The sequence below is a fragment of the Neovison vison genome, chromosome 3 (assembly GCF_020171115.1).
Source record: "Neovison vison isolate M4711 chromosome 3, ASM_NN_V1, whole genome shotgun sequence".
Taxonomy (NCBI): domain Eukaryota; kingdom Metazoa; phylum Chordata; class Mammalia; order Carnivora; family Mustelidae; genus Neogale; species Neogale vison.
In genome coordinates this window covers 736157-851996 of record NC_058093.1, presented here as the reverse complement: position 1 = coordinate 851996, position 115840 = coordinate 736157, and the positions used below count along the sequence as shown (strand labels likewise).

General features: G+C 41.4%; 1 protein-coding gene and 1 long non-coding RNA gene across 2 annotated transcripts; one reads left to right on the top strand and one right to left on the bottom strand.

Moving 5' to 3' along the window:
• The first annotated feature begins 11014 nt into the window (after nt 1-11014).
• CALCRL (calcitonin receptor like receptor) lies at nt 11015-104960 on the top strand. The gene is made up of 16 exons (XM_044241121.1): nt 11015-11130; nt 31491-31558; nt 68454-68544; nt 68719-68807; nt 70052-70150; nt 73340-73475; nt 76085-76195; nt 76304-76416; nt 77802-77893; nt 88853-88979; nt 91877-92030; nt 93880-93940; nt 94025-94091; nt 98187-98405; nt 98558-98599; nt 101847-104960. The coding sequence occupies exons 5-16, from the start codon at nt 70100-70102 to the stop codon at nt 102060-102062; spliced, it is 1389 nt and encodes a 462-aa protein (XP_044097056.1). The 5' UTR covers nt 11015-11130; nt 31491-31558; nt 68454-68544; nt 68719-68807; nt 70052-70099; the 3' UTR covers nt 102063-104960.
• On the bottom strand, nt 11309-12865 carry LOC122902099. The gene is made up of 3 exons (XR_006383738.1): nt 11901-12865; nt 11681-11819; nt 11309-11351 (listed from the first exon to the last, which is right to left on the bottom strand). It is a non-coding gene; the product is annotated as an uncharacterized LOC122902099 (long non-coding RNA).
• Nucleotides 104961-115840: the final 10880 nt, after the last annotated feature.

The following is a 115840-nucleotide window of genomic DNA, read 5'->3' as shown; positions in this document are numbered from 1 at the left end:
GCCTGGGGGGCTCAGTGGGTTAAGCCGCTGCCTTCGGCTCGGGTCATGATCTCAGGGTCCTGGGATCGAGGCCCGCATCAGGCTCTCTGCTCAGCGGTGAGCCTGCTTCCCCCAACTCCCTGCCTGCCTCTCTGCCTCCTTGTGATCTTTCTGTCAAATAAATAAATAAAATCTTTAAGAAAAAATTGGATTGTAATAAATGAAAGTCCAGAAAAATAGAGCAGCTAAAAGAGAGGGGGGAGAGATCTTGAAGACGGAAGCAGGGGAGGTTTCCTCTATGGAGATGGTGTGTCTTAACCAACAATGGAAACCCCCAGCATCCCTCCTCCACACACAGGCAAGGTCAAATGCTAGCGATGAAGAGAAGATTCCTAAAGGACAGGGTAGAGTGTGGGTGAACCGTCCTGCAGAAACTGAAATCAAGTGGAACTGTTCCTCCCAATGGCAGAATGCAGTCGGGTATGAAGCTCCCAGGGAGGAGGCTAGCGGTTCACTGGTAGGGAAAAGCTTCAGTGCTGACGGATCTTTCAAAGAGATGCCTGCAGTACTTTTCTGGGAAAACAAAAGTTAATTAAAATAGACTCGTTTAATGCTTTCACCTTCCACCAGACGCTTTGGGGAAAAGTTCCTGAGTGTGACCTAAGACACTATTTTTTGTTCCAATACTGACCCTACTTGGTGGTGATTTGTCACCCAGTTTCTTTAGCCGCACATTTACTCATACTTGAACAACTGCACTAGACTGCCTGTAAGAATTCTCCCAATTTTGGCATTTTAGGGTTTTATGGTAATGTTCCTATTTAAAAGCATTCACTGCCAATACATAGTCTGCCAGAAAGTGTATGTGACCAAGAAGACCATCCCAAATCCACTCCGGCCAGGCTGTTCCTCGGTAATGACGTCTCCTCTAGCATCCCATGGTCATCTTCGATGTTTGGCTATTTTCCCTCAAAACTGGCCTATGTTGATGCACCTTGCCTTATCGAAATGGACCACGTCCAAATCACATTTTCTTCCTCAGTGCCTTGTTGATTCCCAGACACCAAAAGATTTTATGAGAAGCTTCCAGTTTATTACTTAGCGGGGGTTCCACTCACTCTGGGAGATTCCGAAGGCCTTAACAGTTTGGTTTTGCCTATGATTTAAAAACATTTCTGAAACATTAACTGTTTTCCCTCTCAAGATTATATGCATTCTGGAGAAAGCAATCCATGTGCTTCTGATTCACATGAGGTCATCAAGGCATTTTATGATCATGAAAGTTTTGAAATAAACATAAAAGCATTTAATCTTTCTTAAATCATTCTTTTTTAAAACTTATTTTAGACAGAGAAATAGAGAGGGAGGGAGCCAGTGCATGAGCTGGGGGAGGGCAGAGAGAGACTCTCCAAGCAGACTGCTGGCCGGGCTCCACGGGGGGCTCCGTCTTAGGGCCCATGAGATCATGACCCGAACCAAACCCCAAAATCAGCTGCTTGACCGACTGAGCCAGGCAGGCACCCCGTCTTTTAAAAATCATTCATAAAGGAACTAGCAAAATTTAATGAAAATAAATTATCTCTAGAACCCCAACCTTGTATTTCCATATAAAATTTATTTTAACAAGTTTTAGTTATATCTAACTGTGGCCAAAATTAACCCATTCCTGTCAGCATTACTGATGATTTGCTCTTCTTCTCATTATGAGATAACATCAGCTAAATCAATTATGAACCTATTTGGAGGGTTTTAATGTCTATTTAATCTGTATTTTTACAGAGGTTATCATTTAAGCTGCAGGTGCTCTCAAGTTAGAAGCCAAAGGAAAATGCTACTACTGCCTTCCTCATCAATTTTTGGAATCAGAAAGCAAGAACTTTTACTTTCCAATAGTCTATTTTTAAAACATACTCCCTACTCTCAACAAATGTTCAACAAAATTTGCAAATCACTCTAGGGAAATTTCCAGAGTTTCTAAATGTGAACATCTGTGAGCTACCTAATGATTCACCTCGCCAAGAGATCGCTCCTCCAGAGAAGAAATAAACAACTACCAAATATTTTTACTCAAAATATCTGACATTATTCAATGAGAAAGTCTTCAAACTGTAATGTTAAGTACGGTAGGAAACTTTTTATCTAACTCTGCATATTCTCTGTTCCTCCCTCACAGATCACATACGTACACAATCCATCAGGGAGGAAAATCTTAAAGCGTACTTTATCTCCGAGCTTCAGTAGTAAAACAGAACTTTTACTCACACAAATGCGTACTACTTTAAAGGCTGTGGAAGGAAAAACAAATCAAACAATGAACAGCATAGAATCTGGGTTCAAATCAGCCTAGATTCGAGCTTTTTAAGCCTTCGTATCCCTAATGGCCTCTGCTGTGACATGGGAGATGGTAAGTAGAGCGCCCGGGAAGGACTCAGTGTCCGTCTGCCGCACCGTAAGCCTCGACCAAAATGGCGAACTAGTCATACGACAATTTGTTAAATATTTCATATTTTAAGCCTTCAGAATATAGTCTCTGAGCTCTAACAGTTACTCAAGAAAGTCAGGCAATTAAAGTTAAAACAGGAACTTTTAGGTGAAATTTGTTTGCTAATGTAATAAAAGAAATGGAATTGACATAAGTGGTTTTAAGATTAACTGAGAAAAATGTAAAAATTATATATTTGAGAATTTTAAATCTTCTCATAATTTGTTTTTGAGAAAGTTGCCCAAGGGGTGCTAAAATATTTTTAATATGGAAAGTTCCATAACAAGGGTAAAAGGGGGGGTTAAAAAAATCAGTGAATGTTTTTGTTTCTCTGTAAAATGTATCTTTTACAGAGATAAAATTTACCTTACAAAGTTTAAATGTCTTGTTTCTAAGAAATCTTGAGTTTCAGAAATGACCATCTTTATTCCTTACGTCATCCTCTTAAATATTCAAAAAACTTATACGAGCATTCATATATGAGGAGCATTGAAAAGTGCATGATCCGGATAGAACCCCAAATATAAACATTTTAAATAGAAAAATAGCCAAGCTAGTTGGGAAGCTTTAATGCAAACTTGCCAAACACTGTGCTCTCTTCCTATCTTGCTCATTTTTTTCCCTGTGTGGGATTCTCTCACTGAAGCCTCAGTAATCAGCATCACTTGACTTATATTCCATACAATTTTCTTCCAAAAGTATCTTCAGTAGCTTGTCAGGTGAAATATTTCGCCAATAACGTAAAGAAGGACAGGTTTAAAGACGAAACCACTTGGGTTTCAATTTCCAGTTCTACCAGTTTCCAGCTGTATAAACTTACTAGGATTCCAGTCCGTCACCCAAAGAGTGAGACTAAAATCCTCACTTTTTGCTTTAAATATTTAAAGCATAGAGCAGATATCTGAAAAAATGTTCGTTATCAACATTATTTTACTTCCTCAACTTCTCCTAAAACAGAACAGAGACCCAGCAGCACATCTGGAGGGTAAGTACTTAAAGATACACTAATCACTACAAATCGTTATTGAACTTGTTTTTAGGTTTTACAATTAATACAAGAAGAGTTTCCTTCAATTGTAGTATTTTTATTTTCCGAATACCCACGCATGTCACGAGAAGGGAGTTTTAAGGGCCCCATACATAAGGAGCCATGGCTAACGTTGTGAACATTATCTTCATTAATAAGTGCAGAAAGACATGGAAGCATTTCACAGGAAAAGCTTTGGTACTTACCTCCTCAGACCAGCCCCACCAAAACAAAGCATAAAACTTGGTTTGGATTGTAGGACCCACCACACGTAGAGTAAATGCAAATTCCTTACCATAATCTACGAGGTCCTACACCTTGCATCCTGGTCCTGATGCCCTCACGCTGCTCTCTTCTCACGGACCGGCCTCCAGCCTCTACAGATAACCTACGTGCAGCCCTGGGATGGGTTTTGTTGGCCTGTGACGGATTTCCAGCAAACTCGACTTTGGTGCCCCTCCCATACGTCTTCTCCTGAGCCAGGGCCTGGTCCTGCAGCTGCTGGGAGAATCGGTTCCTCGTAGCCCTCAGCGCACCCTTCTCCAAATTGTCCTCCCCTGATGGTGGCTGACGGTAGTTCCTTCTCTAGAAATTATGCTCCCCACACCCAGAGTGGCTCCTACAGTGACTAATGAGGAGCCGGTAAAGACAGGTTCCTTTGCATCTGGGAGGCCAAGTCTGTCCTGCAAATGCTTTTCCAGAGCCCGACCCTGATCGAGCAATTGACTTCATGGGTCAAATCCAGATTTTACTTGAGACAACAGGTTTGCTCACCTCAGCCTTTTTCCAAACCTGCTTCATTCCCTTCATGCTTTTGCCTCAAGTCCACTGAGCACTCTTTCAGTAAATTGTTGGCAACCGAATCCTTCTTTCTAATCTAGGGAATGTCTCCTACTTTTTCCCTTCTAGGTTCCAGAATAATTCTTATCTTCAGAGAAAATGCTTTTCTACAGGAAATGTGTTTTCCCTCCATCCTACCTTCCTATCTACTTAGCCTGATTTGTTCCAGTCATTGGACACACTGCTTTTAGCAATCTGAGTTATTTAACCAAGATAAGCAAAAATAAATGTCTTTTTCTAAATGTCTACTGGGGATAGAAAATAAATTCCTTGAGACCAAGGACCATGTCTCTGGTCCATGACGATGTGCGAAGAACCACTTTGTACTTCTAATATCTGTCCGGTGTTTGGTACACTATAGGTGATCAATTAATATGTGTTTAATGGCTGTTGTCAAGAAACCATGTTTACTTAAGATACAAATGTTTATAGAGAGAAATCTTGGAGGTAATAATTATGCCCCTAAATAATGTCTCTCTCAAATGTCAGCTGTATTTAGCCAGAACAGGAATATAGCCAATTAATGACTGTTTTTTTTTTCTAACACATAGTGATGGAATATATATATTTTTAAGCTTGGATATAGTGAGGGACTGATTTGATAGACGTCAGAGAAAACTCTGCAGTAAGCTTTTGAAGATTTAGGTTAGTTTTATTATTATTATTATTATTATTATTATTTTATTTATTTATTTGACAGAGAGAGAGAGAGAGCACAAGGAGGAGGTGTAGCAAGCAGAGGGAGAGGGAAAAGCGGGCTTCCTGTTGAGTAAGGAGCCTGACATGGGGTTCGATCCCGGACCGTGGGATCATGACCTGAGCCAAAGGCAGTTGCTTCACCCACTGAGCCACCCAGGCGCCCCAAGCTTTTGAAGATCTGATTTGTATTCCTGGTCAGACACACAGGAGTTAGTCCACTGCAGCCTAGCCGTGGACGGCAGAGTTGTCTAGCTTTAGATCGCCTCCAATACTTAAATACACGTATGTATGTAATGTGTATATTTATTGGAAGACAAAAGACGGTAAGTCTTTTTAGTTTGTATTTTTAACTTCTATTGTGTTTTTAACATCTAATTATTGGTTCGCCTTTACCTAAATATTTTATGATGTATTTTTTCCGTTTTATATATAAGTTGATACTTCAATTGTTTAGGCTAGAGCAAGTACGTGCCCATTGTAACTGCAGTTAACATGTGGATCAGAATATGTTCTTCGTAATCTTCCCTAGTTATTGGGATTTTCTTTTTCTTTTTCTTTCCATTTTCTGTCAGAGAAAGACTTTCATTATTCGGGTAGAGCAACCTCCGGCGATTTGGGAATTCTTGACAGTAGGTGGCGGCAGGAGACTGCAGGGACCCGCTTCCTCGCCGGAGAGCGGTCGAAGGCTCTGCTGCTTCTCTCCAAACTGTTGAGAATCCTTCGCAAATATACTGTATTTTTTAATATATACACTACATATAGTTCCACATTCCCTTCTGTTTAAAAACGTTCACTGATGTTAACATCAGTAACAGAGTGATGTTAAATATGAGTAAATTATTGAAGAGAAAAATGTGAATAATTATTAACCTTACAAACTGTGTCAACATGACGGCTGAATAAAGAAGTTTCTGGTGGGAAAACATTCATGCCATCCGGCATCTTTAGAACTTAAGACGTGGGCATTTAAACATGTGCCACTTACGTCACTGTGCATAAACTCAAATAAACCATTTATTCTAGTAATCAAGATTGACATTCTCAAAAAGCAATTCGGCAGAAATTCACAATAAATGCATATCCAGGGACAAAAAGGGCATCTCTTCCAAAGCCAACTAAAACTATCCTAGAAATAGGAGGAACTATTTTAAACTTTTCTGGGAAACAGACTCAGGTTTCCCAAAGGCATTAATCACGGTCAATATTTAGGTTACCACTGGTCAGTGCAGTATGGATAGCGCGGCCAGGGTGACCATATATATTCTTCCCATTCAAATCATGACATTTTGAGTGGGGAAATATAAACTGGGACTGACCTAGCAAACGGGGCATACCGTCCCCAAGTTAACAGTGTGCACTCTCTGGAAGCTCGCGTAGTGCCTTCATTTCACGGAGCGTTAATAATCTTGTTTTATTTTAGCTTTCATTCTGAATTCGCCCATCATGGATCTCATTTGCCTCTGTGAGCCCTTGTTCTGGCCAGGGTTATTCCTTCGGGAGGAGGACAGGCTCCAACGATCATGAATATCTATAAAACACACTGATTTTCTTGGAAGATGCTAAACCATCAGAACTTAATGAGAATAAGGAAAAGAATAGGCAGGCTCTTAGCTAATTGTTTTTGATATGTTGTTTGACTCTTGGGGAAACGCATTATAAAATACTGAAAGAAATACTAGCTGTAGATGAGTACAATCGTTTTACTTACCTAATACGGATGTAATGTTATTCCTTTCAAATTTAAAGTTTTCTGCTCTTCTCAAATTTGTAGTCATAGTAGGTATTTTAAAAATAACATAATTTCTTTCAAGGTGATAAATTACATGCACAATTAGATTTAAAAATCAGCTTTTTGGTTTTAATAACAGAAAACAACAAATTCTCTCTTAATGGCCCAGCCATTCATTTGATCTGGTCCTTTTACTGAATACAGTTCATTTCGTAATGAAACAACTTTAAATACACTAAGCAATTGCTAGGTAAAATAATAATAAAAGGTCGGGTCAACTTATTACCTTCATAGAATTTTTTGATGCCAAGATTATAAAAATCACGTGTTTCTCCTCAAATTATTGGTGCATTTTTAGTAAAGCATGGCATATGTAGTTTTGTTGGCTGCATAAATGGTCTCTGGATGTAACGACTTTCAGGCAACTGTGGACCCAGAGGAATTATTAACATACATCCTAACGCCTGAAATATTTTAATCCACAACATCAGCATAGGAAGCGTTTGTAAAGATCTCTCTTACTTTCTCCTCGGAGGTAAGTCTGTCCGTAATATTCTTTATGTAGAAGTGTTTTGTTTTGCTTTCTTTACTTTTGTGGCCGAACCGTCCCCGGAGACTGTAACTACAGAAACTCAAAGTCAGTGGTCAGGGCAGCCTGTAGAGAACGAAATTTGTCAAGACACATTTTTGGCCCATTTGACTAACTTAGTAAATAATATCCAAGGTAATTCAGAGATTCCGAGTCCGCTTCCTCCTGAGTTCGAGTCACAGTGCATTTCAGGGCGCCTGGGTGGCTCAGTGGGTTTGGCGACTGCCTTCGGCTCAGGTCGTGATCCCGGGTCCCAGGATCCAGGCCTGCGTGGGGTCCCTGCTCGGCGGGGAGCTGCTTCTCCCTCTCACCCTCCCCCTTCTCAGACTCTGTCTTGCTCTTTTTCTTCCAAATAAATAAATAAGACCTTTAAAATGTGCAGCTCACATGGCAATCGGTATTCACTATTGTGGGACGGTGGCACCTGCGAGCCTTACGGGGGCCACGAGGGTAGGCGGCCCCGCAGGCAGGACTCTCCCGGGGACAACCCCGACGGTCTGTTCTTCCGTGCACATCACCCTCGGTCTGAGAAGACCCCACTGAGCGCTCGGCCCGGCGGCCTCTGCAGGTCCCTCGTAACGGCAGAGTCTGGTGCTCAGGCCCTCGAGGCCGTCACCCTGTGCCGCCAACAGCTCCACAGTGGGTCGCGTCCTGCTGTCCGGAGCTCCCCGCACAACGGGGACAGCCCGTGACCCCGCACAACGGGGACAGCCCGAGACCCCGCACAACGGGGACAGCCCGTGACCCCGCACAGCGGGGACAGCCCGAGACCCCGCACAGCGGGGACAGCCCGAGACCCCGCACAACGGGGACAGCCCGTGACCCAAACACACGCCCGGCCACTGACGAGCACATGCCCCGGCGTCTTCCATCTGTGCGGGAAAGGCCCGTTACTGTGCAGGGCACAGACCAGGCTGCACCGACTTGCTGGCCGTGCCACGTCGCCCAAGAATCGCCTCCTCGTTACTGAAAGACTGTGTCGTTCTGCGGCGTTGTCTTACATGTTCGTCCTCATGCCCCCGTGTGCCCTTGGGAAATCCGCACTGTCCGTCTCCGGTCCTGACCCCCGGACGCAGACGGGCTCCTGGGAGGTCCCGGTGCGGCTCATCTCGTCTGGAGTTTAGGAACCGGACGCTCGAGGGCCGGGTGACCGGACGCAGGTGCCCGCTACCTCTGAGCCTGGAGAGGACGCCGGCGAGAATGACCCGCGGGGCGTCTTGAACTCGGACCCCACGCCGGACCGTCGCTGAAGCAGGAATGTGGGCGCGTCCTCGGGCTCCGGGATGCGACAGTTCAGTAAAGGACGAGGCCCCTGGAGTGAGGGTCCGAAGACACGCGTGCGGCCCAGACGTGTCACGCTCCGACTTCACGAGTGTCGGGCAAATGAATAAACGAATCTTTGAGAAAAAGTACTGATGCTTCTGTGAACTTACTGGGAAAGTCTCAGTTTTTCATGACTAAACTTCAGAAGCTACATTCATCTCTTTCCAGGGCTCCGATGTCATTGTCAAGGCGTGGCCGGTGGTCATTCGGGGATTAAAATCCAGGACTCGGTTCCACTGTGAGCTGTCAGACGGGAACACCAAGGCCTAACACGTCCTGTCAAAGGTCGCCCTGGAGCGCGTCAGGACCCGGGCAGGAAGGTCATGCCTCTGGGTCCAACCCCAGCGCTTCCAGTTCCCGCTGTGCAGGTCCCCGAGCAGAGCCTTCCTCCGTGGAAGGGCTCCGTCCCGCTGGCCCTCGGGGTTATCCACGGCCGTGCTCTGCCTGAAGAGCCCTTGTTGGCGGAGCCAGACGCAACCTGCGGCCTGGCCTTTCCTCTGATGCGCCGAAGGAAATAGCTCAGCAGCCTCCCAGGCAAAGCTCACCAAAGTGTCCCTGAAAATGCAATATTCTGCAACTCGGCCATTGAACTCCTCTGGAAATTTCTCTCTGTCAGTAACCAAAGGTGTGACTCTCAGTTTCTTGCAACTTTTTAACTATAACTGACAGAGATTAGTGTATATCCTATTTTTATAGGTATTTATTTTTATTCACCTTGATCCTACGGATCTTTAAAATCAAAGATGTGTAATGAGTTTCTTCAGTGGATGCAGGTAACACAAATGTCAGCGAGAGGGAACCGCTTCAGAACACGGTGTCCCTTTAATTTATGTTGCCTTGTCCTCCTTTATTACTTAACAAAAAGTGTGAGCATCTCATTTTGTTCCTGAATTTTGCTAATTTTTCAGTGCCTCTGACCTCAAATTTAATAAGAATTTAATAATTATCACAGTATCTTATCTATTTCTAAATGTTACATAGTTTGTTGATTGAAATTTTAAGAGATATAAGCAATTCTACATATTATTTGATTCATCTCTTCTAGTTTACAGGGGAAGATATTGATGCCCAGTGCTGTTCAGGGTTCAACAATTATGATTATTGAATCCCACACACTTACCGTACTATGAAAACACAGCTGCATTTCAAATTTAAAGCATTCTTCCTAGATAATGTCCCATGATTTATTAAACACATTTGGAATAAAGTTATGTTTTGAGGGAAAACTTTTTGTAAAGAATTAGAATATGTTACATGTTTTACGTAATCATTATGCTTGTAAGTTATCTGCATTTTTGGCAGGGTTTATTTTGAGGAATAAATGTAATACAAATTTCTTTTTTATTTCACAGCTGATAAGATAATGAAATGCACGCAACATGACACACGATCCTATGTATGTGCACACACACAGCACACACAGTGGTTTTGTTTAGGACACACACGCACGTGGTCATGTCGTGGACAAAGTGAAAAAGTCAGAAAACCTAGAGGATGAAGCTTCACCGTTTAATTGTGCAAACCTGGGCGGGGAACAGCCCTGGTGATGAAGGCTCCGTGGGACGGGGTCACGGAGGAGCCTCGGACGGACGCGGGAGCTACTTTTGTGTTTATTACGGAGAAGGACGTTGACCGCAGCTGCTCAGCGCCCTGCAAGTGTGATTCACAGACACACACACACACACTCACACACTCACACTGTCTCTCTCTCACACACACTCACACACACTCACACTCACACACTCACACTCTCTCTCACACACACTCACACACACACACACTCACACACTCACACTCTCTCTCTCACACACACACTCACACACTCACACTGTCTCTCTCACACACACACTCACACACACTCACACTCACACACTCACACTCTCTCACACACACACTCTCACACACTCACACTCACACTCTCTCTCACACACACACACTCACACTCACACACACACACACTCACACACACACTCACACTCACACCCCCAGCCCCCCCAGTGCCCGCAGGACGCCGCACTCCCCTCCAGCCGCAGGCAGAGTGTGGCTCGTCCTGACGCCCCGTGCAGGTGACAGCCGGGCCGGGGCAGCGCGGTGGCCTCTGCTCTGCGCTGCGGGCGCCGGCGGGCGAGGACGCCGCTTCCCGGGGCAGCTCCGGAGGAGGAGAGTAACCCAACACGAGCTGCGGGCGGGGTCAGGGTGATGTCACAGGAAGCTCGAGCCGCCTGCTGCGGAGCACGGCCAGTGTGACCAGCTGCAGCCTCTCCCCGCACGGGTCCCCTCCCGGCTGAGCAGCCCCGGCTCTGCTGCCGACCCCCGCCTGCAGGGCTGCCCGACCCCCGCCTGCAGGGCTGCCCGGGGCTCCCACGCTCGCCGCCTGGCCGGGACACATCCGTCCTGCGGAGTCTCAGAAGATCCCGCTCCATCCTGGGGACGCGTCTCCGGAGCCTTCGGCAGCTGGGCTGGTAAGTGCGTGACTCGGAGGACACGGGGTCCGAGGGGGAGTCGCACCGGGGCGGGCGGCGTTTCTCCGCAGAGTGCAGGGGCGTGGGGCGACTGACCTGCAGCCTGCCCTCGCTGCTTCCCGTGCAGGGAGCGGCGTCCGTGGCTCGACTGTGCACAGCACCCACCGGAGCCGCTGTTGCGCGCGGTGCTGTCGGACGGTAACTCAGCAGCCGACGAAAACCTAAACGGACGCAAGGGCGCCCTTCACACCGACGACCCCATCAGGGACCGACGACCCCATCGGGGACCGACGACCCCATCAGGGACCGACCACCCCATCAGGGACCGACCACCCCATCGGGGACCGACGACCCCATCGGGGACCGACGACCCCATCAGGGACCGACGACCCCATCGGGGACCGACCACCCCATCGGGGACCGACCACCCCATCGGGGACCGACCACCCCATCGGGGACCGACGACCCCATCGGGGACCGACGACCCCATCGGGGACCGACGACCCCATCAGGGACCGACCACCCCATCGGGGACCGGTGCCGTGGGAACCTGCTCTGCTCGTAGCGAGCTGCATTCTGACGGGCGGGAAGCATCTCCCCCCAGGGAGGGTCTTCGCAGTTTTCCTCCAGACAGAACTCTGAGAACGGGGGACACGAGCTACGGACAGGGTCCCGGGGTCTCAGTCCCTCTGTGGTGGCACAAAATGGGGGATTAAGAGAAAAGTGCTCCCTCCGGACTCCGGCGTGCCTCCTCCTCCGCTGGCACTCACCCCTGTAACCGGCGAGCTGCTGGGGGGTCCCTGGCTCCTTGTCCCGGACGGGCTCAAGTGTCTGGCGGACCTGCTGCTTCCGCTGTGTCGGCCCATGGGGTGGGCTACGGGAGAAAGAGGAAAAGGAAATCCCGGCTAGGACGGAGGAAAGCTCCCGGGCAGCCGCCCTGGATTCCCCAGTCCGGCCGGCCGCGCGCCCCTCCGACGACCCCGGGCTCCTCTGCAAGCGCTGGCGGAGGGTGGGAAACAGAGAGCTGTGGATAAAAGGGACCAGGTTGTCCCAGATGTGGGAGCCAGGTCACTAAACAGAGAAATTAAAGTGTGTATTGAAGAAAAGAACGTCCAGAAAACACGTACAGGGACAGACATGAAGCATCCGTTGACGCTTCCTTCACCAGCACAGACGGCGCGGGGCTGGGCAGAAACTGGTCCCCGCGCTGGTGAGGGACAGCACAGAGCCGCTGCTGAGAATAACGAGCTGTCAGACCTGGGTCCAAGTTATACTGACTGGTACAATTTATTTATATAAAATGAGACGTCAGATTTGGGTTCAAATTACCTTGATTGACATTACATGTATGTATTTTACACATAATAAATAACATGTTCTTTCTTACCTGTGTAATTATACTCCGCAGCGTGTCTTTCGGTGGGGAAATCCTCTACTCACATGCCCATAATCTGGCACATGAAGAGTGCACTACAAACTCATTCTGAGTAAATCCCTCAAAATCTTCCACTCAGTTTTCCACAAATTTCTTTAAATAATGGAAACTTCAATTAAGTCTTATTTTTGTGATTCTTAAAAATATTTTGGCTGATTTCCTATTTCCTTTCAGTCATTAGTTGTATTGAATTCCCTGACACATGTGTAGAAATGGAAAACCTGTTTTTAGAAAAGGACTTTGTAAATAGCCATTAGATAATTAGGGAAGGAAATGAAAAGAACACATTAAATGCCCAACCCAAAGCCACGGAAAGTAACTAAAATGAAAATAGCATTATTTTTAATTTAGATTATTTTCTTAGAAAGAGGTATTACACTAATATCGTATTTTAGAATAAGGAACTCCCCATAATTTTTTCCATAATTTAATTAAAATCTTAAAACTGTACTAATCGTATGAATTACCATCTTTTATTTCCAGAAAATACTGTTGAAAACCACTAGGCACTGAATTTCAAAGGTCATTAGGCAAAGACTTGTTACTTGAGAAAATAATTGAAAGTTTAAGTAAGAACTCATATTATTATTTCTAAAGTTTGTTTTCTTTAATGATAAGAGAGTATCAGAGGATCCTTGCATGCTTTCAGCCATGAAGAACTAACTTCTTTTCTAGATGCTATGCAGAGTCTAAGGCCAGTTCTAAGTATGAAACATAAGATTCAGAAATCATAAAAATAATGAGAGCTGAGGTTTGTTTTATCTGCAATATTCAGTTATCTTTTAGTAATGTGCTTGAGGTTGTTACTACTAGGTCTTTTTTTCCTAATATATCTTAGCATGTTCCAAATTGTTTTGTTACATAAGATATGTAAACTTCTAGAATATACAAAACTATTCACTCACTCTGAAAAGCAAAGATTGGAAAAACAGGAAAGCAAAAAAAAATTAAAATTGACTCTGTAATTTTATTTTTTATTTTTTTTTAAAGATTTTATTTTTTATTTATTTGAGAGAGAGAGACAGTGAGAGAGAGCATGAGCGAGGAGAAGGTCAGAGAGCGAAGCAGACTCCCCATGGAGCTGGGAGCCTGATGTGGGACTCGATCCCGGGACTCCAGGATCACGCCCTGAGCCGGAGGCAGTCGTTCAACCAACTGCGCCACCCAGGCGTCCCGACTCTGTAATTTTAAAAACTGTGTTAAATAAATGACCAAGGTGTGTATACTTTACTCCTAGTGATGCCTAACGTAAGTTTAAATGGAATCAAACCTCTAGCATATTTAGGAAAACCTTCACAATCATTGTATGTATTTTACCATTATTTTATGCATAACAAATTTATTTCAGTAAGAAATTCAAAATAATATTAAGACAGAGAACGATGACCTTATATGCTTTATGTTAATGCGGATAAATCATTTGGTAAACAAATAAAACTAATCAAACTTCAGTTAATAGTATTACTATATATTTTTAACGTACATCATTTTTGTGACTATTTTTTATAACACTATTTTGCATTCAATTTTTAGCTCCATGATTAAAATTTGAGAGTAGCTTAATTTCTAAGAATTGTCTTAGAGATATTTATATAAAAACAAACAAAACATTTTTTAAAGGATCAAAATATACATTCACAAAGTAAAACTGATTTCATACTCTGTGTATGACTGTCAACACAACCTGAAAAGATAATACTCTTTATAGAGATATCATGATTATGGTATCAACTTTAAAAAAAAAAACAAATATATTCAAAGGACATTATTTGAAATCATCGGCTTTATTCTCTATCTTACCTCTGCTTAGGGTTCAGAGACGGCACTAACCCAGGAAGTAAGTTGTCAGACACACACTGCCGGCTTGTTGCACCTCTGGGTTCCTGACTCCGTTAGACCATCAGAAACACTCTTAAGATGGAAAGTCAGTACAGAGCTATCGAAAACACTTGTCTGTGTCTGGGTTTGAAGTCCACGCATGAAACATTTACAATTTCTTAGGAAAGCTCTCTTTTTCTATCCAAGTACTTCTACCATGCAGCACTATTACATTACTTTAAGAAATCTTCTCATTTAATATAAGAAAATGTTCTGGGGCACCTGGGTGGCTCAGTGGGATAAGCCTCTGCCTCCGTTCGGCTCCGGTCATGATCTCAGGGTCCTGGAATCGAGTCCCGCGTCGGGCTCTCTGCTCAGTGGGGATCTGCTTCCTCCTCTCTCTCTGCCTGCCTCTCTGCCTGCTTGTTGACCTCTGTCTGTCAAATAAAATACATAAAATCTTAAAAAAAAAAAGGAAATGTTCTGATGAAATTAGAAGGAAAATAAAAATTTATGAGAAACAGGAGATCAGGGCTACACACTGACCAGATACTTCAATCATTTTCCCATTTATTCTCATAGATTTCCCTTAGGAATTCCTGCCCGAATTCCTTCATCAATAGCAGTTACACATCCCGAAGGGTCCAGTCAGTTTTCACACCTTAATTTTGGTTTATGTACCTATAATTTGGTTTATAATTTTGAAGATATAGAGTCTTAATTAGCATAAAATTGAAGCAGTACTAGGTGGCATATCTTTAATTGTGAAATCTGGGCTGTAAATACTGAGTTAGTGTTATTTAGGGTAAAAGAACATATGATTAGATAAATTAAGTCAGCAAACCATTTAAATGATAGGAAATACATCTTTATACGTTACATTGCCATTCCAATTTAAACAGAAAAGTCCTCAATAAGTCTAGACTATTTTATGTCTAATTAGTATTATATTATGCATTAAATCAATAATTTTTGCATTTTCCAGTATTTTTATAATCTTAAGATCAAATTTTTTTAATTTAATAGACTATTTTAACAAAAAAGAAGAAATGAATTTAATTTTTAAGCACACAATAAAAGTCTTACTATTTAAAAATAAAAGAGAGTCACTGCTGTGAACTGAGTTAGAGTTTATGTTTTTGCATTTACTGATATTATTGGATGATAAATCACAAATATTTTCCTAGAACAAGTTTCTTCCTATTTTCCCTTTAGTTTGTTTACTTCAAAGAGATAATATTCTACAAAACTAACACACTAATATATTATGTTTAGAAAAATGATAAAAAAACTGAATTTATTTTTTAAATGTAAAACAAGTTTTATCTTTTTATTCCTTTGTGCTTTTAATTAAATGTATGTTTTTTTTTGCCTTACTACCAACTAAAAGTTCAAAAATCTCAGATCTGCTCAACCCAACATAAACATAAGTAAGTAAATAAATAAATAACTAACCTACCCTTATAATATTAACTTCATTGAGGATTGGATGGAGCCCAATTTTCAGAGAAAACTTATCTCCTTAACATGGAATGTATTTTGTAATTAAAAAAATTAATGCAATATGGCATAAACTTTTGTATAAATCTGCCTTTACTTTCCTACCTGTGTTTAGGCTAACCTAAGTCCAACAGTGTTTCTCGTGAAAACGCCTGAGCGCGTCATTCGGTCTGTTGGACGAGGCAGAAACGTGAATGGCCACAGGTGACCAGAGCGCCGCTCACCCACGGCTTAGTCACATGGACGCTCATTAGCATATTCATGAGCACACAGGCTGGGTTTTGTCAATGAAAGCTAAGTGTGTCTCGTGTCCGAGTTCCAATGTCGTTGTTCCGCACACGAGTGTTAATCAGATCCATGTTCATGGACATGATGTCGACTGTTGTCTAGACACTCAGTTCCGCCTTCTTTCCAAGGGTAATTTGAAGGGAAAATTAGAACTCGGTCAGTACTGGAGAAGAATAAAGCGTGTTAATACTGAAAATAAGGAGGATAAAACGGTGGGAAAGGGATGTCGTCAAACAGAGCCTGCGTGTGGGGCTGCTTTTTGCCTAACTCGGCAGTTGTCTTCAGTTGTTTTCAAATGCCAGGCAAGAGAGCAGATTTCCTTTTACTTAAATAATGGAAACCTAGTATTAGACTAACATGTTTACATATTTTACGAAGCTACATATGTCTTCTTCAAAAAGTTGTTTTCAATAAAACCTTTTGATTTTAAATCTTTTTCAAAACACGGCAATATAATTTTTAGCTGAGGCAAAAACTGTAACTCATGCAACTGTGGTGCGATCCCCGTTTGAAACAACTTCTGGAATGGGGAGCACCTCCGACAGCAGCCGTGTCCCAGCGGCCGGCAGGCTGCTGCGGGGTAAATCCGTTAGGCACAGTCTCATCAAAGCCCGTTAACTCACTAAAATATCTTTGAACTTGTCAGGTTTATTTGGGTGAATATACATATTTATTGTCCGCTTAAGCCTCTGGTCCTTGGCATTATTAGAAGGGTGCACATATCTTCATATTCCTGTGGGACGAATATTTTTTTTTTCCTCTAACAGGAGAGTTTGCCTTCCCTGCAGCAGCTCTTCCCCGCAAGTTAGCAGCGGATGAGTGTTTCCAGACCGCAGTAGTCAGGAGAACCTCTTGTGGAGGGGTAGCTTGCCCCACTGAGAGGTTTAGCTCATTTCTTTGAGGATTTGCCTTCTGCCGTGGACATTACTCATTACTCATGTATAAAGTCATTTAACCTTCCCCAAAACCTCAGGAATTGTTGTTGTTGTGCAGATAAGAAACTCCCACACCGAGGCACAGAGCTTCTAAGTACCATGTCCAAACCACGTAGCTGCGCAGGTGCAGGTTCCAGGAGCTGAGTCCTGGCAACAGAGCTCAGGCTCTTCACCACGCTGCTTCCTTCTCCAGCTGGAGGCTGGTATCTAGTGACCGATGAACGGAGGCTGGTCCCAGAGCCCTCGTTAAAGCACAGGCGGACCTCCGGGATACGGAGGGTTTGGTTCTCGATCATCTCAACAAAGTGGCATCGTAATAAAGTAACACCAGTTAGGGAATTTTTCGGTTTCCCAGTACCTATGAAAGTTAAGTAAATAGTACAGTACATTATGTTTAAAAAACACATCGACCTTAATTAAAAAAATACTTGACTGCTAAAATCCACTAACCATCCTCCGCAGCTTTGAGTGAGCTGTAGTCTTCTTGCCGGCGAGGGTCTTGCCTTGATGGTGGCGGCTGCTGGCTGGCCACGGTGGGAGCTGCTGGAGGAGGCGGGGCCGTGGCGATTCCTGAAATTAGTGAATAGCGAGGTTTGCTGCATCCACGCACACGTCTCGTGCGCGAGCTCTCTGTAGCAGAGATGCCGTTCAGTACCTTGTACCACAAACTTCCAAAACTCGAGTCAGCCCTCTCGACCCCTGCGGCGGCGCCACCGACACACTTTGTGGACTTTTCCAAACCCTTGGTTGTCGTTTCAACAGTTTTCATAACATCTTCCCCAAGAATAGATTCTATGTCACCATCTCTGCTCCCCCACAAAAAGCACCTGCTCATCTGTCCAAGCTTTGTCCTGCGATCCCTACAGTCCAGTCCATCCTCAGTCTCTCCTTGAATTCTGGTTCTCTCGCTGTTTCTACCACATCTGCAGGAACTTGCTCCACGGAAATCTTGAAGCCCTCAGAGTCAGCCTTGAGGGTTGGAATCAGCTTCTCCCAAACTCCTGTGAATGCTGATATTTTGACCTTCTCCCTCGCATCATGTATGTTTTTAATGGCATCTGAAATGGTGAATTCTTTCCAAAAGGTTTTCAGATTATTTTGCCCAGATCCATCAGAGGAATCACTATGTATGGAAGTTTTAACCTTATAAAATGTATTTCTTAAATAATAAGACTTGGAAGTTGAAAGCACTCCTTCATCCATGGGCTGCAGAATGGATGTCTTAGCAGGCATGAAATCGATAATAATCAACGTTGATCTCATTGTACATCAGACCTCCTGGGTGACTGGAGGCATCTTCAATGATCAGAAATCTTTTGAAAGGAATAATTTTTTTTCTGAGCAGTGGTTCTTGACAGTGGGCTTAAAATATTCAGTAGACCATGCTGTAAGCAGACGTCTGTTGTGGTTCTAGTTTGTAGATCACAGGCAGAGTAGATTTAGCATAACCCTTTGGACTTTAGGATTTTCAAAGGGTCGATGAGCACTGCTTAACCTCAACTCACCGGCTGCGCTCGCCCCTGACAGGAGAGTCCGCCTGTCCTCTGACGCTTTGGAGCCAGGCACTGACTTCTCCTCCCTCGCCACAGGCCTAGAGGACATCTTCCTCCTGGAGGCTACATGAAGGTTGTTGTTTGCTGTAGCCACCTTGGTCACCTTCAGGACTATCTTGGCTGGATCTGGGTACTTCGCTGCGGCTTCTGCATCAGCGCTTGCGGACGCACTTCTGTCCCTAAGACGGCTTCTTTCCTTAAACCTCATGAACCAACCTGAGCTTCAACTTCCTACTCAGCCTCCTCACCTGTCTCCACCTTCCCCGAACTGAAGAGAGTCAGGGTCTTGCTCTCGATGAGGCCTTTGGCTTTCGGGAGTGTTGGGGCTGGGTTGATCTATCCAGACCACTGAAGCTTTCTCTACATCATCAACGAGACTCTTCAGCTCTCTCATTGTGTGTTCCTTGGTGTAGCACTTTTAATTGCCATTTAATTTGCATTCAGAACTTGGCTAACTGTGCAAGAAAGTTAGCTTTTGACCTATCTCAGCTTTCAACATATCTTCCTCACAAGCTTAATCATTTCCCACTTTTGACTCTAAGTGGGAGGTACGTGACTCTTCCTTTCAACTTCAACACACAGGGGCTATAGTAGGGTGATTTCCACCTGGTTGTGTCTCAGGGAATAGGGAAGCCTACCGAAAGGGCCAGAGATGGGTGGGCGGTCAGAATGCACTCGGCGTTTATGAAGTTTGCCGTCGTCTGCTGGCACAGTCTGTGGTGCCCAAAACAATTACTAGAGTACTACGAAAGAACACGGATCCAAGATCACCAGAACAATATAAACATAATGAAAAAGTTTGAACTATGGAGAGAAATACCAAAATGTGACACAAAGACATGAAGTTAACAAAGTCTGTTAGACAAATGGTGTGAGAAGCTTGTTAAATTCAGGATTACCCAAACTTGCAGTTTGTAAAACATGCAGTCGCTGAGAGGCACAAGAAAACGAGGGGCTGGCGGGATCCGCAACTGGTCGTTCCCATCTTTCCTTCTGCATTTTCTTTCACTGACTTCCTCCGTCTATAGCTTCTCCCTCACCTTCCTCCAAACCAAATGCCCGCTGGTTGCTCTCTAGCCTCTGGTAGTTAAGAGGAGTTTGGAAAACAAAAATTTTGAAGAATTCTTTCTCCGAAAACCTCAGTGTTGCTCTTAAAGCCTTCAGCTGACTGGATGTGACTCAGACACATCATCCAGACAATCTCCTTTGCTCAAAGTCCACGGATGTCAGATGCTGATCACATCTACGAAATACCTTGACAGCCCCGCGCAGACTAGTGTTTGTTCAAGCCGGCACCGTCTCCCGGCCAGGTTCACGTACACAAGTAACCGTTACAACATACTTGCTCTTTTTTCCCCAAATTGTTTAAGTTGTTAGATTTTGCAAATTCTTTAAAAATTCCTGCTGGAACGACCATTGGAACGGCAGTGAATTCATTAGTTGAACGGAAAATGATGAACGTCTTAATGACGTGGCGTTCCCTGACTGTGGGCAGAGCAGGGCATCCAGTCTCCCGTTACTCAGTGGCTTCCTTCGTTTGGTTGGTTGTGTTGGAGAGAGGTGGAGTCTGATTTGGTCCTAAGTAGAGGTAGAAGAAGTCTTTAAAATACTTATATTATTAATGAGGGAGGCCGAAAAGATATAAGGTTTCTACACCCCAAAGACAAAGGTAGCTTGCCCTTCTGCTTCATGATTCACAGAAGACCTTCCAGAACTGTTCTCTCTTTATAAAACTAAAGTCTGTTCACCTTGCATATCTTTTCTGGGGAACTTTCTGTTCACACCAGACTTTAGTCCTGTCAGAGAACAGCGGAATTTTAAGTCACATGACTAATTCCCACTGAGGGGTGTGGGTAAACAGAATGGCCCTCAGCTTGGGCAGCCGGCCCCACGCGGGCGGCCAGGGGGAGCGGGACAGGCCTGCTCCGGGCAGCGTCAGGGCCTCTGTGCCCGCCGCCAGGACAACCTCCTCCTCCACGCCGCCGACTGCCATGCGACTTCTCACCCGGTCGCAAGGGCAGAACTGAATGCTTGAAGTAGGATGTTTTCCGAAATGACAAAACTTGATAAATCAGATACTTTGTGTACATATGATTATGTCTGGGAAACCTTGGATTATAGAAGAAACATTAAAAAAAAATACACCCTGAAATAAAGAACAGTCGAACGAACACTACCTAGTTCACAATTGTATGTGTTTTGGTTAAGATATTCTGAAATATCTTACTTTCAACTGCTTCCATTATAACTTTGACTTTTCATACCTTTAACAGAACTATTTCCTTGCATCTAAATCAATGGCAAACATTATGGCTGGGTATCAGAAATGTTCATTTTTAAGACAGAAATCATGTGGTGAATGAAAGATATTCTAAGAATAAAGCTTTGAAGAATGCTTGATCTCGTTACTTCGAACAGGAAGGCCTTCAGATGAGATAGGAGCAAGTGTTAAGGTCTAGAACAAACTGACCTGGGTGAAGCCCATAAAATGACTTTCCTAAATATTGTTTAATATTTTAATTAATTGAATTCCTCACATGAGTTAACTTCCTTAATTATAGAGTTTCCGAAAGGATTTCCTGTGCTGTGTTCCGTGTTATCAGTTCAAAATTATTAGAAAACACTGAATCTTTTTCATCATAAAATTAGTATGTGTTCATATTTAATGAACCAGAGTCCAGCCCCCTTCCTTCAAGATAAATACACCAAGATTAACAAAGAGTTTATGTTTGAGTCATTGTATAACTCAAACATGCTTTAAAAATTCACTAATTGTGTGATTTTTCAGGTTAACCCTGTGAAAGCTGATTACTCACCAAATGCTCAACATCGCAGCAACTACGTATTTAAGGTTGTGAGCTCGCAACCGCATCAGTGCTGGTTCTATCTAGTTCTATCTGTACCACGAAGGGCCACATGTTCAAAACTATTCATGGTACATGAATAGTTTCTGGTACATGGTACATGACTCAGGTTTCTGAAGCTGGAGTCCTGAACAAGTTACATAAGTCTAGCTAATGGGTTCCTAACAGAAATACGAGATTCTAGGTCCATATGTCCTCAGAGGGTTTCATTAAGTGTAACTAGGATGTAGATCTTTAAATAGCATCTGCGGGACGCCTGGGTGGCTCAGTGGGTGAAGCCTCTGCCTTCGGCTCAGGTCATGATCTCAGGGTCCTGGGATCGAGTCCCGCATCGGGCTCTCTGCTCAGCGGGGAGCCTGCTTCCTCCTCTCTCTCTGCCTGCCTCTCTGCCTACTTGTGATCTCTCTCTGTCAAATAAATAAATAAAATCTTTAAAAAATAATAAATGATAAAAAATTTAAAAATTAAAAAAATAATAAATAGTATCTGCTTTAAAAAAAAGTTAGATTTCTATATTTAGACAACATTGCACTCCTAAATTACTCAGAGTCATATAGACTTAAAGGATTGTTCTACATTCTGGCTTAAGTTTTTACTTCCAGATATAACTGCATAATTTTATAAACAGGGAGGGACCCAGAGTATAAATACAACGTACTAGCTTTTCTAGCTTTTTTTATCAATTCTAACTTGGTTAACTCTTTAGAATTAAATTAAATTTATAGTAAACAACAAAGGTCATTGTGCACAATATTTATTGCTATAAGGTTATAATGGAAATCAGTGACAGAATGCTAACTGGAATGAATTAACGGAGTGACTTTTCAAGCTTACCATGTCTCCCTTACTTTCCGTCACATACCCACCCTTACGGCCCCTGAATACGAAAAAATGCTCATCTTTATTTCTGGGTCTATAGTTCCTGGATTGTGGACTTCAGTATTTCTTTTTCCTTCACCTCCAGACAAATTTACTTCTTGTTAGCACTTCTGATATCAACTGGCATAAAATTCAAGAAAGGTAAGCATATTATCTGAACTAAGGTTCAAAACTATCAGTGGGTCTCTCTCAAAGAGCACTGAATGCTCTTTCGGAAACCCGCCTGTCAGGTCTCCACCCGTCCCTGGAGCCTTTGCTCAGATACAGAGTTTTCTTTGGGACCTAACCCAGACCCTAATACTTAAAGTCAGCTACGCCTGCACCACCAAAACCCTTTAGCCCATCGTCATCTACTTTAATGTGTCCTGGCTTCTTCCTATAACATCAATCACATTGCAACAAACTGTCGACTATCATTTACGTATATTCTACGTTGTTATTTTCTGTCCATATCTTTAACACATAAACTCTACAAGTCCTTCCGCCTGCTTTTTTTTCACTAATATATCTTAAGCATCTCGATAAGTGACTGCACCTCGTAGGTCCTTAAATATTGCTTAATAAATGATTAAATGAATGAATATGTTTCTTTGTATCAGTGTCCACAGAAAACTAGGTAGTTGACTCTGTAGTTTTGTGTGCAGTGTACGATACATACAAAATGCAGATTGTGGAGGTGTTAGAAACATGACCCATTGCCAAGAGAAAATATTCAGAAACTAATTATCATTTATTATTCTTAAGTCAACTTCATATTTAACCCTCCACCGCTTCTGTGAAGGGAAATAAATTGGTAAAGATGCTTTCTGTACCGCAGTGTTCAGGTTTCACTGAATTCCAAGGAGTGACCTTCAATCTAGGGTAAATGAGAAGGTTGTTCGGTATTTTAACAAAAAATGTTGAAGCATTTCCCCAAACGGCCAAACAATGGCTGAACTTGGCAGAATTTCTTGTTGAAACTGGCAGACCTGCCAACTGTTGGCTCCCAACAAAAGTCTTACTCCATTACGTATGGCCTTCCTGGACAGTAACAGTAAAAAGTCTATAGAAGGAGAAAAAAACCTAAGCAGTGAAATGAAAATAAATAAATAAATAAATCAGTTTAAAAAAAAATATATGTAGAATACAAGTTGGTTTAATTCACAAAAAGCTATACACCTGTTTGAGAAGTCATGAGTTATGTGTTTGAAAATCTATATTTTATAAAGCTTCTAAGTATTGATTTATAAATATTTAAGGTAATTCTAAAAGGAAAACCAACTATAAATGCCCTTTCATCCTTGTATAGTTTTGGAAATTTTCCTAATGTAAAATCAGAGGGCTTTTTTATAAACCGAAACATATATTTGTCATTAAATAAAGTCATGATTTATCTGAAATCTTCATGATGGATTTTCACAAAATAAATCTTCTGAACTGACTCATCTCACAACTTATGACAATACTTGTCTTTTTAAATTTGGATTTTTCTATGTGTTGAGATTCGTATAGCTAACTTTATTTTCTTTTAATATAGAGCACTAGGGGCGCCTGGGCGGCTCGGTTGTTAGTGGCTGCCTTCAGCTCAGGTCATAGTCCCAGGGTCCTGGGATGGAGCCCCACATGGGACTCTGTGCGCAACAAGAGGCTGCTTCCCCCTCTTCCACTTTCCCTGCTTGTGTTTCCTCTCTCTCTCTCTCTCTGGCAAGTAAATTAATAAAATCTTAAAAAAAATAAGTCAAAGTGCTAATCATTCATTTACCTAGAAATATCAAAATTGTTTTTTTTTCCTTCTGAGCCCAGATACACATGTCATTTATGGAAACAATAATTTTCCTCTGAGAAAAAGACTGCTTCTCAAATTATGCTCATAGTATTCAGGGTAAATATGTATATAAAATATGTTGGAGTTATTTTGCTGTTTATTTCAACACATTATCTAACATCACACTGGCTGAATTTTAAACCACAAGCCACAAAACAAATCTGGATTAAACAACTCTGTCATAAATGAAGGATTGCTCAAAACATAAAAGCAAACTCTCAAATAGCTTCTTACCCCCGTCCTTTCCTAGTCTGTAACTCTTCTTGAACTTCCTGACTTTACTGGATATGGTCATTATCAAATAATGTAGTTAAAATAAATTTCTGATTGCAAAACATAAATGATAGCAAGGCCCTAACAAAAACTGTATTTTGTTTTAAGGATTAGTCTACATTCAATTTATTTTTGGTACATTTATATATAGCAACCCAATATTCTACAACACATTTTCTTTGTCCTAAGTGGCTTAAAATAGACAGAATTAATAATAACAAAATAAAGCCGAGACCAACAGCCAACTGCCAATTTTTAATCTAGATGAACTTGGTAAATTGGTGGAAAAAGCACTCAAAAATGAGTTTTAAACCAGTAAAGACGCCAATAGAAGTTTCAATTCAATACTTCATGTTAAATTATTGTACAGGGGAGCCTGGCTGGCTCCGTCAGAAGAGCGTGTGGCTCTTGGTCTCAGGGTTGTGAGTTCAAGTCCCACATTGGGTATAGAGATTACTTAAAAATAAAATATTTAAAATAAGTTAAAATAAAATAAAGTCTTAGAAATAAGTAACCAATTAAAAATAAGATGTAGAAATTACTAATATCTGACAGTGAGCAGACACTTTATACAAATATCTGACAGTGAGCAGACACTTTATACTTTCTCAAGCTAGTATCAGTCCTTAAGAGGACAAAAAGATGCTCCAGAAGTCTGACTCAGTAAACGGCCAGAATATGTGTTCTCTGTCATCAAGATGCGGCAGAGACACCGTGCATTCTTGAGAGCTTTTCTAACACTGCTGCTTGCGGGATGAAAAAGGCTGTTCTGAGGTTTGAATAATTGCCTGATGGACAAAATGCTGTCAATTTAAAATAGTTTCATTAAGTATTACAACTGCACCGTGGAATCAAAGATAAACCCTAATAAGCACATATACATCTATATTAATAATTTTTCAGCTTTTCTATCTGCTGAATCACCTCACTGTGTTAGGAATCTCTCCCCCAGGACATTGACAGTGACAGCAGAGACAGAGCTAGCTAACCTACAGCATAAACTAGGACACCGTATCAGCTTTGTGGTTCATGATGTTGCCCAAACCAATGTTATTAACAATTCTCTAATTAGCACTATTCTAACTAATTCCTCTTTCTAGCTGTGCTCACTTTGGACGTCTCTAATGGAACAAATGTGCTGTCTGTGTTGACATGCATCCCATCCTGGAATGAACCCGAGCTCTGTGTGTTGTTCCAGGTCTGTGACAGTATCTTTGGTAAATGGCAAGATGAAGGGTTTAAAGATTCACCCAGAAGGTGATAAAACAAGACATGAAAGGAACAAGTTAGGGAGGGAAGGGCCAATGTAGAGAACAGAGAAAACAGAAGATTCAGAAAATTTTCATCTAGAGAACAGATATATAAACGGCTGTAAGAACATTATTAGCTTAGAAATTACTGCTCACTGAGTAAACAGACTGACATAAAGTCAGAGTCAGAAATGCGTTTTGAAAGTAAAAGAACTTAGATCAAGAAAAGGGAGTGAACAAAATAGAGAGGAAAACCGAGAAGATAAAGGGGAGGCAATAAAAGATCAACGGATTTGCTAAGAGAGATTTTATTTGCCAGAAACGTTAGAAAGCAAAAAGCCAGCACTGAACTGCATAAATTAAGATGTGGAGACACTCAGCACACAGGGCCATGGACAAGGGACAAGGACGTTAGCATTCAAATGCCCCCGAGCTGCTTGGCCTGACGGTTCAGACAGGAAGACTGCTCTGCCCCTTGGTTTGGGAAACTGGGTTGAGGGTTAAGCCTAGAAGTTATTCCCTCTGAGGTGGGTTGTGTTTATGACGAATTTGTGGGAGGCAAAGACCCCCTCCTGGATGATAATCGTGTTCTAATGCTTGGGCCCTGTTGGTCGAGGTAATGACTGTGCTTCTCAGGGCTCGTGAGGTCTGACTCCTGGCAAGTCTAGTCTGTCGGGGACACTTTCTCAAAAGGCAGCCAGACATTAATATTAGCCCAGATACTAATATTAGACATTTGTAAGCTACTTTACTAATTAATTTTTAATTAATTACTTATTTTTAAGACTCTGTTTTAATCACCGCACATCTGTAGCAGCAGAACTGTTTGGTAAAATGGAAATCTCTTGGGTCATTCTAAATCTACCAAATCAGGCCGAGTTTGCTCAGCATTCAGAAGAAGGATCTCTGTGTCCTGAAAATAGTTTTCTCTCTATTGAACTCTGGATATGGTGAGAATTAAGACATAAAAACACAGTTAGGTTTAAGTTTACAGTGACAAAATGAAAGCATGAACAAAACACATGTTTTAACCAAGTGATTCTCTTTCTAAATAATGAAAAAAAAACAAGCATTAATTCACATGAACTACATATAAATAGCAAGACAAAATTCTCCTAATTTTGGCTTTGAAAATAAACAGTTTTGTGATTTGCGGGTGCATTCCCCCATCTGAATAATCAGAACTTAAGAGTCTTGAGAACCTTATAATAATCCAAAACATAACTTTACTGACCTTTCCTCTTTCCCTGGACACGGGGTAAGCGCGCGCGCACACACACACACACACACGAGTGATTCATGGGCTGCTCTTCGTTGGTGTCCAACGTTCCCTCCATACAGCTAGGAAAGTCACGTCAAGTCAGGTAGAATTCATACGTCTAAATCATAGTTGTGAACTTGCGCATCTCCGCGGCGTCTGATCTTAGCAGCATTCCTGACGAAGTGAGAGCACGTTCCAGCTGGGTCGGTGACGGGTGAGCAGCTGCGTTTCTCCACCCCAGCGCTCTGACCTGTCCCAAATATAGTGCATTTTGGCATTTTACCCATGAATCCACAATCAATACACAATTTCAGACGAAGGAATCATACTCTTTCTAGTGTTCTACAAAATGTTTTCTAATTTTAAAAATCTTGGAGACACGGAGGATCACGCGCAGCATCAATACGTTGTTTTAGACACAAAGGCCAGTTCGTGGGACCCGCGCCGTCCTCCGTGTCCCCTCAGCGGAGTCGCACTCGCGGCCCAGAAGCCGGCCCGACCCTGGGCCCGCTGTCCGTCCGCTGTCCCTGCGCTGTCCCTCCGCTGTCCGTCCGCTGTCCGTCCGCTGTCCGTCCGCTGTCCCTCCGCTGTCCGTCCGCTGTCCCTGCGCTGTCCCTCCGCTGTCCCTCCGCTGTCCGTCCCCTGTCCCTCCGCTGTCCGTCCGCTGTCCCTCCGCTGTCCGTCCGCTGTCCCTGCGCTGTCCGTCCGCTGTCCCTCCGCTGTCCCTCCGCTGTCCGTCCGCTGTCCGTCCGCTGTCCGTCCGCTGTCCCTCCGCTGTCCGTCCGCTGTCCCTGCGCTGTCCGTCCGCTGTCCCTCCGCTGTCCGTCCGCTGTCCGTCCGCTGTCCGTCCGCTGTCCGTCCGCTGTCCCTGCGCTGTCCGTCCGCTGTCCGTCCGCTGTCCGTCCCCTGTCCCTCCGCTGTCCGTCCGCTGTCCGTCCGCTGTCCGTCCGCTGTCCGTCCGCTGTCCCTGCGCTGTCCCTCCGCTGTCCGTCCGCTGTCCGTCCCCTGTCCCTCCGCTGTCCGTCCGCTGTCCGTCCGCTGTCCGTCCGCTGTCCGTCCGCTGTCCCTCCGCTGTCCGTCCCCTGTCCCTCCGCTGTCCGTCCGCTGTCCGTCCGCTGTCCGTCCGCTGTCCGTCCGCTGTCCCTGCGCTGTCCCTCCGCTGTCCGTCCGCTGTCCGTCCGCTGTCCGTCCGCTGTCCCTGCGCTGTCCTTCCCCGCATCCCCGCGCACGCTTGCTTGTAAGCGGAGCGCTCCTCCGTGGTGGGGTTTGCAGCGTCAGGAAGGTCATCATGAAGGTCATTCCGACGGCAGCCCTCGGAGACAGCGTCTTCCATTCCGCGTCCTTGCAGACGCAGCCGTGAACCCGGCGGTCCTGCTCCACCGCGGCCTGGTGCGAACGCGCCGCGCGACCCGGCAGCTGGGGCGGCGGGAGCGGCTCCCCCGACCCTGCCCTGGACCAGCGCGAGCCGCGGGCCGGGAAGGCATTTCTCGCAAGCGCTGGCACACGGCCGCCGAGCTCCGGAGGGACCGTCCCTGCGACACGGACCCCAGGCTCAGACTCGCGAGGCGCGGCCGGTGTCCCGGTCCCCGTGTGCGGCGTTTCCGTCCTCCGAAAAGAACATCTTCTGCGAAAGGGCAGCAGTGACTGGAGCTTCTAGAGCTGCAGGTGAGCCCGTTTGCTCACGAGCACTGAGACCCGGACCCGTGATCTCGTCTTGCTTGGGTGGTCCAGGAAAGAAGAAATGTATTTTGTTACTTTTAAATAACGGCTGAACGTATGAAATGTACTTTGTTACTTTTAAGACTTTTAAAATTACTTTTAAATTTTGTAAAGTAATTTAAAAATTACTTTTAAAACTGGAAGGTATAAATAGCCTTGCTCGGCGTGACAAGAGCACAGACGGGCGACGCCTTCAGTCATCTAACTTCCCGTTTCCTGGATTCAAACACCCCATCGAATGCACATCAAAACCTCTTTTAAAAGTAGAGGAAGAAAATGAACAAGTCCACTCGGACGGATGTTCACTTCGTTTGCTGAAGCAGTTGTGAGCTCACTGCCAAACAGTGCAAGGACGAGCGTTGCCCGCACAGCCTGTCCGCCTTCACGCACAGCTTCTGCCCCCAGAGCGGCCCACTTGCGACAGCTGAGCAACCTGCAGTTCCCACGGCACGTGATCACCCCAAACCCAGAGTCCACGATAGGGTTCAGTCTTGGTGTTGAACGTTCTGTGACTTGGGACAAATATATAACGACATGTGTTGGAAGCTTTCTATAATCCTTCAAATACTTAAAATCACTTATGGAGCGTATAGATCTCGGAAAGAGGTCGTGTCTACTGTGGTAAAAATTGCTTCTCATACGTAAAAACATTATAGGAGGCATTGGGTTTGTGTCTTTCACATAATCTCTCATTGTGGAAACAACTTGCTTGTCCTTAGACACATCAGCTGAATCAACCAATATATTTTTTCAAATTACTAAATTTACTTAGATTTGCATCTTTTTAGCTCACCTGTTGTGCGTTACCTTGACATTACATTATGAGGGTTTATCTGTTATTCTTACTGCTGTATTTCTTTTCTCTGTTTTCAGGGTTTAGTTGATCTTGATTTCATTATCTGACCAGTTTAGGCAATGGCACTACTTGAACAAAATCAGCTTCTTTTGAGTTTCTCCGGTTATATCGATCTAGAGGCTTTATGTTTTCTTTGCATCTTTTCTCCTGGGATGTCAATTAACCTTTGGTACTAGAGACACAGATACTTTTCTCAGGAAAGTGGAAGTCAGACCATGCTCACATATGCCTTATTTTGTTAAAACGTACGATGCACTAGCGGGCCTGGGGGCTCAGCTGGCTAAGCGCCCCGTCGTTGGCTTTGGCTCTGGTCATGCTCTTGAGGTTGTGGAATTGAGCCCTGGGAAGGGCCCTGTGCTCTGCGGAGGTCTGCGTTCTGTGCGGATCTGCGCTCTGTGGGGGTCTGCGTGCGATTTTCCCCTCTCCCTCCGCCCCTTCCCCTGCTCTCCCTCTTTCAAATAAATAAATAAATCTTTTTAAAAAGTACAGTGCATTTACTAATCGAAGTTACCTCATCAGTAAAATTTCTGATAGCCAGAAGAAACTACTGACATATTTGGTTTTTATTTGTCCCACGTCACCAAAGGGGTGGAAAGACTCTTCCCAGCATTTTCAGCTGGAGTGAAAACAAAATCTCTAGAGCCCTGCAGAAGAAAACCAGTAACACTTCACGGTCCTTTCTTTTTCATGTGCTATTTTCTAGCAAGTTGGGAAAATACTCAAAATAAACTTCCACTTTGAACCTTCTGAATTCCATACATATGCCAACAAAGCCCAAGACGGACAAGAGTTTTTATTCTTTCCAAAATAGCTTGTAGAAAATCCAGATTCTAAAAGTGTGCAGTGTTTGTTGGCATAAAAATACACATCTCCTTAATAAGACTGGATCATGATCCTAATAGTAACATATACCGATTTATAATAATACATAATAAGTTACTAAAAACACATGAAGGTGTACTGCTTTACAAAGTAATCCAAAAATGTTTTTTGAGTCACAAAAATTTGATTGCAAAGATCTCTCTTAACTTTTGAGTTTTCATGTAAATATCTCTATTGACTTCATAGAAAATCCTTGGTGACGATTCTGAGGTTGTTGCTAGAAGTAGCAGCAAACTGATGACCCACAAAAGTGGGTCCAATAAAGACCTCGCAGATCACAATAGGAACTAATGGAGATAAGTAACTCGTGAACACAAACTTGACATTTGTGAAGTTCAGCAAGTACAAATACCATGTAAATGCAAAGCAGGATTAAATCCTCGTACGGCCATATCTTGCGCACAACATTAGTTTGAGTCCAAAAAGAGGCATATGAACCCCATTTACATACATTAAGTCCTCACTCAGTGGTGGGGGAATCTCGCTTTTTGGTAATGTCCTATGTTTAAAGAAAGTTAAATGCTAAACTGCCATGATCTAGGCTCTGCCTTCCTCTTTGACAAGGTCTGGGACACTCTCTGCCCCGCACTCACTCCGCCCTGACCACACTGACCCTCTCTGTGTACTCTGAGCCGGCTGCATCATCCCATTCCCAGAACCACTGACAGGGCCTTCCTTTCTTCCAGGGGCAAACTTTCCCCTGAACATTGCAGGGCTACCTCTTCCTACTGCCAAGATCTTGAACAACAGGGACCATCCTTCAGGTTGGTGTCCCTTAAAATCTTCATCATTAAAAATAATGTGCCAAGAGCAAAGTTCTTGATCACCTCCAGGTTAGCGTGATGGCCGCCTGAAAGTGTCTGAAACATCCTCCCAACTTCCCATTAAAATTCAACATTTAAAATACAGGGGTTTATGGTTTGAACAAAAGAGCCCACACTAGGATATAACTTTAAGTTAAATTCTGTAAAATCACTATTCACTAGTAATTTTATTCTCTAACAATACTGCCAAGTTGACAGGAATGTTCTCTTGTCCTTCAGGGCTCTACGATGATTCAGCAACCATTCGTGCTGGCACCTGTCCAGACTTTGGATGGCCCTACGTTCAGGTACTGTCTACATTACAAAAGAACATTCAGGGCCTAAGGAGAGGAACATGTGGGATTTCCAGTGGAGCTGACAATAATACGAACATGTTAACAATAGCAAGGAAGATTTCACAGACTGACTTATAACTAAATGCCAAGTACCTCCCCAATAAAGGAAAACTTTGAAAGACAGTCCAACAAACTATTGGAGATGGACTTATGGACGTCCAGGAACCTTATGAAGTCATTTCCTGGGCCTTAGGTTATGAATTTAGCTCCTAAATTCTTGTTACCTTGGCCAGAGAACTAGGAGTGTTAAATTAATTTAAATAGGTCCTATCAGATTTAGCAATGTTAGTAATTTGGTAATATTTGCCACAAACACCACACACACACACACACACACACAAGCATACATGTGTTCATATGTGCACATATGTAATGTCTGTAGCTAACTTATTATAACTATATTTCTATATAGACATACATAGAAAACAAATGATGTTTAATGTTATTAAATAATGGAACTAGGTTGCTCATTTGAACTAAATGACATTCCTCTGTAGAGTTCTTTCTTTTCTGAATCACATAGTCGCCGTTCTATTCCCGCAAATGCTTGTAAAACTTTCCCATAATTGGAACGTAAGAGGATATCACTTGTCAATAAGAGAACAGGAAAATGGGGGGTAAGCTGTTGTAAAGATTTAAGTTGTTCTAGAGACTATTTTTAGAACTCCCTGGCCGACCAGTTTCCATTTCAGTCCTGGGCAGCGATGAGGAGCACTGGGCTCGGGTGCCCCGAAGAGATTCCTGCCGCAGACACACACGTCTTTCACCTCACATTTAGCATTTTACTTCCATGTCAGTAATAGTAATTATGCAATTATTATTACACCTCACAGCCCCTTCCCTGGCAGAATTGAAGTAGTTTTCCTGTCCTAACTTATTTTTAGACGGCAAAGTATTTAAGCAATTCAATCATGTACCATCCTGATAAACTGTAATAGCGTTAATGAAAAAAGCCTCCTAAAGAATTTCATCTTAAATTCAAAGCTAATGACATAATTCCTTCTTCTGCTTTTTAAATTCCCAAGTCATCCTGCTGGGCCCAGAAATAGACCCTCCATCACTGTCCTGTCCCACAGCAGGTTTTCAGAACTCATCATTGTTCTCCTCCGTGTGTGTCCGCTTCCTTTGCACACTACGCTTCACATGACTCACCGTCCTGTGCAGAGGTCTGAACGCTCGAAATGCCTACTCATCTCTGACAGCTGAATTTCTCTTCCTGAGCTTTTTTATGTGAAATGGAGCCAGATCAATTTTTATAAGCCCCAAATTTGCTTAATGAAGATATGGAGGAAAGAGCATAAAATGGAAGAAAAGTCACTACTAGGCAGAGACTGATTTTGACCTCCACAGTCCTCTGTCAAGATGAACAGTACCAGGCATCTTCCTGTGGAATTTAAGAGGATTATAAATATGTTTTCTAAGTGTCTTTCTAACTTAATAAATTTTAACATCTTTTGGAATACTGTAAAGGACACGAATTGGAAGTGGCTGGAAAATGAAAGGTACAAATTTAAAGTCTTTTCGTTAGATTATCTCTGACTTAAGGAGTTTTGTAAGATTTTTTTGGGGGGGGGAGTTTCTTGCCTCTTTTGCAGTATTTAAAATTTTATTTTAAACAAGTACAGTTAAAGTGAATATGTGTTTAAATTCCAGCAGGAAAGATGTTGAAAAATTGTCTCTGGGGAGATAAAAAAATACAAATGCTATCATATTAGCTTGACTCATCTATGGTTTAATTTCAACCTAATGAAACGAAACTCAGGAAACTCATACTCTTAGCTCATCCATCCCAGCTGTGGCTTAGGAGGCAAAAAGTCTCCTAAACGCCTACTTTCCAAATCTGTAAAATGAGCAAGTTTCTCTATAAGACTTCTCAGGTCCATTCAGCACTGAGATTCTAGAACCTCTGAACGTAACTATGCTGAATTAAAGACAGGAACAAGATTAAATACTATCTGAAGTTCTCTGTAACAAATAAAGTGCTTTGTCATAGCTCAATTCTAACTTTGAACATTTTTGCACTTCTTTCATCCGTTAGACTCTGAAATAGAACTGATGGTTAGGAGGCAGGAAAGAGGGGCGCCTGGGTGGCTCAGTGGGTTAAGCCTCTGCCTTCGGCTCAGGTCATGATCTCGGGGTCCTGGGATCGAGTCCCGCATCAGGCTCTCTGCTCAGTGGGGAGCCTGCTTCCTCCTCTCTCTCTGCCTACTTGTGATCTCTCTCTGTCAAATAAATAAATAAAATCTTAAAGAAAACAAAGAGGTGGGAAAGAGAAAAAAACAAGGAGACTATCTCTGGCTAAACTGAATATCGGCAACAGAGGGTCTAGTTTGTAGTTATCACTACGTTTAATAATCTGACTAAAAATTCTTTTGTGTCCCAACATGGCAACAATACTAATTTTTACATTTGTAATAACTTGATAGTCCACATTCACATTTAAATCTTAATCTGACTGAAATTGAATCTCAGATATAAACTTTTCCTCCAAGTGGACGGGCAGGTTTATCTACACTTTTCACTAAATAGTTAATCTTTTCTATTACTGATTTTAAATTTAACTAAATTATCATACTTACTAAATTCTGTTAACAAAATTATCTTGGAGGGACGCCTGGGTGTCTCAGTCTGTTAGGCGTCTGCCTTTGGCTCAGGTCATGATCCCAGGGTCCTGGGATCCAGCTCCGTATCTGCTCCGTGCGAAGCTGCTTCTCCTTCTCCCTCTGCTGCTCCCCCTGCTCTGCGGTCTCTTGTTCTCTCCCTCTTTCAAATAAATAAATAATAAAATCTTCAAAAAAATTATTTGGATTCTAAGGTCCATTTGTCTTTTATTGGTTCAGTCAAACTTCAGAATCATTCATTATCTTGATTGCATTACACCTATACATTACTGGGAAGATAATTAAGCATCTTCATACGTTTTAGTTTTTCATCTACTAATACAGTGTCTATTTACAAAAAATTATTTTATGCTTATAAGAGAATTATAATTGTAATAGTAATGCAATCAAGTAGGAGTTTTAAAAACTTTCACTGACAGTCATTTGGATGGGAAATTTTTTAAATAAAATTTCACCGAGGTGCATATTTTGTTGCATAGAAGATTTTGAGCAGGGAAGACTTGCTTGAAAACTCTTCTATGAAAAGATTAGAAGTGACTGGCCTGGCAGCCGCGCAGGCACTTTACGGGAAGGGAAGAAACACTGCCGTCCTTCAAACGTTCAACTATTCAGTGACCTACCTCCCACCTTTCCTTATCCTTCTGGCTCACCTACCGTAAGATGCATCTGGGATAATGGGACTAGATACCACATCTATTGCAGGGAAGCGAGCTGTGGGTGTTCCCAGTCAACGATAAATATAAGGCTTTATAAGCGATGGATCAGAACATACCAAAAAGGCTTCTCTTTTGTTATGAAGGATAACAAATTATAAGGAGGGTAAGAAAGTTCCTTTGAACCTGGGCTTATAATTCTATTGTGAATAGCCTATATTTGTAATTTATGATCAGTAACAAAGAGCTTACTTTTATTTTTTGATAATGAAGTTTCATTTTTGATAATGAAGAACATTATACATTTGCAAAAAACGTAAGAGGTTTCCGTTAGATGTGGTGAAACTCCCTAACATTTACCAAAATGCACTGACTCATAAAATCAGCAATCCATTGAACAGGAACACCTACAATGAAGGAATTTTTATATTTGAAACCTTGTTCAGTGGGATGGACCCGTGCTTATGACTAAGACTCGGATACTTCGGGCCAGATGTCAGGCAGAGTCTATCAGACTCCAGACGGATTCTAATGGTGGATGTGAGGCGGACTTCCCCTAGGCAGGAAAACCCCACATGAAAAGAAAGCACCTTCCCCGCCCCCACAGAAAACATTCTTTGTTCAGCTTCAATATTTTATTCTTGCTTCGTCTGTCTTCCTCCCATCTCCCAGGCCTTCCTTAAGCTCCTTTTCAAAGCAAATTCTTTATCTTTTTATGGAATACATCGCTTTTGCCAAACTTTTCCTCTCTCCAAAATAGGCAGAGTTCAGCCCAAGTGTTGCAAGGGACACCATCACCTTGATTTTGCCTCTTCATTTATACCCATCAGGACTGCGATGAGTTCCCAGCCTGCTCTTCCTAAACGGCCCAATCTAACCTGTTTCTGAGATTCTTTCATTTTCCGTTTATGTTATTCCATCGGTCACATCACACTTGTAAATGCTGGACTGGGGGGCGCCCGGGGCTCCGTTGGTTCAGCATCTGCCTCACGACCGGGCTCCTGGGATGAGCCCCGCGCCGGGGTCCCTGTGAGCAGCGAGCCTGCTTCTCCCTCTGCCTCTGCCTCTCCCCCACTCACTCTCTCCCTCTCAAATAAGTAAATAAAATATTTAAAAATTAAAAAAAAAAAAGATAAGTGCCAGTTGAGCAGTTGGGCAAGTCTTCCACTTTGTGGCTGGCTGCATTAACGTACGCGTCCTGCTAATTTATTCAATGACATATTACTTGTATGTCCATGAGATATTAAAAAACCGAAAAACATTTACATGTACTGCTTCTGTACGAGTGAGGAAATTTCTACCTAAAGGATGGAAAAATGCCTAGGACTTAGGAATTAAAAAGGATGTGGACGGTGAGGAAAGCGCGGTCATTTATTGTAATTTACAGGAAATTCCTGCCGTGGCTAGAGCTCCTTGCCCTCTCAGACTGCTGCAGATACTAGACAAAGGAAACCCACACAAACGGCTGTAGCTTTTAATACGCTGAGTCTCAAGTTTGCTGCCGTGAGAAACAGACTCTGGATTTGAAGGGAACGAAAGCTGTGATTCAGTAACCTGGCAAATAGACTTAGTGACAATTAGTTAATTCAAGCCAGCCTTTAGACACTTTTATTTGCTTTAGGCTGTTTTATATGACCCCAAAACCACCAGATGAAAATTCAACACTTCTGTCAAATGTTTTGTCTACGTGCCACCAAAAAGTAAGAGAAATTTAAGTAACCGATAACTATCAGTTCCCAATGTAAAGAATTCCCTTGTTGAGCATATTCATAAATTTTTTAAAGATTTTATTTATTTATTTGACAGAGAGAGATCACAAGTAGACAGAGAGGCAGGCAGAGAGAGGGGGAAGCAGGCTCCCCGCTGAGCAGAGAGCCCAATGCGGGACTCGATCCCAGGACCCTGGGATCATGACCTGAGCCGAAGGCAGAGGCTTAACCCATTGAGCCACCCAGGTGGCATATACATATTATAAAAATAAAAGTTGGCTACTGGTAATGAAACTTTAAACAGAATAGCCTCTACCTATAGGGAACAAATTATGCCATGCTAAATTTATTATTTTTTATTATCTCCAAAATAGAGTAAACTTGTTTTTCACATTTACTGCATAATTAGTAATAAACTCCAACTTTAAATCATTTGGGATTCCACTTTATAGATGTGCTAATCTTAGTTACTTATTTCCAGAAAAAGTTTATTATTCCCTATTTACTCTCAATTTTTTCTGAAGTCTTCGGACATTCAGTGAAGGATCCAGACGGGGGTGTAACACACAGGCTTCTGCCTCACTGGAAACACTAACACACAAACACATATGAAATCATGAAATACTTTTCCCATCATAAGTGTAAATCTTCTGAATCACATTTTTTCTCCATCAAAAGTATAAATTTTCTGAATCACATTGGACCTTAGAATTTATGGTTATATCCAGATCATAAAAATATTCCTCGACAGTATCCTATTAAGATAAGTTTTGTGTTTTCTTAACAAGGGAAGAATACTGTTCAATACTTCTATAACATCTCAGATTCTGTATTACATTTGCTAGGATACTTGGTGGAAACTTGTATACAAACATACATACATATGTGTAACTTTGGAGAACATTAGCTGAACTTCAAATGCGTTCTAAGAAAAAAAAATTCATGCAATAAAAACGAAGAGAAAAAAGTGTGTTCATACAGACATATTAAGTTAAAAAACTAAGACTATTTTTTTGGTTTACATTTTATAATGTAAAATGGTTTGGAAAGTTCTATATATCTTTGTAGCCAGAAAATTCTTCTAGGGTGACTTCTGGGTGACTCAGTCAATTAAGCATCCAACTCTGGGTTTGGGCTTATATCATGATCTCAGGGTCCTGGAATGGAGCCCGTGTGGGGCTCTCCACTCAGCGGGGAGTCTGCTTGAGGGTTCTCTCCCTCTCCCGCTCTTCTGCCCCCTCTCCGGGGGTGCCTCTGCCCTTCCCCTGCATGCAGACATGCACACACTCTCTCTGAATAAATAAATAAATCAATCTTAAAAAAGAAAAAAGAAAGATTCTTCTATTACATTCTATTATTATTTTCTATTACTGTCTTTGAAGGTCATATTAATCTTTGCAAAATTTTGTAGGGAACAGAGATGTTCAAGTTTTCTCTGATAAGCTCTACCTACCTAAATATTGTAATGTGAATTGTAATTTCTATTCTCTCTATTACCATTCTTTAAGTTGGAAGTCTTAGATGCCATTCCTTGGCACAGAGCATTAAAAAGCTTTATATTTAATATTCTAATATAACAGCTTTATAGCTTTGTAGGGCCAGAAATATCCTTACAGATTTTTTTTTAATTTGAGAAAGAAAGAGAAAATGAGAGACAGAGCACAAGGAGGGAGGGTCAGAGTGAGAAGCAGACTCCCTGCTGAGCAAGGACCCAACACGGGACTCGATCCTGGGACTCCGGGATCATGACCCGAGCTGAAGGCAGCTGCTTAACCAACGGAGCCACCCAGGTGCCCTCCTTACAGATTTTTGATTCAACCCTCCACATTTCTGAAATGAAAAACAGAGAAATAGGAAAATTAAAAAAAATGGTTAAAAGAAAGAAAATAGTAACCTTTGTCATAACCAAAATTAATATCTGTTTCTCTTCAATATACATGTATTGACTATTCCACATAATGCCTACAAATACGTAATTATGCCTTTTAGAACTTATCTTAAACAACACTCCATTCTTCACATAAACTTAACTTTTCTCCTCGTTCTGGATGTTCTCTTACATGATGAACTTGGAACTTCAAGCATCTCTGGTCAAGGACCTTGTTATCCTTAGGCTGTCGCTGTTGTCAAAGTTGATAAATCTTTTCCACGACGTCCCCAGTCACATCCTGTTCAGTCTGAACTTCAAGAAATCACCCTGTTTTGGGTTCTTGTCCAATTCAGTGTCCACTGAATTTGTCCAATTATTTTCTAACTGGGCTCACATCAAGTGCTGATGTTTCTAGTCTGGTCTCTGCCTGACCATTTGCATTAATGTGGTCAGCACATTTCCCATCCACTGTCCTGAGTGTCTTCCTATAAAGCAAAGGTTTTGTACCTACTTAATCTTGTTTATATTGTGAAATGATGACATTTAAACAAAATAATAAAGGCAACATGTATATAATTGGGTCTCATCAAATAAAAGCTTTTATTACTATTATTATTATTGCTATTAATGAAACCATTAGGTTCTTTTAACTTTAATTTCTATGAATGGCATTGATTCAGTTTTGTCTGACGTGTTCTGTTTTAAATCATTCCAACAGTCTGTGTTTCACTAGAATTGTATGTAAAAATATGGGTACTTACTGTGTTTCACTAGTATCAAGATAAAATGTAAAAAAGTTAGAAGTGTCTTCTATGATTAATTCTCTTCAGCTGTTAGCTGGTCACTCTGGTATGCCTATCTGAAGGCTTTCTTGCTACGTCATTTTCCAAAAATCATGTTACATACTCTTTTACTAATTCTGAAAAAAAAAAAGATATTTTCTGGAGTCAGAAAGATTTAAAACTGTATGTGATTGCTAAAATGAACAATTTTAAGGCAGAAGTTGCATAGTATTTTTTAATATGGTCCATTTTTTTCTTGAAGTATACGCTAATACTCTTACCAGAAGCAAAGAAACCAAGGCGAATGTGAAGGAACAGTAAGGCTTCCTTACATCCGTATCCTCTCTCAGGAGAGCGGCCACGCTGGTGGGCACATAGTAAGCAAGTGCTCTGTAACACGGATCTTCTAGTGATGGTTCTACGGGGCGGGGGGCAGCATGTGCCTCATATAAACTTCAAAATAGTACTGATAAGTATCTAGATAACCAGTGACTACTGGGGGAAGTGAACTATAACAGGGTCCAGAAGTAGTTCTGGTTAAGAATGTATGTTCAGGAGTCAGGGAATCTCGGCTTGGACCCTTACCTTGCTGACTTCACTAGTGAGATAACTCTGAGCTTTAATTTCCTTATCTGGAAAAAGTAAGAGAAAGAATGTAATGATTTGTTTCCCTCAGAACTGAATATGATAGCACGCCTATCGTGCCTGACAGTGCTTAGCACACAGTACACAATAAATGGTAGCTCTTACCATGTAAATTATCCTATAATCCTGACTGTAACTGTTATAAATAACATCAAGTTAAACCTCGGTTTATAGTAAGTTATTTTAGATAGTATTTAGATATTTAGATAGTGTATCTATTTTTTTATACTTTGATAATAGATTATTGAATGCTACCTCGATGAATTCCTTTTATTAAGGAGAGGAACCGGGACGAGATGCCTAGTCTTCCTACGACCTCCACCCGCTTGTAGGTGCTTGAAGCACACAGAGGACTTGGAATGTTGCTGAAGGAGGAGACAGAGGCTGTTTGGTCTGTTTTGCTGAGGCCTAACTTAAGACGAGGAAGACATAAAAATTCATGGTGTGGCACGAACCTATCCTTCACTGGACGTTTGAACTGGTTTGGAGATTCCAAGGACCCGAAGATGGAGGGAACATTTTCATGAGAAAATTAGTAAAATTCTGGTCAGGAATTGTGCTGTTTTAGAACTCAGGTGACAATACAGCAGAGGGTAAACTTAGAAGTCTTTTATTTATTTATTTAAAAAGAAGCCATTTTCTACCATTCTGCATAGAACACAGGACTCTGGCACTGCTAGATTTGAAGACTTTGAGAGGATTAGGGCATAGTTTTTGTGATATTGTTGTCACATTGAAGTAAGAAGACATGGCAAGATTCAGGTCACTTGCAGGGATTCCAGGGGCAGAGGGCCTAGACGAAGGCAGTGGCATGCCGGAGGAAGAAAGTGTCGGTGGGTCCTGGGAAGGAGACTGGCTTGCGACGCTCTCTTTAGAGATTTCAAGAGACACTTAAGACTTTGCAGGATGCTGGAGGTCATATATTCCAAGGGGCAGACAAAATCAGAAATGACCTGATATGACTTGATATCCATAGGCTTCTGGGGTCTAACGATTTAAGATTTAAGGTTTCAGTTACATGAAAAAGAGCTCTTTAAGTCTTGGTTGTTTATTAGTCTTACTGATAATTAAGATATTTCGATTGTATGGAACCAAGAGTAGGTTTCAAAGTGTTTGGATTTATGGAAATAGTAAGTGAACGACGGTATTAGCTGCTTGATTCAAAGTATCCTGTGGTTCCATGTGAGTCGCATGGCAATAAAGAAAGTGGATGATATTTCCTAATAAAGTTATTTTCAAATAGGCAAAAATGAGGATAGCTACTTCCGCATGGGAGGTCTTGCTACTGCTCTACGTAACTCCTAGGACTAATCTATTCTTGGCTTAGATAGTCTAGCTAAGAGCCAACATGCAAATTCCCGTAAGTCAGCATTCAGAAGTCAACATTTACTGCGTTCAGAGGAAGCTCTCCAATGGGTTTGAAACCCTTAACTCAATTAATTCTCAAAACCCCTGCAAAGCATTCAATATTTAATATGTCCACTTAAACTCCTAAACATGTAGGATTGATATATTTATGTGTAAATAATTTAGGACTACATATTAGGAATTTTCTTTCATTCCTTGTCTGAACACTAACATTCCCCCACACTCTGCTGTCTTATATCCCTTTCATGAACATTTCAAAATTCTTTTTCTTTTCCTGAAGGTACCACTTAAACATATATACTCTTGGAAAGTAAATTCATATTATCTCCCGTTGAGTCTGGACTCCTAATTCAGTCATACGAAGCCCTTAATGATGTATTTTCCTCCTGGAAGCGGTTGACAAGAATTTCAGTCAGTTTCAGTGTATTCTTGCAGTAGAGGGTCTTGGCCGGCTGAGCTCTTTGTAGCTGGGGGCAAATATGTGAAACTTGGCAAAAGCATCAGCACACCCTTCACCACAGAGACGGCTGCCTCTCCATGCTTGCCCACTTCTTTCCTTTTAAAAAAATTATCAAAAGAAGAAGAAAAATAATTACGAGCATTAGCCTATTTGAGCTATACTTTCATCCAGTTCATTGTAATGTTACTGTTACAGTTTGGAAAAAATAGTAGTTCAATAAATAAGAGATTTTTCCAAGATATGCATTATGAACACTAAGTTATAATGTCATGAAAGAACTTCGATCTCATCCAGAACCAGCAATTTAAATGATTCTTGGGGCGCCTGGGTGACTAGGTGGGTTAAGGCCTCTGCCTTCTGTTCAGGTCGTGATCCCAGGTTCCTGGGATCGAGCCCCACATCGGGCTCTCTGCTCTGCAGGGGGCCTGCTTCCTCCTCTCTCTCTCTGCCTGCCTCTCTGCCTACTTGAGATCTCTGTCTCTCAAATAAATAAATTAAAAAAAAAACTTTTTAAAAATAAATAAATAAATAAATAAATAAATGCTTCTTTTAGGAAGCCTGGGTGGCTCAGCCGGTTAAGTGTTTGCCTTCAGCTCAGGTCATGATCCAGGGTCCCGGGCTAGAGCCCCAGGTAGCTCCCTGCGGGTGGTCTACTACGCCTTCCGAGACTCAGTCTCTCAATCTCTCTTGCTCTCTCTCAAGTAAATAAAATCTTTAAAAAAAAAAAATCAATGATTCTTTTAATCAAGCTGATCTTGATACAAAAGACAGATCTGTATCTTATATTCCCTATCTTGGAAAGATAGGATCTTTTAAAAACATGAAATAACAGATTTGATTAACTTCAACCACTCCATGAAAATTATTTTCAGTGGTCTCATTCTGAAAGCTCTCTTAGGAATGTTAGCATCTATTACATTTTATAGCTTTTGGAATCACAACTGAAGGTTCGATGATTAGTAGAGCAAACAGAGAGTAGGTTGGTATTTGAGTCAGTCTCTGCTTCCAAAAAGGTGAGCATGTGACTCCAGAACTCAGCTATTAATCATAGCATTTTTTAAACTGCTACATTTAATGGCTTAATATTATGCTATTCATCTTTCCAATGCCTTCAGGCAGATACCATAGATCTTTTTTGAGATAGATTTATGCCATTTGTTAAAATAATCTAAGGAAGGCCTTTTTTTTTCCCTTAATGATTTTACTTATTTATTTGACAGAGAAAGAGACAGCGAGAGAGGGAACACAAGCAGGGGGAGTGGGAGAGGGAGGGGCAGGCTTCCTGCTGAGCAGGGATCCCTACGTGAGACTCGAACCCAGGACCCTGGGATCATGACCTAAGCCAAAGGCAAACGCTTAATGACTGAGCCACCCAGGTGCCCCTGGAAGGCCTTTTTAATGCATTTTAATTTAACCTCAGATACAGTATTTTCTTTAGTTAACACAAATTGTTCTTTTGCAAATTGAAATATATTTCTTTGTTTTAAATTTTGAGTAAATGAAATGACCTATTCATCAATAAGAAAGTGTTTAAAATGAGATAATTTATACTCAGACCATTTATAAAGTTCTTGGAAATTTTTCTCTCAGTTTCACTTTAGATTCAAGTTCTGAGAACTGACTAAAACCTAACTGTATTAGTCTGCTAGAGCTGCTATAAAAAATATCACAGACTGGGAGACTTAAACAATTAAATTAATTTTCTCATGTTTCTGGATGCTGGAAGCTTGAGATCAAGGTGTTGGCTGGTTCAGTTTCTCTTTAGGCCTCCCTTCCGGGCTGGCAGATACCCAGCTTCTGACTGAGTCCTCACAGGGCCTTTTCTCTGTGTGTGCATCCCTGATGTTTCTCCCAGTTCCACACTTATGACCTCATTTCATCTTAACTACCTCCTTAAGGAACTGTCTCCAGATGCAGTCACATTGTGGGGTAAGGCTTCAACAAGTAAGTTTTTGGAAGAAAGAATTTAGTCCCTAATGCCAACAATTTCTAAGAATTATTTCAAAGGAGTAGATGTAAATAAGTAACAATTACTTTAAAAATTTAAAGTTATTCCAGATAATAACGCAGTTGAATCCCTAAGTAGAAAATAATCATCGTGTCTTCTATATACCAGTAACTCCTCGATTTAAATTGTTGTGTGAGAACTTCTTACAGATCAATACTTCAAAAAGAATTTTTCAGCCAAATATTTCATGAACTATATATAACTAAAAACACTTTTATGACAATGTCAAGTTGATATCAGAGATACTACTAGTTTCCTCCCAGAGACAGTATTAAATGCCACAATGGTTTGTGAAAAATTTTCTATATTTAGTAAACATACTTTTCGGATCTATATTCGACCTCAGATTCTTCAAAAAAGATTTCTCTTTCCCTAATTCATCAATTCCTTCCCTAATTCTTCAATATTTTTCAAGCATGCCCCTTTATAGAACAAATTCATTTTATTTTGTTTGCTAAATACAGCCTGAAGACAGACCTGCTGGCCGACCTCCACATTTTGAGAAACGACCTTGGCTATGTTCACTGGTCTCTAGGGGTTCCCAAAAACCTCTTTTCTGGCCAGAAATTCAAAGGCAAGCATATAATTACTGATTTTAGCCAATTTCTCAACACTAAAGAAGCATTTATCTAAACAGTGATCTAGACTTTTCTAATGTGGAATTGTCTCATACCCTATGTCTATCCCTATCCTGTCACTTTGACCAGCAGAACGCACAAAAACCTCTTCTCTGGGAGCTTCAGTGTATCGCTGCTGGGGGTCTTGCTCTCTCCTTCCTTCCCTACGGGGCTTGGTTTCTTAGATCCACTCTTAGCCACAGAGATGGCTGAGACAACACCAGGGTCTGCTCCTAACCGAGTCAATCAACAAACAAAATGTACCTTATCTTCCAGAGTGTGGAATTCCAGAATAAATGGAAGTAGGGTGGGGGGCGAGGGGTGTGGGGACAGGAGGTGCAGAAAGATGAGACTCATTCCTCTCGCTTCCTTAAAAAAAAAAAAAAAAACAAACCACCCATACTTATTAATTTCCTGATAGGCACAACTCCTAATCCTATGAGCCTCGGAAAAGACAGGAGTCTGGTGATGATGTGTTTATCAACCTTGTGTCACTTGGGCGGGCGCTGATTGCTTCTGAATCCTGTTCTATGTTAATTAGAAATGCCTCCATAGTCCTGGAATATTCTGTCTTAAATGTCAGTGTTTCCATGGGTTTTTCTTCAACTTTTGTGCATTCCGTATGTGTGGGCTTACAGACAGCAGACTGCTCGGAGTGCAGAGGTTGCCAGTCAGTTGCTATTTTTAGCCAGGATTCACAGAGGTACTTCGATTTTAGGTATGATTTTTTCTATTATGATAAAAGAAAGATCATGTTTTCAACCCCCTACAGATTTTGCAGCTAATAATTATGGTCTTTCTTTAAAAAGGTGGATTTAAATGAGTCCATTATGACATTCATATGTGCGCAGTGAGTTTAAAATGTGGTCATCTACTTGTAACTTCATTATTTGAAGTAACTTTTATATTTACAAATGAAATATTGTTGACAAATACTGAGGAATTAAAAAACTTCGTTGGATAAAATACGCTAATTGACTTTCTTAGGCAACTACAATTATACAACTTACCCATTCTCAACTCTGATAAAACTTGCTGGGAAAAAAAAGTTCCTCCCCAAAGTGAAGTTTTTGTATAAATTAAATATTTGCTTACTGATGTCCCAAATTAGCTTTCCGTTCCTCCTGCTGGGCGACAGCTAATGAGGGTTTTACAGGGAGACACAGGACACCGGGCGAGGCAGGCCAAGGCAAGGCTTATTCGGGGCTCTCGGGCGGGCGAGGTCCGCCCCTCCGGAGCGGGGGTCGGGGAAGTCGGGCCGGAGGGGGTCGGTGGGTCTTTCATGTGGGCTCAGACAGGGCAGAGGTCCGCAGCCATGTGAGGACGGTACTGGGGTTCACAAGTGTGTGTGGTGACGTGTTTGGTGGCTGCAGGGCAGGGGGTCCTGATGTTCCGTTCCCTGCACAGGTATCGGGTTACTTAGGGGCCGGGTCCTCGCGTCCGTCCTTCCGGCGGGAGAGTCGTGGGGAAAGGAGGAGGGCGGCCTGGAAGAGGGGGCCCAGCGGCCAGTCGGTTGTTCCTCCTGCACGCCCCCGCCGCCACCCAACAATGATAATAGTAGTTTTGCATTCAAATGATCCATAACAATAACTAACATGATTAAGTGCTAACTAATGTGTCATAAAGGGTTCTTAACTCACTACATGCACTTTTTTCATATGATGCATCAACTCTAAATAGGGTATAGTATCATTAAACCTATTTTTTGTACAGATCAAGGTTATGGGGTAAAAGAAGTTGCCTAAGTTGGATAGATACATAGTATCAGTCTGTATCAGAGTTCAACAAAATACAAACTTAATCAATGACCAACTCTGAGAAAATAATGTCTCTCACGTCTCCCAAGATAGAAAGTGAACACAGCAGAGTCTGGATGGTCCTCTCTGGTACTTTACATCCACGGAGACACAAATCAAAGTTTTTTGTGTGTCTCAGCACACAAGTTATACCTTTAACAAAAAAAGATTATTTCACGATAAGGCTAATGGCAATTACTTTGTGTAGTTTTGTATCAGAACTGCTGAAGGAAGAATGATTTCTTATTTGCTCGAAACAGTCTGCCCCAAACCTGCTTTTGTCCTTTAGGTGTGTGAATACCAGTGCGTCAAATCACAATGCAGTCCTAGAGCACACTCCTGCTGCCCTCTCACGGGAAGGGGGCAGATACAACTTATTTAACTTGTAAAAATTTAACAAATATAGGTAGAGCAGTCATCAGATGGAGCAATTGCCTTCCAAGACTTAGATATAACTGACGATAATCACGTATGATAGTTGTCAAGGAAAACAGCATGGAGGTTTCCAGCTCTGAAATTTGGAATTCTGATATGTATTATGCCTATTTGATGTTGAAGCTTTTCTCCCAGTCTTTTGTTGCTTTTTTTTATTTGTATTTTTTTTATTTTTTGGCCTGTTGCTTCCCTTCTGGATTAACCTCCCAGCCTTTCTCTCTCTCTACCCATCCTTCCCGCTCCTTCTCTCACTCGCTTAGATCACAGGAGTATCTTCGGGATCGGTCCAGAGGAAAATCCTAATCTTAACTAAGATAAATTCCTGAATCAGAACAAGGGAGTTTGAAAAGCTGATCCAGTGAAAGGGGAAACAACTTGGATGTTTAAAACATTTTCCCAGGGATTTGAGGGCTATTACCTGTCCTTGTTTGGTAAACCGAGTCAATTAAAGGCATTCACATGTAAAGCATTCCTTTAGGAAGAGCTCACGTTGACTGGACAGGCCTGGGGCAGAGCCAAGGGGGAGGAAGAAAAAGAGGGCAGAAGGATAGGCTTTTCACCAAGAGTAATTGTAAACACTTTATAGGATATGAATTAATTTATTTGTACTCACTTTAAAATGTAATTGCTACTTAATTTTTAGGAGAGAATTTAGGAAAACCCAAAGTATATACTCCATGAAATGTGTTAATGACCAACTGTGTAGAGCATGACGGTGAGAGACAATGTGAGATGAGGATAAAAATGTTAAAGAAAACGAGGCATTTTTAATCTTTTTTTTTTTTTTCTCTTGGCCTGGCTCTCGTTATTCTTTAGCTATCCTGGAGTATAATCACTTCACCCACTCTGCAGTGATTAAACTACTTAATTTCTATTCTAAAATTTCATTCGTCACTTTTCTGAGATGGGAGAATCTGTAGATGAATTACAATAAAATCCAAACGTTGTTCTGGATTATCACAAGAGCAAAAGAATAAAACTAGAAGCAGAAGAGAATTTTTAAATTTTCATTCATACAGATCAAAGTACTCCAGTGCAAGATTATAGTGAATTCATTCCCTATTTCTGCAGCAAGCCTTCGGGCTTCTGTATCGTCCTAACTTTTCCAAAGGAAGGTACACAGCACGTGATGGAATTTTATGAGCGTTGGATCGGGCATCTCTGGGGTTTATTTCTAGATTCCCTATTTCTAAATAATGTTTCTTAGGAGTGTTGACAACTCATTTATTAATTAAGGCCTTGAGGAGAAAGGGGGAAAAACAACTCCCTATAGCTAAAAACAAAATCCAAAATAAGTGTACCAATAAATATCAAACTGGCATTATTTTGCAAACTGTACTATTCTGTGCTGTATATCTGAAATAAGTTAGTAGGGAAAAGTTCCCCCCCCACAGTTTGGCCTTTGATACTTAATGTATTTGCATTAATATATATATATCTTGAATGTAGTAACAGTATTTTCTGCTCAGAACAATAGAATTAAAGAACAAAAAAGAAACTTAAGAATCTAGTCCAATTCCCTTATTTTACAAAAAAAAAAAAAAGATTAATGGGTTTTCTCAAATTATGTACAGCTTGTTTAGTAACAGAAGCCAAGAAACAAGTAGAGTTTACAGTATTCGTAACCTCAATGCATTACGCACAGGAATCCATAGGTCACAACTTTGCTGGAACTGGCCCTCACTCCCTTGCCCCTTTGGTCCCCAGGTTGTGTTAAAATTCTGAACCCTGGGTTTAGTCATATTCAACCAGATGCTAATTGAATTTTTTTTAAATATTTTATTTATTTATTTGACAGAGAGAGATCACAAGTAGTCAGAGAGGCAGGCAGAGAGAGAGGAGGAAGCAGGCTCCCCGCTGAGCAGAGAGCCCAATGCCGGGCTCGATCCCAGGACCCTGAGATCATGACCTGAGCTGAAGGCAGAGGCTTTAACCTACTGAGCCACCCAGGTGCCCCAACTAATTGAATTTTTTGAAGCTACATTTTGCCTAAATATATGCTTGTTGCCAGGGAAAGCTTGAATATCAATCAATGTATATTTATATCTCACTGTACCTCAGTCCTCATCTTATGCCCAAAGACTTTTCAGTCTTTTATTTTTAAATTTGGATTTTTTTTTCCGCTTAGAATATAAATATCACAAATTTCTAGGATTAACAGGCAAAAACACACTATAAAGCTTTTGTATATGCACTATTTAAGAATTAGAAGTAATAGTTTATTTGAAACTGTTGCTAACTTCTTCATTTTGATTGCCACGAAATATTCACCTATCAAATTTAAAAATTTTTTTTTCTGAATTATAAGTGAACACTTTTCTGACTAGTTTAATAGTGTTTGTTTTTATTTTATAAATGGGGGGCCGGGGTCCCTGGCAGGCTCAGTCAGAAGAGTGCAGGACTCTTGATCTCCAGGTTGTGGGTTTCACCTCCACATTGGGTGTAGAGATTATGAAAAAAAAAAAATGATTGGACAAATCATCTTAACTTTTCTTTTATTCTTTCTAAATACACATGAATTTTTACTGTGATCAGATTTTGTAAATCATTTTTAAAAAATTTCATTTATTTATTTGACAGAGAGAGAGAGAGCATGCACACAAGCAGGGGCGTAGCAGGCTCCCCACCGAGCAGGGACCCCAGCTGGACCCAGGACCATGATCTCACGACTGAGATCGCGACCAGAGCCAAGCAGATGCTCTACCACCTGAGCCACCCAGGTGCCCCGAGGTTTTGTAAATCATTGGAACAATGTTAATTTTTATAACTATGGACACATATTTGGTAATGGGTAGTATTTACTTTTTCGTTCAAATACTTACCCAAGGATGCTACACACCAGGCAATGCCCTCAGGTAGCCCTCAGATCAGTGGGGAAGATCAAAGATCAGAACTAGGTGGGTCTAGTGGTAAAACAGGCCATTAGAGAAGCAAAAAAAGGGCCATGAAGCCGTGTGTGGTGGAGGCGCCACGCGGGGAGAAGCTCAGACTTCCTAAGGCCTGTCAAGTTAAAGTTAGGTCCTGAAGACACAGCAACGACGTCCTTCATAAAGCAATGTTAGCATCATTGTATAAAACCGTGTTTTTTCCCCAAAAGTCTACTCTTCTTACATCAGACTAGAAGATTTTCCAGTTAATTAGTTAACGTGTTTTTAAGGGTGTTGATTCTGTCATTCCTTCCCTGAGTATGAAATAAGCGGGAAAACAGATCCTATCTTCTACTTTTAGCTCTCTCTCTCTCACACACACACACACACTCACACACACATTCTCTCTGCAGTGGGGACCAAGCCACCTGCATTTTTTTTTAGCGACTTATGTTGTCGCTTATTTTAACTACTAACCGTAGCATTACAAACAATGGTTAGTTAAAAATCCATAGAAACCAACCAACCGACCAACCAAACAATATTAGGCTCTCCTATACGTTCTCTTTTTCTCTCCTTTTTCTTACCACTGGTAAGTACTTAAGAAGTATCTCTCTCCCCTGCGCAGAGCGGGATCGCCTGGGTTTGCTTTAATTGGTCTCTCTTAGAGAGAGGTAGCATCCTCCTAAGATTTTCTTCACAATGAAGACATGTAGCAGAAAATTTCAGTTTCATTTGTAAATTGAATGTTCTGTACATCTCTACTAGTTAAAGAATATATTCCCGATTTTTAAAAGCACGTTTTTTTACAAGTAATTTTCATAAAATAGTAAGACTGAAATCAAAATTATGCAATTTTACAGAACAAGAAAGTATTTTTTAGCTTGAAAAGCATTCTGTTGTTTTTATTCTTTCTTCGCCACACACGAACACACGAACTTTTTCTTCCCTGGGGAAGGTGTGGGCGGTCCGGAGTCCTGAAGGCACCACAACCCCATATTGCCACTATTTTACATTAGAAGTCAGCATTATGTTTTAAAACACAAGACAGTAAATTGTGTTGCATTAATTAATAACAAATTATTGAATGTTTTGTATGTATGTGTTATTATGTTTTGATTATTTTGGAGAACGAAATAAGCTTAGTCAGGAGCCACGGCAGGCTCTGCTTTCATTCTCCTTGAACCGTTTACATTTTGTACCATTTTATCTCCAACCAATTACCCCTGCTCGCTCAAGGCGGTGCCTCCAATAGCTTCGGTTCACTGGTTTCTTCATCCAGGAATCGGTTAAGCAAATAAAAAACAGCAGTTGATAATGCAAAACAAGTCTTCTGAGGGTATGGGCTTGTGAAAACGCATACAAGACTTCACTTCTCGGGCGCCTGGTGGCTCAGTGGGTTAAGCCTCTGCCTTCGGCTCAGGTCATGATCTTAGTGTCCTGGGATCGAGCCCCACATTGGGCTCTCTGCTCGGCATGGAGCCTGCTTCCTCCTCTCTCTCTGCCTGCCTCTCTGCCTGCTTGTGATCTCTCTCTCTGTGAAATAAATAAATAAAATCTTAAAAAAAAAAAAAAGACTTCACTTCTTTACAGTGTTGTCCTGGGGATCTAAAGAAATGATCTGAGAGGTTTAACCACAGGTATTTATTACCATTTTTAGAGGAAGGTCCTAATATATGTAGGAAAAGGCACCTCCTGACAGAGTAAGGGTCGGCAGTGTTTTGTGCCTGAGCAAAATAGTTTTGGTAAGAGGGTAAGTGCTTTTGGAAGCAGTGCCTTTGTCCCCACGCCCTTGAGTGTGGTGATCCCATGCCTAGGACGGCTGATAAAGTCCTTCTGCAAAGACTGGGTTGACATATAATTTTACTTAAAATTACAAATCCTGTCACTGGGACCAATTAAAGCAAACCCAGGCGTTCCCACTCTACGCGGGGGAGAGCGACATTTCTTAAGTACTTGTCAGGCCCCCGAACGCGACAGGTGCTGGTGTGAGTGTGTCATTGTGTCCGTCTGAGAGCTCCAGACAGCAGGGAGAAGGCGCCGGGGTGGCTCAGTCAGTTCAGCGTCCGCCGGCTCAGGTCACGATTTCTGCCTACTTTCCTAGTTCGGAGATAGGGCAGCTCGAATCCAAAACCGGAGGGGCTGTGCCCTCTGCCCTACACTTTCTACCGTTTTCCCGTCTTTTTCCAACCCCCCAGTTCAAGTCCCTACTGTTATTGGTTTGTCTGTGTGTAACTGTTGTGATCTACTGTGCAAAGCAGCGGCGTCCAGTGAGGCGGACGGACGTGCCCCGGAAGGGCACGAGGAGTTTTCCTCGCATCGTCTCCATCATGACGGGCCTTGAGCTGTTTTTATCTTGTGCTGACCCTGGTCATCACCTTCTCTTCCCTCCGAAATGACCAGGGTCATCACTGCTCAGAAAGGCTGCTGGTGGGAAACTGCTGTCGAGGGAGACACGTAGTCCCGCGGCCTAGGTTGCCGCCCCAGCAGGGCAGGAAGACTCACGTGAAGTGACCACGGAGACTCAGGACGCGCGAGAGCCTTTCTTTTCCTCCAAAAAAAAAAAAAAAAAAAAAAAAAAGAGAAAAGAAAAAAATACAAGATCAATGTATTAGGTACCTAGGGAACCATTCCATATGATGAATGGGTTTTATTTTAGGTTATCGTAACTTTTGTTAAAAAAAAAAAAACATTAATTCTCTACAGTGATTATTTTTTTCTCTTTATTAGGAAAAATCCTAGTGTAGTGGACAGAGTCTACGCTTGAGTGTTTTGGGAAATCATCTCGTTTTTGGGTATTTTGCATGTTCAGGGACGCGCTGTCCTCGAGGCGGCGGGTTAGGAAAGCGGCTCAGGCGCAGGGAGGCCTCCCGCCCCGCGTCAGGCGTGACAAGGCGTTTTCTCCTTTAACACATCCAGGCCCAGCGCAGGCGGAGAGTCAGAAAAAGTGCCTGACACAGCAATTTAGCAGGAAAGAAAGCTATTTTAAAAGTCTTCTGGGAACATGTTTGTGAAACAGGAAAAAACATACGGTGGAGCTGATAACAGCCCCGCGAAGTCCGACTCCCGGAGCCGACCCGCCCCTGTCCTCCGGGGATGCTCTTCCCAAGCGCGGAGCGCGCTCGGCTCAGCCTTCCTGGGCCGCAGCTTCTGCGCTGGAAAATCGATTTTTAAGTTACCACCCAGACTTCGTCGCAGGGTAATAATTGAACACACGCCGCGCTCGGTGCGCGCAAGAGGGCGGCAGGCGCGGGGCACGTCCCGAGAGTCCGCGCCCGGCAAACGTCCCGGTGACTCCGCCGGGTTCCACCCGTCATCCGCAGAGAATCTCGGGTCCCGCAGGCCGGCGCCTGCCCTCGCACCGTCCCCGCTCGTGCCCGCCCCATGCCCTTGTTCCCTAGTCCCTTGTCCCTGAGACTCTGTCTGCGCGCAGCCGACGCCCTGCACAGGGGTTTGGACGCGCGCTCCGGGCGCTCACACAGCCGCTCGCGTGCCCAGGGCCCCTTCCCTGCCGCGCCCCTCCCCACGGTCCCGCGGCCGCTCTTCTCTGTGCTGACGCGACTGCACTTTCCGTCGCAAGCCCTCCCTTCGTGGGCTTCCAGAGCGTCCGCACAAACTCCCAGGCACTTGTTCAGAATGTCGGGTCTGTGTCACATACTGTCCTAACCCTAAGCTCTTCCTCTGCTGTCCCCGGTCTTAGTGGTTGGACCTTATGAGATGTTCACGGCAGAATTTGGGGAATCTGCTTAGGTTTCTTACACTCCTGAAATGCTCTTCCAGTTGAGTATTCTTCGTGTCTCCGCTAAATGTCCCTTCCTGTCCCCGCCATCGTGACTCTCGGTTCGAGGCTTCGTGAGTATTTCTCGCTTCACTTACTCACGAGTCACTACAGCGTCCTCATTTCTCTCTCTACAACTACCTTGTTGCCGTCTTTGGATTAACCCTCCTGCTTCCTTCTTTTCTTTCTTTTCTTTTCTTTATTTATTTATTTGATGGCGAGATCACAAGCAGGGGGAGCAGTGGAGGGAAGCAGGCTCCCCGCTGAGCAGAGAGCCCGATGCGGGGCTCGATCCCGCGACCCTGAGATCACGACCTGAGCCGAAGGCAGTCCCGCAACCCACGGAGCCCCCAGGCCCCAGTCCTCCTGCTTTCTCAGGTGAAAACTCATCATAGTGCTCTACTGCTGCTGCTGCTATTACTTTTCTGTCGCGGCGCTAACGGGTCCTTGGGCTACTGGCTGCTCCTTAGGGCGGCGCGGCGGTCATCACTGACGGGTCAGAGCCGCTCGCGGAGGCCGGACTCAGGCCGCTAATCACAGCCACAGCACATCAAAGCGGATTTTTTCATGATGAAATCTTGAAAACCAGAACATCAAATCTAGATTTTGCTAGCTGGAAATCTCTCGCCTCGAACATGAAGCAAAAGCTCCTCAGTGTGGTAGAGAATGCGGCTCTGACTTGCCTCCCGGCCTCCCGGGAAGCCTCACCTCTGCACCTGCGTCGCGCGCACCGAGCATCGGGAGCTGATGTAAAACCTGCACCGGAGCGTCCGGCCTCTGTGTCGCTCTTTCCACACGGGTGTGAGACACACGCACCAACCGCTCCCGTGTAAGATGCTTCGCTCCTCTGATCAACACGGGAAGTATTTACTGATGACCGAGGACACTGCAGTGTCCGTGCCGGTGCACGCCTTTCTGCTCTACAAGTGTTGACCAATCTCGGAGCCAAAACTGCATCATTTCTGGGCCCCAGCAGTTAACATTGCTTTTGGGAAATCTTGGGTTCCAAAGGGCGGTTTGGATGAGCGAACACGGGAACGAATGTGTTCAAAACCACGAAGACGGAATGTTTCCTGTTGGAAGAACTGGAGATCCTGAAAAGAAACGAACTTCGGGATGGCCAGGGCACCTGGGGGCTCGGCTGCTTAAGTGTCCGACCTCGGCTCAGGTCGTGACCCGGCATCCTGGGACCCAGGCCGCGTCGGGCTCGGGCTCAGCGTGGGGCCCTCTCCGTCTCCCTCGCCCCTGCCTCGCCCCCTGCAAGCTCCCTGGCCCTCCAGATAAATGAGTGAAAGCTGATCCAACACTGTTTGCTCCTGCACGAAAGTAACGGGAAGTGTGGCTCCTTGAAACAACGTGCGCATTTACCTGAGACGCACCCTCTGCTCTCGCCCCTCACTCCTTCCCTCGCTTCCCTCCCCGAGGAACAACTTCACAGAAGGGAAGCCGCTGGGGTGCGAGTGTTTTAACTTGGGTTACTTTCTAAGAACATACTAAAGTTCCTTATTTTTTCTCGCTAACACTCCCATTTGTTGTTTCTTTGTTAGTGTTTGTAATAACACCAATCACAAGTGGAATCAAATATCGACAAATTTTCTGTATATAAATTGTCAGTTTCCCACCCCTGTAAGAAAAATAAAATGAGACTGTAGAAATGTAAATAAAAGAAGTTACTGACAGGAGAAAAGAAATAAACAATTATAAATTCTTTAAACCTAAGGAATATTTTCTAAGTTTATCACAATAGCTTTTGCCTCAATTATATATGGTGGTTAATTTTTATAAGCTAAATTTTTTTTTAAAGATTTTATTTATTTATTTGACAGAGACAGATCACAAGTAGGCAGAGAGGCAGGCAGAGAGAGGAGGAAGCAGGCTCCCTGCTGAGCAGAGAGCCCGATGCGGGACTCGATCCCAGGACCCTGAGATCATGACCTGAGCCGAAGGCAGCGGCTTAACCCACTGAGCCACCCAGGCACCCCAATTTTTTTTCCCCAATTTATTTATTTTCAGAGAAACAGTATTCATTATTTTTTCACCACACCCAGTGCTCCATGCAAGCCGTGCCCTCTATAATACCCACCACCTGGTACCCCAACCTCCCACCCCCCCGCCACTTCAAACCCCTCAGACTGTTTTTCAGAGTCCATAGTCTCTCATGGTTCACCTCCCCTTCCAGTTTACCCAAATTCCCTACTACTCTCTAACACCCCTTGTCCTCCATGCTATTGGTTATGCTCCACAAATAAGTGAAACCTTATGATAATTGACTCTCTCTGCTTGACTTATTTCACTCAGCATAATCTCTTCCAGTCCCGTCCATGTTGCTACAAAAGTTGGATATTCGTCCTTTCTGATGGAGGCATAATACTCCATAGTGTATATGGACCACATCTTCCTTATCCATTCGTCCATTGAAGGGCATCTTGGCTCTTTCCATAGTCTGGCAACTGTGGCCATTGCTGCTATAAACATTGGGGTACAGATGGCCCTTCTTTTCACGACATCTGTATCTTTGGGGTAAATACCCAGGAGTGCAATTGCAGGGTCGTAGGGAAGCTCTATTTTTAATTTCTTGAGGAATCTCCACGCTGTTCTCCAAAGAGGCTGCACCAACTTGCATTCCCACCAACAGTGTAAGAGGGTTCCCCTTTCTCCACATCCTCTCCAACACATGTTGTTTCCTGTTTTGTTAATTTTGGCCATTCTAACTGGTGTAAGGTGATATCTCAATGTGGTTTTAATTTGAATCTCCCTGAGGGCTAATGATGATGAGCATTTTTTCATGTGTCTGATAGCCATTTGTATGTCTTGATTGGAGAAGTGTCTGTTCATATCTTCTGCCCATTTTTTGATGTGTTTGTCTGTTTCGTGTGGGTTGAGTTTGAGGAGTTCATTATAGATCCTGGATATCAACCTTTTGTCTGTACTGTCATTTGCAAATATCTTCTCCCATTCCGTGGGTTGCCTCTTTGTTTTTTTTGACTGTTTCCTTTGCTGTGCAGAAGCTTTTGATTTTGATGAAGTCCCAGAAGTTTATTTTCGCTAACCCCAATTTTTATAAGCTAGAATTTTTATCTCAAAAGAAATACAATGTTTTTTGTGTATGAGCTGGGAAGTAGTTTCCAAAAGCCAATTTCAAGGAAAATGTACTTTTCCTTATAAATAAGACAGTTCTAAACATGTAAAATAGAGTTACTACTCCCTTCTTTTTATTGCCAAATAATATCTGTAGTATGGATATATCACATTTTGTTTATCCATCCATTATCTCATGGACATTTGAGTTGTTACCACTTTCCAGCTATTGAAATTAATGTTGCTATGAATATTCACGTACAAGGTTTTTGGACATATGTTTTCATTTTTGTCGTACATAGATATACATATATACCTTTGTGTATATGTGTAATTTCAGGGTCCTATGGCAATTCTATGTTTAACGTTTTGAAGAACTGTTCAACTGTTTTCCAAAGTGACTACATCATTTTTCACTCCCACCAGCAAAGTAAAGTTACAGTTTCTCTATATCTTTCCTACACTTACAATTGTCCGCCTTTCTAGTACAGCGATCCTAGTGGGTCGGAAGGGGTATCACTATGGTTTTGAAGCGCACTTCCCTGTAACTAACGATGTTGAACATGTTTTCCATAGACTTGGCCGTATGTGTATCTTATGCAGAGAAATGTCTATTCAGGTCCATTTTTTAATTGCATTGTTCTTCTTTTCATTATTGAATAATTAAAGTTCTTTGTATATTCTAGATATAAGTCCTTTATCAAATATGTGACTTTTAAATCTTTTCTCCTGTGATTTGTCGCTTCATTTTCTTGATGCTATCATTTCTTCACAAAAGTTTGTAATATTGATGTAGTTGAACATCTATTTTTTTGTTATTTGTGCTTTTGGTATCATATCTAAAAACACATTGCCTAACTCAAGGTCACAAAAATGTATTCATACATTGCCATATAAGAGCTGCATTTCTGTCTAATTTTTGATAAATATTTTCATTTATCTATTTGTCAGAGAGAAAGCAAGAGCTCAAGCAGGGGCAGCAGCAGCTGAGGGAGGAGAAGGTCCTTGCTGAGCAAGGAGCCCAGTGTGGACTTGATCCCAGGACCTGCTCCTGGCAGACCTTACCTGACTGAGCCATCCAGGTGTCCCATTATTTTCTGAGCCAGCTATAAATATCTTGCTGAGAGCCCATACTAGTTATGGACTATCCGAGAGCATATACCACAAAGTCTATTTCAGATTTTAAAAAAAGCAATCACTTCATAGATACACTTTGGGGAGAAAAGCTTCTGAACTCCTATTGCTGGGCTTCTTATATGCTTTGGGAATGAATAACAATGTCTTGATTTGGTGAAAAGGAAAATAATCTGTAGATATTTAGATTACAGTGGAGAGAGTTTTAAGTCATCTCACTTTACAGGTCAGGAAACAGAGGCCTAGCAACGTCACTAACCTGAGAATACTCAGGCTCTGTAAGCTAGGCAAAATGCAAAATGGAATCTTCTTCTTGACCTCTCCACTACACCAGAATTTCTAAAAATGTTAAAAATGTTTTGGAGACAAAATTCCAAGTCAATCCTGTTTAGACATAAAATATAACTTTCTGGCTACATTGATGAGAAAGTACATTATTATAGCTATTTTGGGTGTGGCCAGATTCAAAGGCTCTAATAATGTCATCAGATTCTCCACCAATCTCTAGCTCTGACTGGCTTCTTATTTTAAAATATATATATATTTTTTTGGTTGGAAGGATGCATTAGGATATACCTTCTCCTACTTGCTTTGCAACTCCCAGAGAAAGGAAGTCTTCCCTGATAACACTAATAGAAAAGTCCTAGAGAGAATACTAATGATGTCACTTGACTATGCTTCCACGCCCAAACAAACCCAAACCAGAGGACCGTGCTAATCTGACCAGGTTTCAGTGACTTCCTACCTGTGGGACCAGGAAGAGAGACTCACTCGAACCACAGGGAATGGATTCTCTGCTGGAAAGAGGGGTTCATTTTATCAAGGAAAAAAAGAAATTATGCTGGATCAACAGTATCACAGAGTTCTTGTGCTTCCCAAATGCTGAGATATGCTAGGAGGTACCGTATAAATTTGATTTTTTAAGAAAAATTGAAAGCCCCAAATAATAGAAATACAGTGTTGATGATGACCTATTCTGTTAAATTAAAATTCCAGGAGAATTCTATGTTTTCTGATTTTATTGCCTTTGGAAGGAAACATGTTTTCACATAGAATTTGACTCCTGACTTTGTGAAAGGGAAATAGGTGTAAACCTCGTAGCCAACGAGCTGGAAAGAGATGTTTTGTTTCTGTGCTCTTTGAGCAGCAATTCTTTCCATATTAGATCTCCTGGAGGGAGAGTGTTTCCATCAAGTACAAAGCTCTTTTTCAGTCTCCCTCCCACCTTTTACTAATTGGGCTGAGATTTGGCCACTTGCCTCTTTCAAATAAAAAGAAGGTGACCAAAATCACCGGAAAATGGCTAATCATGCCCACAATGGGAAAATTATTCCCCAGAGTACGTACTTCAGAGTGTAAAATGAAGTCCCAAATTTAATCACAATTTTATCTGTCTTTAATGGCTATTCAGCTATTCAACCTGGAATGTTCGTTAGATAAGCAAGTAAGCATAGAGTCGATATTTTTTTCTGTTGTTCCAATACAGTATTAGCAAATGCTATTAAGATTTTTTTTTTTTTTTTGACAGAGATCACAAGCAGGCAGACAGGCAGGCAGAGAGAGGGAGAGGAGGAAGCAGGCTCCCCGCAGAGCAGAGAGCCCGATGCGGGGCTCAATCCCAGGACCCTGAGATCATGACCTGAGCTGAAGGCAGCAGCTTAATCCACTGAGCAACCCAGGCGCCCCAGCAAATACTATTATAGTCAACCTAAAATTAATCTCAAATTTGGGAGATTTTATTACTTGTTTTTAATTGGATCAGCATGTTATATTCTTTTTTTTTCCCAATTTATTTATTTTCAGAAAAACAGTATTCATTATTTTTTCACCACACCCAGTGCTCCATGCAAGCTGTGCCCTCTATAATACCCACCACCTGGTACCCCAACCTCCCACCCCCCCGCCACTTCAAACCCCTCAGATTGTTTTTCAGAGTCCATAGTCTCTCATGGTTCATCTCCCCTTCCAATTTACCCAAAAGCACATACCCTCCCCAATGTCCATAACCCAACCCCCCTTCTCCCAACCCCCCTCCCCCCAGCAACCCACAGTTTGTTTTGTGAGATTAAGAGTCACTTATGGTTTGTCTCCCTCCCTATCCCATCTTGTTTCATGGATTCTTCTCCTACCCACTTAAGCCCCCATGTTGCATCACCACTTCCTCATATCAGGGAGATCATATGATAGTTGTCTTTCTCCGCTTGACTTATTTCGCTAAGCATGATACGCTCTAGTTCCATCCATGTTGTCGCAAATGGCAAGATTTCGCTTCTTTTGATGGCTGCATAGTATTCCATTGTGTATATATTCTTTAAGATGTGAATATTTGATTAAAATGTAGACAAACAATTTGCTAGATCTTTAGTTTATGTAAGTTCAATATTGGGAAATATGCAGTTGTGTTAACTAAATGGACTTCATATTTGGGAGTATTCTTATATTCTTGTTACCATTCACTTTATTTGATATTTTCATAACTGATGTAAAACTGAGCATATTATACTAAAGAAGATAAACTCACAATGCATATGGCCACCCCTTGAAATATAGGGTAAATCTTCATTTATGATGCTATAGAAATTGTGGCAAATACCTCAAAAACATATAATCTTGGTTATGTTTCTAAAAGTTTTAATATGATATAATAATAATAGTAATAACAATAATATCTAACTTTACTAAGTTCTAAAAGGTCTGTGTACTTTATCTCATTTTATTTTCACAATAGCCTCTGCTATTGGAGCTATTTTGCTAGTGAGAAAGCTATTCTTACAGAAGTTGTTTAACTTGAAAGTGTGAGGTTGGGTTGGGTTTTCAAATCAGAATTTGTAACCAGTAAAACTTCTGCCTCTACTTATCACAGTTGTCCCTCTATTAGGCTAATTATTAAGTATCAGGTGGATGTTACTTTATTTACTTTATTATCTCCGTGGAAAAGGGAAATTGTATCATTGGTCAGTAGGCAATATTTATATTTTCTTAGCACGTGGAATTTAATAGTTGTAGTTAAACTCAGATGTCTCTTCAAAATAAAATAGTTTTTGGAAGTTTTTATTGACTTTTTAAAATTGACTATTAGATGTGTTTTTATATACTAAGTCATTCACAAGATTTTGATGAATTAACTGTAATAATCTTTCTTGCTATTTCATTGGTTACCTTGTTGAGTTTATGCATTGTTGAATCATTCCTTAACATGTCCTGTAATTTTTGGAGGGGTATAATTTAATTATTATTATTTTTTTATCTATGTCATTTCCTGTTAAAGGCAAAAGATATGAAAACCCAATGTATCCCAAACTCATATATAGTTGGCTTCCAGCCCCAGGAGCATTTAGGCTGTTGTAATGTTGATGACAGTGAGTGCACGTTGGCTTAGAAGAAAATCAGACCCCACTCTGAAGAAGTCTGGCAAGGAGGCTTATGAAGAAGTATGTTTGCTTTTCTAATTTCAATTTTCTGCACTGGAGAGGAGAGAGCTAGACTTACCCCAAACAGCCTTTCAAAAGTAAGAATAGCTCTAAAAAGAAGCATTATATGAAGAGCTGAAATCAAAACGTAATCCTTTTGGCCTAGATACATTTTCCTGAATTCTCATGTAGCAAAAGAAAAAATCATGGGTCTACGTTCCAAGGTCTTAGATTCAAACTCAAAGGAGGAGACCTAGGGAAAGTCCTGAGCCAGAAAAAAACAGTATCAGAAAGGCTTGGTTTTGAGGATATTTGGATTTGGGTTAGTTTGAACAAAACTGTTCCTCCTGCCTTTTACATAAATTTTGAACCTTTACCCAAGGCTTAAATAATCTTATTCCACTCTTTCACTTTACAAACGAGATTCCTGGGAAGGTATGTTACTTCCTCAAGCTCACCGAATGCCTTATACTGGCTGAACCCTGGGACTAATTTCCTGTCATCTCTCTTCAGAACCTTATGAATGAGTCCTTAAATATAAGATCACCATTCTCTAACTTGATAAATATTTTGTTGAGGAATCTTAACTTATATTCACTTCCATCTTCCTACACAAGTAGGTGAAAGTAGATGCTCAAAAAATATGGTAAGATGATTAATTGAATTTCCAGAAGTATTTCTTAAATTAAAATGCATGTGATTTTTTCTTGGCACCTTACCAGAATGGCAAATCTGAGTTGTGAAGCTGTTTACTCATGTAAGTTTAAAAAAAGTAAAATATCCCAACTTTACTAAGAAAAAGAATCAAAAGAAATTGCACGAGAAACCATAAAAAAAGTTTGATAAATGAAAGTGAAATGAAACGTGGTTAGACAAAATAACTGGATAAGTGAAACAGAAATGTATCCTGCACTACTTTCTAAATTTTAATTGTCCAAAAATTGCCTCAGTTCTCTGAGTCAATATAATTTGGTCAAAGGGCTTTAGATTTAGTGTTGGAGAATCTGTCTTAGCGTGGGATCAGCCTTAAGCATCTGTGCGCCCTTGGCCAAGTCACTAAGATATGGATAGGATATGAAGTGCGAGATTAAGTTGCTATGACTAATTGAAATCACAGAATAATATAGTAACAACAGCTACTCCTTACTGGGGGTTTACTCTAAGTTCTTCACATCTACCACATGATTTAACACTGAAACATCCTGGCAAGACGAGTGATAAAAATTCTTGGCAACATTGATGCAGCCGCAGTCTGTGTACCCCTTCCCCCGCCGGAAGTGGCGTCTCAGACTCCAGCACCCGTCCCAGGAGGCGTGCAAAGGGAGCTGAAGGTCAAGCACTGGTTTTCTAGCTGGGTAAGCCCAGGAGAAGAGTCGCAATGATTTTCTTAAAATCACCCAACAATTCAGGAGCAGTTGCAAGATGTGATCTTTGCACCATGAAAAATGTATTCTCAAGTTAGGAGGGATGACTAGCCAGTTGCGAAGCAGAAAGTCACCACTTACGTATGACGGGAAAATGTAATTTCTGACCAAGTAAAGATGTTCAGTATGGCTGTAACAAATTGCCTCCGATGTATTATAATAAATGCCACACATTTGTTGCATCACAGCTCCATAGGTCAGGGGTCCTGTGGGCTTGCCTAGTGTTCCTGCTGCGAATCTTACAAGGCCCAAATCAAGGAATTCTCTTCTGGAAGCTCTGGGAGAAAACGTACTTCCTGATCCATTCAGGTTCTTGACAGAATTGAATTCCTTGAGGCTGTAGATCTGGGGTCCCGCTTCCCCGGCCGGCTGTTAATCTGAGAGCCGCCTTTATCTCCTAGAGGCTTCTTTCCGGTCGCTGTACATGGGCTCTCCAGCAAAGCCGCCAACCGTGCCATAGGCCTTCTGCTTCCTCTCCCTCCACTGCACCCCCGTGGCTGACTGTTGAGCTTCCTCTCCTGCTTTGCAGGGCTCCAGTGATGCGTCTAGGCTACCAGGATGCTTCATGGTAATCTAGGATAATCCTCTTGTTTTATGGTCCATAACCTTGAGACGGCAGGATCTGGGGATTAGGGCATGGAAGTACTTGGGGCTGATTATTCCCGCTGCCACAGAATTCTTCCGTCTGCACCACTGATTCTGAACTCCAGCTCCATACTAGCATCACCTGAGAAACTTGGAGAGAATGTTCTCCTTAGACCCCAATCGATATGAACTGAATCCAAATTTCTTGGAGTAGAATCCAGTCAATGACCCTTTTAAGGTGTCAGAAATTATAATGTGCCTCATAGGGCTGAGAGCACCCCCAAACACCAGTTTCTTCAACTTAATTAAATTCATTGTGTACATAATTCATTCAAACACACTTTTGATTTTTTCTCTTTATGCCTAGAGTTTGGAGTTATAGAGGCCGACACAATGCACATCCTATTTTTACTGCGCTCACAATCTCGTGGCATAAAGAAAGACACAAAAAAGGAATTATAACATTAAAGGATACATTTTATTAATTTATTTTTTAAAGTACTATTTATTCATTTGTCAGAGAGAGAGCACAAGCAGGGAGCGCCAGGCAGAGGGAGAAGCAGGCCCCTGCAGAGCAGAGAGCCCGATGAGGGGCTCGATTACAGGACTCTGGGATCATGACCTGAGCCAAAGGCAGTCCCCTAACCAACTGAGCCACCCAGGTGCCCTAAAGGATATATTTCAAAACAGATTTAAGGGGCGCCTGGGTGGCTCAGTGGGTTAAGCCGCTGCCTTCGGCTCAGGTCATGATCTCAGGGTCCTGGGATCGAGTCCCGCATCGGGCTCTCTGCTCAGCAGGGAGCCTGCTTCCTCCTCTCTCTCTGCCTGCCTCTCTGCCTACTTGTGACCTCTCTCTGTCAAATAAATAAATAAAATCTTTAAAAAAAAAAAACAAAATTAAACAGATTTAAAATAGATTTTTGAATCATCTGCTGTGGGAGTTCTGAGACATTTATTGTTCCTGGGAACATGACAGACTCTTTTGCTTGAGTCATATTTGATAGGGTTTTGTTTGTTGGTTGGTTTTTTCCTGTAGTAAGCTCTATTTTCAATGGGGGGTTTGCACTCATGACTTCTAGATCAACAGTCACATGCTCCTCCAACTGGGCCAGCCAGGTGCCCCCTTAGTAATTATCCTTAAAATAGTCTGACAGGGGCACCTGGCTGGCTCAGTCCATTAAGCAAAGTTCAGGTCATGATCTCAGGGTCCTGGGACCCAGCCCGGTGTTCGGCTCTGCACTCACTGGGGAATCTGCTTAAGGATTCTCTCTCCCTCTCCCTCTGTCCCTTCCTACCTCTCTCTCAAAGAAAAAAGGAAATAAATCTTTGAAAAAAAAATAGAATAGTCTGGTAGTACCTAGAGACAGAGGATATGAACGTGTCCAGGTTTTAGCATGATCCAATGAGGCTGTGGTATTCATGGTGTGCTCCCCAAAATTTCAGGCCAAGAATTTCCTTAAAGTCTTCCTAAAATCCAGATTCCCAGTTCTCCCCCAAAGATCCTGAAGCAGAGGGACCGCTGTGCGGCCTACAACTTCTAACGTGGTCAGCGACGTTCTTGTAGCGGTTCTCATGCAGACGACCCGTGAGCCCACAGTCGGAGGAGCAGACAGACAGACAGACAGACAAAACCCTGCGGAGCTCTAGGCTCCGTCAGTGACTTGGTTCTGAAAACTATGGAAGCCCCAAGTGATAGTATTTTTTTTAAAAAACCATATATTTGAGTTTCTTACATCAGTCACAGATATTTAGGAAGAGGTCCTTACGTTTTAATTTTCTTACTGCTTCATGTATTGAAAGTGTTAAGGACATTATAGGCCAGAATGGGGGTAGTGACTTAAAACCTTGTACTGTATATATTTCTTAAAGATTTCGTTGAAAGTAAAGACAGTAATTTGCAAGGATAATTCTAGCAGAAACACTTAGGTTTTGACCAAAACAAAACCACAAAGGCAGTGAGGAGAAAATAGAAGGAAACCCCGATCTTATACTTTGACATTTTTCCTCTGTGGCACCATCTCTCACACAGCGTACAACGACAGGAGTTTCCATTTGCCTTCCAGGTGCGGAGGACGGCTTGTTCCCTATTTTGATTCAGAAAGGTAGCACGAGACGAGCCATAGGAGACTCCTGGTCGTAGGACACCCACTGAGGATTATGGGATGGGATGGGGGACACTGAATGCTACACTATATGTTAATTAATTGAATTCAAATTTAAAAAAAAAAGAAATATATGTGTTGACTATGCTATAGGGGAAAGGCGTGCACTAAATAGAAAATCCTCCGATGAGGTACATGAGATACGTGCCCCTGTGAGCCTACTTTGTAGTGACGGGATAAGTAAGGGGGAAGAAAACATGGCAGAGGCCCCCGAAATCCAAGATATTTTGGAAATGGAGGGGTGGAAGTTGTTTGGTTTTGTTTTCCTTAATCTTGGAGCAAACATACACTTTGAGTATCAGGGTTAGGTAACTCAACTAAAACTAAGAAGTGTTACAAAGAAAAGCACATTAATAAAATGTGTGTACAGGAATAATAAAATTTTTAGAAAATAAGAAGCAGGTTTGCAATGTACTGCTATGCATTTATAGGATTTAGGTTTTTGTGTTCTGATAACTTAGTACTGATTAAGTCACACTGATTTGTAATTTTTTATGCAGAATAAAACATGCTTTTACACGGAAGCAAGCAAAAAACATTGGTTGAAAGTTTTGGACTTGGAAATGTAGATCCATGAGAAACGTCTTGTAGTACAGTTCAATGTTAATCTTAGGAAATGAAACCAGAATGAGATTACGTAAATCCTGAGTGACGAGGAAGCTGTATTTCAGAAGTTCTTTGAGGTTTTACAATATTCTTGATCTCCAAAGTTCTGTGATGAAATAAATCATTTTTACTTTATGTTGGTGATTCTTTGGCCAAAAAATGAAGACAATTTAGAATAAACTACTATTTTATTCCGTGTGTACAGTAAAGAAAATTATTTTGTTTCTAGTAATAGAACCACAACTTCCACTTTAATTTGGAGACGTGAAAATATAACGGTACCAATAGGTTCCGCGAGGCTCGCCGTTAGAGAAAAGGCCAGTAAGGACTGGGATCGCCGGCATGCTACGGATTCACTTTGGAGTTTAAATTAGAGCTTTCTTAGTTTTGAACAAGCCCTTTTCCTACTAAACAAATCTGAGGACACTTGGGAAAACCCACGGGCGGATTAGCCATCTAGCGTGACCCTTCATGGCCTCCTTCATCTCTCTGTAGAGCTGAATGGGCACTACTGCGTCTCAGGAGACACAAGCCCGTCGGCTCAGTCCATCACTGAACAAGATCTGGAAGGCCTTGACCATGGTTTGTCTGCGAGCTTCGGTCAGTTAGCGTCGAAGCTATGTTCGCAAAGGTGAATGTGCATGTGCTAGAGAAGAGAGGGGCCCTCGCTGAAGGACCGTCTAGAGGTCGAACAGGAGCCACGGAGGTAAAGCGAGGGCACAGCTGGGTGCGGTCACCCGCTCTGGGCACGGCCGGGCCACGGCTTCTGCCGGCCGGACCTGGGTCTGAACCGTCTTCAGGCGTGTCCTCAGGGGTGGCAGCTGCACACCCAGCACGGGCCTCCGTTACTGACCTTGGGAACGTTTGGGGAACGTGGCGATGGCTCTGTCATGGCCTCAGCACGGGGGTCTGCCGCGAGGAAAGCTGGTCGGCCGCTTGTCGGGGGTGACGCACAGGAGCGGGAGCACCAGGGAAAGGGTCCTCGGTGGACGTCACGGAGCGCAGGGACCTGCACGGGTCTGGGTCCTCGCTGGACGTCACGGAGCGCAGGGACCTGCACGGGTCTGGGTCCTCCCTGGACGTCACGGAGCGCAGGGACCTGCACGGGTCTGGGTCCTCGCTGGACGTCACGGAGCGCAGGGGCCAGCTCGGGTCTGGGTCCTCGCTGGACGTCACGGAGCGCAGGGGCCACCTCGGGTCTGGGTCCTCGCTGGACGTCACGGAGCGCAGGGGCCACCTCGGGTCTGGGTCCTCGCTGGACGTCACGGAGCGCAGGGGCCAGCTCGGGTCTGGGTCCTCGCTGGACCTCACGGAGCGCAGGGGCCTGCACGGGTCTGGGTCCTCGCTGGACGTCACGGAGCGCAGGGGCCAGCTCGGGTCTGGGTCCTCGCTGGACGTCACGGAGCGCAGGGGCCAGCTCGGGTCTGGGTCCTCGCTGGACGTCACGGAGCGCAGGGACCTGCACGGGTCTGGGTCCTCGCTGGACGTCACGGAGCGCAGGGGCCAGCTCGGGTCTGGGTCCTCGCTGGACGTCACGGAGCGCAGGGGCCAGCACGGTCTGGGAACGGCCGCCGAAGCCTGGGCCGGCCCTCGATGACCCCGGGCTGCACGCGGCCCGGCTCGGAGCTGCGCGTGTGCACACGGCAGAAACGCACCTTGCGACGGTGAGACCTTCTGCAGACCACGAGCAGCGGCAGGAGGGAAGCTATGAGCGCTCAGTAGCTCCGCCGGGAAGCGCTTCCCGACACGAATCCAGTCTTCCTACTCTGCCGCCGGAGCCGTCCCGGAAACAGAGCTTTTTACTGACGCGCTTGCTGGAGCTGTCAGATGCGATCGGCGATGCGGACACCACAGCTGTCGGGGAAACGTTTCTTCAAATATACAGGGTTTGGCAAAACTCCAGACACGGTTCTGAAGCGCTGTTTTGAGCCTAGGCCTGTATTATCGCTCGTTTAATCCTGACTCACGTGTAAATCACCAAAGCATCGTTTCATAAAAAACGAAAAAACTTCCAAACAGAATAACACTTCTTGACCTTCTTATTGGTGTATTTCTGGATCCCATGCATCCCTGTACAAAGAAATGTGAATTACCAACGCCTTAAGTTTGGCTTCACCTGGACAAAGACTTCCACAGTCAGGAGAGCAAACTACTGTTTATTCAATACCCAGTCACAGACCTTGAAAAATAAAGTTTTCAGCACACTGCTTTCTAAGAAAGTAAAAATGCTTATATGACATTTAGCCCCTAATTTTTATTGTTATTTCCCCTAATTTATAGATTCCAACACTATCAAAAGCCTCCTAATAGAAGAAATGGCAGTTATTTAAAATTTATGATTATTTTTCTTGATTCTAAGTTTAAAATCCTAAAGTAATTTTTGGTTTACTTTTTTTATTCATTTACTCATTTATTTGTATAGAAATGTAAATTAACCGCCAGTCACCAAAGATACATGCAGTGAGCAGATATGGTTCCTGGCGTTGAGAAACCATACCAGCCAAAAAAATGGGTGTATGTCACCGAGACTATTAACACATCCTAACACGTTATTTAAGAAAGTCATTCAAAGGAAAATGAAGCTAGTTTAACTTAAAATTTCAGTATCTTAGCTATCTTGGATGAATGGAAATTAATTTAACTTTCTCTGTATAATGGAAAACAACAAATATTTGTGAAAATTTCAAGTATATTGTAAGCAAAAGAGGTTTTTAAAAATTGGAATAGCTTAATAAAAATATTTTAATGGTGGTATTTTCTTTGAAAATTTCAATTTACCATGGAAATTTTATTGTCTCCTTGAAATAACATTAAATTATTACATCAATCAATATTTCAGGTCATGACCCTTGGATTTAAGGGATTCTTCAGGACAATGTCCAATATGATCCGAGGGAAAATGTAATTTGAGCCTGGAGACAGCTGTGTATGTAAGTATTAGAAAATTAGATTTTCTCAGGGTAAAATGTAATAAAAACTAAAATATCAACGCATTCATTACTAAATTACAAAAACTTTGATTTATTGTTTTCCTTCTGTTACAACATGTTTTTTAATATTGAAATTAATACAATGCCTCCTGTTTGTTTTTTTTTTTTTTTAAGATCAACTAATAATAAAAACCAGTATAGCTGATAGAAGAGAAAACGTTATTTGGAAGTTTGCTACAGTTAAGAAGGAAAGCTGTGTCTAGGTGAGTCCTTGGGGAGGGTAAACAATGACATAGAGTCTGTGCTCTCGAAACTGATGTGCTCCTGGTGCAAGTGATAATGAAAATAATAAATATTATTATTGGAAATGATTTTATGGAAATATTATTATGGAAATGATTTTTAAAGTCTTACTCTAACATTGGCCCTGTAATAAAAATCATGACAAATTTCTTAACAATAAAGTGTAAGTTCATGGTTTTCTGGCAAATATCTATTGATTGGATTTCTTAAATCTCCCTTGCCTTGAAATATACTGCTTACACGTTCAGTTAAATAAATATTGTATTATGACTACATCATGATAACTTCTATCATAAAAGTCCTGTCAAAGTAGGTTGCTCATGGACCTTATAGTGAGTAAGCAAGGCCAGCAATGTTTGTTTCTAAATTAATAAGTTAGGGGTATTATTTTAGAGGCCATTTTCATTAGTTCAGAATTGTATCTACCGTCAGAAATATTTAACAGAAATACTTTATGTAGTATTGCCCATTTCCTATAACTTTATTTTAATAACATAGATGGGGAATAACATAGATAGGGAAATCTTTTATTTCCTGATTAAAGATGAATTTCTATTAAGTTATAAGGCCATTTTTGTGACACATGGTTGTTAATTCTCAAGAAATTGTCCCGATTAACAATTTTCCCCTTAAATTATTGAAGAGTTGGAAAATTAAAAATGAGGTTAATTATTTATAGGAAATAAAGGTGATCTTTATAGTAAGATATGTTATCAAATTTTGTGTTTCTATATTCTTATGAAGCTCCTTATTTTGATACTTTAATCATTTTATTCCAATTTTGATAAGGGCAAAGAAAGCAAGATGTTTTCTAATTACTTAAAAATACATATGTAAGAAGCTTTTCTGTTTGTAAGACTAAAATGTATTTAGGCTCTTTAGTATTTTAAGCCATAATGCTCTTTATTTATTCATTTCAGAGAGAGAGAGAGAGGGGGAGAGAGGGAGAGCGTGCGCACAAATGGGGGGGGGCAGAGGGGATCCTGATGAGGGCAGGATCTGAGGACCCTGGGGTCATGACCCAACCCAAAAGCAGATGCTTCACTGACTGAGCCACCCAGGCACCCAATGCTCTTAAGATCTGTAATATATAAACTATCAATCCAATCCTTAAAGCAAAATTATTATATAGTTTCAACATTTTTATCATTGAGTACCAGCTGTATTTTATAAATACTGATGAATTTTACGTCTTTCATCTCAGTTGCAGTTTGACTTACCTTGTGTAGCAAACTTCACTCTGGCTTCAGTGATGGAGAAAAAGCGTATCCTGTATTTACTGCTAGTCTTGCCTTTCTTTATGGTAGGTATAAATTCCTCTAATGTAAATCCCTATTTATGATGAATTGCTTTAACTTCCAATTTACCTTTAATTAATAAGGATTCATAACAACAGAATGACATGCAGTTCTTGGATGCATACGTCAAGTACATTTTAATCAAAAAAGCAATATTTTATTTTCTTTCAGTGCACGCGTTCAGGTTAACTCAAGGGGAGCCACGCGGGAGGCAGGGGTGGGAGGTGAGGGGGAGGTCGTGACGGACTGAAGAACACGGCGGATTGACCCAAGAATGAGCGGGCTCCGAAGGGAAGTCGCACATAGTAGGTCAGATATTTTCAGCCAGACCTGTTGATTCTGAGTTAGATCTATTGTATTTATTTATTTATTTAAGATTTTATTTATTCATTTGACAGATCACAAGTAGGCAGAGAGGCAGGCAGAGAGAGGGGGAAGCAGGCTCCTCGCTGAGCAGAGAGCCCGATGCAGGGCTCGATCCCAGGACCCTGAGATCATGACCTGAGCTGAAGGCAGCGGCTCACCCCACTGAGCCCCCCAGGCGGCCCAGTGAGATCCATCTTCAAAGCAGATTCCAACCCGTTGGTTTTTCTCTCATTCTGCCGCGGGTTAGTTTGCACTCACCAGAACCGTGCCCTGCTTTTACATTAGTTTCCTGATCCATTCGTTCAAGTATTTAGTGTCTGTTTCCTGACAGGCCCTGACGTAAGCTGGGAGCAGGTGTGTCTGCGCAGCTGCAGCCCTGCACACCCCTGCACACCCCTGCGGGCATCTGCAGGGAAGGAGGCTAGAGGTGGAGGGAAAGGACCGACCTGCCGCTGGGCTGGAGGTCACAGTCCTTCATACATACCGTGTCGTCTTCAGTCACACGAGTGTCTTGTTTACGGTTTCCTCCGTCCACGTGAAGACAGTGACGGTTCTCTTATCTCACTACGGCATCAGAAACAGGATGCAATCTCTTCTCTGTTGTGCCAGCAAATAGCTTTCCTGTGCTGTTTTCAAGCAACCCCATAAAAAGATTCAAACAGAGAGACTCAAGAAAAATACAGAATACCTAAACGGAAAAAAGCAAGACTACATTCCTGTCAGCATTTGAATTTGAAAACATTCTCCAGTGCAGGAGCCGTCCAAACCCTGCTCGTCCCTCGTCCCGATGTGATCTTAGGCAAACAGGCTGGAATGCAAGGAGCAGGGCTCCTGTTCCCTCAGCCTCCTCCGCGAGGGTGCCGGTGAGCTGCACCCGCCAACCCTGCCTCACTGCAGGGGACTCTATCAGATTACCAGTCCGATTACTGTGACTTACGGATTGTGACCATTTTTCTTGAACTCAGTGTGAAAATCTGAGGGTTTTTTTTTTTTTGGCAAATCTGAGTTTTTAAGAATAAAAAAGCTGATTTTATTCAATCTCGTAAACTTCCTGAGAACGGGAGAAAAATATTAATTTTCTTAATGCTGTAAATTTATGTTGATTGCTTGTGCAGCAAACTACTGCATAAATCTTCATTAGGAAATTAAACTAATCACAGAATGAGAGAGAGAGTGTGCGTGTCACATGGTGGGCAGGAGATAGTGAAATTAAGTGGTGCCCACACTGAGGGAATATTTCTATTTAGACTTTATGAAATTCAAATTTGAGCTAGGGAACAGAGAATCAAGAGTAAGGGGACAAGGGAAATACAAATCAAACCCACAATGAGATACCAACTTACACCAGTCAGAACAGCTAAAATGAGCAGGACAGGAAACAACGTGTGTTGGAGAGGATGTGGAGAAAGGGGAACCCTCTTCCACTGCTGGTGGGAATGCAAGTTGGTGCAGCCTCTTTGGAGAACAGTGTGGAGATTCCTCAAGAAATTAAAAATAGAGCTTCCCTATGACCCTGCCATTGCACTCCTGGGTATTTACCCCAAAGATCAGATGTCGTGAAAAGAAGGGCCATCTGTACCCCAGTGTTTATAGCAGCAATGGCCACGGTCGCCAAACTGTGGACGGAGCCAAGATGCCCTTCAACGGATGAATGGATAAGGCAAAAATGGTTCATGTCTCCAGTGGAATATTACCCAGCCATCAAAGAGGATGAATACCCACCATTTACATCGATGTGGATGGACCTCGAGGGTGTTATGCTAAATGAAATAAGTCAATCAGAGACAGAAAATGATCATATGGCTTTCCTATTATGTGGAATGTAAAGAATAGGGTAGAGGACCATAGGGGAAGGAGGGATAGCTGAGTGGGAAGAATCAGAGAGGAAGACAAACCACAAGAGTCCCGGAAACGAACTGAGGGTTACTGGAGGGACGGGGTAACTGGGCGAGGGTCATTCACGGGGCACGTGATATGATGAGTCCTGGGTGTTACAAGCAACTAACGAATCAATGAACTCTACATCAAAAACTAAAGATGTATGTTGCCTAGTTGAATTTAAATGGAATAAAAGAAAAAGGTGACAAAATAAAAGTAGAATATTACTGCTTATGGAAATTGGTAGAAATAATGGAAAAGTAAAGAAGAAATAAGGTCGAAGACAGGCTATACAGGCTTCATATTACAAAACAGAAACAAGTCATACAGATACTAAAACTGAAGTGAAGCTTAGAATAGTGCTTCTGAGTTGGAAGATCATAAATCTATGCCTTGTGCAGAAGCGCTTGCTGATGTGCAGACAATGAGAATCCCGTTTGCCCACACCATAGATGAACATTGTCCATATTGTGGTCGTCAAAATATGACGGTAAGACAATGTTGAATATTTGCCGCGTATCCGATACTGCCCTCTGTTATCCTGCACTGACTTACTCCACTGGACAGTAAGAAAGCTCAGGGGCTCGGGGGCCTTAAAGATCTTGCTTCTATTCACAGAGCCGGAGAACACGCAGGGAAGGACCTGGGCCACAGCTCCGTCCGTATTCCCGAGTGCATGTCCCGGGCCGGCTCCCGCAGGCTTCGGAGAGCCGTCCGTGGACCACACTTCCAGCTGCCGCTGGCAGCACTTTAGTTTGGGGCAAATGAAACTACCCATGGTGGGGATATTTAAACCATGAAAACTGGCAAACACTTCAGATCAGGGATTCCCCCCGGAGTCAGATGACCACGTAGCGCATCCCTGCAGTGACTGTTTTCCATGGGACAGACGGCCTCTGACGGACATTCTCACAATTCTGAAGTTTTTTGTTTTTTTTTTAATCCCTTAGATTCTTGACATAGCAGAATCAGAGGAGAACACTGATGGCTTAAGTCAGTTCGGTGTCTATACTAGAAATAAAATCATGACAGCTCAATATGAATGTTACCAAAAAATTATGCAAGACCCGATTCAACAAACAGAAGGTAAACATGATAAAATTTTTAATTTTAAATGTGCTTGATGTATTTTTAAAAGAAAACTACTCCATTACATCATTTATGGGTTCTTTAGGTCCCTTACTAAAAATGGATTAGTTGTTAGCTTTCCTGGCATGTGTGCATTCTCAATAATACATGAACATTTTATGACATAATTTATCTTGCTTCTTTTAAAAAATTCTACGAAGAAATATGTGTGACAAATATTTTTAGTAACAGCTTTTATGGTGCAAAGATATTTAAAATATCAAATGTGCATCTTGAACTAAATCAGTGGCCATCGATCTTCAGTTTATGTAATTTGTATTTCTTTTTTTCACAACCTGCTTGATAGGAGTTGGCACAACAAAATTGTAACCTTCTTTTGTATAGCATGTGCTTTGCATAATATATTTGTAGCAATGCTAATACATTCTAAGTGCTTCTGTTTCCATTAAGATATTCTTTAGATATTTTTGTAACATTACTGAGCGACTGCGAAATGCCAGATGTCTGCCTAGTTTCTTAAGATACACAGATGAGTGGCACAGACAGAGTTGCCAGATTTAACAAAAACAAACTAAAAAATCAAAAATAAAACCAGGCTCTGAATTTTATCTGGCAACCATAAATACAGGGTATATCTTCCAAATATAAAATGCAAAACTCACTATGAAACATACCAAAAATGTAAAGACTTTCACTATTTCTAAATTATCAGTGGAAACAAAGATCTTATAATTTAGAGGGAAAAATTTGATGGTATAATATGTAATGTTTCTTATATAAACAAAATGTTAAAAGTAGTTTATTATTGATATTTGTAATTGACAGAACAAACTTGTTTGTGAGGAAAAAGGTGATTTTCCCATACTGGGCAACTTTTACAATCTTAATGAATAATTCTTCTTGATGAAGAATCTTAATGAACAATGTAGTTTGTTTATCTTTGGAGAACTATTTAAATCTATCCTCCAAACATTTTTTTTTCAAAGATTTTATTTATTTATTTGACAGAGATCACAGGTAGGCAGAGAGAGAATGGGGTGGGTGAAGCAGGTTCCTTGCTGAGCAAGAGAGCCCGATGCGGGGCTCGAGCCCAGGACCCTGGAATCATGACCTGAGCCGAAGGCAGAGGTTTAACCCACTGAACTACCCAGGTGCCCTATTATGAGAAATTTATCCAGTTAAAAATATCTTTGAAATATATAGACAATGACAAAATATCTGGTGTTATATCAATAGGGGTTAAATTGTCAAGTACACGATTGTATACAAATTCTGTGTTAATCCCTCTGGCTTCTCACTTTATTCCATTAAAATCTAAGTGTTGTAAGTTCAAAATGATTGAATGGACCCCTTCCAGATCATGTAGATATATGTAAAAACAGCTTCAAATCTAATTGTTGAACAACAGGGATATCTTAATGAGACAATTTTGTGATACAATAATTTTAGAATAACAGTAATCAATCTTTCTGCTGGAGCTTCGTATCACACTTTGTAATTTTAAATACTCTAGAAAGTCTTGCAATGAAGAACTGCCATTATGTTCACTCTGTGCTTACCAAGTTTTTTGACCACAGAAACTCTTTTAATGGAATACCTACTCCTGTCTCGCTCGAATGCCGTACAACACAGTTTGAAAGTTTCTGGGCCCTGAAATCCATCATACCCACAGTGTGGCCATTAATTAAATAGAATCTTTTGGATCAGTGATAAGACTTATTTGAGATGCTTTCTATCAGGGAATTCTTCTCTGATGGGCCCCCAAATGTATTTTATTCAGTAACATATGAATGCAGACCATGTGAATAAGTGTTTGAAAAATCACAGGAGAAAAAAAGGAGACAATCTGAGTTTTGTTTTAACCAGAATTATTTATAATTTCAGGCCAATAGAATTTTTCTGAGATTGTGGCACAAATCTGTTAAAATAATAAACATCTCATACAACATTCGGGCTTCTATCTATGAGTGCTTGCCTGACGAGGTGAAAATTATTTTCTTTGATTATAGACTGTTACAACTTTGGAACGCTGGCCATCTCTTCATGCCTTTAAAAAAAATTTTTTTTTCATGTAATAGGGTGGTAAAAGAAAATTGTGAGAATGTTAGACACTCCACTCATTTGAAAAGTAAAAGAAGGCAAGTAAGAGCTAGAATTTGGTGGAAAGGTCCAAATATCTGTTAGGGTCAACGTAGTGGAATGGGAAATGTTGGAGTATTTTTTTTTTCCAGAAAACACTAACACCTTGCCCTAGGAACACAGTTTCTATGATAACACATTTTCAAATTTCCCATTAAAAAAAAAATTAAGTGTAGGGACACTAAGTAACTCTACCTTTATGGTTAAGGACAACTAGCAAAGACCACTCGATTTATTGAGTGAAGAGCTGCCCTTGAGAATTGGAATTAAAGTTAAACTTTTAAATATACTCAGATATTTCTGAGTTGAATTTAGCAGTTTTTCCAACAGTTACTTCGTGCAAAGTGTGAGGAATAGCTACAGATTGTATATGTCGTCATGTTCAGTAGGTATTTCCCGTCGGTTAACCCACCAGTGGGATTTTGATGTGGAAGCTCTACAGCCGCTGACGTTTCCTCCCCCCCCAGGCATTCACTGCAACAGAACCTGGGACGGCTGGTTGTGCTGGAGCGATGTCGCGGCCGGAACCGAGTCCATACAGCACTGCCCCGACTACTTCCAGGACTTCGACCCATCAGGTAAAAGCAGAAATTTATATTCAGATCCGCTTACATTAATTAAAGAAAATTAAATAAGCCCCAAGTTAACTAAATTACTGTCTACTTCTTTTCTTTTTAATTATAAAGAAAAAGTTACAAAAATCTGTGACCAAGATGGAAACTGGTTTAGACACCCACTGAGCAACCGGACGTGGACCAACTACACCCAGTGCAACGTGAACACACACGAGAAAGTGAAGGTGCGAACGGGCATGACCCGACACGCGGTCCACACTGTTTAAAAAGTTAGTTGCTGGTACCGATGGGAGGAAATTTACTTGGTGTTTCGCTCGATGTTCATCATACACTTTGAGAAAAACAGTGGAGAAAAGTCTTTGTGGAAATAATCGTTCCTTCTGTCATGACGCGGAGGAAGTAACCCCGTTAGGTGACAGGGTGTCTCCACGTCCGTGTGTCAGTACTGCAGTTTCAGATTTCCCCCAGAAAGCGTACTTTGGAAGCCTAAGAAAAGGGACCCTTTCCATGGTGGGAATTTTGAGAGTTAAGTTCAGGAATTGTGCTCAAGTGCACAAGGCAGCCCAGCAGGGTCTGAACGGCCCTCTCTGTCCCTCGACGGCAGACTGTCCTGCCGCCGGGTTCCAGGGCCTTCCCACGTTCCCACTCTCAGCACCACACGCAAAGTCAAGGCTCATCACGGTCTGTCACCGTGAAGCTCTGGCAGAGGTGCCTGCACGTATGTGCTCGTGGGGGACACAGACCAGCTGGTCAGGGACCGAGGCCCGGTCCTTGATCGGACTCCCTGCTGCTGCCCTTGAGCAGCCCGAGGACCTGGGGCGAACGATGACCGCTCTCAGCCTCTGCTCCCTGTAGTATGCCATGAAGATAACAGTAAACTCGCTCCAAGTTTCGGTATGGATTGACTTAATACAAGGAAAAACCTTAGGAAACTACAGCATAGACTGAGCATTTGATAACTGCCTGCTACCAGTCTAACTATAAATCATGGATTCTTTGTTGACTCAGAGAAGGGTTTAAAGAGAATTATAAAAATACACAATACAATAATAAGTTACAAATAGATGGAATATAGAAAAATTTAAAAATCAGAGGAAAAGTCAAAATCATGCAAAAGAACATATTTGTACGTTCATGTCAGAAGCTCCTATAATTACTATATTGAGATTTGTCTTGGAGTCTCAAATAGTCAAAGGAAAAAGAAAAACCCAGTAATAAAGAAATCTCTATCTAAACAAAACACACAAAAGTAACTACAGAGCATTTGATTCAATGTGCACAAAGTGATAGAGTGAAATTGCCAATATCTTTCAAAACATAAAATGCTAGTTTCTTATATTACACAACCTAGAACAATAAAATTATTCCTGCCTCTCATATGACTTCTAATTTCTTAAATAAAAAGGGCACACAATTTGTAATTTTGATGTCCCTCGATGAATTTGCGTAGCTATTCTTGACTCCAGACGTGTCCAAACGTCTAATACAAGCTGGGGAGGCTCTCGGAGGACATGTTCCCAAAAACAGTCACTCTGTGGAGCTCAGTTTTGCACAGGGAGGTTATCGTACTGACAAGCCCTCACTACTGCTGTTGTTCGAACGCTTCCAGACCGCGCTGAACCTGTTCTACCTGACGATCATTGGGCACGGACTGTCCATCGCCTCCCTGCTCCTCTCGCTCGCCATATTCTTCTATTTCAAGTAAGTGCGTCAACATACGTCCAAGCTGACCCGTGGTCCTCGGTGAATGCGGTGCCATGTGCGTGTTTCCATCACGTTCTGATGAAATGTATGAAATAAAGGCGACTTATAACATTTAAAATAAATTGAATGTCTAAAACAATTTGAAATATATTGAACTTGGCTTTGTAAAATATATAGAGCAGAGACTGATGAAATCTGAAGCCCAACTGTACAAAATTAGTAGATAAGAATGAAGTCAGGTAGTGAGAAGAGAGCCAAAATTAGGTAAATTTTGTATGTAAATCTATCTGTATTTATTTTAGTAACTGTCAAATATTATAGGACTTCTTAATTGAATTTTCAACTTCTAGGTCAATTTCTGTGTTAGTATACATGGTCCATTACAGAAACTGGCATTTTGTGCAAATAATGGCAATGGGATTTAATATATATTATTAAATCTAATGACCTAAGTATGTTATGGTTGGATTACTTTTCCTTGTTTGGGACGTCATCATATAGTTAGCTTGCATTTTGAATTTTATTTGAAATTTACTTCCTTTTTTTGGGAGGGAGAGTCAGCTCCCACTTCTTAATTTAACCAATCAACAAGTTATGTTTTAAATTGATGGGAAAGAAATCCCAAAATGCGAATACAATATTTTACGCATGAACATGGTTTTCGTAATTTTGATCGCCACCGATGATTACAGAATGCAGTGTGAGGAGTGAGTAGCTGTGTTCCAGTACGTCTGCATGACCCTGTCACTGTCTTCCTCCTCTACGTCCTTCTCCTCCTTCTGCACTTTTCTTCTTCAACAACAGTCTTCAGCACTAGCAGCTTCAGATCAGCTACGTATGCAACTAGAACACCAGCTTTCGGCCCACAGTCAATCAGACATTTAGAGTATATTGAATAATATATGACCAGCCATGGTCTCTCATGACTTCAAAATCACGGGATCTAGAGATTGCATCAGAATTGCTGTTTTTGGAAACCTGTACCTTTTTAAAAATCTTCAAGGTCAGTTACTTTGAGGAATCCTCATAGATACTTTTTAATGGCACTTTTGATTTAGAACATTATCTAGGCACCATTAGAAAATGACTTTAAAAAACTCCCCTCTGAATAAAGCTAATTAAGCATCTGTGTACACTTTTATATTTGACATGTTTTCTTTCGTAAATTATATAAAAATGTATCAAAGTCAGTTGAAAAGAATTTTTATCCTAAAATATAGAAAACATCTCTTAAGGAATTTAATTTACTGTACCATATTTTGCAACAAGTTATCAAAAGGTTCTTACTCAAAACAAATGTGTTACATCATATCAGTTGCTTATATATAGCTTAATACAACTTCATGACTTCACTCTTCAATATATTTTCTCCTTAAACAAGATTTTTTAAATGAACACTGTCTTTGGAGTAAGAAAACTTTATGATTCTATAATAAATTAAAAACGTCTGTTCTAAAAAACAGAAAAATAACCATTTTTCAAGGTAATAATTTTTATTTATTTTTTTATTTAAAAATTTAAAAAAAGATTTCAATTATTTATTTGAGAGAGAGAGAGAGAGAGCATGAGCAGGGGGAGGGGCAGAGGGAGAGGGAGAAGCAGGCTCCCCGCTGAGCAGGGAGCCCTCAGGACCCTGGGATCATGACCTCAGCTGGAGGCAGATGCTTAACCCACTGAGCCACCCAGGCACCCAAAGGGTTAATTTTTAAATGAGGTCCTCTGGTCCATAGTGCTATTAACTCATGCTAATTGACAAAGTGAAGCAATGCTGCTGATGCTAACACACTTACTGGTAAAATAGGGCAATGAAAATTAGTTGATAATGACTTTGTATACCCAAAATGAAATTAAAATTTCAAATTCTTACTTAGTATAATAAAATAAACAGTTTCAAAAAGATACAGTTCATTTCTTTTCTCATTCATGAAGGCAGAATCTTTACAATTTAAAAATACAAACTGTCTAGGGGGCCCCTGGGTGGCTCAGTGGGTTAAGCAGCTGCCTTTGGCCCAGGTCATGATCCCGGGGTCCGGGGACCAAACCCCTCACTGGACTCCCTACTCAGTGGGGAGTCTGCTTCTTCCTCTTCCTTTTCCTGCTTCTCTGCCTGCTTGTAGTCTCTCTCTCTCTCTCTCTCTGTGTCAAATAAATAAATAAATATTAAAAAATAAAAAATACAAACTGTCTAAATTTGAAAATATGACACTCTTGGCTCTTAGAACTAAATAATTAATTAATTGCTATTAAATTTATGCAATACTCGTAGAGGTCAGATTTTTAGTTCATGAAAATTGCATACCTACCAGACCATACCATACCATACAAACACACCGAGAGAATGAATTTAAATGTAACTAATATTAGCTAAGTTTTTTAAATATGAAAGCTCTTACAACTATGACTGAATATAAGGATAGCCTCTATCCTAAAATCATAAAATAGAAATAATAAGAATTGTTTAACACTATCTGACAAATCTTGGGGAAAAATTACAAGTTTTAACTATTTCTAACCTCAGGAAAAGAATTCACTCCTAATTCAAAGACAAACTATAGTCTTGAGAAATATAGAATGAAGAGATTACCTAGTCCAACACCTAATTTTCTTTGTGTTCTAAGTCGTTAACTAAATTATCCATGCTTCCTCCCAACCTCTGTTTTTTTCTCCTTGTTAGTAATTTTATTTGACTTAAATTATCTTTTATAAATGGAACACTTGGACAGAAAGAAGTAAAACTACAAATTAATTTTTATTATACATGTTCAGGCTTTATATAAAACATAAAAAACCCTCTTCAAGTTAAGACCTACATATAACATTTGAAGTGTTTTCTTATATGTCTGGACACCCTGACTCACGGCGTGTTAAGAGTGTTCTCTGGACACATTCCTGACAGATACCACCTCTGTCTTTCACCTCCTGTGCGGCAAGTTCTTTTATTTCTGTAATCCTGAATTTCCCATCTTATTCTTTTTTTTTTTTTTAAAGATTATTTATTTGACAGAGAGAGATCACAAGTAGGCAGAGAGGCAGGCAGAGAGAGAGGAGGAAGCAGGCTCCCTGCTGAGCAGAGAGCCCGATGCGGGGCTCGATCCCAGGACCCTGAGATCATGACCTGAGCCGAAGGCAGCGGCCTAACCCACTGAGCCACCCAGGCGCCCCTCACATCTTATTCTATCAGTATTTATGTCATAGATTCGGCATAAAGTCTAACATAGTAAATATTCAGTGTTAAGTGGAATGTCTAATTTGGAAATGTCTATTACTGGTATAGTTATCACTCTTCCTTATTAGTCCATTAAAATGTTTTTATGTAAATATTCAGCCCTGCTAGGTGCACTATACCAGTGGGCACTTTAAAAAACAAAATTAAAAACACAATTTATAAAAAAAATTGTTATAATTTTCACCTAGGAAAATAAGTAAACAGTTAACGAAAAATTTTATTAAAGTTATTAATATAATTATATCAGAAAATTGTGCTTCATTAAACTAGTCAAAAATAATAAAGCTCTTTATGCCCATAAGATACCATCTGGCTTATTCAGGACTTAAAACCATAGTGATGAATCTGTAACCTTTGATTCTAAGACACTTACTTCTACTATATACTCCTCAAAACCGTCTACCACAACAGTCGAGGCTGCCGTCTACTGAAAACAACCGTCCACGACCAGCAAGTGATGGAAAGAACATCACAAACTCAGTGCCATGGCAGCACAAATCATCTGTGCTTTCCTTTTTTTAGACACATTCCAGGGCTTAGCCTAGGGCTTTGCTCATAGTAGGCTCTTAATACATTTTTGAGGAATGAAAGACATAGAGCGACTTGGAAGCTTATTTCTAAGACTGACTTTCCCATGACTTATCTATGACCTTGGACAAGTCCCTTGAGTTTGGCCTTTGTTGTCTCCATCAACAAAGAAAGGAATTAGAGCATGACTCCTTAAAATTCCAATCAGGAGGAGGATCTGTATAAAACGATATAGGGTACTCTGTAGCTGGACTGCCGGAAGATACAGATTGCCTCGGAAGATGCTGAATTGAAGGGTTAACAGTCAAGAGCTCTAGAAATTTTAGCTTTCTTCCCACCAACCTGGAAGCATCCTGTAGGAGTTGATGTTTCACATGAAATCACTGTGTACTGAAAAGCTACCAGTATCTCTTTACTGCTTCTTGCTCCAATTCCCCAGAATGCAGTCACTCTTGCTTCATCTTTGGTAGAGGTAACATTTTTTTGTGGGTCTGTTAATCTGGGGCTACTGACCTATCCTAATAAAAACCAAGAACCAAACAAAACAGTTGATTTAGGGTGCTGTTTGTCATGTTTATATAGACAGAGAAAAGTCTCCTACTCATCCATGCTTTAAATTAGAAACAGAGATCTCAAAACATTATTTACCAGATATACTTCAGTTTTATATTAGGGCCAATTAAAGGAAAGAATCAGAGTGGGAGATAAAAAGAAAAGGAACTGAAAGGGAGGGTAACAGACAGAGCTTTGGGATTTGCCAAGCCCTAAGAGGCAATGACTCTTACTCATAATGATCCTTAGAAAAACAAAGCACAACCCTTCAGATAAAAAAAATAAACTTTACCAGAATTAGTTATAAATTATATTTTAATTACTGTTTAAAATTGGAGAGCATAGCAAATCTGGCTCTTACTTTCAACCCAGATAAAGGGCTCCATCTTCTTGCACATAAAAGAGCACATACAACATCTGACTTGTATGGAGAAACAATGGTTCTTTTTATTTTTGACATCTTAATTGTTGTCATCTTTTAGACACTGATTCCAAGTAATTTCAAAGCCACATTGCGTATTTGCAACTATATAGACAATGATGTCATGGTTAGGTAGTTGAGATAGTTTTAAATAAAATTCAACAAAAATCTATCCAGTTGATAGGCTAAACTTCCTTAATAAAATAATCCTTTGATGCTTATATTTCTGCTTTTCAGGACAGGTGACTCACGCTCACCTTTTTTCTCAGGTCAGGTCTGAACGTGCCCAGCCAACACTGCGAACGCCTCCCTCAATTCCAGTTCTTCCTCTATCTCTCCAACTAGAACCAAGTATGGTTTTCCTCTTTAAGCTACACGTTTCCTCCTGAAAACTTCATGGTTCAATCTTCAAATCAATTTTAAACAAAGCTACCTAGTCAAAGAAATCCTCCATAGCAACATAGAGAACAAAATGTCTTAACTCTATAAACCATACCCTGATGTTTTTGTGTTGGCAAATTAGAACTTTCACTTCCCTAAGTTGTTGAAAACCGGGCAAATCTGCCATCAGAGGTTGGACAGTGGCCGAGTTCAGAAACAGTCAGCAGGCGGCCCTGAATCACAGGCTCAGGGCTACCGGCGGTGTCTGGGCGTTCTCAGCTCGTTGGCACGCGTCAGTCCTTGGAGGCACATTTCATTCCTCTCTGCATCCCAGGCTTCCTTCGACCTAACATTGAATATTGGTTAATTCACCATAATTTTTCATGTAACATTTTATTAGATCATACTCAGTCTATTTCCAAATTAATGAATGTTGACCCATGTGCTGAATGTCTATCCCCTCAAACGAAACATGGTGAGAACGGAAAAGTCTTAGTTGGAAAGCTTCTCAGAAACGCTCGCTGGGTTATGTAATAAAGCACTGTAATTCTGCATTCGTGTCCCAGCCGAGTAGGGCGAGAGAGCAGAACTAACGGATTTACTCTAACCAAAACCACTTCCGCTACAATGTAACCGCTGTCGCCGGTTTGCGGTGAAGAGTCCCAAGTATGGAAATATAAAGTGAATAACTGAATTAAAGATTTTGGACTTATTTTAAACAGCAAATTTATTATTTAAAGCTATAACTGAATGGCAAAGGTTAGATATTTCTGTTAATCTTTTTTGATAAATATGCAACTTCTTTGTAAGTGTAATCTATTTTGTTGAGCAAGTTGAAACATAAGTGCTATTTAAGCATAACTACATTTTCATGGGAACAGAATGACAAATCCTTTTAAGAAAACAAATGATCCATTGCTGGAGGTTAAAAGGATCGTCATTGGAATGGATTAAAACTTCATGATTTGAACTAGAGAATAAATACTATTCCTTTGCCCTCCTCAAAGTCATAATGTATGTTGCAACTGGGTTTTCTACTCTTGTGGGCATAGTTTATTTTGCTAGACTGTGCCCACAGACATGACTGCAGAAGAGGAGAAACCACAGTCCGTCCTCCGACCTGCCGCGTCCTCGTAGTAGTTCGGGAAGACAGAACCCGGGAGTGACGGGACAGTATTCTGCCAGCATGTGCTGCCGGAACATTAAAATGTAACACCAATGAGTACGAGCTCTATAATCAACAAGTCTTTTCGTAAATTATGCTCCTCAATTTTCTTCATCTTAGAATAGGGGGAAAAATAGTGTGGAGTCTTGCCTATGTCTTTCCTCACATCGTTCTTTGTGCCCTGTAAAAACTCTAAGCTCATTTTTTTTTTTGCAATGCTTTTCTCCCCTATCTTCTCCTGTTTCAGTTCTATCTTGAGTCTCCCCTCTGCCTACAGTCTTTATTTCTTAATCCTATTTTAATTAGTAAAAAGCATATAACACTATCAGGAATTACATGATGTAACTTGTCTATTTATCCCCTACTGCCACGTGAATGACATCTATAATATTCACAAGTGTTTCCTCAAAATCTAGAAATAGTGTACAACGTATTACTTATGCATCAATAGTTATAGTGATTAAATTAATATTAAAAGAGACAAAAACCTTACATTTTCTTAAAATGCAACATTCAAATTCAGCAGATGACTTAATAGGGTTGTAATCTGGAGCAACGTACTTACATTTTACATTTTACTAATGACGCTTCAAGGGATTATTATATGACCTCATGAATGCGAAGCACTTACCTCTGTGTCTGGGATATTCTAAAAGCTCAGTAAATGGTGGCAGCTATTATTACGAATTTTATCTCTGAAACTTGGGGGAGTGTAAGAGTCACAGGTATTCAGAAAGCCCGTTTCTTCCCTTGGTTTCCTGCCCATTAGAAGGCCAGGGAGAGCTGTCGCGTCGGGCAGCTCACACGAGAAAGCCGTTTGGCCCCAGGAAGGGCCCCCGTCTGCTCCTTGCGCAGCCCGTACCCATCAGCTGTGCTCCGGGCGGAGCCGGGGAGCCGCGGAAGGCAGGGGTGGGGCAGGAGGGAGTGTGGCTGAGCAGGAGCAACCACCTCCCGCCAGGACCTGCGCTGACCGCCTCGGCTGACACTCTTGTCCTCTCTGACCGCATCAAGAGGGTCGCCGGCAGCCTCGGAGGAGCCGTCGGGAGAGCTCGTATCTACCCCAGGTCACACCTAACGCGGTGAACCCGTCGACTCAGGGTCCCCTTGGGTAGGCAGGAGGTGGCCGCACTGCGTTTCCTTGTGACACGTGGCCTGCTTTCGGCCCGCTCTTCGGGCAGTGTTCCCTCCGGCACGAGCTGTCCTCCCGATGCGTGCCTGGTGCTGTCTTGGGCACTAGATCCGCTACACCAGCCTAAGAAAGCAGGACTCGGTAGCCTGGGCAGTTTCTGCATTGCTTGTATTTGCTCTTTTTGTCCTTGGTTTTGCTCAGGACTAGTACTGAGTGAACGTACTCTGGAAATCTCTACCTCACACCCAAATGGGAAACAAAGGCAAGTATTTTGCTCATGTTGTGGCAGAATCTTGAATATGGAGCCGCATAATACTTGGGGCCTGTATGAGGTACCCGGGTGGCACGGTCGGTTAAGGTCCTACTCTTGATTTCAGCTCAAGACGTGATGTCAGATGGCACGTCGGAGCCCTGCGTTGGGCTCCGGGCTCGGCGGGAGCCGCTTGAGATGGTCCCTCTCCCTGTCTCTTTGTCGTCCCCCCCCATGTGCTTACTCTGTGTTTCTCAAACGAGTAAGTCTTTTAGACCTGGGCCGGTGTGATAGGGAAAGCGGTGATGTGAGGACAGCTCTGGGAGGGATGAAAGTCCTTGGAAAACAACTCAGTTTACTTTATCTATCGCCCTTCATCATAGGAAACTGTCCTTCCAATGCTAAATTCTTTTGCTTTGTCACAAAAAGATAGCAATTCACTGTTTCGTTGTGCTACGTAAATTATAGACCGCTTTAGATTACAAAGCTGAACCTTGCTGCTACTTCATTATTTCTGAGAGGAAAACCTTAGAGAACTTGACAGAAATCAGCCATTCGATAACTATGTTAAACAAAACAATAACACGTATTTAACACTCACTTAACACGGTGGAGATAGTATGCTGAGCAGTAGACATGGTTAATCTCACTTCACCTGACGGCCAGTCCTAGGAAGTCCCATTGTTTTCCCTGTTTTACAGATGCAGAAACTAAGGATTAGAGTTTCCCAATAACTTTCCCGAAGTCATGTGTCCGGAGTTAACGTAGTTCAGATGCAGGCTCAGGCCCATTTCGAAACCCTCTTTGAGGGAGCGTCCGACCAGATGCTACCCTCACCCAGCTGGTCCGAAAGGGAATGGGACCGGGTGGAGGCCTTACACGCGGAGACTGACGGACCGCCGCCGCGCTTACGTTCGCTGCCTCTGCCACTCTGCTTGTCCACCTGCATACCGAGACAGTGTTCTAGAATAATTGTATGTAAAAATATGAAGTGGAGACAATCCAAACCCACAAACCACATTTCTATTCTGTGGTTATGCTCGGTAGAAAGAAGTATTATAACTCCTAAAGAAAGCAGAGAGCTTTTTGTAAAACATTCTCCAGGTGTATAAAACAATTGTTTTAATATTTTGAGTAAAATAAGTACATTTTAAAACTTAAGAGTAGGTGAAACTGGCTTCAGGTTAACATCTGAAAAAAATACCTGGGTATTTTTAGGTTTTTATTAAACAAACCAATGTGTTTATTACCAAGCTCATATTTTGGTTTCCACTTACCAATTGGTTTCATTCTTACTGATGAACTTACATGTCTTAATGAATATGTTTAGAGAAAAACAACATGCATAACTAGAAAAATTTGAGCATTTTTACCATTAGACATTGATAGAAAACGTATGTCAGATAGCATCTGTCTGCATTTAAGTTGCACAGAACCTAGAGGAAGTTGGAAGAAACCAAAACAATAGCCCACAGGCTAACATTATAGATAGCCTGACACACACAACACAAAGTCAGTCTGTTTTGCAATGGTTTAGTTCGACACAACCATACGAACAGCTAAAGTTGGAAAGCTTCTCAGAAACGCTCGCTGGGTTATGTAATAAAGCACTGTAATTCTGCATTCGTGTCCCAGCCGAGTAGGGCGAGAGAGCAGAACTAACGGATTTACTCTAACCAAAACCACTTCCGCTACAATGTAACCGCTGTCGCCGGTTTGCGGTGGAGTCCCAAGTATGGAAATATAAAGTGAATAACCGAATTAAAGATTTTGGACTTATTTTAAACAGCAAATTTATTATTTAAAGCTATAACTGAATGGCAGTTCAATTTTAGATTGAACTAAAATAGTAGAAAATGGAAGGTAGAAAAAAACCCAGTGCAACAGCAAGGTCCGCAGGTCACTTCCAACTTGTAAAGAAACAGTAAGCAATGAAGGTAAGGACCCTAATCCACCTCCTCAATGGTAGGGCCAGACCCAGAGCCCCCTTTGGGGGCCTGAGCCCCAAAACCGCCGGCCCCAGGGCCACCCGCCCCCTGGTACAGTCCAGTGATGATGGGGTTACACAACTGCTCCAGCTCCTTCCTCTTGTGCTCAAACGCATCCTTCTCGGCCAGGGTGTTGGCGTCCAGCCAGGAAATCACCTCCTGGCACTTGTCCAGCACCTTCTTGTCCGCCTCGCTGATCTTCCGCTTGAGACCCTCATCGTCCACGGCACTGTTCATGTTGAAGGCGTCGGACTCCAGGGCGTTCTTGGCAGACACCCTCTCGCGCTGCACCTCATCCTCGGCCTTGTACTTCTCCGCCTCCTCCTCCAGGGCTTCTAAAGCAGGAGTATTTAGTCTGCATTATACAGGCTAGATTATCTACGTTGACCGTATTAGTCAGATGATTTTCTAAAGCCCTCAAAATGGACTCTATTTCTGTATTCTGAAATGATTCCATGAATCTTCTTCAGTATTTGCTTTTTACATTAAATATTTTACTTACAATAAGATTTCATTTTTTATTTTAAAACTTTGCCCATAATATGGCATTGTTTTGGCCTTCAAAGGGGAAGATGCAGTATATCCATTTACCACAGAGTAAGAGAGTAAAAAGCAGGTTTTTTTTTTTTTTTGGCTAGTGAACCTATGATAACTACATCTTTAGAAGAGCATAGATGCCAGCAGCTCATTTTTTAAGTCCTTAACATTCAAACCAGATTGAGGTGGGAGGAGGTCATCAGAAAAGTGGGAATTCTGAGAGGAGCAGAAATACAGACTATCAGAGAGGAGAAAAGGAAGCGTAACTGTACACAAAAAGTTAAAATTGGGGCGCCTGGGTGGCTCAGTGGGTTAAGCCGCTGCCTTCGGCTCAGGTCATGATCTCAGGGTCCTGGGATCGAGTCCCGCATCGGGCTCTCTGCTCAGCAAAGGAGCCTGCTTCCTCCTCTCTCTCTCTGCCTGCCTCTCTGCCTACTTGTGATCTCTCTCTGTCAAATAAATAAATAAAATCTTTAAAAAAAAAAAAAAAAAAAAGTTAAAATTGTTTTCAACGAACTACAGTTAGCATTTAATCTTACTTATTTTTCTTAATGTTTTATTTATGTATTTGACAGACAGATCACAAGTAGGCAGAGAGGCAGAGAGAGAGAGGGAAGCAGGCTCCCCACTGAGCAGAGAGCCCGATGCGGGGCTCGATCCCAGGACCCTGAGATCATGACCTGAGCCGAAGGCAGAGACTTAACCCACTGAGCCACCCAGGCGCCGTCTTTGAATGATTATTAATAAAAATAAAATATTTGGTTTCTCTTGCCTTTTAGGAGCCTAAGTTGCCAAAGGATTACCTTGCACAAAAATCTGTTTTTCTCCTTCGTTTGTAACTCTGTTGTAACCATCATTCACCTCACGGCAGTGGCCAACAACCAGGCTTTAGTGGCCACAAATCCTGTAAGTAAAATGAGGTTGTGCCTCTAGGTTCAAGAGGTTAGAGGGAAAGAAGTGTGAGAGGTGGTGAGAGCCGGGTAGCGGGCAGTGGGTCCTCATTTACGTAAATGTGTGAAGCACCGTGCGTGTATTTGAGGTCAGGCATCTGAGAGTAATGTGTCTCTACTCTAATCTATGAAGGCAAATACATCTCAATCTTTCCAAGCTATGGAGGTTGAATACCAGAAGGAGGAAAACATTTCTTGCTTCAGTTATTTATACGCGCTGTACATCTTCACCTCGTTTTATGCTGGAGTCCTCCTGCTGGTGGGACATAAGGGCTTATGAACACGTAACATTGACTCCATAGAATTTAAAAAATCAATCAAAACAATTAGCTACAGATGTGAGAAAACACAAGGCATGAAAATAGAAAGATTTTAATTAAATTATATATTTGGGGTCAAGTGACTTTAAATAGTTAATGAAGCCGGGGAAAATGAATTGTACATCCCCTATGTAATGTTAAAGTGTCTTAACATGGTTTAAAGGACTCTACCAGGTCCTGGTATCTCAGCAAATATTAATAAATTATTTCCTTATAATCCCTTTGGAAGCACAATTTGTTTTTTCTTTTGAATTTTTTTTTTTTAACTGAAGCATAGTTCACACACACTGTTACATGAGCTTCAGGCGTACCGCCGAGTGATTCGACAGCTCCGGACGCTTGCTCACCACGAGTGTAGCTACTCTTGACCCATCGCCGGCCCAGGATCCTGACTGTGATCTCTGTGCTGTGTCCTCCATTCCCACGATTCACTCACTCCGTGACCGGAAGCCTGGATCTCCCACTCCCCTTTACCCACTTTGCCCATCTCCTGCTCCCCTACCCACCTTCCCTGGTAACCGTACATAGTTTGTTCTTTGTATTTTCGGGTCTGTTTCCAGAAGCACCATTTTTAGGCTGAGTATCAAAAGATACATAAAAATAAGTACAGAGACTGTCATAATACAGAAGCCATATTTTAAAACATAAGCTAAAATTTACTTATATAAATGTATATATTTTATGCAAGCTATATGCATATGTGAGCTGTATCTAAAGTATCTGCATAAATAACAAACATATTTCCAAGTATTTAAAATAATCTGTTTCCTCATGTTTACAGTATCCACACTACAGTTTTGGATATGGATTTGTGGAAGAGTGTGTATATATGGTGTCCATAAAGTAGTTTTTTTTAAAGATTAATTTATCTAGTTAATGAAATCACGGAAGGGAAGGAATTTTCACTCAGTGGGTCAATAAACAATACTTTCCTATGTGTTTTACGTGTGTTTTAGGGTAATTTCCAAAATCCTAAAATTCCCTGCATTGTTTGCACATGTGTATCCGGATTGCTTAATCTCGTGTATGGTCCACTCCAGTGTCACTGGGGGAGGAAACACCCTGGGATAGAATTAGCAACATAAAAAAACGGGCTGATGACCTACCGCTTTAGAGCAATTTTCTCTAGAGCAACGAGATCAGACGTTTTGCCATGAAGCTGCAGGACAAGAGATTCCAAGGCTCACATTTAGATAAAAGGATCTTGTGTTTAACATACAAATTGCAAGCTGTAATATATTTTTAATATATTCTTGGAAAATTTATTATGTTTGTTTATATCAGCAATGCCCTTCATAAAAACACTTTTCTGAAGCACGTTTTAAGTTATTTTTATCATAGTGGCTTACAGATACATTTTTTACATGAAATCAGGAGTAAGAAGCTGAATTAGATATGCATGCCTAAAAACTGTTTCTAAATAAAAATGTTTCTAGATAAACATCTGAAGCAGAAGTCTGTTATTTCTATATAATATAGCTGAATAACTCATTTTTACCCTTGAGAAGAAAGACTTTGTTACTATAACGTGATATTTGACATCAAGGTACTGAAAGTTTAAGGTCATGCCAATGTGTTTAAGGGAAGAACAGGTTTTATAAATGTTCTACAGCAGAAGGCTTGTGTGTCATCATGAAAACAAACTCGGAGTTACAAGACTTGTGTTCAGGGTATAGCTTTGATTGAGGGTGTGCGAATATTAGCAAATCACTTAACTTCTCAGTTTTCTACCTGTAGAATATGTGATGATAAATTATGCCACACAGAATTCAAGATTAAATAAAATAACATATTAAAAATATTTTAAACTAACTAGCGTATCTCCCTTCCAATTTTCTTTTTAGTGGAAAAATATTTATTTCACAAATAATGATAATTGCCTCTAAATATTTATTGACCAGACTAGAGCCATTGGGAGTAACTGGCCACATATTTCTGAGAGAGTTTTAAGTTTATTCTCATCTCTAAGGAAGCAAAATATCTCTTACTCCTTCATGCTTATTTTACCCTGTATTGGAAGCTTCCTCTTCCGATCTCTTGAATAGAGAAGAGAAAGTGGATATCTCAGGAAAAGAGGAAGGAAACCATAACTTTTTCTTCTTTTTACTTACATGAAATCATCAACCTCATATATGAATAATATAAAATATGAGCCCATTAGGTAATTATTTACTAAGTAATTGCATTGGTGGCAGTAATATGGAAGACCTATTATTTTCTATTATTGACCATTTTTCATTTAAAATTGTATTTGGAAAATACACATCCATTAGCTGTAGTAAATTTGGAATTTACACATTTCCTGGGAGGTATACCATTATAAATCTTTAGAGTCAGTGTTTAAAAACTTTAGAAGCCCCATCAGATCAGGACGAAGACTGGCATTTTGCAAATCAGAATCGTTAGTATATAAGATTTCGCAGAGAGGAGAGAAAGTTCCATGTTTCTATGTAACTAACCTAAACTAGACCATTGCTTTACATGTGAATTCATGAACAACTAAATATTGATGGCTTTCTTTTTTTTCTCACAGGTCAGTTGTAAAGTGTCTCAGTTCATTCATCTTTACCTAATGGGCTGTAACTACTTTTGGATGCTCTGTGAAGGCATTTACCTACACACACTCATTGTGGTGGCTGTGTTCGCAGAGAAGCAGCACTTGATGTGGTATTATTTTCTGGGCTGGGGTAAGTGCCATTACGGGTATCTGCTGACTCACTTTTTTTTTTTTTTTTGAAGATTTTATTTATTTATCTGACAGAGAGAGATCACAAGTAGGCAGAGAGGCAGCAGAGAGAGAGGAGGAAGCAGGCTCCCTGCTGAGCAGAGAGCCCGATGAGGGACTCGATCCCAGGACCCTGAGATCATGACCTGAGCCGAAGACAGCGGCTTAACCCACTGAGCCACCCAGGCGCCCCTGCTGACTCACTTTTTAAGAAAGCTCTTAGGGGATGCAGAGCTCCTTTGTGACAAAAATGTACTTATTATTAATAATTCTTAAACAACATCAGGTGATTAACCTTTGCTTATTGCTGTAAATTGAAATATTTAAACAAAGAACCAGTGACTCATTGTTTTCACAGTCGCAGGTCAATAATATGATGTTGTTGGGGTTTTTTCTATTTAGTCTCCCAGTGTGTATCTTGGCTGTGTGTGCAGTGGCTAACACGATAGAACTGGAATCACGAATTGGGGATCTAGTCTTCATACTGTTTGACTCTCCTTTTTCCTTTGTCCAAAATGAGGGCATTTGGCTTAGCCAGCTTTGAAATTCCAGTCAAAAAAAGTTTGTTTTTTTTTTAAATGTCATTTTATCTTAAGAACAGAGGGAGCAGTAATTGAATAAAGGCACACAAAAGATCTATTTTTCCACACAAGCTTCTGACATAATATTATTTGCAATGCAAATGATACACTTTTAACATATTTTTCCCCTGTTCTTTCAGTTTTACTTTTAATTCAAGTTAGTTAACACACAGCATTATATTAGCTCCTGGGTACGACGTAGCGGCTCGTCCCGTACATCCCCCTGCCCCTGCACTCCTGGGTCCCGCACCTGTGTCAGCCAACCCCGGCCTCTCCTCTGGGAACCGTCGGTTTGTTCTCTGTGATTAAGAGACTGTTCTTGATTTGTGCCTCTAGTCTATTTTTAAAAACAACCAAAATAATTCAAAATACGAAATGCTGAAAATGAATTCAGCTGGACTGGTTTCCAGAAACATGATTGAAATTACACTCATCTCTCATGTGTCCGTCTACCTATCTACCCGGCAGCTGCAGGTACAGAAGGATGCGCACACGCTTCAGCATATGCAGCGCACTTGTACAGCTCATCTTCATAAACATTTCTTCAGGGGCGCCTGGGGGGCTCAGTGGGTTAAGCCTCTGCCTTCGGCTCAGGTCATGGTCTCAGGGTCCTGGGATCGAGGCCCGCATCGGGCTCTCTGCTCGGCAGGGAGCCTGCTTCCCCCCCACACCCCTGCCCCACACCCCACCTGCCTCTCTGCCTATTTGGGATCTCTGTCTGTCAAATAAATAAATAAAATATTAAAAAAAAAAACCAAAAAGCATTTTTTCATTTTATGTTGGAAAGATCTGATTTAGAACACTAAAAACATGAAAAACACCTAATACATAAACCCTCCCTCTCACTTGATCCGTCTGACCTTCATCCACGTCAGACCATCAACCGAGCAAATGCTGGCCAATCCGTATCATAGAAAATACACCTGACTTCTTCTAAGCCTTGGGGCTTAAACAGCACATTTACGGACTTAGGTTCTGAAATGCATGGATTCAAAATGACTTCTATTAGAAGAAAACACACAGAAGACACACAAACCTGGATATATAAATACCTGATATTTGCCATATTTACTGCTTGACTATGCAGGTAATATTTACTCATTAAGCGCCTAGTGACCAGTTACTTTTGCTCCCGGAGTCCTCTGAGATGCGTGTTTTGTGACCACATTATAGGAATTGCATCTACAGAGAAAGTTGCCTGTTAATTTTCTTTTTGTTTGATATTTACAGGATTCCCACTGATCCCTGCTTGTATACATGCTGTTGCGAGAAGCTTATATTACAATGACAAGTAAGATAATCTCTCTTTCTGATTTCTACTGGAACTAAGTAAAATGAAAATCTTCAACATAATTTTGCTGTTTTTCCCCCCAAGCTGCTGGATCAGTTCTGATACCCATCTCCTCTACATTATCCATGGTCCGATTTGTGCTGCATTACTGGTATGTAACGAAAATTTCCCTTGTTTCATCATTGTTCACATTTCAACTTTATTTCCTGAATCATCGGGCCTGTGGTATCCTTCAGGATCCTGGTGGACGTAAATGACATGCTCGCAGTGTTTAATTGAAGAGAGTTTAATGAAGATGTTAATTTGAAGTGTTGGCAGGAAGAGGGAAGGAGCTAATTTGTCGGAACGGCCAGGCACCAGGGACCGGCCGCAGGAAGCTCTTAATGGCTCTAGACCTAAGGAGAGGACACAACGGCGTTGTGGGGTTTGGGCTGGTGCTGGGAGGTCTGGCCTGAGCAGGGAATCACAGCTGCTGCCCAGACCACAGCCCGGCAGGGAAGAGGAAGGAAGAATTACTCAGACTATTCCCTTCCCTGATTGCTCGGTTCTTCCCTTCGGCCAACACAGCAAATGTCAGAAAGCAAGAAGCCTGGGCAGGGGTGCAGTCCTTTGTGGTGCCTCCGAGCTCGCTGGGACACAGAGCAGAGCAGAGAAGGACAGAGGAGAGATCTAGTGGGAGCGAGTGGCAAACGGGAAAAACCACACACCTATGTTGGTGATAAGAGTAACAGTCCAATTAAAAAAAGACCTTAATTTGGAAAAAGAAGTTATTGTTTCATTATGATACTGATCATCACTCAATGTGAATACACCCATCGGGCACTTTTAATTATGGTTACAGAGAAGCGGAAGTCACGTTCAACGCTCGTATTACGTTGTGTCTGTGGGGAAATAAATTCATGCACATTAACATGTTTTTTTTTTTTCATAAAGCCTTAGAGACCAGAATGCAATTACTGCCCAAGATTGTAATTACAGCTGATACTCAGTTGTACAGAGACACATAAAGGTGTTACGTTTCTCAGCTAAAGTTCAGAACTTCCTAATCCTTGTTTTCAAATTCGTTTTTAGACAAAGATTCTTCTTTTATTTTACTGTATTTGCTAGTTGCAGTTTTGTGTACGATTATGTAGACGAGTGTTCGAGCCATTCTCAAAAGCATGTCACAATTAGAGAGAAACTTCTGGAGGTTGAAAGCCTGGCCTTGACTTTAGGCAATTAAACTAATCACTCTGCATTTCAAGTGCCTCATTGGTGAAATAAAGAAGATGATAATAGTGATTTTTAATCTTTTTTTTAATCATTTGTTTCAGGGGTACAGGTCTGTGATTCATCAGTCTTACACAATTCACATTTTTAACAAGGAGTCCAAGGAGTTAATAACCATAAAGGACTTAGCCTGGCATGTATAAGCCTCTCAGTGCACCTAACCTCGTTGTGTTTAACCTCTCATGCCTTTGTTGTCTCTTCTGTGATGAGGGACTAATAAGAATAGACACCACATGGGCCATTGTAAGGGTTAAGTGAGATCTACCTTATCAACACAGTGCCTCGAATATAATAAACTCTCCCCAAAAATGCCTTAAAAAGTTTCTTGTAATTTCTACATGATACTACGATTCTGCTCTGAGGACTGTTCAAGGAAATAAGAAACACTGTTTGGGCCACCCAGGAGCTTACAGAACAAATACGAGGCAAAATGTTCCTACAGGAGACCTGACCGATTCTTCAGAGGGCGGTGCGAATGCCCACACCAGAGAGGTTCAGGGAATTAAGTAACGGCACCCGGCAAATGCCATGTGGAATCGCACTCGCGTCGCCCGTGGAAAGGTCCCGCCACGCGGCTTCTGGAAGGGCAGCGTAGACGGGACAGTTGACAGTGGGACATCACACAGAGATACAACCCCCCGAGCCGCTCCGCAAGAAAGAAAGTGAAAATCCACATTCTTTGCATAAAACATTTTCCATTTTCTTGGCTTAAACAAAGAACAGGAGCCTATTTTTCTAACAGCATAAATTGTTCCGTCTTTGTTTAGGTTCTAGGGCTCTTCACTGGTTCTGGCCAATTCCAAGGTCTTGGGAGGGGCCTCAGCAATTGTTTATATGGTCACATGCTTAAGTACAACTTTTATAAATAAAATATTTCAAGCTCAATCCGTTTCTTTCCACTCAGACTTCCCCTGTCTTATTTCCTCTTGAGCAGGACGGTATTCAAGCAGCTGCAGCACTTTTGAGCTCTTGCCAAAGGGAAGTTGAGAGAGGATACGTTGAATTTGTGTTCAGTGAGGGATTTGTAAGTCAGTCCGGTGCATGGGTAAGGGGTGGCTGGCTGTTCAGTGAGGGATTTGTAAGTCAGTCCGGGGTGGCTTCTAGGAACCCTCCAGCAGTCGCTGTGCTGGGGTACGCCGCTTCCTTTCATGACCCAAGTGTGGTATCATGACATGAAAATGTCCTGTGGTGCCTACCAGTTACGTGATCTTTATGATACTGGAGCAAAACCAGGTTTCTTTTCTTCCCCTTAACTAGTTTTGCTCTAAGATACATGAAATTCAGATACAGTTCATCTGAAATTTGAAATTTTCCTTCCATTCCTATTCAACATAAATGGAAGTATTTACCTACAATAAAGGGGGACGACTTCGCAGTTTCACATTTTAACATCAGATTTGTCATTTTGGAAAAGCACTTTGCATTTAGAGATTTTCAAAGAATGAGCATCTAAATTGCAACATTTCTACTGATTTTATAATTTATGCATGTAAGGATTATAAAATATTTTATATTTTAAATTTATAAGCTGATGAAAGGGCGTTATTATATTTTTTTTCCTTGGGCTGGTAGTAATTTCCATTTAGTCAAAACTTTAAAACAGCCATGAGTGCTTAGGAAGGGACTATAATAGGACGGGCAGGAGGGCAGCTGGTGTCTCGTCATGTTTCATTCCTGCACCTGTCGAAACGGCTTATTCTGCTTTTGTCTTCAGCAGAGACATTCCTGCGCCTACAACCATGTTACTTTTCATAGATGTGTTTCCATCGGGATTGAAGTGAATTTGGGAGCATATGTTCCATTAGATTCTCCAAGAATAGTAGTGGAATATTTTAATGCCCAGTTATTTTCATAATACGTGCCTTAAATCAGCAACTCTATGTTATTTATTCATTGTTTTCTATATTAAATGAGGTGTTATCTTTATTATTCCAATTTACTGAGGTAAGCAGCTATAAATTACCTACAGCATGCAGTTCAAAAGTTTTAGATTATTAAAGCACAGATTCTAGAAGTCAGGGTGAAGAATAAGCAAAGAGGATATAGTATAATAATGGAAGAGCCCAGAGGGGGTATTCCGGAGTTAACAGCCACAGTCTGATGGAAGATGCAAAATACGGGCACAGAGAGAAGGAGCAGCATGACAGGTCTGGACTTGGATAAACGTAAGACAGCGGTGCTCACGGTGAGAGGGCGCGAGACGTAGGAAAGCAGACTGTTTCCGAGGAACTTAGTTACCCACCTTATAACGCTGACGTTTCTAACTCCCTTTCAAAGAGAATGATTTCTATCAAGGAAAGATTTAACACACAGTAAATGTAATTAAAGAGTGTAACTCACAGGAAGCCCCATGGGAGGCCAAAACTGTTAACTCGAGAACGATCTAGGTTGAACCTGACCTGGTAGGTGTGTGCTCGGCCTCCTTGGAAGGATCAAGCAGCTTACGGAGCTATCTCGGGCAGTGGTGAGGGTTACTGTCGCAAAAAGAATCACAGGAAGGAGAAACCAAAAAAACCGAAAATGATTATTATGGTATGATACATACGTGGAAAGTACTAATGTGGACAATGATGCAGAGGAGGCACTTGAAAATTAGCATTTGTTGTAAACAATTCTTTGTTTCAGCTGAAAATGTTCAAAGACTTAGTTTTTGGATCATTGCAAACTTTGAAAAAAACTGCATAAGAAAATGAACGGAGAAAAACTCTCAGGTGTTCCTTAACTGAATGTGTCCCACAATAATTCCACCATAAATTCTATTTTTGTAAAACCTAAGTCCATTAACACTGATGTGCTTGTTCAATTAATAAATCACAATTCTAGAAACACAAATTAACGTATTAGGTGTGTATTCTCTGCAGGAGAACATATTCGTGTACATTGAAAATAATCTATGACTTATAAAATCAAAGAATCCTTCAAAATGCTTAATATTAAATATGAAGTGATTTTCAATATGCCATTTCATTTTTTTCAGGTGAATCTCTTTTTCCTACTGAATATTGTACGTGTCCTCATTACCAAGTTAAAAGTCACTCACCGAGCAGAGTCCAGTCTCTACATGAAGGCCGTGAGAGCAACACTCATCCTGGTGCCGTTGCTCGGCATCGAGTTCGTGCTGATTCCGTGGCGGCCGGAAGGGAGGGTTGCAGAGGAGATCTATGACTACATCATGCACATCCTTATGCACTACCAGGTGGGGTACTCTTCAATCAGGAAGGCAGCTTGCGAAATTTGGTATTAAATTGCTCATAGCTTTGGTTTAGTTTGACTATGTATGTAGCAAGTTAGTTACAAACAATGTATCTTTTCCATTTGGAATCAGAAAATTCTATTTTTCTTTTACAGGGTCTTTTGGTTTCTACAATTTTCTGTTTCTTTAATGGAGAGGTATGGTAATCATTTTTATTCCTTTTATCATTTTATATTTGCAATCTCTCTTTTTCTTAAAAAGAAAGACAAATTTATATTCCTTAGGGATAATTACTCCAAATTCAATTCTGATCACGAAAAAAATATAGAATCTCTTTTCATGGATGAAACTCTATTTCCCAAAGGCGTGGGTCATACTGGAGTTGAAGAGCAGGGCAAATCCAGCCTCACTTTGAAACAGTCCACCAGGGGCGCCTGGGTGGCTCAGTGGGTTGAGCGACTGCCTTTGGCTCAGATCCTGATCCTGGAGCCCCAGGATGGAGCCTCCCACTGACCTTTCTCCTCTCAAGCTCTCTCTCTCAAATAAGTAAATAAAATCTAAAAAATAAAATAAAATAGTCCATCAATGATTTCTGTCATGTAGACTTTGGCCTACATTTTGCACTAATCCCATTAAGTCTGGCTTTTTCCTAGGTACAGTGTGCTAGACAATCCTTAACCTTCTAAAACAGATACTCTAAGAGGAAATAGAATTGGCTCATTTTCATTTTCCCCCTTTCTCTGTATTTTGTTTTGCCTGGCTCACAGTGTGGTTTTGGAAAACAGTTTTATGGTGGTTACAAAAAGATTTAAAAAAATTAAACTCTGAGTTATACAGGGAGGACATGTAGTCGGTTAGAAAACTTATGAGAACAGAATGCTGGAATTTGTAACATGGCCATGTGCTCTTGGATATTTCAAGATTTTTATCCAAGGCTTTCCGAATTAGAAAGTTTCAGGTGTTTCAGAAGCTGGTGATGTGGTTTTCATGCTCAGTGGTTTGAGCTGTACTGATTTAGCTCTTTACCTTTTTTTTTTTTTTAATTTATTTTTTATTTATTTTCGGCATAACAGTATTCATTGGTTTTTTCACCACACCCAGTGCTCCATGCAATCCGTGCCCTCTCTAATACCCACCACCTGGTACCCCAACCTCCCCCCACCACTTCAGTCCCCTCAGATTGTTTTTCAGAGTCCATAGTCTTTATCTGTTTTTAATCTATTTGACAAATTTTAATCTGTTGGAGGATATTGGAAAATTCAACCAAGTTTAAAAATCTAGACAGCAACTGAGTGGGACTCAAATGCTTGGTAACTTTTATCACAAAGCTTCAGATGGGAAACGTATGAACCAGTAGGTGTAAATTTATGAGAACTAGTCCTAAAAAATCGATCAACATTAGAAATCATGTGCACATCATGAAAAACTATAAAATATGGCTTTCCTTTGCTTAATAATAGTTTATTACTTTCTCTTAGCATATAATGAAATTTCATGTTTGATTTCATTAAACTGATTTTAGAAATTTTTATTTAATTTATTTATTTATTTAGAACAGAGTCTAGAACTGTCAAACACAGCAGAAGTATCTAGATAATTGACCAAAGGTAAATTTTGTTGTAAACCTTTGAACATTTATTTAAAAAGCATACTCTAAAGCCATTCCACTTGTCATTTGCTTGTGATTGCGAAGATATTACATACACAGACATTATTTTAAATTTAGTATAGTTTAAATATGCTAATTGGAGAATTAAGAAACACATTGCTAAACCATAAAGGAAGCAGTAGTATATATATTTTTTGCAACACAAATGTATTTGTTGTCCTATAAATGCTTTTATTTCAAAGAAAATTTACAAGGATATAAATTATTTCCTTCAGATACAGTTTATATATAAATAAGCTTAAAAGTCCTGAGGTTCTGAATTTCATAAAAATATAACTTTTAAAACACATTTATTGCATTTCTAATTACATAATTTTACCTGAAATTCTAATAACTCATTCTGCATTCTAACTAAAGAAACCCATTGACTTTGTATTTGTGTCTCTCATTTTTCTATAGCTAAAACACAAGGTGACATGGTAAAACTTTGTGTTCATTTTAAGTGAGGACGTGCAGGAGAGTCTACAAGGGCTTTTGAGTGTCCCACAGAGTCCTCTCACTAAATGAGCTCCTGGAGTAGGTGTTAGTAATAGATGGCTCATAATTTGGAGTTTTCTAGATCTATTAGGCAAAAGAATGTAGACAAGTAAACCAGCCCTATTTTAGAGTTTAATACTATTTTTTACAAATGAATACAGTGAAAGGAAAGTTGAGGGATTCTACGTAACTGGTAGCAAGGTAGACAGTTATTGCATGAGTGTCTTTCTAGTGCGTGGGTTACTAGAAAATTGCTTTTAGTGATGCTCAGATTGCCTCTGAGGAAGGAGGCATAGCGTCAAAGAGCTGTAGAGAGCTTAGGGAAGACAATTCAAAACCAGACATGTTTTGGACTGACCTAGCTTAGGTCACAGGGATGTGGCTATTATACTGGTAAAGTAGGAGCTGACAGACCTACCCTGGTCTCCTCAGTCATCAGATCCCTGGAAATATCCAGGTCACCAAGTAGGAGGTGTATTTGAATATTCTCATTTCTGCTTACTGACTCAATGTGAAGAAAGCCACCTTAGTGTTTCATGCTCAATAAAACCAGAGTCACACGGCCTACCAGACGTGATCTCCAGCCCTAGAGAAGAAGAAAGTCATTAATTGTCCAATTCACCCAGTTAGAGGGGGATCCAAACATCAGAAAGGGGAGTGGTGACATTCCTAAACTTTTTCACAGGCCAATCCCATTTGTAATTACCTGTTCCACACTTTCTTTCCTCTGGGTAGTAAGCTTCAGGAGGACAAAAACCCTAAAATACCTCCTTTTTTTCCAGAATGTAGCACAATACCTAACACATGATATTCACTCAGTAAAAAGTAGTTGTTGCTTTTAATGATGATGATGAAGATTTATAGTCCCTGTATCCCTAACTTCTTTTTTTTTTATCTGTTTTCTCTTTCCTTTTGTATCTTCACTAATTGTCTTCTCATTCTATTATTAAGATACCAATATAAAATTGAATGTTACACATGCAACCTTGGAAATGGGGATCTGGATTAACTACTTATTTGACAATAATACATTCATCTGCATTATTAAAGCTTCAAAGATAAAGCATACAAAATATTAATGGGATCTAAGAGTAAAGAATAATGCAATGAATTTCCTAAATGTAAATTTCCTAATGTTACCAATTTAATTCTTTTAATTAAGAAAATAAAGCAGTATTATTCATTAACATCAATGCTTTTAAGTTTTACATAAATTATTTCATTATGCTTTTAAATACAATATATTTATTTCAGATAATGGATTGCTCTTGTCCTTCCTGTTTCTTTTTGGTTGACAGGTTCAAGCAATTCTGAAAAGAAATTGGAATCAATATAAAATCCAATTTGGTAACAGCTTTTCCCATACAGATGCTCTCCGAAGCGCGTCTTACACGGTGTCAACTATCAGTGATGGTACAGGTTACAGTCATGACTGTCCTAGCGAACACTTAAATGGAAAAAGCATCCCTGATATTGAAAATGTTGTCTTAAAACCAGAGAAGTTGTATGACTGATGATTGAGGGGGTGCTGTGTAGCAGTTTTGTGCCACTCCTAACTGAAGGGCTTGGATCCATGACTTGACAACCAGATGAACGTCTCGAATGCCACCAAGAAAACCCACACATTGATTCAGTAGTGTGTTGTTAAATATTTAACAGCTAGCTCTTTGGGAGAAAAAACTGAAACAAAAAACCCTGATTTATAATGTTTTCTAGTTTCTGTGGTGTATTCCCACCGTGGTTGATTTCAGTCCACAAATCTGACATTCCTGAATGTGAAATTGGGAAAATACAAGTACAATCAACTGTTATAGGCTGGTACGTACCAGCTCTAGGGTATCACTGCGTGAATTTACAAATAAGTAGGACTACAAAAGTTCATATACACATTGGACATGCTTCTACTCCCACTGACTCATGAGAGCTAGGTAAGGCCTCCAGACTCCAAGGGAAAACTAGCTTTTCCTTTGTTTGTTTTTGAAATCTTTATCCCATGTTCACTGATGCAGTTGATTTTTTTTTCCTCCCCAGTAAGTATTCTAGCCTTTTCTGTATTTACCCTTTCAAATGGACTGGAGAGAGAAGTAATTATTTCTGTTGGCTTATCCTTTTCTCTCCAAGAGAAGCGACTGAACAGAACTGCTACTGGCTATCCACTGGCCGGTGTAGCAGTTACAGCTGATGCCATCTGATTTTGAGATTCGATGAGTAGTTTGTAGGACGCGCAATCCTACTGTGCTATCACTAGGGAGACACCTTGGTTGATGTTACAAACAACTTGTCAGCTACTTTCCTATCTTACTACACAAGTGGGAGGGAATCAGTTTCCCTGTATTTGTAAATAGAAACTTTGCCCCTTCCGTTTCTACTGTGTAGACAAATTAGCAGTTATTTTACGTGAAGAAAGTCAGTGAAGGATTTCTAATTTTCTTGGAAGTGTTGTGAAAATAAGCTTGTAAATACTTTGCTATTCTATTTTATAGTCTTAAATCAAATGCATATAATCTAGATAAGTTTGAAAAACAAATACATAATGTAACAATGTATGCTTGTTGATATCTGATACTGTGTCTGGGCTGATTTTATAATAAAAAAGAGTCTGGAATTCTATATTTGGTAAATATTTTAAAGACAACCAGATGCCAGCATCAGAAGTTTGAGAACCAAGAGAATAGAAATATCTGTGATACAATATAAAATATTTATTAAAAAAAACTCAAGGCCACTGTTTTATTACATTAGCTTAGTTGATTCTTTAATAATTTAATAATAAGTATGTTTGACATATTTCTCCTTTTATTTTGACGAGGAACTTGCATTCTAATCCAGAAGCTTTAAAGGATTCCTACAGTAATAAATGTCAAAGTGCCACTCTTACGGTTTTTACACCAGTAAAAATATTACTTTTCTGACTCTTACTGTATAAATATATGTGGCTTTGGAAATGTTCCAGACTATTTTTTTTAAAAACACAACTAGAGGAATACTATGGATGTGTATACATCATCTACGATGCTTTAATAGAGCCGCTGTGATACTACAATACTAACAAGTCAGTGAAAGACTCAAATCTATCAGTGAGGAAGACTTGTCAGAACATTCAGGGAGTAATTAAGATGGAAGAAAACCTTGCTAATGAATTAAAGTGACATTTAAATGGGATTCATATTCCCTAGTGTTATTTTCCACTCCAATTTCTGGAAAACAAAAATGCCTTCAATTAGTAAAAGTCCATTTGAGGAGAATTCACTACGTGTATGTGTTTTCCTAGTGTGTTAATTTGTTTAAAATGGATTAAACTAATGACTTAGTAATCATAGCGTCTTTCTTAAGCTGTCAATGGATTGTGAGTTCAGAAGTCATTTGAAATTGTCCAGGAAAATCACCTAAATCAGCAAGAATTAACATATTAAATGGTCATCAATAGATCTATAATTTATCTGTGTACATGCAAAGGTTTTACTGTTAGTTTCAAATTTGTGGATTTTATAGTAACTGTCTTAAGAAGGAATTAGGCTGTCCTGGACTTGCTATTATCTAAATTATACAAAAATTCCTTTAAGTAAACTCACTTTTTTAGCTATTACTATTCAAAGACACAGATTCAAATCCTTTGCGCAATACTGTTCACGTATTTCCTCATTCTTCCAGACTGTCAAGTGTCAACCTTAAACGACGTGGAAAATGTCAGATTCTCCAAGAGCATTCTGTTCAAGTTACATGTAATTTTCCAGTAGTTTTCATTGTGCTTTTATCATATTAAGTTCAGATCAGATTTCCTTTCTGACCGAGAATCATCTACTGTAGTCTTCAAATGAAAGCATCCAATAATCACTCAGTGTTATTTTTGTACCCATATTTTTTATGAGTAATATTTTTAAATATTAGACTTTTCTAAAGCTGAAGTGCTAATTAAGATCTCCTTTATGTCTTACTTATGAAGAAAAGATAAAATCAATACTTTTTAAAAGGAAACTTTTTTGGTATCTAAAAACTAATTGGGGGAATTTCTAACCTTCAAAATGTAGATCTGCTATTTTTCTGTACTTGTGAAAGTTACATTTTAATTAAAAAGAATTCTAATCTGTCCTTTTTGTATTTTCCAGTGCATTTATTTGTAAAATGTCCAGTCTGAAACTTGTGTTTGCTCAACTGTAGTCCAGTGTACACAGAATTAGTGATAGGTGTAGTGCTGTAATTATTGCTTATAATTTTTTAAAATGTGAACTTATTTTAATTTTCTTTTCATTTTAATCGGCTAATAGAAACCACCATTTCTTTTTTCTGTAAGTCATTAACAATATATTCTGATCAATTAAAATAAGTCATGTTATATCTACTTAATGTATACCTTTATTTTTTGATTGTATGAAAATGTTAAAAGTATATGAGTTAAAGTTGATTTTCACTCATGTGTGCTGAAGTGCTGAATAATTTATAATCATAATTCTTTACAGCAGTAAAAGGAATACTACTTAAAGTCAATAACTCTACCTCTATTATTCTCTTCATAATTTTCAATAGCAAGTAAAACATTCCACAAACCAATTTTTAAAAACTATGAATTAGGAAAAAAGATTATAATCTGTTTTTCAAGCTAGAAAACTCCAAATAAACTGCAATATATTCAAATTCCTTCCTAGGCTGAAAGAAGGGAAAGGATGGCCGGACGTAGGAAAATGTACAGGGATTTTTCTCCTCTTTCCATTATATTCCATTATATAGTGTTGTTTTGAATAGCAGAAAGAAAAAGAAGGAAAGGAAGTATTTAAGGATAATTTTTTTAAAAAGAACATAATGATGACACATATTTAAAATGAAAACATGTCAAAGAATTTGTTTAGTTCATTCATTGATGGGGGACAAGATGTTACTATAATTCATGGAAGAATTTAAAATATCACACATATAGAAAAATATAAGAAATGCTGAAGTGAATTTATAAATAAATGCTTTCTTTTTAGGGCAATAAACATTTGCATTCTATTGAATAATGTGTATTTCTATGATCAAGAATAACATGCATCATGATCAGTTTTTTGCAACTAATATATCTGTAAAATAGCTCAAAATAATGAAAGGTAGAGATAACCCCAAAGAACATACTCGAAAACATTAGAAAGGACACTTTGATGACTCTAACATATATTTTGCCTATACGTTGAGAGATGCATATGCAGCATGTGCAATAAATGCTTGTACGTGTGCACACACAGACGACAGACGTGGACACGCTAATCTGAGCAGGAAGAGGGTTCAGCAATGTAGCAACCCACAGAGTAAATGTTCACAGATCAGTACTTCCCACGTAGAACTACAACAACCAGGTAGAAGCTGCAGTGAGGTAAAAAGGAGCAAATTTATAGCAGCATCAAGAGGAGGTAAAATACATAGGAACAAATTAAGTAAGAAATGAGTGAAATACATTTTAACACTATGAACAATTGCAACAGAAGACATCAATGAGGTCGTGGGAAGATCTCATGTTCTTGAACCAGAAGATCACCATAAAGATGTCAGTCTGTCCCTAAATAAACTGTGAAACCTATGATCCAAGTAAAAATAAAGATGCATAATTATTTTGAAACCAAACGTGATGATTCTAAATTTCAAAAAAGCCATGAAAGCGCTAAACAAGGGAGGAGATAAGGGTTGACATATCTGTGACCCAACAGCTGAAACAGTGGTATTAGCATACGGGAAAAGGACAGAGAGCATGTAAGGGAAGTAGTGTGTCGACCACGCTTTGGAGTATTTTGCTGGAGATGGAGCCGGGAATGTTCATCCAAACACGGAGTGAAATGACATTATCACCAGAGAATCATTCATGCTTTTCTTTCCTCACTTCCTCGTTTTGAGAAACACGCCGCCCCTGGAGTACCAGGTGTACGAGACGGACTTACCTGCACTCACGTGACGGCTATTGCTGCTGTCTTGGCTTTAGAAAAGCAAATATGCTGAAATGATCATCTGGTGAGCACTGACGTCTGCAGGAAAGGTCATCCTCCTCATTAACTTTTGCCTGGGAGAGGAGTGGGGACGCCCACCACCTGGTTCAAGTTCCACGTACAAGCACAGAAGATTTTGCACATAATTTCACTGATTTAATAGATTCAGGGATTCCAAACAGACCTGTGGAAGATCTCGGAGCACCTAAACCCCAAGTAACCCCTGTGAGCCTACATTTATAGCAAAGTTGAATGGATATTCTGTTGTTTCCAAATTCCAGAATTCTCTTCTTTCAGACCCCAGTTAGAAGGCATTTCTCTGGCTTCCTGAAACCTCAGATATTTTTTATCATGTAATTTTATTTTTGTCCTTCAAAATTTCTTTTTCCTTTTTTTTTTTTTTCACCTTTTTAAAATTTTTTTTCAAGAAGGCTCCATGCTCAAAGTGGGGCTTGAACTCATGAACCCAGGATCGACAGCTGCATCGAGAGCTGCAAGTCGGCCAGACACCCTCCTGGGACCTCTTTATCTTAGCTCAGGTTCTGTGTTGTATTTCATCCCATTGTTTTCCAAAATTTTCTGGAAACCTGTTTGTATTCCTACTCCCCAGTGTCTTACTATTCACCCCATATTGTAGTCTGCTCAGCCCCCACAACAAAAATACCATAGACCGAGTGGCTTAATCAACAGAGATTAATTTCTCACAGTTCTGGATGCTGGAAAGTCCAAGCTCATGGTGCCAACAAAGTACCAAGACTGAGGTTTCGTTCTGAAGCCTCTTGTCCAGGCTTGTAGGCGGCTGCCACCTCGCTGTGCTCATGTGGCTTCTGCGCAGGTGGAGAGACAGCGAGTGAGCAGTCTGCGGCCTCTTCGCATCACGATGCTAATCACGTTGGATCAGGGCCCCACCTTTAGGACGTCTAACCTTGACGTTTAACCTTAATTACCCGCATAGAGACCCTGTCTTCAAATACAGTCCCAGTGGGGTGGACACAAACATTCAACTCACAGCCCCCGCTGCTTCCGCAGAAGTTCTCTGGGCTCATCACCCCGGAGTGAAGCAAGCAAAGCACAACAACAAAACTGGAATCTCCGCTCTTCCTGCAGACCAGGTCACGCTTCCTTCCCTGAGACAGGAGCCGTGCAAACGCCATGTTGTGGCTAAGTCTGTGTCCAGACGGAGATGGCCGTCAGAGGACATCCAGTCTCCTCACAAACTTCAAGATTCTCTCCCCTTAGAGTTCATTTAGGTCACTTGAACCTTTTCTTTCTTCATGCTCAGCCAGAGTCACCTTTTCTCCCTCTGACTTTGTGTCCAGAAGCTTGTCCAGCTGTCTCTCTCCGCCGACACTGCTCCTCACTCACTCAGGCTCTTCCTCTCCCGTGAGGTACAAAGCGCTCTTCTTATAAAACACCTGATCCAGGTCCGCACACCCAGGACGCTCTTCCAGACTGCAGTTCACACTCCCACATGTGCTCCATAAATTTAAGCTAATGGTACATTTCAATTTCCGCAAGAATCTAGGTTTATTGCGTGTCGTTCTGGTGCCCATTCCAGGCTGGCACTTGCAGTAGCGGGCTCCGGTCCATGAGGAAGGGACCGTGCTCTTCTCCTGCCACTTTAGTGACCCCGACTCTGGCCTTATTCTTTCCATGTGATTAGGACTTATCTGAGCCAAGGAGACAGGTCTACCTACAGCTTAATCCTCCCCCTCTAGCCATGCCCTGGGCACCCCAGGGCTTCCAGCCCCAACCACGTATGCTCACACCAGGAACTACACAAGCCTTCTGGCTGTATTTCTCTTTGATGATGGACCTTGCCTCTTCCAGGCCACCCCAGTCTCAAGGAGTCACTGTAGAATCATTGTTTATGCTGAGAAGTGGATAGATTCATATATGCAGGCTGAAGGGGTCACTCAGATGTGCATGGGGGCCCCCCCAGTGCAAGGAGAAGCTGAGGACAGACAGAAAAGGCTTTCTGCGGCCGGGGGCCGGTTCACCCAATACCAGCATGTCCCTGCACAAAACTCCAAGAATCCTGAGAAATCTAAATTTGAAACTAATATTTTTGGTTATTTTGAATATTTGTTTGTCAAGATAGAAGAGAAAGCTACTTACTATTTCTCTGGTTTCCTTTAAATCCTCGAGATATGTCAGACACATGGGCTTCAATTTATGCTCTTCCTTCAGGCTCCACAGATATTAGGGAAGAGCCTGAACTGTTTTCTTAGATAAACATTTCTTGGTCTGGATAATGAATTATATGTTTCCTAACTCACTTCTACTCTAACCCTTCCCTGGCCCCCCGCGAAAAGTACTTATTAAATGGTTAAGACCGTTTTTGTTTTTCACAGAGAGCTATTTCATGCCTTTTTTTTTTTAAGATTTTATTTATTTATTTGACAGAGAGAGATCACAAGTAGACAGAGAGGCAGACAGAGAGAGAGGAGGAAGCAGGCTCCCCGCTGAGCAGAGAGCCCGATGCGGGACTCGATCCCAGGACCCTGAGATCATGACCTGAGCCGAAGGCAGAGGCTCAACCCACTGAGCCACCCAGGCGCCCCTATTGCATGCTTTTACAACCCCATGTTTATCTGCTATTTTCAATCAGTCACAATTCAATAATTCTTGGCAATAACCATGAAAATAGCTGGTTTTACGACGGCTATTCCAAAACTCTACTGATCAAATATTAGGTCTCCAGGTCCTGTCAGGAACAGGCCAGTCCTGAAAGGGGCTAAGATTTCCTCTGACTTGCGAAGTGGAGTTGCCTTGGTCCCCTGGAAAGTCGTAAGCTTCACTTTTTCTCCTCTCTGCTTTTATTCAACTCTCCAAATGCAGATATTATGTATGATAAATAGAAACTAGCAGAAAACACTGGTGTCCTTCCTCTTTTTCCTTTAAAAATGCCATCTGTGCTGTTCCACATTAGACAGATTCGTCCTGGCTTCCAACTTTCTTAATTTTCTATCTGCAGCTGCCTATGGACGTCTCTATGCCCATAGCAAAAGCTGAAGGAGAAAACTCAGCATTCGACATAACTAAAACACGTTGGTTGGTTCCCGCTACTACTGATTTTTTGCAGACCCTTCTACCTCATTAAGATGCTCATGGGTTCGCCCTATGCCCTCCTCTGTTCTCTGCCTCCTTGCTTCTCTCTGGCTTCCTGAGTAGCTGTAACATCTGCAGATGTGTCTTTCCTACTTTCTCTATCTTTTCCTTTTCTCCACCTGCCCAGCTGGATACCTTGACCCCTTCCCTGTATTATACGGCTTCTTCTCTATTGTGAGAGCTTGGCACATGGCAGCCACTCAATAAATATTCCTTCTTTTTCTTTTATTTATTAAAAGCTGTATTTGAATCAGTAGGAAAAATGTCATCTTCAGATAATAAAACCGAGCCCTTGAAAATATGTGTTAATGTCACAGTTTTCAAATTATAAAGCTAAGACTAGAAGTCAGTGTCAGTAATTGATACTAAAAACAAGATCAAATTATTCAAACCATAAGAAAGAACGTAGAGGAGAAGACGTTGTAAGAAAGCCCTTCAGAAGACCTTAAAATGTCCTTAAAAATCAGGGTGTGGGGGAAGAATCTGTCAAATAAGACAAGCTGGAAGGCAAAGAGGAGACTTGCAAACACCAGCTTCTGGAACACGGATGGGCAAACAGTCTTCCGTTCCATGGCCCACCTACAAAGCAGAGGCATGTTCCTTTCCTGGAAGTCTATGGTCTCTTCTGCCTCCTGATGAGAGTAGATTTGTCGTTCTTCCTCTGATTATTTCCTGTTTGAGCGTCTGTCATCAGAGGCTGGAACAGAAATCTGTTCTTTATATTCCAGTGACACCACCACTGGGCTGTCTCAAGCGGTGGCCAGGCCAGGTCTCATGGCTCGCTGCCCCTCTGTAGCCGCGCCAGCAAGGCCAGAATGCAGGACCAGAGATGTGGAGCTCAGCCGAAGTCAGGGCCTCGAACTGTGCTCCACGACCTTGACTTGTTTGTGTGCCCTTTGAATATGCATTTCCTCAAAGGGGGCTGGCAATGATAACATGAAGAGCTGCAAATTCACTGCTTCTAAGAGTTTCCAAGGAATTTCAGGAGGTGTCAATTAATACATAAAATGACCAGTAAAGATCTGCAAAGAGTCTGTGGAAAAAAATTTTCAATTGTAATGAATACAAAGATTTTGTATGATTAAGCAGGAAAATATGTACACTGTTGGCAATTTCCAGTAAACTATTAGTTCAGCTACGCCGTTCACTGTCACCGGTGTCAGACCACGAGGTGCCCCGGGGGAGAACGATTTATTCCATGGCTTCCAGAACACATTTGATTCACATCCTGTCTCCTAGGTTGTTTTACACTGCATCACGTTTATCATTTGACAAGATAAGCATTTTTTAGGTGGGTGGCAAATCACACATCTTGTAAGTGTTCTTTTCTCTTGGGGGATGGTGGATAGAATTCGGGGAACCCATGAGTTTAGATGCACAGAAAACTTGTGTTTTCATTACCTTTGGCTGACATGCAGGGTCTGCTTCCGTTACGGCTAGAGGAATAAACTGCATAGTATCAGCAACACCCATGACTTGGTCCCCGCTATAAATCATAGATACAGTCGTACCACATGTGATTATTGCAGATATCTGGAAATAACATTTTAGATCAGCAATATTTTAAAACTATGATGCTTATCAGACTCACCCATGAATCTTGTTAGGTAAATGTGTTAGTAGAAGCACATGCATTATTGTGTCACAAATTTGTTTTTAATATTTGGATAATGGAATTTCAACATAACCTACTTTGTTAGTAATCTGTGTGTTTTGTCTTGGATATTTAAAAATATTCTGACAAGAAGATCCACAAGCTTCACCATTATTGCGGAAGCGGTGAAACGCGTCCAAAGCAGTGACAAGCAGAGCGGGGCTTCTCAAAGCTGAGCGTGGGTCAGAATCCCCGCAGAGCTTGTTAACACGCTGGCCACGCAGGCCTCCCCAGAGCTTCTGATCCAGCCCGTCCGGGGCGGGGGAGCTGGGGGCTGAGAACGTGCATTTAGAACGGGTTCCCGTTGAAGCTGCGGCAGCGCTTCCAGGCACCGCACTTCGGAAAGGCCTGCAACAGCGCTGCTTGGGAGAAAGAGTGGGGGCTCCTAAAATCGAAGCCCAGGCTTGTTTTAGAAAATCAGAGAGATCTGGCAAGTAACAGTTCAGAAGAACTTGAAGGGCGCACACATTAAAAAGAAATGCTCAGATGACTTTGTGCCATCAGAGCGCGGCAAATGCACCGTGTGAAGATTTGTAGCTTATACGCTTGGTCTCCACTCCTAACGAGAACGATGTAAGTCAACAGAAAAATCAACATCGTTGTCAAAGAAGCACACATTTTTACCTTAAGGAAGGAGATGTGCTCGTCAGGCTGCTGTATTCAAGAAACCAAGCCAGAGTGAAAGTGTCTAGTTTTGATATTTTCGAATGTACATTCCTTAAAACTCAGTGTCTCTAAGTGTGCCATGCGTGTGACGAAACATCCACTGTAAAAAGAAAAACAACTCATTCTGTTTCTTTTATTCCTCCTCAGGTCCCTCTCAGAAGCCGGTCCAAGACAGAACACTTTCGAGTCTAATTGCGCAGACGCTGATATGAGCTGATGAACAGCAAAGGGTCTTCCCATCTGCAATCGGTTCAAGCTCTGAAGGTCAACTTCGCATTTCTGATCCAGATCAGGACAGTTGCCGCTGGAGCGGTTCATTTTCTCTTGCGCACCTCTGTTCCTTCTCAGGCCAAAGCATTCGGCAGAGATGTGGTGACAGCCTCGCCCCCGTGAGTGCCGTCTCCAGCGAACAGCAGCTCCGGAGGCGTGTGGTCAGGTTGGACACGCAGCAAACCTTCCCAGCAGAGACAGATGCACAGACAACAGCTGAGAGGAAAAGAGATAACGTGACCGAATCAACACACGAGGTTCTCGACACACTGTGTTCCAGAAATGACGTCCAGCTCAGAATTCTGGTATCATTCCGTTCTCCGGAACCCCGTCAGGACGCACAGGCTCCCTGCTTACACAACCATTCAGTCAAGCTTAGCTTACATACTGAAGGAAGAGGTAATATGTGAGCACGGAGGGAGCCAACATGACAAAACGTACGGCCGACCAGCATTAACGTGCGTTAGGTACCAGGAAATGCACACATGCAAACACCCGGGGCGGTGGGCAGCTGCCCAGGCTGGCCGTGGAGCTACGTTGTTAAATAAGTGGGGAAATCAGCAGCCAACAGGCTTAGGAAATTTAAGTAAGTCGGCCAAATATGGCTGCAGACACTTAGAATTTGAGAATCCCGAGTAAAAAGGCAGTTAGATTTCTAGAGGATAAGACCTGGATCATTTCAGTGTTAAATATGATTATTACTAGTTTCTTTTCTTCACTGACGAAAGAGCAGCAAGGAGAATGATTGAAGTACAGATGTCAACCCATTAGAGGAAAAGATTTCTTAGTTTCTTTTTTATCAAATAAATGAAAGCTTTCATAAGTACCCAAGATCTCTAAGACATTCCAAGATTTACTGTAGTTCAGAGAAGCAGCAGCTAAGAAAATGTTCGTAGAATCATTATCGTCTCTAACTTATTCAACTGTACAAGGAAAGGACACTTTCTAAGTAGTAAGTGATAACAGCCGATCACTTGATTAATTAGATATTGTTCTCTATCATGTCAGAAATAAAAAAAAAGATGACATAGCTCCAAAACTTACATTACTGACTGATGCTTTGATTGTCGATGACACATGAACACATTGTGTCCCCGACATTAGCTACTACGTGTTACGCATTTTGCTGGACACCTTCCTAGATTAATAATTGCTATTTATCAAAACTCCATCTGCCAAACTCTTAACTATTTCTTTCATATTCACTTGTTTCCTCTTCATTCATAACTCCGCAAGGCAGGTATTGTAGTTCCTGGATTGCCTGCGAAGGATTTGAGCAGTTAATGCATTTGTCGGGGAGCCACGTGGCCGTCAGTGGACAGTGAAGGAGCCCATCTGGGCCCAGCGTCCACAGCGCTCGCAGCGGACGGGTCATTCATTTTAAAGATGAACAGTTAGGGGCTGGTGGTTCAGTGGCTTACGCCTCTGACTCGGGTTCCGGGTCAGGTCATCACCGCAGGGTCAGGAGGTGAAGCCCCGGCTGGGCTCTGCCCGCCGTGGAGCCTGCTGAAGGTTCTCTCTCCCCCGTGGCCTTTCCCCTGTGGCTCCCACGTGTGCGCTCGCTCTCTGCCCATAAAAGGTTAATAGTTAGAAATGCAGAGAATGTTTGTGTTTCTAACTGAGAAATGAAAAATTTCACTTCCCTGCTCTTCATTGTGTCCAGAATGTTAGATAATGATGTGAGGCCCGTGGTCATGGCTGTGCTGGGGTGAGTGGGAGGATTTTCACTGACTTGTCCCTCCAGGTCAGCTGTACTTAGGAACCATTTTGATCGAAATCCCCACTGGCTTCAAGGCTTCGTAGATGCCATATAATGAAATGCCTCTTTGATAGAAACACTCTTGTTAGGGACAAGGCTGCAATGAACACCTAATAACCGTGATGGTCTACGCTTAATGGAATACTTTTGGGCAAAATTATTGATAGTGTAAACGTCTCCTTATTTCACTTTGATGTACATACATTGTGATATATATTGTTCCCATTTGTGTCCCAAGCCCAAGCACATGGAAGAACTCTGGAAACTCTTATTGAATAAATGAATAATTAAAAATTTTCACACTTCACTGCTCTTATCAAAGCACCAATACCGTGTTACTCCTCAGCCTCTGCAGAATTTGCTATACTCTCCTCTTTATCTTCTAAGACGACTTTTTTTTTGTTTCCCTACGTACTTTTATGATCAGTTTTTTTCTCTGTCACCTTTACTGTCTTCTTCTAACCATCTCTCAAATGCAATTAATTTACTGGGTGCCCTTCATTGCCTTCTCCAATCATACTCTCTCCGGGTGATCCCAGTCAATGTTATGTTTCACCTCTCATGTTTATGTTGAAGAAACAGAAAGAGAAGGGGGGGAACTTGGCTTTGGAAATATCAGACTAATATTCCAGGATCATGTCACACCAATGTGTCCAAAGAAGAGCTACTCACTTATCTTGTTAATCCTTTCCCCAGCATTGTAGATTTTTTTTTTTAAAGATTTTATTTATTTATTTGTCAGAGACAGAGGGAGAGAGAGCGAGCACAGGCAGACAGAGAGGCAGGCAGAGGCAGAGGGAGAAGCAGGCTCCCCGCCGAGCAAGGAGCCCGATGTGGGACTCGATCCCAGGATGCCGGGATCATGACCCGAGCCGAAGGCAGCTGCTTAACCCACTGAGCCACCCAGGCGTCCCCCCAGCATTCTAGATTTAATGACCATTGTCACATTCTGTCTTTGCTGAAGCGCAAATTTTTAAAGTCCTTGAACATACTCCCTTTTACTGGCCATCTATGCTCAATCATTCTCCAGGACCTGTTAATTTGTTGTCACCAATGTCACAGGAATGTCATTTCTGTTTTCCTCTTCCATTGCCTTAGTTCAGTTTCTTAAAATCGTGCAGTTGGAGCTTCCGTTCTTTCTCGTATCTGGCTTCCTTCTGTTGATCTCTCCTTGATTTGGGCAGTTATCCACATGCTGCTCCCAACTATTAATATTTTTTATCTGGAACAAATTAGACCATTTCATTTTCCCTCCTAAGACGTTGCCTTACCATTACCTATGCTATAAAGTTCAAAATCTTTCACACAGAACATTATGTCTCTTGTGACCGAGGTGCAACTCATTTCTCTACCCTTCTTTTCCTCCCTTCTCCACGGTTTGGAGCCAAGCACGCTGACCTTCTCCTCGTTCTCTGAACACACGGCATGCTTTCGGAACATTGCGCCCTGATGCCCCACCGCACCTCCTTCTCTCGGCAATCTTCCACCCATCATCGGGTGCCGGTTCAAATGTATCTCCTCCGGGGCTTTTCCTCACTCCCTCAGGCAAGTCATTGTCATCTTTTCTTCTCCCAAAGGACTCAAGCTCACACAGTGGTTATATCAGGGCTCACACTAGCGTAGTGACTGAGTTTGGTCTCCGTCTTCTTCACTATACTGTTGTACTCATCTGAGCCTCCATCCCTAATATAATAAATTTACAATAATCTAAATTTATGCATTCATGTTTACATGCCAAAATTTCATTCAAATATCCATTTAAATTTATTTCATATCTCCTTTTAGCTTAAAGTTATAGTAGTCATTGTAATAATAATTTACACTAGTTTGAAATTTTGGTAAAATCTAATGTAATTTTAACTATTTAAAAGAAATCATTTATTT

Excerpts from the sequence above, each read along its gene's own strand:
- CALCRL (XM_044241121.1), top strand. The coding sequence starts at position 70,100 with ATGGAGAAAAAGCGTATCCTGTATTTACTGCTAGTCTTGCCTTTCTTT. Across the intron at positions 98,406-98,557 it reads ACATCCTTATGCACTACCAG|GGTCTTTTGGTTTCTACAAT; the intron begins GTGGGGTACTCT and ends TTTCTTTTACAG. Across the intron at positions 98,600-101,846 it reads TCTGTTTCTTTAATGGAGAG|GTTCAAGCAATTCTGAAAAG; the intron begins GTATGGTAATCA and ends TTTGGTTGACAG.